This window comes from Sorex fumeus, unplaced genomic scaffold (assembly GCF_029834395.1).
Source record: "Sorex fumeus unplaced genomic scaffold, SorFum_2.1 ptg000041l, whole genome shotgun sequence".
Taxonomy (NCBI): domain Eukaryota; kingdom Metazoa; phylum Chordata; class Mammalia; order Eulipotyphla; family Soricidae; genus Sorex; species Sorex fumeus.
The window spans coordinates 14107207-14251385 of NW_026606098.1; the positions used below are offsets into that span (position 1 = coordinate 14107207).

The 144179-nt window shown below is 49.1% G+C and overlaps 1 non-coding gene across 1 annotated transcript; it reads right to left on the minus strand.

The window, feature by feature from the left end:
• Positions 1 to 123874: 123874 nt before the first annotated feature.
• Positions 123875 to 123936, minus strand: LOC130029036 (U7 small nuclear RNA). The gene has a single exon (XR_008793253.1). It is a non-coding gene; the product is annotated as a U7 small nuclear RNA (small nuclear RNA).
• Between the last annotated feature and the right edge of the window lie 20243 nt (positions 123937 to 144179).

The window sequence follows — 144179 nt, forward strand, 5'->3', positions numbered from 1 at the left end:
CCCATTCAAAATTTTAGAATTCTTAGAGCAACCTCTCAAACTCACATCACTGATAAATAAGGAGGAGCACACCACATTGGATGGGATGGAAAGTACAAGGCAACCAATCTTTATGAACAAGATATCATGACTTAAGACTTAACCTGTAACAGCATGTTAATAATCTCTTCTACAAGGGCCTAAGGGCTCCATGATGAGCTATGATAATCTTCACACACTTTCTTCTACAGGAACATCTTTTGACTGTTTGTAGCAAATTATTGATAACAAGCCATAGAAAATCAATAACTCAGGCTCTGATCTAGGGGCAGGCTTCAGGGGTGGTTGGAAGAATTGGAAAGAATGGTGGTGGGAAGGTACAATAGCAGTGGGATCGTTGTTAGAATATGTAATGTAACAAATTATCCCAAACAACTTTATTGAAAAGTAAATTGAAAACATAAAAAAGTCCACTACAACTCTCCCTTCTTAAGTCACAGAAAAAAATGTTGAGTAATCAGCCTTTTGTTTTTGCCAATTCAACTGTTGGTCAGTCTGTCTAGTTCATTTTATATATTCAAATAACATCTGTCTTGCTGCTAGATACTAAATAAAGCTGTCTTGCTTTTAAAACTGTGACTGACGTGACTGAAAGTTTTCACAAAGTCTTGACTACTTCCTTGAAGTGGGGAAAAGAGTATTGTTTGTGGTAATTTATGTATTGAACCACCTGTGAGACAAGATTTCTCAGAATAAATCTCAGTTGGAAAAAAAGCAAATGAAATATGGATGGTCTCAGCAGAGTTCCTGAGACATTTCCTAATATGCATATCTGTCTATTTGTATGTATCATTTGGCATGTGATGTTCAAGTTTCCTGAAAAGCACTGTTACCTCAAATTTTTTAGAGGCTGGAGAGATCGTACAGCAGGTAGGGCTTTTGTCTTGCACACACATGGCCAACCCACATTCAGTACCTGAGGGCAGAGTCAGGAGTGGCCAAAAGAAATCAGGAAAATAGGGTGAGGGTGTGTGCAGTAGATATATAAGAGAGTTACTTCTGGGTCCCTCAGTCGGTTCACATTGACAAAAGACAACCATGGAAATTCAGCATGGACTTTTCACTATCCCAATGATTCTTTTGTTTTTATTGCAAATACAGACACCTGGTTTGTATTCATAACAGGAAAGTTAAACCAGATCAATCTCCTTTTCAGACTAAAGACTTCAAAGCTCACACTTGGGACCCCCTCCATTTAATGTCACTTTATCATCTAGAGTTCTTTTTCTTGATGGCATAGGTAGGAGATGGCTATGTTTCTAGGGAATGCATGTTAGATGAATGGACCCAAAAGAGAGTTCTATGGAAATCATCTGACCCAGGATGCAGGTAGGGGATGACCCTTCCAAACTACCTCTTTTGAATATGGGACTATTTTGAGAAACACACAGTACAATGTCCCATGGTAGAAAGGCATTGCACACCTGCATCGCTCAATGGAGCCTCCAACGCCGTAATGTGCCTACAGTTTAAGAGCAATGAATAATGTAGAAAGACAAGAATTTCCGTCATGACCACCTCCTAAAATGGTCTTTGCTTTAGGATAATTCAAAAACCACCTCATCCGACTGCAAGTGTGGATCTCGGTACTGTTTTCAGGAACGAAACCTTTGGCATCAAAACGCAGCAGGACTGTGCAGAGGAGCAGCTACTCACCATTTTTGGTCAATGCAGGAGTCCTGGGGGTGGGTTTCAGAATAAACTGGCATCTTGACCTTGGATGAAGGTGTGCTCTTGTTAAGAGTGGTGGCTGGATGAAAGCTATGTCCTCAGTCGTCGGTACCACGATGCCAAGGTTGCTTCTGACATGGCTCATTTGGATATTGTATGGTATCTCGTGACCTACACAGAGAAAAACCACAATGGAGACTTAAGGCTGAGTGGTCCTGGCGCTGGTGCTGCACACTGCAACGGGATAGGATCTATTCCTAGCCCTCTGTTTACCCATCCCTAGGTCTACTCACAGAGGGACTCCGCCAAAGCCATTTTAAGTGGGCAAGGGAAAGAAGGGCAAAGAGAAAGACAATGTTGCTTGGAATGCACGTTTCCTGTGTTGGCATAGAAATACAGTATTTCCAGGCAGTCCTGTTTCTCCTTTGATGTTAAGCTATATCAACTCTTCAGAAAATTCTTGGGATCTCTCGATCTCCAATCTATGATTTAGTAGACCTTACCTACTTACAATGTGGGGGTCAAACTAGCAAACCTTAATGGGTAGCCTAATCTTATAAGGAAAAAGAATTCAAGATCTGTATAGGAAAGACAAATGTGTAGGCGAAAGTAAATAATACATACTGCTGACAGATTTTTTTTTAAAAGTTTGGTAAACTAGTTCTGCTTTTGGGAATTGAAGAGAAAAATCCACACTATTCTTCCCAACTCTACTATTAGGTACTTGAGACTGCCACTCTGGAAATGCTTAATATTTAGTATTTATGCTTCATATTTAGTAGTTAAACTTTCTGGCCAATTCTGGCTCTCAGGAGTTAGGAAAACATATCCATCTTATCAAATTTTCAGAAACTTACCTACTAGATGATATGGTGCTGCCAGTTTTCCAGTATGAATCCACAATTGATAATCCCTTTCAGTGCCCTTGGAGACAAAATAGAAATCCCTCCTATTGCTAAATGAATAAAGCTATTTCTATGCTTCCTACACACACACAAACACACACACACACAGAGGACAGGGTATTAATGCCAATCAGGTTCCTGAGGGGGATTGTAGGGGGTTAAATTTTTTGCCTTTGTAAAGCCAACAGCACTGATTTCTACAACCTTTCTGCAGTCCTTTTGATAGGACCCAGGGTCTATTTTCATTTTCCCCTTAGTGATGACTAGGGGTGCAAGACCTGCAATATCATCAGGACCTCTCTACTCCCAGTAGCAGACGAAAAAACCCACGACATCACATACAGTTTTCAATAAAGAAATGCCTTGGTTTTCTAAAGAGCTCATTTGAAGTGCCCTCACTCATCTCTCCCTGTCTAGTTGTGTCTGAGAATATTGGATTTCATCTCCAACAAGCCCCTGCAAACACAAGCTGTTATCCAGGGAGCCTCAGACATGCTATGTTTGTGTAGAGACCTGAATATGTTAGATGCTGCTGAGTAGCCTCAGCTGCTTCTTAGCAGATGGAGAATGACCATGAAGCTCTGAGAAAAAAGATATCTGGCACAACGTCTACACTCGTTTCATTTGGGACAAATCCCCTCTTGAGGCCAGAAAGGGCAAACGTTCTATCTAGAGAAAAGGCTCAGTCCTGATAAAAACTGAAACTGTTCACCAACAGAATTATAATACAACAACATTCAAACTCAGAAATGAAAGGTATAAATTTAAGCCAACTTGGCTGTATCCTCTGATAGGATCAAGCAAACAATATCTTCAGTGACATTTGAACAGACAGGTAGTACTGAATATCCTTACTTTTCCCTTTGATGAAAAGATAGATAGTCCTTTGATGAAAAGATAGTCCTTTTGATGAAAAGATAGTCCTTTTCTTTTATTCATTTTTTAAAAAAATTTTTATTAAAAACCCTTTTGAGCTGTGTGTTGTAGCAATGCCCTCCTGGCTTCTGCGGAAAAAAATTGAAATCAGTGGGGAGTTGGGGGGCGGGGGGAGGGGGATTGTTTCTTCCCGCGGAACCTTAGCGCCCCCGCCCTAAGGAGTGACCCCGACTGCCTTTTTCTTTAAGTCTGTCCCTGGGTTGCCACCTGGACCTTGCAATGGTGAGAGGTCAGTAGCAGGGGGGTGCGAGTGGAGGCGAGCGCGAGTACGTGCTTGTCACTGTGTCATGTCACCATATCACTCTGCTCCCACCTGGGGACAGTGCGACACATGATACATCACCATTGTTTGCAGCTTCTGTAGTGCCCAAGGATCAGCAGGAGGCTCCGTAGAAACCCCTGGAAAAGAAGTCATAGCCGTGAACACCAGAGAGGAGCACAACCCAAAGCCGTCACCGGAAGTCCCCGCACTGAAGCTGGAAAGGCCCTGACCACCCCGAGGTACGTCTCAGAGTTGCCAGATGCTCCTTCCTCTCCAGGGGACATAAAAGTGGGTTGTGATCTAAGCTGCCCATCACTTTCAGGGAAGGAAAAGCAAGCAGCTGACCTGCTGTCCTTTTTCTTTAACTGAAAATTTTATACTATTTGAACAGACATATCTAGCCGAATTGATGAAAACTAAGTGTGGGAGCCGGAAAACAGAACACAGGGAAAGAGGGAAAGAGGGCACTGGCCTTGCGCACAGCTATCCTGGTTTGATTTCCTGCATCCATAGGGCCCCCACAGCCCACCAAGAGATTCCCGAATGCAGACTGTGAAGGAAGCCCAGACTCTTACTACTGTTTGATGGGGTCCCAGAACAAAACAAGAACACGCTCAAGAAATGTGAGTTGGGTACTTAGTAGAAATAAGAACCTCTACCATCACAACTTTCTGGAATTTAATCAGAGTAAAAGCTTTTTTTTGATGGCAACAGAGATAGCACAGATCATTTGGTGGCTGCCTGGCACACACTTCAACCAAGTTTCAATCCCCATCAGACCAAAGGGTCCCCACATCTTCATGGGGGATCAATGAGCAGAGTCACAAGTAACCCATTAGCATTACCAGGAGTGGCCAACAACAAAAAATAAAGTAATAAATTTAGAGGCTGGAGCTAAGTCTCATAGCTAATAAGCCTCACACATGGCTGACCTGGGTCAGTCCCCAGCACCAACTGGGTATTTGAAGCAGCAACCACAGGCTATGACCCAGAAGCCAAAGGATAAAAAGAAGAACTTGTATATTAGTCAAAGCCCACCAGGCAACTTTGTCGGGTCAGGGTTTGGTTTGGGGGACAGCAGGGAAAGAACTGTTGGCAGTGCTAGGGGACTCTGCTTTCCCGGGATTGGACTGTGGCAGGCTGCTTCCAATGGCCAGGGCCTGCACTCCTGGCCTATCTCTGACCCTAGAAATTCAAATTCTAGATAAATCCTGTGTACCTTGTGATAACGACACAGACTGACTATTCGGGAGGAGGTCTTTGTCTTATCTTAGAAGGGTACCCTGGGAAGGAAGGGCTTTCCTATGTTCATTGTGCTACCTCACCTGGGTGAAGCTGCTACCAGGAATGCTTGCAGGGTGGGCAGGAGACTTAGGCTGCAAGATGGAGGGAGGAGAGACCACCATAGGGGACAGAAGAAGACAAGATTGAGGGGCAGGGTGAGATTGGAATGGGGAGTGTAGTGAGGCTGAAACAGTTGAGTGTGCAGAATGGAATAAGTGGCAAATGGTCTCCAACCAGCCTGGCAAGCCTGTTCCCTCCTTCATGCATCTACTCAACCACACTCATTTATTTTATAACATAAATAACTCACTTGCTCATACACTTCTCTTCCCTGGCCTCAGAGCTCCACCTTCCAGCCAGATCATGACCGGTTTCTCCCCCAGAAAGTCCTAAACCCCACCGACACATCTTCATGAGCCTGCATCTAGCACTCACTCCTGTTGTGCAGTAATTTATCTGAAACAGTGCAAAAAGTTTGCTGTACAGGAAAATTAACCCAATATCCAGGATGTTTACTATACACCAGAATGTGAGCTGTGTCTCAAAGTTGTAGCAGCAGGAGTGATTCTACTTTTTAAAGATGAATATGATACCTTGTGGCCAAGGTGGTGATATAGGAAAAAAGATATAGGTGATATTGCCTTGCACGTGGCTGACCCAGGTTCGATACCTGAGCACCCCAGATGGGCTCCTGACCTTGGAATAAATGATCCCTAAGCTAAGAGCCAAGAGTTAGACATAAACGCTTTAGGTTGTGGACCACAAATACTGCAACAACAAAAGGTAACTAACAAAGTAAACAAAACCAAAAATAAATTCATCTGCAAAGACAAATTCTACAGAGAAACACTTAAAGGATTGAACACTGTGTGCTAAATCACATTTTTGGACTTATCCTGAATACTTATTCTTTTTCTCTGCTCTCACATCCGGTGTGTGTCTATGTGTCTGTGTTAGTCGACGACTAACGGGAAGTTAAATGATTAAGTGATTAAGTGATCTCTCCAGTATGCATTTTCATATGCCTAGTGAAGGCTGAGGAATGAATAAGACCTTCCCACATTCACTACATATATAAGGCTTCTCTGAGTACAAAATCTCATACTAGTCTTAAGGACTAAGGGTAGAGTGAAGGCCTTCCCAAATGACAGACATTGATGAACTTTTTCTCCACTATTTAGTAAGGCCCCCAGATTAAGAGAAGACATTCCCACATTCCATACAAAAAAAAGGGTTTCTCTGGGGCTGTAGCAATAGCAAATCAGGTAGGGTGCTTGCCTTGTATGTGGGCAACCCGGGTTCGATTCCCAGCATGTCATATGGTCACCTGAGCACTGCCAGGGATAATTCCTGAGTGCAGATCTAGGAGCAACCCCTGTGCATTGCCGGGTGTGACCCAAAACGCAAAAAAAAAATGAGGTTTCTTTCCAGTATGTATTTTCGTATGACTACAAAGACTTGAAGAAAGAGCAAACACTTTCCCACATGCCTGACATACAAAAGATTTCTCTAGAGTATGGAATATCCTATACTGGTAAAGGTTGATGGTGTGAATGAAGCCCTTCCCACACTCCTGACATATATAATGCTTCTCTCCAGAAAAATTTTTCCTGTGCACAGTAAGGCTGACAATAGAGAATTCTCACATATACAGGGCCTTTTTCCAGGAGGAATTTCCCTGTGATTCAAAAGGTTTGAGCAACTAACAAAGGCTTCATCCCAGAACGTCCTGACCCCACAGAAATGAATGCCCAGATTAGTTAGAAGGAAAGGACACAGGTCAACACCCTTGCGATCCTAATAAAAACCTCAAAAATACGGAAAAGGAATGAACAAAATATCCATTTTCCTTATATCCAGATTGGTGCCTATCCAGAGTTATAATACCAAGGTTTAAGAGACATATTGAGTCATGCTGAAGACACCCAAGGATCATTAGAAGAAAATCCACACAGTGAAATAGTGCACCGTCTGACAGGGTGAGGCCCAAAATGACGAACTTCTTGGACGCAGAGTGATAATACAGCAGGGAGGGTGTTTTCCTTGCACGTTGCTGACCCGGGTTCACTCCTAGGTATGCCATATGGTCCCCTGAGAAACACAAGACGTAATTCCTAAGGACAGAGGCAGGAACAATCAATGAGCATAGCCAGAAATAACGCAAAATACCCAAAAGGAAAAATAGAAAAGAAAATGAACCTGTGACCACTGTGACAGTACAGCATGGCAGGCACACAACACACCTGATACACAAATATGGATTACATCCCTGTATCCTATATCGTTCCGGAGCACTGTAGGGAGAAATTCCTAAATATTCACGAATGTTCTGAGTACTACCAGGTGTAGTTCCCAAATCAAATAGAAATAAAACAACGAAATAATAAATGAAGTTGAAGTGCTGGTGCAGTACTACAGTGAGAAAGGCACCAGACTCAGACAGCAACCTCATGGGCCCCTGAGCACTGGCAGGTGTGATCCTTCAGGACAGAGCCAAGAGAAATGTGGATGCAGCCCCCCAATCAAACCCAAAAATGAACACACTCCAGTGAAGGGTACCATAGTAATTCGGCAATAGAAGGAAACTGTTGAGAGGAATCTGAGCGACCATACGGGGCAGAGGACGGAGGGCGCTTGCTTTGCATGTGTCCAACTGGAGTCTATCTGCTGAATTCCATTTGGAGTCCAGAGTCCACCAAAAGTGTTCCCTGAGTACAGAGCCCGGAGTACAAGTCCTGCGTATCTCCAGGTGTGGCCCAATAACAAATAACAAAAATAGGGTAAAAATAGAGGACCAAGAGAAACAGCAGTTCCCACTGTTGTCATACATTTTGGCCAAAAGAATCCAGTCTCTTCTGAACTCGCAGGTGCCTCTCTGGATTCCTGGCAAGTTAAACCCACAGGGCCCTCAGAAACAGCCTGCAGGTGCTGGCAGGTCTCCAGCATCATGTTCCTGTAGAGCTTCCTCTGAGAGGCGGCCGTTCAGGTACGTCCACTCAGGGACAGTGAGTGGGGCAGGCGATCCCCACCATACCATCTGCTCAAACAAGCCATGCCAGGCGCAATATCGAATACAGAACCATAAGTGACCCTGGAGAATCGCTGGGTGTTCCCCTCACATCACCTCACTTCACTTCACAAAACAAACCTGAACAAATCAGACTCTTATTCTGGCACATCAAAGGGCTCCCAAGACTTGGCAGGAGGGATCCTTGAGCACTGAGCTGCGAGTACAACTTCAGCATCTTGGGGTATAGCCCCAAAACCCAAATTCAACAAAAAAACACAGGGTCAAAAATGTTGTCAAACAGCAGAGCATTGGGCACTCCAATCAGTAGTGACAACCCAGGGCTCCTTCCAGAACCAAATCAGAGATGGATGACCCTGAAGTCTGTGTCCTCCTGTCACTGATTTCTGTCATCTTGTCACTCTCCTCCTACCTGGGGATGGTCTGCCAGGTGGGTCACTGCCATTGTCCCAAGCTTCTAATTCCCTAGAATAGCAGGGAGTTATGTCCAACGACCTGGAGGACAAATCAGAGCTGTGAGCATCAGAGAAGAGAACAGCCCAGGGCCTTAACAGGCCGGAAGTCCCTGTCCTGGTGACGAAAATGTCCTCACTGGCCTCGCCGTTAGAAACATGGTCACAGACCCACACAGGGCAGACACTGTCATATGGTCCATCAACTTCAGGAGAGGGTTTGCACCCAGGGTACTCATGATGAAGATAAGGCAAGTAGGTGACTTCGGTCCATTCTCTGAAAATACTCTAATATCTAAACAGGAATCTAGTGCTACAGATGAAAATTAGGTCTGAGCAGTGACAGCACATCAGTTAGGGCATTTATTGTGCAAGTGGCTGTCTCTGCTTTGATCCCCAACATCTCATAGGTCTCCCTGAGCCCACCAGGAGTGATTCTTGAGCTCACATTCAGGACTAAGCCCATAGAACCGCTGACTGGTCCCAAAACACACAAATGTAAGAGAAAGTTGTGTTCAAATGAGAAAAAGAGACATCCAATTTCACAACTTTCTCGACTTTACCCAGAGTAAAAGCATTTTTATGATGGCCAAAAAATAGCACAGAGCACGGGGTGCTTGCCTGGCATTCAACCGACCCAGCTTCATTGCCCACAACACACAAGTTCCCAAGCCATGCACGAGGGGATCAGTGAACACAGAGTAAGGAGTAATTGCTGAGCAACGACTGACATAGCCTCCAACCCAAAATAGATGAATTTATAGACTAGAGCTACAGTCTGCTAGGGTGTTGGCCTACAGCTGACCTGGGTTCAATCCCTGGCACCCCACTGGGTGTCATACGCAAAAAATACAAAACAAAAGTGAAAAAAAATGTATTTTGTCAAAGCCCCCTCCAGCCAGTTTTGTAGGACAGATTTGGGTTTTAGGGCCACAAGTGGCAGAACTTTGGGATTATTCATGAGGGTGTTTGGGGGACCCTGCATTTTGACAGAGGTTGCCCCATGGCAGGCTGCTTACAAGGCGAGGACATGCACTCCTGGCCTACCTCTGACCCCAGCAATTCAAATTCTATATAAATCCTGTCAGCCTTGTGAAATGGACACAGATGGGCATGATGGGGGTGGGTGGGGTAGTACGCAGAGATGAGGTCCAGCCGGAAAAGGCCATGGCAGGGTGATGGTGCCTGGTGGATCCCAGTATGATGCCAGTAAGCAGCACAGTCTGCAGTTCCAAAGAATTTTTAAAGGTTTGCAGGGGACAGAAAGAGAAACCAGTGGGCATGACACTTCTCATGCCTGTGGCTGACTTAACGTCACAACCTGAATTCCCAAGGTGTGATCTTGGAGTACTGCTGGGTCTGGCAGAAATCCCAAATCCCCTACCCTTCCTACACACAAATAAAAGCAAAGAGGCTGTTATGTGCCAACAGCAAAGGTTTGGAATCCAGCATTATATTCTCAAGAGTCAGTTCTTTACTTTGTCTTTGCTTGGGGGCCACACTAGGCAGGACTCAGAGCTTACAGGCAAGGCTTTAACAGACTATATGATTTTTCTCCCTTGGTATGTGATTTTGTGTAAGGAAAAGGAGAACAAATATTACACTTGGCCCAAAAGAAATCTTAATGGTGAAAAGTCTGTAATTTTTCTCAGAGCCTCCAACTACTTCCCTACAGACAGTGTTTTGCTGTGGAAGGGGAAAACTGACACCTGTTATGGTGGCAGAAATCAGCACAATCAGTGAGGCCCCAGGTTCCTGGAATTGAAACAGTCTCAGCTTCCCAGAAATGGAACAATGTGCAACTAGCCAAACTGAACCCACCTGGGAAAGTTCCTGGGCCCTGCCAGGGGGCTCAATCAATCATTATGCCCCTAGTCAAAATGTCCCAGAAATTGTCTTTTGTTAACCCTAAAAGAATGAGCTTATGTAACCGTGAATGATTATGGAAAACAAATTTTTAACTACTGCCTCACCACTGTTAGCCTAGACACTTGCCAAAACAATTTTGTTTGGTAACTAGCTAAGTTTTTTTTTCTGAAACTATACAAAATTTACTGCTTAGGTAATCAAACCCTATATAAACTACTACCTGACATCGGTGTCCCTATCAAGAGGCCACTCTGTGCGTGAGATAGTTGGCGCCAGTATACTGGATTACAACTCCTACTGCTTTCGCATTATCAAGTTAGTGTCTCTTTCTGTCTCGTTATTTGGAAACCCATAGTTTCGGGCTTAATAGTTGAAATATTCCAGAATGTTCACATCCAAGAACTTACAATGAACATATCAACTGAGGGCAGGAGACAGCACACCAGGCTGGGGTGGATGTCAGTCAGCTGAAAGCCCGGGGGGGCCTTTCCTGGTACCCACTGTCCACCAGTACTGTGAGCAGAGAACAGGCTGCAGTCCTCCAGCACTGGCAGATGTAGCCCCAAATCCCACCTCATCTGCTCCCCTCGTAGTGAGATAGACCCGGGAAAAGGAGCTCAAACGGCGGATCATGTGGTTTAAGGTGGGGTACATGGAATCTCAAGGACATCTGGACAGAGGGGCAGAGTCCCTGACCATCGTCAAGTTTGTAGCAAAAAGAAAAACAAGAAAATAGGCAAGGAGCTGGAGTGATAGCACAGCAGATGGAGTGTTTGCCTTGCACGTGGCCAACCCGGGTTCAATTCCCAGTATCCCATATGGTCATCGAGCACCAAGAGGACTAATTTGTGAGTACAGAGCCAGGAGTAACCCCTGTGCATCGCTGGGTCTAATCAAAAAAAAAAAAGCAAAAAAAAAAAAAAACAGACAGGAAAGATATTCACAAAGCACAAAAAGATGTTCAAAGAATGCTCATTGTCATGACAAATTCTGGAGTGAGACTTTTTTCTGCGGGGGGCTTTGCGCCACACCTGGCTGTGTTCATTGGACCCTATGAAATGATGGGGATTGAAATCAGGCAAACTACATGCAAGGCAAGCGCCCTACTAGGTGTACCTGCACCTGGTCTGGGAGAGATGGTCAATGGGTAGGGCTCTGCTAAGAAACTTGGCAGATAAAAAAATATTATTTTCTGTAGAAAAATTAAATAGGGTAAGCAGAGACAGTACATAGGATGCTTTCCATTCTAGCTGCTAAATCACATTCAGTTCTCTAAAGCAGATAGGGTCCCCAAGCAGTGCCAGGAACAATGTTAAGATCAAATGCTAAACTTAGCACAGAGCACTGAGTGCTGTGAGTCAAAATTTACAATTCAAAATGACAATAATAAATCAAAATTTTTCTGTGCAAAGGGGCTGGAGACATAGTACAGCGGGAGAAGTGCTTCTCTTGAAAGCAGAAAAACCAGATTTGAATACTGGAATCCCATATGGTTCCCTGAGCACCATCAAGTGTAACCAAGTATACCAAGGTGTATACCCCACTAAAAAATAAATAAATAAATAAAACAGAATTAACTGAAATAAATTGATCAAGTCGAGGGAGCCAATGGTTCAGTCTAAGGAATGAAAGGTGGCCGGCAACAAGCTGTCCTGGACATAATCTCCAAATAATCCCCTGCCTCCACCTCCAAGCAGCCAAAATGGGAAAATCCTGCACTGTGTGCACTGTGATTGAAAACAGGGGTCCGGGGTGGGGTGGGGGGCAATCTTATACTATGTCTATAAATAGAAACCAGGTCTTTAAGAAGCTAAGTTGGAACTTTCGAGCTAAAATTTTCTTATGCCCATTGAAGTCACTGACATTAATAGCCCAGTATTTTCATCATTAAAAGAATGATTTACAGTGCGTATTCACTAATTCTCATTTAACACACGCTCAAGAATTCAAATTTGAGCCCACTATTTCCTTAATTCCTTCTAAGAAATAACAATAATTTTAAAAGAAATTACTTTCTCATTTGTTCCATTATTTTGTTTCAGAAACTTTCCCAGCACACCTTTCCTCTCCAAGCTCATTTTCTTCCCTAACTCCATGCTTTTCTGACCACTCGGAGTTTCCTTTTCAGGTTCTGGGGTGATCACATCTGGCCGTGCTCCGGTTATCATATGTGGTCATGGGGTTCGAACCCAGGTTAGCTACATGCAAGGCCACTGTCCTCCTTACACAAAAAAAAAGCTTTCTTCAGAAAAATCTCCTCTGATCAATAGCACAGCGGGTAGGACATTTGACTTGCATGCAGCCGACCCAGGTTCGATTCCTCCACCATTCTTAGAGAACCCGGTAAGCTACTAAGAGTATCTCACCTGAAAAGCAAAGCCCGGCAAGTTACCAGTGACATATTTCATATGCCAAACACAGTAACAAGTGTCACAATGGAGATGTTACTGGGCCCGCTCAAGCAAATCAATGAACAATGGGAGGACAGTGACAGTGACTGTTTCCTAAAATTCAATTAATAAGTAAGATACAGCTTTCGTCAGGAGCACTCGGTGTGTCCTGGGTGAGGGGCCACCATTCCTGTACACTATCATCGAGTGACCCCACCACTCACTATGCAGAGACCACAGCAGTTTAGGGCACTCAGAGAGACCACAGGGTGGCTGGTGAAACAAAAGGACCTTAGGGACGCTCGCAGTCTCCCTGGGCACCCCAATACCTGCTCCTTCCCCGCGCCTCATCCTCAGCAACAATGGTGGCTGATTGTAACTGTTGCCCAGAGAGTGAAGCCACCTTGGGTGGAGGGCAGGGATGGAAAGACCTGCATTCTGTGAAGCCACCTGCATTTCTGGTCCTAGCCTTAAAGAGCCAGGCTCCAAGCATTCCTGACCACATATTTTTTGGTCACAGACACTGTCCTGTTTTTCATCGATTTGCTCGAGCGGGCCCAGTAACATCTCCATTGTGAGACTTGTTGTTACTGTGTTTGGCATATTGAACACGCCGCAGGTAGCTTGCCAGTCTTTGCTGCGCGGGAGAGGTACTCTCCGTGGCTTGCTGAGCTAGGACTGTAATTTATTTTCTGTTACTTCAGTCAGGTGACCAGGACATCTGGGGTTCACCAGGCCCAGGACAAATGGAGAGCGAGGGACTGAACAGATGGCACATGCAGCACAAAGTCTTTGTTTTCATGAAAACAATAAAATTCACTCAGATTCCATGCAAACAACCTCCAGTAGCAAGCCTCAGCATGATCTTATCCTGCCTGTTATTCCCAAGGATCAGCAGTAGACTCCAAAACAAAGACCTGGGATAGTAGTCATAGCTGTGAGCAGAGAGAGGATGAACCTCTAGCCCTGACCTGGAAAGCTCCTGCCTTGGACCGGGAAATGTCCTGCTGACAGGGACTCTGGGGTACCAGGGAAAGCTGGGAGACACTGTCAGATGCTCCGTACTCTCCAGAGGATGCAGAGCAGGCTGGGATTTGGGCTGTCTGTCAGGATAGGAGTGATGGGCTCACTGTACAGGGGAGGATATTGCAGCCCTGAGATTCGGGACTCCTTCCTGGATCCCAAGGAAGGTCCTTATGGGCCCAGCCAAGGGCTGCCTCCTAGGCCAGGAACCCCTCTGATCAAGCACCCCTGCGCTTCAGGGATGCCCACAGCAGCCACGGCCCCCAAAGTGGCTCTGTCAGGGAGTAGCCACAGGGAATAAGCATGAACAAACCTTTAGCCTCTTTCTGCTCACAAAATTACGAGTGTGTATCTGTGTGTGTGTGCGCTTTGATTTTTGGGTCAAAACAGGCAGTACTCAGGGCTTATATTAACTTGGCACTCAAGGATCATGCTTGGTGTGGCTTAGGGGACCGTTGGAATTACAGAAACTGAACCTGGGTTAGTCTTGTGCATGGTAAGAGCCCCCTACCTGCTGTAGTACCACTCTGGCTCTTTCTAAATAAATTTCTTTCTAATGCAGCAGGAGTGATCCCTAAACAAATATCTCTTCCTCCTCAAAAAGCCCAATTAGCTGGGATTTGTGCTTCAATATGAAATGTAATCAAATATAGTGAACTACCTTATAAAATAGAAAAAATAGAACATAAATCCTTGTTTAAGAAAACACCTTTACACACAACATTCACTCCAACAGCCAGGGTCACATGGTCAGGGTCAGGGAGGTGATGAAGAATTGAAAGATGTTTTCCAACCTAACTTACACTGTACTCCCGTTGTTCATCAATTTGCTCGAGCAGGCACCAATAACATCTCACAACAAATTGTGAGACTTCTTGTTACTGTTTTTGGTATATCAAATACATCACAGGAAGCCTGCTAGGCTGTGCCTTGGGGGCTAGATTCTCTTGGTAGCTTGCTGGGCTCTCTGAGAGGGGTGAAGGAATCAAACTAGGATCGGATGTGTGTAAGAAAATGCCCTACCTGCTGCAGAAATTCTTTATAAAAAAAAAGGCACCAAAATGCGGCTGGAGAGACACTTAAGAGAATATAGTGAATCCCTCTGTGAGACTGAACAAACCTCGGCCCCCCATATGAAACAGTGATCATTGATGGAAACAATTTCTGATGGTAGAGCATGGAATAATCTCTGGGGAACTACAAGTATGCCCACCCCACCAAAAAAAAATTAAAATAGTCAGAAAAGTGAATATTCATTTACAACTCCCAGCCACATGCTACGACCAGACCCCCAGGATTCCTTCTGAAGGTTGCCAATGAACACAATGAACTTCAACAGTGTCTCTCGCCATTGTGGGGCATGGAGCTGCCCCTGAAACTGACTGGATATGGATGGGGGAAGTGAAAAACAACCAAAATAGTGCCCCCAAAGCTGGAACAGCCCCATCAGTCACAGTACAGGAATTGGAGATGAGAGGTCCTCACATCTTGCCACTAATTGGCCTTCAGTGTCCCCCCTCCACAGTGAAGTATCTTTTTGTCTTTTAAACATGTGCCTGTAGGAGGACTGATCCACTTGACATCATGAAGAAGTAAAAGTGCACATGGAAGATTCCCTTCTGTGACATCATACATTATCAAGGAGACTTAAAGTGCCAGGTCTCAAGTGTAGACAGACCATTATGCCAGCCCAGGTGAATCGGTGCTGATGGGATGGGCTCGGATAACGGAGAGGAGAGGCGAATGCTTGAGGGGTCGAACACTGAATTCAGGGCAGAGAGTTAAGGCAGAGTCCCTTGAATACAAGGGTGGCATAAATCACATGGGGTAAGGAGCTGGTCACACACGGTAGACCTGGATTCCAACCACAATACCCCATAATGATCCTGAGTCTCCCAGGTTTGGATGCCTGAGTAGGGATCAGCTGGGTGTAGCTTTGTGGCTGTTTCTCTTTTCTAATCCCCCAAAACACAGGGCTATCCAAGCCAAGCCACAGGGGCTGGAGCGATAGTCCAAAGGGGAGGGTAATTTCCTTGCACGGCGCCGAACCCGGCTCAATCCCTGCCATCCCATATGTTCCTCAAGCACCACCAGGAGTATTTCCTTACAGTAGAAGCAGGAGTAAGCCATGAGCACTGCTGGGTGTGAAACAAAAAGAAAAAATAAGTCAGGCCAGAGTCAGAGCAAAGAATGCGACAGTGGTGAGCTGTGTGTTTTCAAAAGGCCGGCACCACTCTTACCTCTATTGCTCGATTAGGGACTGGGCCTCTTCCACCCAGATCCCCCATCTTCCAGTGGCTAGACAGTTACACCCACCAACTGCCATGTAAGCCCATCACCGGCCAAAATCCAGAGACTATAAAACTAAGCTCCCGGAAGCATGGGGCCACGCAACCTCTTATTGTCAAGTTCTGGCTCTCAGAGAACCCGGTGGCAGGCGATCGAGAGTATCCTGTCCACGTATATACCTGACTGGGAACAGCTATAGATGTGATCAGAGGTTTCCCCAAAAGCCTCTATCCCTCTTGGAGAGCCCGGGAAGCTACCGAGAGTATCCTGCCCTCACGGGAGAGCCTGGCAAACTACCACGTACTCAATATGCCAAAAACAGTAACAAAGACGATCGCCATTTCCCTGACCGTGAAAGATCCCCCAATATGTCACCAGCCTACACTAGCATGTGACAGGGACGAATGGAGATGTTACAGGTGTCCGCTCGAGCAAACCCATGAACAATGGAATGATAGTGATAGTGATGTACATATAAAAACCTAGAGTATATTCCAACACTAAGAATGGAGGATAATGGGCAGTAAACCTTGGAGCCTTTTTTGGTCTTTAATCAAATCCGAATCCTTTTCATCATTCTGATGACTACTACATTGATGGGATATTGCTAATTCCAAATAAATACTTTATTTTTCTGATATTATTGAACTGATAGGTGGGATCCAGGAACGTGCACAACCTTCTGAGTAATCCTAGGTAAACGGAACAGCCTGATGGGATGGGGGAACCTGGGGAGTGCTGAGATCTGGGAAGCTTTGGGAACTGACCCATATTCCCAACATTTCTTAGATATTTGATTCCAGGGGCCCCTTCCAACCTTTCAAACGTCTTTCTATGAACAGTAAAGTTCATTTAAACTATGTACAGAAGGGACCAAACAGACAGGACAGCAGGTAGGAAATTTCTCTTGCATTACCTTTAACAGGGTCCCAGAGCAACACCAGGAGTAATCGCTGAGTATTTCTGGGTGTGACCCAAAAAGACGGTGATGCCCAGAACTTCAAACAGAGCAGCAAGTGAATGTGGGACCATGTGACAGAGCAGGCAAGGCTCTCCAGAGCAGAAAGGAGAAAGTAGGGAAAACACATGTCCTGGGACCTGAGTCACTATAGCGGTCAGGGCGAAAATGGGGCCAGCGCCCTCGGGGCACCTCTGATGTGAATCAGCTGGGAATCCAGAACAAAGAGCCAAGAAGGCCTGGGCACCTCCACTGTGGTACAAAAATAAACATGAAAGAAAACAAAGCAGCAGGATGGAGTAACAGAAGATAATGGCGGGATGGTGAACCCAAACTTCCCATATGGTCCCCCAACCACTGCCAGTTTCAATGCCAGAGTGCAGGGCCAAGAGTAATCCCAAGAATCACTGGATGTAGTCCTCCAAACAAAGCAAAGTATCCAGATGCCAGCTTTGACCCCAGCACCCGATATGCTCCCTGAGGTCTGTCAGGAGTGATCCTTGAAAACTAAGGTATGAGTGCTCTTTAAGCTGGGCATGGTTCAAAAAGAAACACAACAAAACTGAAACAAACATGGCATCATACAGAGTCAGGCCCTCCAACAAGGAGGCACAATGCAGGATCCTTCCTGAAACAACTCAGAGACATTTGGCACAAGAAGACTAAGCGCTCCTTGATAAGTGAGAAGGTCACTGCATCACCTTATCTGGTCACTCTTCTCCTACCTATGGATGGTGTTTCTATTCACATGTCACTATCTTCTCCTACCTCTGTTTTTCCTGAGGATCAGAGACCTGGAGGAGAAGTCAGAGTGGTGAGCATTGGAGAGGAGCACAATCCCCAGCTCTGAGAAGCCACAGACTTGGGCAATGGCTCACAGACCCTCCTTGGGGATTACACCAGATGCTTCTGTCTCCCCAAGAGAAGCAAAATGGGTTGATATCTGTGCTGTCTTTCATGACACAAGCTCTGGGCTTGGCTACAAGGGAGAAAATTCAGCCCTACCTTGACCTGGGGCCTCGTCCCTGCGTCCCACAGAAGGTTCTCACAGCCACAGCCAGGGGCTGAATCAGAGGCCAGATCCCGTGCATTAGCTCCCCCTGCGCTGGCAAAAGGGCTGCCCCCCACAACCATAGCCGAGAATGGGGCAGCCCCTTTCCTCTAAAAAAAACACACTTTCTACACACACACACACACACACATGCACTTACCAACAAACTCACACACCCTTTACCCCCAGTACTCACCTCTATAAACAGGGGTCAAGGACAGGGATTTGCAACGTGATGTGAAGAAGCAGAAGTTCCTGTTCTGACAGACAGTAAAGCTAGTAGGGTGCGTTGTTTGCTGATAGCAGTCAATCCTCTGCATCCCCATGCATCCCTATGGCCCCCAGAGTACTCCAGGAAAAATATCTGAGCCCTGAGCCAGGAGTCAGAGTAAGATGTCATTGTATCTTCGCGCAAGAAGAGCCCCCCATCCCCCACACCAAATATAGCCCCCAAAGGAAACTAAAACAACAATCACCAATGGATCTACTGCTCGGGAAGGCCTCGTCCCACCAGGGAAGCCAATGAGAAAAGACGGGCAGGAACAGCGTCTCTTGGCTTTGGGCGAGCTGCGGCTCTGCCCCTCAAAGTGTATCTGGAGACTTTACAGCAGCAAGACTAGGGCCAAGGTTTCAACATACGTCAGCTGGGGGTCAGCACTGTGAAGACCGGCCCTCAGTAGTTCCCTCTTCCCAAAGGTCCACAGCCCTGCGTTCAGCCCCACACCTAACGACCGCTGTCCTATCGCAGACCTGGAGGCATAGTGGTACCAGAAGCCTCCCAGGATCAGTCATTCACACCCTCCTCCCCTGCACCCTGGAACAGTCCCAATGTACCCCCTGAAATATCTGCCCCACATCAGTAACTGTCTGGATATGAGGAAAGAAGTCAAAAACAAGCATGAAAGCGCACCCCCCCCCACCCCCCGCCCAACCTGGTGGAGAGCCGCAGCTCAGTATGGAGATGGGAATCGCCAGGCACTCACAGGAGATCAGACCCGTTCTGCCACAAAATTGGCCTTCCGAATCCCGCTTCCTCACAGGGGCCCTAACTGTCCTTTACTCACGTGAACAATGACATTGACCCAATTTTCAGGAATAGAAGCACCAGGAAGGCCCCATTGTGATATCACTTCCATCCCCACAAGCAGCCTTTAAGAGCCCGGATCCAGAAGTGCAGAGAACCACTATGCCCACCCAGGTGAATCTGTGAGCAACAGGGATGGGCTCGCATAGAGGGGTGGAGAGGCAGCTGCCGGAGTGGCCGGTCACACAGTGGAGGGCTAGAAGGCAGTACGGAGAAGTCCCCTGGTTTTGTACTGGGCAAACAATGAGCCAATGCTCTCACACACAGTCCATCAGAATAAATGAACAGCGGGTTCATTCAAAGTCAAACAGGCCGGTAGGGAGCAGGTGTGGCATGGAACAATGAGTTTCTTCGGGAAGTCATTAATCAAGACCGGGTGAAAGCAGTGACTCCCAAGCCAGCCCTGGAGATGCAGAGAGGAACTGGCCTAGCAGCAAGCCCAGAGAGTTGAAGAGACACTGCAACAGGAGCAAAGGCAGGTAAGAACATCAGAGAGCACTTTCAAGTCAATGTTCTATGCTTGACAACAGGCGAGCAGTGAACACTCATCTACAAGGAAAACCAAGGAGGCCGTTTCAGAAACGCAATTTCAACCCAGAGCATGAACCAGGAGGGAGAGTGCAGAAGCTTGACACTTGCATTGAAACTGGTCATCTGGAGTCCATCCCTGTACGCCAAATCATGGCCCAAGGAGCAACAGGAGTAACTGACAGGTATGTCCCTCCCCCCAGAAGTATAGTTCAATAAACAAATCCCATGATATCCAACATTCCTAAGAATAGAGGCATATATTTAACCAAAGGAACCAAAGCATACTGGTAAATTTGTAGCCCTACTAGGCTTTTCAGACAATCTCTAGCACCGGCCTCCCGTTGTTCATCTCCTGAATGGGCCCAGTAATATCTCCATTGTGAGACTTGTTGTGGCAGATCGATTATATCATGGGTAGCTTGCCAGGTTTTGCCCTGTGGGCGAGATACTCTCAGTAGCTCGCCGGGCTCTCCGACAATCGAAATCATTATCATCAGCCAGGTGAAAACATGATGGTTGGGATTTAACTCCTTCCAAAGGCAAGTTTTGTTTTGTCCTAACACTACTGAAATGAGGTGGGTGGGATCCTGGAATGTGACCCCCTTTATTAGTCAGTCATCAAAGCTGAATGCATGTTGAGATGGGGAAGCAGGGGGCTCTCCCATGTTCCTACCACCTGGAAAACAATTGAGTCAAGGCGCCCCTTCCACAATTTCAAAGTCCATTTCAATGGTCTCCAATCCTCACTATAAAGATCCTTGTCAGGATATTTTCACAAGTTAAAACTTTTTGTGAATATTAATCTTTAATGTAATGTAAAATTTTAAAAAATATGAATACAAGGAGTGTACAAATGATACCGAAGACAAAGTACTTGCTTGCACATGGCTGACCTGGATTCTGAGCCCCATAAGGATATATGTGACCCCCAGTCTGGATCCCTGAGCTAAGAACCAACAGTAAAGCCTGAGTCCAGGGGGTGTGGCACCCCAAAACCTAGCACAGAAAGACTGGAAGAATAAAGGATTTCCTGGTCTTCCACTTTGCAGTTTTCACTGCAGCTTTGTGATTCATCTCTGTCATAATTCTCTAAAACCAGGGCCTCTGGGCCAAGTTGCAGTGAGAGTAAACAATGACACAGTGATGAGCTGTGACAGTTCCACAGAGGGCCTATTTTTGTACCTGTTTTTATTTAGTCACCTTCCTCATGACCTCCATCACAAAGACCCACTATGTACAAGCTAAACATACATGTGATGGAAAAATTCCAGGGCACTGGCATGGCTGTGGTGTGGGAGATACTCAGCAAGAAACTATCCTTACAGAAGTGACATCATAGGTAGCTCATCCTATGATACGAGGATGATTTCCTTCTTGGCTGTAGTTTTGTACCACCTATGACCACCCCCTGTCCAAAGGAATCTGGCTAAACCGATAGGGCCTGTTCTGACCTTATAGATGGTTAATAACGGATCAACTCATCCAGTATAAATTTTACAAAGTTTCCTAAAGCTTGAAGGTCCATGAAGCCCTGTTCACATTCATTACACACATAAAATTTTCTCTCCACTATTCATTCTCATATGCCTAGTAAGGCCTGAGGATTCAATAAAGACGTTCCCACATTATTTACTTATATAAGGCTTCTTTCCTGTATGAATTCTGCAATGAATACAAAGACTTGAGAAATCATAAGTGCGGGATGCTTTGCTACTGGAGATTAGGAAGCAAAAATTCTTGATGTAGAAAAAAACCAAAAAAGTTGCAATCAGTGACAGTGAAGCAGGCAGGGAACTTGTCTTGCATGCAGCCAACCCAGATCATTCCTCACATCCCATAAGGTCACTGAGTACCACCATCAGGAATTCCTGAGTTCAGAGCCAAAAGTAAACCCCAAGCATCTCCGGATGTGGTACACAAGGCAAACCAAAACAATAATGATGAAAAAGTTTCATTTAAAACCCCACCCTCCGGCAGGGAACAAACCACCATGTGGCCCCACCACATCATGGCAATCAATCAAAAGAGAGACTACAACTGGATCTGCTAGGGCAGGGGTCTTAGGCCCTGCCCCTTAAGTGAATCTGAAGGTTTTACACATGTGATGCCTGAGCCAAAGGCACCGGATCAGGGAAGAGCGAAGTCCCATGCAGGGAGGGTCGGGACAGCCAGGTCCTGCTCTCTGCAAGTCCCGCAGGCCCTGCACTCAGGCCACCCCTCAGCCCCAAGCCCACCCGCCGCTGACAGATCGTGGAGCAAGAGGCAATGTTGGGCAAAGGGGAGCCTCACGATCACCCACTCACACTCAAACCCTGCACCCCCTAAAGCCTCTGGGTTCCCCTAAAGCATTCACCTTGCCTCAAGAATCAGCTGCTATCAGAAACAAGAGAAAAACAAACATGAAAGGGCCCCCAAACTGGAACAGCCCACACCGCTCACAGTGTGGAGGCACCGGGAGCTCATGGACCACCACTCCCATCCTGACTAAAAAATCGGCCTTCGTAGTCCGCCTTCCACCCAGGGCCTCCATTTCCTTCCCTGTCCACGACACCAATGGTGGCCTAAAGCAGGCAACCACAACTGGAATAGAAAGGACATCTGAAGGTTGCCGGCCTGTGACGTCACTTCCACTTCTGCCAGGACCTGGAGCCTTAACGTGTCATGAACCAGAGGCAGAGACCCTTTTTGCCCATCCAGGTGAATCTGGCTGAAGGGCGGATAGACTGGAAAAAAGTGTCGAGAGGCAGATTCTGGGGTCACACATTGGGGGGCTGTAGATAAGGAGAAGAACCTTGATCTTCTACTGGTCAGTCAAACAATGACCCAATGCTTTCACACACAGTCCAACAAGGAAAAACGCAGCTGGGTTGATTCAAGGTAAAACAGGAAGGTTGGTACAAGTCACCGGATGTTGAGTTTCTTGAGGAACGAATCAAGATGGGGTGAAACCAGTGACGGCCAAGCCAGCCCAGGAGATGCAGAGGAACTGGCCAAGCAGCAGCCCAGAGAGCTGGACAGACACTGGAACAGGAGTAGAGGCTGGTAAGAACATCGGGAAACACTGTCCAGTCAATGCACTACCCCTTGGAAACACCAAACCAGTGGACCCTTGACTACAAGGAAAACTGCAGGAAGCAGTTTCAGAAGCACAATTTCAAAACCAGAGTAGGGGGCAAGAGGCTTGGGTGCTTGCCTTAAATGTGGTCAATCTGGGCTCAACCCTCAGAATTCCAAACGGTTCCCTGAACACCATCAAATTGTAAAGCCAGGAGTAGGCCCTGAGCACTGCCAGTTGTGCACCACCACCAATATCATATATTCCTACCCTGAGAATGGAGGTTAATGGGCAGTAAACCATATTGGTCACTTTGGAGCCTCGTATGACCAATAAGCAGATCAGAATCCTTTTGATCATTCTGGTGACTACTAGATTGATGGGACTTTGCTAATTCCAAATTCAACAATTACTTTTTTCTGAAGTATTATTGAACTGATTGGGGGGTATTCAGGAACATGACCATCCTTGTGAGTAATCACAGGTAAACAGAACGGCCTGCTGGAATATGGGGAGCTGGTCCATATTCCCAGCATTTGTAAGACATTTGATTCAAGGGCCCCTTCTACCCTTTCAAACGTCTTTCTACACTCAGTAACATTCATTTAAACTGTTTCCAATAGGGGTCAATGAGATAGGATGGCAGGTAGGACTTTTGTCTTGCACCATATTTAATAGGGTCCCAGAGCACCACCCTGAGTAATCCCTAAATTTTCTGGGTAAGAACCAAAAAGATAGGAAAAACAAAGTTTGAAACATTAAAAACAAACTGTCTTCATTGCACTCCATTAAAAAACCTTGCTGGGGCCATTTGCCTAAGATGACACTTTCAAAAATATCAATTCTTTATTCTTACACAATGCTAACCAGTACCTGAATACAAGGGAGGCAGAGATGACATGGAGGAAGGAGCTGGTCACACATGGTAGACCTGGAGTCCAACCACAGCAGCCCATAAGAATCCTGAGTCCCCCAGGTATGGATGCCTGAGCTGAGAGGCAGGAGTAGGGCTCAGCTGGGTGAAGTTCCAAAGAACATGAATCAGGAGTAGTTGAAGAACCACAGTATGGCTGTTTCTCTGTCTTAATACCCCAAACCCAGAGCCTCCAATTTAAGCCACAGCAGTTGGAGCAATAGTCCAGAGGGAGGGCATTTACCTTGCACTGGGCCGACACTGGTTCAATCCCCGCCAACCCATATGCACCAAGAGGAGTAATTCCTGACTGGAGAAGCAGGAGTAACCCCTGAGCATCGCTGTATGTGAACCAAAACAAAAAAATAAGTCAGAACCAGAGCAAAGATTCAGAAAGTGGTGAGCCTTCACAGCCCTGAGCCTAGGGGATTTTTTTGCCTTTTTTATTCACATTCCTACTGACTTTCACAAGATACGAAAATCTGACATCACAGAAAGTTTGTTACACACCACCAGGATCATTTCTTTCCTGGCTGCACTTTTGTAGCACCTTATATCATGGTCCAAACAAAACAGGCTTTATCGAAGGGGCCGGTTTTGATATTTAAAACTGTTATTAGGGGACTGAATTATCAAATGTGAATTTTATGTTTCCTAAGACTACAAAGAAACACAAAGGCCTTCCCACATTCTTGACATACATGAGATTTCACTCCAGTGTGAACTGCTCTATGTGTAGTAAGGCCTGAGGGCAGACGGAAGGACTTCCCACAGTCCTTACAAACATGTCTCTCACCAGTGTGAATTCTAATATGACCAGTAAGGTTTGAGGCAAAAACATAGGCCTTCCCACATTCCTTACGAACATAAGGTTTCTCTCCAGTGTGATTTCTCATATGACTAGGAAGGCTTGAGGAATAACCAAAGGCCTTCCCACATACCTTACATACATAAGATTTCTCTCCATTGTGAGATTTCATATTCCGAGTAAGGGCTGAGGATAGAATGAAGGACTTTCCACATGCCTTACAAACATAAGGTTTCTCTCCAGTGTGAATTCTCATATGAACAGTTAGGTTTGAAGAAATAGCAAAGGCCTTCCCACATTTCTTACATAAGGATTCTGTTCAAAGTGAATTCTCGTATGATCAGTAAGGCATGAGGACACAGTGCAAGCCTTCCCAAATTCCTTACAAACATAAGGTTTCTCTCCAGTGTGAATTCTCACATGACGAGTAAGGCTGGAGGAATACCAAAGGCATTCCCACATTCCTTACACATATAAGGCTCCTCTTCAGTTTGAGTTTGCATATGCCCAGTGGGGGTCGAGGATCGAGTGAAGGCCTTTTCACATGCCTTATATTTATGAGGTTTCTCTCCACTGTGAATTTTCCTGTGTCTTGAAAGGTGTGAGGAGTAAGCAGAGACCTTCCCACATTGCGCACACACATATGGTTTCTCTCCCGTATGAATTCTCCAAAGTTTTAATGGGTCAGAGGGTCGAGTGAAGGCCTTTGCACAGTCCTTATGTGTATGGGGTTTCCTTCCTGTGTGGATGTTCATGTCAGCACATTTGGTTGACGCTGGACTCAAGCCACGCCCTTGCTGCCGACACTCCTGGGGATTCTGTCCACTGTGGATTTCTAAGGGAACAAACATCACAGTCCTGGGAACACGAGGAAGCTCCCCCACATTGCTTACTCTTAGACAGGGTCAGTCCATGGTGACTTTGCTTATGGGCTTTCCGGTGTGAGGAACTCACTACAAATAGTGCTCCTCTCCCACATTCTAGGAACTGCTCCAGTATTGGAGTTTGTGTCTGTGGTCTGAGAACAACAGACTGTATGGACCTTTTCCCAGGGGAGGGCTTCTTCAGAGTGAGGTCGCTCTCTCCATTTGGATCACCCTCAGGGGCCATCCTACCTGTTTTGGCATCCCCATGGGGCTGAGGGCACAAATGCTCACTCGAGACATTTTCACTGCGCAGGATCAGAGACATTCCACTCAGGCTGGCTGCTTCCCTGTCAAAGAGCAGAGGATTCCAATTATCAACCTATGACTTTAGAGTCTCCATGGAAAAAGACATTCAGAACTGCAGGCTGGTTCCTAACATTTGCACCACACAAACGCAATTCCCGAAATGTGAATTGCATTACCAGGGAATAAACTAATGTTTCTGTAAGATGCACATGCAAAATTGATGAACGAGGGGGAATTAATTTGTTTAAATTTTTTTTTCAACTCAATGAACAAATAACTCCCTCTGCGGAAAACTGATACACCAGTTTCAAGAGAAAATAAAAGACACCAAACCGTGGGTTCGGTTCTAGCTCAGCGAGGTGCCTGCGATGCATTTGTGAAGGCAACGATGCATCCCACACTGCTGAGACTGACCACAGGGGCCATTGAAAACATCTCACCACAGGTGGATTCCGTGCAGGATAAATGGCTTTTTCTGTTTTTGAGTTTGTTTTCATTTCTGGGCATGGGCACACCATACACTACCCAGGGATTACTCCCGGTGGGTCTCTGGGAACCATATGGAGCTCTGGGGATAGAGCAGTTTAAAGATCAGCTCTTTTCAATTATTACCATTTGCAGATACTTTCGATCAAATGAAAAAATCATGGCATTCCCGTGAAACATATTACAAATGTCTTCAGGTTTTGAGCAGTGCTGTCATCATTCAGTGAAGGTAAGGACTACCCCAAGCATTAGACTCTGGATTTTTCCTGGCCATGCCCAGCACCTTGAAAATAACGTGCTGGTCCACTGACCTTCTTCATTGGCATAATAATATTGACTCAAAATTTGCAAATATTACCAGCTCATTCATACTTGGTGACTGAGTTTCGAAATGAAATAGCTGAAAGGCCGAAGAAAACTATCATTGGCAAACCCCAGCCACCTGCAGATCTACCAGCCTGGGCTGATCCACGGAGGCAGCCAATGAAAAAGCCGGACGGCAACAGGGTCTCTAGGCTATGAAGGGGCTTGAGGCTCTGCCCCTCGAAGTGAATCTGGAGATTCTACAGCAGGGAAACTGTGTCAGGTCCCAACCTGGGTCAGCTGGGAGGGTCCAGAGGGCCAAGGCCGAGCCCTCAGCAGAACCCAGACCTCAAAGCCCACAGCCACCGCACTCAGCCCTACACCCACTTGCGGCTGCCCCAACATGGACTTAAAGGGACAGTGGCCGAAGCGCCCCCATCATAACCCAGGAACGATCTGGATATTGGGGAATACAGGAAAATCAAGAACAAAAGCGCCCCACCCGAGGTGGTAGGGACTGCATCTCACAGTGCGGAGACTGGGAGGAGCCGGTACTCAAGGGAGGTCAGCCCTCCAGTAACAAGACAAAATCTGCCTTCACAGTCCTGCCCCCACACAGGTCCCTACTTTATCATTTACCCACGTGAACAAAGACTACCAGGAATAATTCCTGAGTTCTGAGCCAGATATTTCGTGTCTGTGTGTATGAGTGTGTGTGTGTGTCTCAGCCAGAACCAACAGTGTCAGGACTACTCTTGCTCTGCATTCAGGGATCTGTCCTGGAATGTCTGAGGCTTACAGGGATGCAGCTGATCAAATCTGTGTCAGCTGCATGCAAGGCAAACACCCTACTTGTTGTACCTTACCACTGGCACTTGCAAAGAAAATTTCTTCCCAGCAAGCCAGGAGTGACCCCCCTTGACTCCTTTTCAACCCGCCTAGACACGAAAGTCGGCCTGGAACGTGGGGGATGTAGGTAGGCAGCCGGGGGCCATTCTCGAGATGTCCCCACGCCCCACCCCTGGTGAGGCCCCCGGGCTCCCAGGGTCCCTGGCGCAGAGCCAAAGCTGTAGTGGTCCAGCAAGGGCCATGAGACTTGCGGGCAAGCTGGGGCTCCCTCGGGCTCCGGCACGTTCCTCTCCGGTTGGCAGCCAGAGCGATGGGTTGGGGGGGAGGGCGAGGGTCTCGTGCCCCCGACCCCATGGGGCCGCCCTGGCCAGGGCCACCAGGACGCACAACGAGAAACAAACCTGAGAAGGAAACTCTTGCTCTTCTGGTGGTCCTGATTTCCGTTGTTCCTGACACTTTCCGAACGAACGACTTTCTCTCTCCAACCTTCCACCTTACTTGGCAGCCCACCTGCCCGGGACCGACGCCCCCTCCTCACGCGCCTCCAAAATAAAAAAAACTCCCCCCCCTCGATGCGATGCGCTAAAATAGAAATGAGTAGACAGACAAACCTTTCGAAAAGGCGGGCGCTGGGGGCGACCCTCGGTGGGGAAAGGGCAGAGGCTCAGGGCTGCTCCCAGAACGACCACTCACTCTCAGTCCGAGGCCAGCGAGGAAACTGGCCCTATCCGACGCCCCTGCGCCCTGGCCGCCCCCTTCCCGCCCCACCCCTGCTCCTCACCAGGCAACAAACAGGGTGGAGATTGCTCCGCCCACAAAGACCCCAGGGAAAGGCGGGGCTCTGTGACCTCACCAACACTTCTGGTCAGAGTCTTAAAGGGCCAGACAACACATAGGGTCGGGAAAGTTCATTGTTTCCCCATTTCTGATAATGATCCCAGGAGTCCCTCACAGGGAGCCAGATCTGCTACAACAGCATTATTCTAGAAAGTTCCTGCAGGTTCTGGTCGGGTTCGAGACAGGTTCTTGACTTGCATGCAGCCATTCCAGGGATAAATCCAATGAGCACGGCACAGGGTTACACCTGAGCAGAAACCCAACAGGACCACAAAAAGCAACACTGGGTTGGAACAAAACTCCAGACGCCCCTCTCCGCCAATGCCATATCCCACATTCCCTGTTCTATGTTCTAGGGATGAGACGGAGACTGACAATGTCAGCGAGTGACTGACTCAGAGCTATGTGAGGGCGTAAGTGCCTGTACTACTGAAATGAGGTGGGTGGGATCCTGGAATGTGACCCCCTTTATTAGTCATCAAAGCTGAATGCATGTTGAGATGGGGAAGCAGGGGGCTCTCCCATGTTCCTACCACCTGGAAAACATTTGATTCAAGGGGCCCATTCCACAATTTCAAAGTCCATTTCAATGGTCTCCAAACCTCACTATGAAGATCCTTGTCAGGATATTTTCACAAGTTAAAACTTTTTGTGAATATTAATCTTTCACTTCACTTAATCACTTAACTTCCCGTTAGTCGTCGATTTGCTCGAGCGGGCGCCAGTAACGTCTCCATTTGTCCCTGTCGCGTGCTAGTGTAGCCCAATGGCATCTCTTCGCTCCGGGAACATGGAGGGCCTCAAACCGATCGTTCATGACCTTGACAAAGAAGTCTGACCATCTGGTAGGTGGGCGGCCACGCGGTCTCTTGACATCCCGTGGAATCCAATCAGTAACAGCTCTAGTCCAACGGTCGTCTTTAAATCTCATTACGTGACCAGCCCATCTGATTTTCGACACCTTGGCAAATGAGACAGCGTCCCTGATCCTTGATTGTCGACGGATGTCAGAACTCCGGATTCGTTCTCTCATTTGAGTGAAACGTGATATTCCAAGCATAGCTCTTTCTATTCTTCTTTGGGAGACCTGAATGGCGTTCTCATCTTGTTTGCGTAGGGCCCAGTCTCTGAGGCATATGTTAATGCAGGAAGAACAGTGGAATCAAAGAGATGTGCCCGGAGCCGGAGGTTCTTCGTCCTCTTAGCTATTTCTTCGACGTTCTTGAAGGCGTTCCAAGCCGCTCTCTTCCTCCTGCGCAGCTCGGGTGCCAGGTCATTTGTCATGTTGACCTCTCGACCTAGGTACACATAGCTGTTGCATTCGGAGATGGTCGTTCCATTGAGAGCGAATGGGGCGTCAGGAACAAGGCTATTTCTCATAAACATTGTCTTCGTAAGATTCAGCTGTAGTCCTACCTTTCCACACTCACGGTCAAAGTCGGCCAGCATTTGTGCCGCTTGGCTGATGTTTGGTGTTATTAAAACAATGTCATCAGCAAAGCGGAGGTGGTGTAGTTGCCGACCATCTATCTTCACTCCCATTCCTTCCCATTCCAGTCGTCGCATGATGTTCTCGAGGGTGGCACTGAAGAGTTTTGGTGAAATGGTATCACCCTGCCGCACCCCTCTCTTGACATCAACGATCACTTCTTTGTAGAATGGTGAGATCCTGGTAGTGAATCCGCAATACAGCTCACGGAGGATCCTGATGTATTGGGCTTGTATGCCCTGATTGGCTAGGGCTTCAATGACCGCTTCCGTCTCAACAGAATCAAAGGCCTTCTTTAAATCAATGAACGTTAAGCAGAGCGGCATCTTGAACTCCCGAGAAACCTCAATGAGTTTGGTTATCGTGTGGATATGGTCGATGGTGCTGAATCCTTTGCGGAACCCTGCTTGCTCACATGGTTGTCCTTCATCTAGTGTTCTGCCAATCCTATTCAGGATGACTCGAGTGAACAACTTGTAGATGACAGACAATAGGCAGATCGGGCGATAATTGCCAATGTCATGGATGTCTCCCTTCTTGAACAGTAGTACGGTCCTGCTGGTTTTCCACTGAGATGGAACCTTGCATTCAGACAGGTAGCGAGTGAAGAGCCGAGCCAGTGTATTGATGAGTACTGACGGCAGGTTCTTCAGGTGTTCAGGTCTGACCTTGTCTGGGCCGGGTGCTGTTTGCTTCTTTACTGACGAAATGGCGTGTCGGATTTCGGAAGGGAGAACGTTGGGAACGACATACCCATCCTGTGGAATTTGGTATGTCGGCAAGTGGACATGGCTATCGAAGAGATTTGAGTAGAAGTCATGGATAATCTTCTCCATTGCCGTTCTGGAGGATGTGATGGATCCATCAGGACGTCGGAGGGCAGTCATCTTGGTCTTATAGTTGGCGAAGGACAGGCGGGCCTTACGAATACTTTTCCCGGCTTCTGCCGCATCTACCAGTACTTCTGCTCTTCTCTCTTTGAGGTCTTCCTTGATCGCATCTCTGCACTGCTTTGCAAGCTCGGACGTTAGCTTGCGGTTGCCTGAGGCATGCGCCAAACCACGCTGGCGAATTAGCTCAAGAGTTTTCGAAGATAGGCGACTTTTTGTGGCTATCTCTCTCTTGGCGTTCCTCGCACATTCATGGAGGTGCTGAACCAGTCGATCGTATTCCTCGTCAATGTTGTCAACAATGGCATCTTCCCATGTTGCCGCAATAGTACCAAATAGTACCCTACCCAGATAAATACCCCACTGGCAGACTTCCACTCTCGACACTACTTCCACTACCCAGCCGTCGCCACACTCCAGGACGCTTTCCGGAACCGCGCGGCAGCTCCGGCCGAGACCCACGCACAACTGAAGACCCACAGAACAAGGTAAGCGGAACTCTCTGAGACCTTGGACTCCAGGCTCGGCGGACCCAGGGACAGAGCTTCTCTGCTTGCTCCCACCACCACAGGTGACAAAGGGATTCTAATCAGGAGCCCCACCCTACCCTGCCCTGTCTGCTTCCATCAACCACCCAGGGATCGAATTGTGCACAGGAGACCCACCCTACCCAGATAAATACCCCACTGGCAGACTTCCACTCTCGACACTACTTCCACTACCCAGCCGTCGCCACACTCCAGGACGCTTTCCGGAACCGCGCGGCAGCTCCGGCCGAGACCCACGCACAACTGAAGACCCACAGAACAAGGTAAGCGGAACTCTCTGAGACCTTGGACTCCAGGCTCGGCGGACCCAGGGACAGAGCTTCTCTGCTTGCTCCCACCACCACAGGTGACAAAGGGATTCTAATCAGGAGCCCCACCCTACCCTGCCCTGTCTGCTTCCATCAACCACCCAGGGATCGAATTGTGCACAGGAGACCCACCCTACCCAGATAAATACCCCACTGGCAGACTTCCACTCTCGACACTACTTCCACTACCCAGCCGTCGCCACACTCCAGGACGCTTTCCGGAACCGTGCGGCAGCTCCGGCCGAGACCCACGCACAACTGAAGACCCACAGAACAAGGTAAGCGGAACTCTCTGAGACCTTGGACTCCAGGCTCGGCGGACCCAGGGACAGAGCTTCTCTGCTTGCTCCCACCACCACAGGTGACAAAGGGATTCTAATCAGGAGCCCCACCCTACCCTGCCCTGTCTGCTTCCATCAACCACCCAGGGATCGAATTGTGCACAGGAGACCCACCCTACCCAGATAAATACCCCACTGGCAGACTTCCACTCTCGACACTACTTCCACTACCCAGCCGTCGCCACACTCCAGGACGCTTTCCGGAACCGCGCGGCAGCTCCGGCCGAGACCCACGCACAACTGAAGACCCACAGAACAAGGTAAGCGGAACTCTCTGAGACCTTGGACTCCAGGCTCGGCGGACCCAGGGACAGAGCTTCTCTGCTTGCTCCCACCACCACAGGTGACAAAGGGATTCTAATCAGGAGCCCCACCCTACCCTGCCCTGTCTGCTTCCATCAACCACCCAGGGATCGAATTGTGCACAGGAGACCCACCCTACCCAGATAAATACCCCACTGGCAGACTTCCACTCTCGACACTACTTCCACTACCCAGCCGTCGCCACACTCCAGGACGCTTTCCGGAACCGCGCGGCAGCTCCGGCCGAGACCCACGCACAACTGAAGACCCACAGAACAAGGTAAGCGGAACTCTCTGAGACCTTGGACTCCAGGCTCGGCGGACCCAGGGACAGAGCTTCTCTGCTTGCTCCCACCACCACAGGTGACAAAGGGATTCTAATCAGGAGCCCCACCCTACCCTGCCCTGTCTGCTTCCATCAACCACCCAGGGATCGAATTGTGCACAGGAGACCCACCCTACCCAGATAAATACCCCACTGGCAGACTTCCACTCTCGACACTACTTCCACTACCCAGCCGTCGCCACACTCCAGGACGCTTTCCGGAACCGCGCGGCAGCTCCGGCCGAGACCCACGCACAACTGAAGACCCACAGAACAAGGTAAGCGGAACTCTCTGAGACCTTGGACTCCAGGCTCGGCGGACCCAGGGACAGAGCTTCTCTGCTTGCTCCCACCACCACAGGTGACAAAGGGATTCTAATCAGGAGCCCCACCCTACCCTGCCCTGTCTGCTTCCATCAACCACCCAGGGATCGAATTGTGCACAGGAGACCCACCCTACCCAGATAAATACCCCACTGGCAGACTTCCACTCTCGACACTACTTCCACTACCCAGCCGTCGCCACACTCCAGGACGCTTTCCGGAACCGTGCGGCAGCTCCGGCCGAGACCCACGCACAACTGAAGACCCACAGAACAAGGTAAGCGGAACTCTCTGAGACCTTGGACTCCAGGCTCGGCGGACCCAGGGACAGAGCTTCTCTGCTTGCTCCCACCACCACAGGTGACAAAGGGATTCTAATCAGGAGCCCCACCCTACCCTGCCCTGTCTGCTTCCATCAACCACCCAGGGATCGAATTGTGCACAGGAGACCCACCCTACCCAGATAAATACCCCACTGGCAGACTTCCACTCTCGACACTACTTCCACTACCCAGCCGTCGCCACACTCCAGGACGCTTTCCGGAACCGCGCGGCAGCTCCGGCCGAGACCCACGCACAACTGAAGACCCACAGAACAAGGTAAGCGGAACTCTCTGAGACCTTGGACTCCAGGCTCGGCGGACCCAGGGACAGAGCTTCTCTGCTTGCTCCCACCACCACAGGTGACAAAGGGATTCTAATCAGGAGCCCCACCCTACCCTGCCCTGTCTGCTTCCATCAACCACCCAGGGATCGAATTGTGCACAGGAGACCCACCCTACCCAGATAAATACCCCACTGGCAGACTTCCACTCTCGACACTACTTCCACTACCCAGCCGTCGCCACACTCCAGGACGCTTTCCGGAACCGCGCGGCAGCTCCGGCCGAGACCCACGCACAACTGAAGACCCACAGAACAAGGTAAGCGGAACTCTCTGAGACCTTGGACTCCAGGCTCGGCGGACCCAGGGACAGAGCTTCTCTGCTTGCTCCCACCACCACAGGTGACAAAGGGATTCTAATCAGGAGCCCCACCCTACCCTGCCCTGTCTGCTTCCATCAACCACCCAGGGATCGAATTGTGCACAGGAGACCCACCCTACCCAGATAAATACCCCACTGGCAGACTTCCACTCTCGACACTACTTCCACTACCCAGCCGTCGCCACACTCCAGGACGCTTTCCGGAACCGCGCGGCAGCTCCGGCCGAGACCCACGCACAACTGAAGACCCACAGAACAAGGTAAGCGGAACTCTCTGAGACCTTGGACTCCAGGCTCGGCGGACCCAGGGACAGAGCTTCTCTGCTTGCTCCCACCACCACAGGTGACAAAGGGATTCTAATCAGGAGCCCCACCCTACCCTGCCCTGTCTGCTTCCATCAACCACCCAGGGATCGAATTGTGCACAGGAGACCCACCCTACCCAGATAAATACCCCACTGGCAGACTTCCACTCTCGACACTACTTCCACTACCCAGCCGTCGCCACACTCCAGGACGCTTTCCGGAACCGCGCGGCAGCTCCGGCCGAGACCCACGCACAACTGAAGACCCACAGAACAAGGTAAGCGGAACTCTCTGAGACCTTGGACTCCAGGCTCGGCGGACCCAGGGACAGAGCTTCTCTGCTTGCTCCCACCACCACAGGTGACAAAGGGATTCTAATCAGGAGCCCCACCCTACCCTGCCCTGTCTGCTTCCATCAACCACCCAGGGATCGAATTGTGCACAGGAGACCCACCCTACCCAGATAAATACCCCACTGGCAGACTTCCACTCTCGACACTACTTCCACTACCCAGCCGTCGCCACACTCCAGGACGCTTTCCGGAACCGCGCGGCAGCTCCGGCCGAGACCCACGCACAACTGAAGACCCACAGAACAAGGTAAGCGGAACTCTCTGAGACCTTGGACTCCAGGCTCGGCGGACCCAGGGACAGAGCTTCTCTGCTTGCTCCCACCACCACAGGTGACAAAGGGATTCTAATCAGGAGCCCCACCCTACCCTGCCCTGTCTGCTTCCATCAACCACCCAGGGATCGAATTGTGCACAGGAGACCCACCCTACCCAGATAAATACCCCACTGGCAGACTTCCACTCTCGACACTACTTCCACTACCCAGCCGTCGCCACACTCCAGGACGCTTTCCGGAATCGCGCGGCCGCAAGCGGCCGCGCGACACATCATAGGACACTAAATACCCGTCTTCTGGAATTGTCGTACCATATTTGATAGGGTTCAAATATGGTAACACCTACAAGGGTGATTAGAGGTCACCTCAAAAGCCTCTATACCTCTCGGAAAGACTGGCAAGCTACCGAGAGTATTCCGCCCACACGGAAGAGCCTGGCAAGCTATCCGCTGTGTATTCGATATGCCAAAACCAGTAACTACAACTGGTCTCATTCACCTGACCCTGAAGGCTTCACCGACATGGCAGCACTGAGAAGGATGAGAAAGGAGAGGCCGACAAAATCTCAAGGCCGACCTAGGCTGCCACAACGAAGGAAGACAAAAATGATCGTCTGTACTTTCAATGCACGTACGCTAGCATCAGATGCATCCATCGAGGACCTGATGGTACAAGCGCGAATGATCAAGTACGACATCATTGGTCTGACCGAGACAAGAAGACACGAATCTCACCATGCCGTTTTCGACACTGGAGAAGAATTGTTCCTCGGAACATGCGATAAAAGAGGTGTTGGAGGCGTCGGTGTCCTTATCAACACAAACTTGGCCAAGAGCATTGATTCATTCGAATGCCTAACAACCCGAATCGGACGTTTACATTTGAATAGATGTGGCTCACTGCCTGCAGTTTCTATCTTCGTTGTCTACGCACCAACATCTCATTATGATGAAAGAGAAATCGAGAAGTTCTACATGGAGCTAGAGAAATTCTATAAAGAAGACCACACCTTCTACAAGATCATTGTGGGTGATTTTAATGCCAAGATAGGACCGAGAAGATCAGCTGAAGAACTTCACATCGGAACCCATGGCCTAGAATGGAACGAACAGGGTGAGAGACTGTCTGAGTTCATCATGTCGACCAAGACCATTCATGGTAACTCACAGTTCCAGAAGGCAGAATCTAAACGATGGACATGGGAGTCTCCCGGTGGACGATTCCACAATGAAATAGACCACATCATATTCAATCGACGGTTTTGCCTGACTGATGTCGCTGTTGTCCCAAAATTTCGAACGGGATCGGACCACCGTCTCCTTCGTGCAAAATTCTACTTCACAGAGCGGGGAGAAAGGGCTGCAAAGTTCAAAAAGAGAACTCCCAGAACGACCACCAACTGGGAATCTTTAATGTAATGTAAAATTTTAAAAAATATGAATACAAGGAGTGTAGAAATGATACGGAAGACAAAGTACTTGCTTGCACATGGCTGACCTGGATTCTGAGCCCCATAAGGATATATGTGACCCCCAGTCTGGAATCCTGAGCTAGGAACCAACAGTAAAGCCTGAGTCCAGGGGGTGTGGCACCCCAAAATCTACCACAGAAAGACTGGAAGAATAAAGGATTTCTTCTCTGGAAAGAAGGATGGCGGCCGCATGGGAGCCTTGTGGACAGCAGGTATGAGCCGGGGGTGTGGGAGCGACTAAAACCTCATGGGAAGGGGGGCGTTCCAGTCCGTCCTTCACGCCCTACCGAGGTCACCAGTCACCCCTCACGAGCGGCTCTCCAGCACGGCCACGGCCCCAGAAGCACAAGGACTTAATGCAGAACCCAGCAGCTTGGAGCAGAAAAGTGAACGGACTATGTGTTGATCCAGCCCATCAAGTCTGCTGGAGGGGAAAGGGTGTTGCCCCATTCGCCCTCTCTTCTCTGGAAAGAAGGATGGTGGCCGCATGGGAGCCTTGTGGACAGCAGGTATGAGCCGGGGGTGTGGGGGCGACTAAAACCTCATGGGAAGGGGGGCGTTCCAGTCCGTCCTTCACGCCCTACCGAGGTCACCAGTCACCCCTCACGAGCGGCTCTCCAGCACGGCCACGGCCCCAGAAGCACAAGGACTTAATGCAGAACCCAGCAGCTTGGAGCAGAAAAGTGAACGGACTATGCGTTGATCCAGCCCATCAAGTCTGCTGGAGGGGAAAGGGTGTTGCCCACTCGCCCTCTCCTCTCTGGAAAGAAAGATGGCGGCCACATGGGAGCCTTGTGGACAGCAGGTATGAGCCGGGAGTGTGGGGGCGACTAAAACCTCATGGGAAGGGGGGCGTTCTGGTCCGTCCTTCACGCCCTACCGAGGTCACCAGTTGCCCCCCACGAACGGCTCTCCAGCACGGCCACAGCCCCAGAAGCACAAGGGCTTAATGCAGAACCCAGCAGCTTGGAGCAGAAAAGTGAAAGGATTATGCATTAATCCAGGCAATCATTTCTGCCCAGAGGGAAAAGGGTGTTGCTCCCTTCCGCCCTCCTCCCTCTGGAAAGAAAGATGGCGGCCACATGGGGGCCTTGTGGACAGCAGATATGAGCCGGGGGTGTGGGGGCGACTAAAACCTCATGGGAAGGGGGGCGTTCTGGTCCGTCCTTCACGCCCTACCGAGGTCACCAGTTGCCCCCCACGAACGGCTCTCCAGCACGGCCACAGCCCCAGAAGCACAAGGGCTTAATGCAGAACCCAGCAGCTTGGAGCAGAAAAGTGAAAGGATTATGCATTAATCCAGGCAATCATTTCTGCCCAGAGGGGAAAGGGTGTTGCTCCCTTCCGCCCTCCTCCCTCTGGAAAGAAAGATGGCGGCCACATGGGGGCCTTGTGGACAGCAGATATGAGCCGGGGGGTGTGGGGGCGACTAAAACCTCATGGGAAGGGGGGCGTTCTGGTCCGTCCTTCACGCCCTACCGAGGTCACCAGTTGCCCCCCACGAGCGGCTCTCCAGCACAGCCACGGCCCCAGAAGCACAAGGACTTAATGCAGAACCCAGCAGCTTGGAGCAGAAAAGTGAAAGGACTATGCATTGATCCAGGCCATCAAGTCTGCCGGAGGGGAAAGGGTGTTGCCCCATTCGCCCTCTCCTCTCTGGAAAGAAAGATGGCGGCCACATGGGAGCCTTGTGGACAGCAGGTATGAGCCGGGAGTGTGGGGGCGACTAAAACCTCATGGGAAGGGGGGCGTTTCGGTCCGCCCTTCACGCCCTACCGAGGCCACCAGTTGCCCCCACGAGCGGCTCTCCAGCACGGCCACAGCCCCAGAAGCACAATGACCTAATGCAGAACCCAGCAGCTTGGAGCAGAAAAGTGAAAGGACTATGCGTTGATCCAGGCAATCATTTCTGCCCGGAGGGGAAAGGGTGTTGCTCCCTTCCGCCCTCCTCCCTCTGGAAAGAAAGATGGCGGCCACATGGGAGCCTTGTGGACAGCAGGTATGAGCCGGGGGTGTGGGGGCGACTAAAACCTCATGGGAAGGGGGGCGTTCTGGTCCGTCCTTCACGCCCTACCGAGGTCACCAGTTGCCCCCCGCGAGCGGCTCTCCAGCACGGCCACGGCCCCAGAAGCACAAGGACTTAATGCAGAACCCAGCAGCTTGGAGCAGAAAAGTGAACGGACTCTGCATTGATCCAGGCCATCAAGTCTGCCGGAGGGGAAAGGGTGTTGCCCCATTCGCCCTCTCCTCTTTGGAAAGAAAGATGGCGGCCACATGGGAGCCTTGTGGACAGCAGGTATGAGCCGGGAGTGTGGGGGCGACTAAAACCTCATGGGAAGGGGGGCGTTTCGGTCCGCCCTTCACACCCTACCGAGGCCACCGGTTGCCCCCCGCGAGCGGCTCTCCAGCACGGCCAGGACTTCAGAACACAGAAACCAATTTCTTAACTATCTGACTTTCAGTAGAAATACTTCCAGGGTCAATAGGTAAAAGAGCAGAAATCCAAAACCAACATTTAATTCTTGAACCCAGCCGTAGAAAGCAAATCACTTCACAATGCTTTTTCAGCATGTCTGATTTGGGGGGGGGGGGGTAAACTCTAAATAATAGTGGTGAATCTTTTATTGAAACAATGAATCTAATCAAAGCAGATAGAGTGTTAACTAGAATTCATCTGCTTCACAGGGACGGGGAGGGGTGGGGGGTGGGGTTTTATTGGGGTTCTTCATGGTAAAAAATAAGTATTGGTAAAGGGAAATGTGTTTGATATTTGCATGACTGAGACATAAACCTGAAAGCTTTGTAACCTTTCCCACAGTGATTCAATAAATAAATTAAAAAAAAAAAAAAAAAAAAAAAAAAAAGAATAAAGGATTTCCTGGTCTTCTACTTTGCAGTTTTCACTGCAGCATTGTGATTCATCTCTGTCATAATTCTCTAAAACCAGGGCCTCTGGGCCAAGTTGCAGTGAGAGTAAACAATGACACAGTGATGAGCTGTGACAGTTCCACAGAGCGCCTATTTTTGTACCTGTTTTTATTTAGTCACCTTCCTCATGGCCTCCATCACAAAGAACCACTATGTACAAGTTAAACATACATGTGATGGAAAAATTCCAGGGCACTGGCATGGCTGCGGTGTGGGAGATACTCAGCAAGAAACTTTCCTTACAGAAGTGACATCATAGGTAGCTCTTCATATGATACGAGGATGATTTCCTTCTTGGCTGTAGTTTTGTACCACCTATGACCACCCCCTGTCCAAAGGAATCTGGCTAAAATGATAGGGCCTGTTCCGACCTTATAGATGGTTAATACGGGATCAACTCATCCAATACAAATTTTCAAAGTTTACTAAAGCTTGAAGGTCCATGAAGCCCTGTTCACATTCATTACATACATAAAATTTTCTCTCCACTATTCATTCTCATATGCCTAGTAAGGCCTGAGGATTCAATAAAGATGTCCCCACATTATTTACTTATATAATAAGGCTTCTTTCCTGTATGAATTCTGCAATGAATACAAAGACTTGAGAAATCATAAGTGCGGGGTGCTTTGCAACTGGACCTTAGGAAGCAAAAATTCTTGATGTAGACAAAAACCAAAAAAGTTGCAATCAGAGACAGTGAAGCAGGCAGGGAACTTGTCTTGCATGCAGCCAACCCAGATCATTCCTCACATCCCATATGGTCACTGAGTACCACCATCAGGAATTCCTGAGTTCAGAGCCAAAAGTAAACCCTAAGCATCTCCGGATGTGGTACACAAGGAAAACCAAAACAATAATAATGAAAAAGTTTCATTTAAAACCCCACCCTCCGGCAGGGAACAAACCACCATGTGGCCCCACCACATCACGGCAATCAATCAAAAGAGAGACTACAACTGGATCTGCTAGGCAGGGGTCTTAGGCCCTGCCCCTTGATGTGAATCTGAAGGTTTTACACATGTGATGCCAACGCCAAAGGCTCCGGATCAGGGCAGAGAGAAGTCCCGTGCAGGGAGGGTCGGGACAGCCAGGTCCTGCTCTCTGCAAGTCCCGCAGGCCCCGCACTCAGGCCACCCCTCAGCCCCAAGCCCACCCGCCGCTGACAGATCGTGGAGCAAGAGGCAATGGTGGGCAAAGGGGTGCCTCACGATCACCCACTCATGCTCGAACCCTGCACCCCCTAAAGCCTCTGGGTTCCCCTAAAGTATTCACCTTGCCTCAAGAACCAGCTGCTATCAGAAACAAGAGTAAAACAAGCATGAAAGGGCCCCCAAACTGGAACAGCCCACACCGCTCACAGTGTGGAGGCACAGGGAGCTCATGGACCACCACTCCCATCCTGATAAAAAAATCGGCCTTCGTAGTCCGCCTTCCACCCAGGGCCTCCATTTTCTTCCCTGCCCACGACACCAATGGTGGCCTAATGCAGGCAACCACAACTGGAATAGAAAGGACATCTGAAGGTTGCCAGCCTGTGACATCACTTCCACTTCTGCCAGGATCTATAGCCTTAAAGTGTCATGAACCAGAGGTAGAGACCCTTTTTGCCCACCCAGGTGAATCTGGCTGAAGGGCGGATAGACTGGAAAAAAGTGCCGAGAGGCAGATTCTGGGGTCACACAGTGGGGGTGCTGTAGATAAGGAGAAGAACTTTGATCTTCTACTGACCAGTCAAACAATGACCTAATGCTTTCACACACAGTCCAACAAGGAAATATGCAGCTGGGTAGATTCAAGGTAAAATAGGAAGGTTGGTACAACTCATCGGATGTTGAGTTTCCTGAGGAACGAATCAAGATGGGGTGAAACCAGTGACGGCCAAGCCAGCCCAGGAGATGCTGAGGAACTGGCCAAGCAGCATCCCAGAGAGCTGGACAGACACTGGAATAGGAGTAGAGGCTGGTAAGAACATCGGGGAGCACTGTCCAGTCAATGCACTACCCCTTGAAAACACCAAACCAGTGGACCACTGACTACAAGGAAAACTGCAGGAGGCAGTTTCGGAAGCACAATTTCAGAGTTCGATTCTTCCGCCCCTCTCAGAGAGCCCGGCAAGCTCCCGAGAGTATCTTGACCGCACGGCATAGCCTGGCAAACTCCCCGTGATGTATTCTATACGCCATACACAGTAACAACAAAGTCACCAACGCAGACGTTACTGGGCCCGCTCGAGCAAATCCATGAACAATGATGAGGACAGTGACAGTGATAGCAGAAAGCTGACACGCCATTCCAAGAGAAAAGAAAATAAGATTCCAGTCAGGGTTCAGTTCAAGCTCAGTGTGGAGCTCAGTGTGGAGCGCCTGATGCATGTTTTATTTTTTTGTAAACTCAATAAACAGACACGAGTGGAAATATCTCCCTTTGCAGAAAGCGTTAGAGAGAGAGCACCGCGGTAGGGCGTTTGCCTTGCACGCAGCCAACATGGCCGACCTGAGTTCGATTCCTCCACCCCTCTCGGAGAGCCCGGCAAGCTACGGAGAGTATCTCGCCCGCACGGCGAAGCCTGGCAAGCTCCCCGTGATGTATTCGACATGCCACACACAATAACAACCAAGTCTCCAACGGTGGAACTTACTAGGCCAGCTCGAGCAAATCGATGAACCATGGGAGGACAGCGACAGTGATAGCAGAAAGCTGACACACCATTCCAAGAGAAAAGAAAAGAGATTCCAGCCAGGGTTCAGTTCAAGCTCAGTGTGGAGCTCAGTGTGGAGCGCCTGATGCATGGAGTGAAGGCAACCCTGCATCCCTGCAGACACGACGAGCCACGGGGGCCATTGAAAACATCTCACCAAAATGGATGGCTCTCAGGATCGATCCTTTTTTTGGTCCTTTTATTTTGAAGTTTGTCTTCTTTAGAGACACACCAGGCAGTGCTCAGGGATCACTCCTGGAGGGTCTGTAGGGGAGCAAATGGATGCAAACCTTTCTCCTTCTCACTGCGCTGACACTAGTGCCCTCAAACTGGTTTTCTTTTTCAGTTTTGGCTTTTTGGGTCACACCTGGTGAAGCACAGGGGTTACTGCTGTCTCTGCACTGAGGAATTCCTCATGGTGGTCCTCAGGGGACCAAAAGGGACGCCAGGAATAAAACCCGGGCCGGTCGCGTAAAAACCAAGTCTACACCCACTGATCTATCGCTCCCCCCCCAAAGCCCAAACTAGTTGTTTTCAAACAATTACCAGTTTCAATCAAATGGAAGAAATAGAAATAAACATTTTGCTCAAAGGAAAAAATAGAAATTTCTTTCGGTTTTGAGCAGTGATTTCACCACCCAGTGAAGCTCAGGAAGGGCCTCTACGCCAAGCATTAGGCTCTCGATTTCCTCTCTGCAGTGCCCTGTCATCCACCATCAAAATCCCATCCTTGATCCCCTGCCAGCAGAATATCTGTCCCCAACGTGCAAATTTTACCAGCCGACTCACACCCAGTGACTCCACTCTCAAATCAAATGGCTGCAATGCCAAAACCTGAATCTGCAGTTTGAGTTATGCAATGAAACGCAACAGATGACTACGAATTTGTGGAAAGAAAGGAATGAGGCAGTGTGTTCAGACTTGCGGGCAAGCTGGGGCTCCCTCGGGCTCCGACACGTTCCTCTCCGGTTGGGGGCCGGAGCGATGGGTTGGAGGGGAGGGCGAGGGTCTCGTGCCCCCGACCCCATGGGGCCGCCCCGGCCAGGGCTACCAGGACGCACAATGAAAAACAAACCTGAAAAGAAAACTCTCTCTCTTCTGGTCGTCCTGATTTCCGTTGTTCCTGACCCTTTCCGAACGACTTTTGCTCCCGAACCTTCCACTTCACTTGTCAGCCCACCTGCCAGGCACCACCGACCCCCCCATTCCCTCACCCCCCCCTCCCCGCACGCGCCTCCTAAATAAAAACCTCCCTGGATGCGATGCGCTAAGATAGACGGAAGGGAGAGACAAACCTCTCGAAAAGGCGGGCGCTGGGGGCATCCCGGGCTGGGCAGGCGGCGGAGGCTCAGAGCTCCCAGATGGACCACTCAGCGGCCAGGCCAGCGAGGAAACTGGCCCTATGGGACGCCCCCACGCCCTGGCCGCCCCCTTCCCGCCCCACCCCCGCTCCTCACCAGGCAACAAACAGGGTGGAGATTGCTCCGCCCACAAAGACCCCAGGGAAAGGCGGGGCTCTGTGACCTCACCTACACTTCCGGTCAGGGTTTTAAAGGGCCAGACACCACATAGTCCCCACACAGCAACCTATAGGGCTTTTTACTACCTCTGGGCTGAGGAAACACTCCTGGCTGTGCCTACCTTTTACCTATAATAAATATCCTATCTTGGAGGACTGTGTGATGACACAGCAGGTATGAGCAGCTTGCAATTGCCTGACCAAGTCCTCTAGCCAGGCACCCGATTGTCGAGGGACCCCGACAGCTGTGATCCCTGAGGTCAGAGCAGGAGTAAGGCCTGAGTACTGTAGTGTGTGACCCCAAAATACAGCAATGACAAACAGTAAACTCTATCCAAATAGAGGGAAATAAATCCACGTACCCTGACAAATTGTAGCATAAAATAGTTCAAGAGTCAAACAGTGGGTCCTTAAAACCTATGCTGCAGGAGCACACTTCTATCTCTGCTGTCAGATATTCCGTGTGTGTGTGTCTGAGCCAGAACCAACAGTGTCAGGAGTACTCCTAGCTCTGCATTCAGGGATCTGTCCTGGAATGTCTGAGGTTTGCTGGGATGCAGCTGATCAAATCTGTGTTAGCTGCATGCAAGGCAAGCACCCTACTTGCTGAACCATACCTCTGGCCCTTTCAAAGTAAATTTCTTGCCAGCAAGCCAGGAGTGACCCCTGAGCAAAGTTCCCCCCCCCCCCAATGCGACAATAAGAACATCTTCCTTCAAGAGCAAGGAAAATTAAATCCTTGACCTGCTATACTCACCCCAAGAGCCAGTATCCAGGGATCGCCCAGTCAGGAAGAGATGAAGCATAGAGGATTTTTCATAACTGAAGATGAGTCTAAATTCCTCATCTGGAAAAAAAATCAGCGTTGGAATTAGACAGACAGTAAAGCAGGCAAGATGCTTGCCCTCCTCGCCCCAATCAAGCTTCAGCATCCCAGATCCCAGAGCACCGCCAGGAATGATTCCTGAGCACTGAGCCAGGAGTGAGCATCTTAGGGTATGTCCTCTCTCACTCCCCCCACAAAACATAAAAAAACAACTAAAACAAACCCCCAAATTAAAATTTCATTGGCCTAAACCTCCCACCTGCGTGAACCACGCTTCCAAAAAGGCCCCTCCCCATCCCAACTGCCAATGAATAGGACGGTCTGCAACAGAGTCTCTTGCCTTTAGGGGGCTGCAGCCCCGACCCTGAACATGAATCTGCAGATTCTATAGCATCTACGTCAAGGCTAAAGGCTTCAGGATTTGTACCGACAAGTCCCATGTTGGGAGTGTTGGCCACTCAAGCCCCTAGCCCTTGGGTGGGTTCCGCAACCCCAAGGCCTGTAGCCCCAGTGCTCAGCCCCATGCCAAAATGCAACAAGGGCACACTCAATCCCACAACCCCTGTACTGTGTACAGACCCCACTGCACCGCCCTAAGCTCCGCATCACTCTGAAGCCTCTACTGCACCCCAGGAACTGCCTGGATGTCAGGAATTCAGTGAGAAAGAAAGCACGAAAGCACCTCCCAGGTCCGAATGGTCCCGCTACTAACAATGTGGAGACTGAGAGTTCTGGGATGCTAACGGGAGGATGCTTGTGTCCTGCCACAAAACTGGCCTTCAGAGTACCCCTTCTACCAGGGGCCGCCACTTTTTACTGATCTTGTCCCTCATAAATAATGCACTAGGAAAGCCCCATATGTTCGGTGTTTTATTTTTTTGTAAACTCAATAAACAGACACGAGTGGAAATATCTCCCTTTGCAGAAAGCGTTAGAGAGAGAGCACCGCGGTAGGGCGTTTGCCTTGCACGCAGCCAACATGGCCGACCTGAGTTCGATTCCTCCACCCCTCTCGGAGAGCCCGGCAAGCTACGGAGAGTATCTCGCCCGCACGGCGAAGCCTGGCAAGCTCCCCGTGATGTATTCGACATGCCACACACAATAACAACCAAGTCTCCAACGGGGGACCTTACTAGGCCAGCTCGAGCAAATCGATGAACCATGGGAGGACAGCGACAGTGATAGCAGAAAGCTGACACACCATTCCAAGAGAAAAGAAAATAGATTCCAGCCAGGGTTCAGTTCAAGCTCAGTGTGGAGCTCAGTGTGGAGCGCCTGATGCATGGAGTGAAGGCAACCCTGCATCCCTGCAGACACGACGAGCCACGGGGGCCATTGAAAACATCTCACCAAAATGGATGGCTCTCAGGATCGATCCTTTTTTTGGTCCTTTTATTTTGAAGTTTGTCTTCTTTAGAGACACACCAGGCAGTGCTCAGGGATCACTCCTGGAGGGTCTGTAGGGGAGCAAATGGATGCAAACCTTTCTCCTTCTCACTGCGCTGACACTAGTGCCCTCAAACTGGTTTTCTTTTTCAGTTTTGGCTTTTTGGGTCACACCTGGTGAAGCACAGGGGTTACTGCTGTCTCTGCACTGAGGAATTCCTCATGGTGGTCCTCAGGGGACCAAAAGGGACGCCAGGAATAAAACCCGGGCCTGTCGCGTAAAAACCAAGTCTACACCCACTGATCTATCGCTCCCCCCCCAAAGCCCAAACTAGTTGTCCTGATTTCCGTTGTTCCTGACCCTTTCCGAACGACTTTTGCTCCCGAACCTTCCACTTCACTTGTCAGCCCACCTGCCAGGCACCACCGACCCCCCCATTCCCTCACCCCCCCCCTCCCCGCACGCGCCTCCTAAATAAAAACCTCCCTGGATGCGATGCGCTAAGATAGACGGAAGGGAGAGACAAACCTCTCGAAAAGGCGGGCGCTGGGGGCATCCCGGGCTGGGCAGGCGGCGGAGGCTCAGAGCTCCCAGATGGACCACTCAGCGGCCAGGCCAGCGAGGAAACTGGCCCTATGGGACGCCCCCACGCCCTGGCCGCCCCCTTCCCGCCCCACCCCCGCTCCTCACCAGGCAACAAACAGGGTGGAGATTGCTCCGCCCACAAAGACCCCAGGGAAAGGCGGGGCTCTGTGACCTCACCTACACTTCCGGTCAGGGTTTTAAAGGGCCAGACACCACATAGTCCCCACACAGCAACCTATAGGGCTTTTTACTACCTCTGGGCTGAGGAAACACTCCTGGCTGTGCCTACCTTTTACCTATAATAAATATCCTATCTTGGAGGACTGTGTGATGACACAGCAGGTATGAGCAGCTTGCAATTGCCTGACCAAGTCCTCTAGCCAGGCACCCGATTGTCGAGGGACCCCGACAGCTGTGATCCCTGAGGTCAGAGCAGGAGTAAGGCCTGAGTACTGTAGTGTGTGACCCCAAAATACAGCAATGACAAACAGTAAACTCTATCCAAATAGAGGGAAATAAATCCACGTACCCTGACAAATTGTAGCATAAAATAGTTCAAGAGTCAAACAGTGGGTCCTTAAAACCTATGCTGCAGGAGCACACTTCTATCTCTGCTGTCAGATATTCCGTGTGTGTGTGTCTGAGCCAGAACCAACAGTGTCAGGAGTACTCCTAGCTCTGCATTCAGGGATCTGTCCTGGAATGTCTGAGGTTTGCTGGGATGCAGCTGATCAAATCTGTGTTAGCTGCATGCAAGGCAAGCACCCTACTTGCTGCACCATACCTCTGGCCCTTTCAAAGTAAATTTCTTGCCAGCAAGCCAGGAGTGACCCCTGAGCAAAGTTCCCCCCCCCCAATGCGACAATAAGAACATCTTCCTTCAAGAGCAAGGAAAATTAAATCCTTGACCTGCTATACTCACCCCAAGAGCCAGTATCCAGGGATCGCCCAGTCAGGAAGAGATGAAGCATAGAGGATTTTTCATAACTGAAGATGAGTCTAAATTCCTCATCTGGAAAAAAACATCAGCGTTGGAATTAGACAGACAGTAAAGCAGGCAAGATGCTTGCCCTCCTCGCCCCAATCAAGCTTCAGCATCCCAGATCCCAGAGCACCGCCAGGAATGATTCCTGAGCACTGAGCCAGGAGTGAGCATCTTAGGGTATGTCCTCTCTCACTCCCCCCACAAAACATAAAAAAACAACTAAAACAAACCCCCAAATTAAAATTTCATTGGCCTAAACCTCCCACCTGCGTGAACCACGCTTCCAAAAAGGCCCCTCCCCATCCCAACTGCCAATGAATAGGACGGTCTGCAACAGAGTCTCTTGCCTTTAGGGGGCTGCAGCCCCGACCCTGAACATGAATCTGCAGATTCTATAGCATCTACGTCAAGGCTAAAGGCTTCAGGATTTGTACCGACAAGTCCCATGTTGGGAGTGTTGGCCACTCAAGCCCCTAGCCCTTGGGTGGGTTCCGCAACCCCAAGGCCTGTAGCCCCAGTGCTCAGCCCCATGCCAAAATGCAACAAGGGCACACTCAATCCCACAACCCCTGTACTGTGTACAGACCCCACTGCACCGCCCTAAGCTCCGCATCACTCTGAAGCCTCTACTGCACCCCAGGAACTGCCTGGATGTCAGGAATTCAGTGAGAAAGAAAGCACGAAAGCACCTCCCAGGTCCGAATGGTCCCGCTACTAACAATGTGGAGACTCAGAGTTCTGGGATGCTAACGGGAGGATGCTTGTGTCCTGCCACAAAACTGGCCTTCAGAGTACCCCTTCTACCAGGGGCCGCCACTTTTTACTGATCTTGTCCCTCATAAATAATGCACTAGGAAAGCCCCATATGTTAGGTGTTTTATTTTTTTGTAAACTCAATAAACAGACACGAGTGGAAATATCTCCCTTTGCAGAAAGCGTTAGAGAGAGAGCACCGCGGTAGGGCGTTTGCCTTGCACGCAGCCAACATGGCCGACCTGAGTTCGATTCCTCCACCCCTCTCGGAGAGCCCGGCAAGCTACGGAGAGTATCTCGCCCGCACGGCGAAGCCTGGCAAGCTCCCCGTGATGTATTCGACATGCCACACACAATAACAACCAAGTCTCCAACGGGGGACCTTACTAGGCCAGCTCGAGCAAATCGATGAACCATGGGAGGACAGCGACAGTGATAGCAGAAAGCTGACACACCATTCCAAGAGAAAAGAAAATAGATTCCAGCCAGGGTTCAGTTCAAGCTCAGTGTGGAGCTCAGTGTGGAGCGCCTGATGCATGGAGTGAAGGCAACCCTGCATCCCTGCAGACACGACGAGCCACGGGGGCCATTGAAAACATCTCACCAAAATGGATGGCTCTCAGGATTGATCCTTTTTTTGGTCCTTTTATTTTGAAGTTTGTCTTCTTTAGAGACACACCAGGCAGTGCTCAGGGATCACTCCTGGAGGGTCTGTAGGGGAGCAAATGGATGCAAACCTTTCTCCTTCTCACTGCGCTGACACTAGTGCCCTCAAACTGGTTTTCTTTTTCAGTTTTGGCTTTTTGGGTCACACCTGGTGAAGCACAGGGGTTACTGCTGTCTCTGCACTGAGGAATTCCTCATGGTGGTCCTCAGGGGACCAAAAGGGACGCCAGGAATAAAACCCGGGCCGGTCGCGTAAAAACCAAGTCTACACCCACTGATCTATCGCTCCCCCCCCAAAGCCCAAACTAGTTGTTTTCAAACAATTACCAGTTTCAATCAAATGGAAGAAATAGAAATAAACATTTTGCTCAAAGGAAAAAATAGAAATTTCTTTCGGTTTTGAGCAGTGATTTCACCACCCAGTGAAGCTCAGGAAGGGCCTCTACGCCAAGCATTAGGCTCTCGATTTCCTCTCTGCAGTGCCCTGTCATCAACCATCAAAATCACATCCTTGATACCCTGCCAGCAGAATATCTGTCCCCAACGTGCAAATTTTACCAGCCGACTCACACCCAGTGACTCCACTCTCAAATCAAATGGCTGCAATGCCAAAACCTGAATCTGCAGTTTGAGTTATGCAATGAAACGCAACAGATGACTACGAATTTGTGGAAAGGAAGGAATGAGGCAGTGTGTTCAGACTTGCGGGCAAGCTGGGGCTCCCTCGGGCTCCGACACGTTCCTCTCCGGTTGGGGGCCGGAGCGATGGGTTGGAGGGGAGGGCGAGGGTCTCGTGCCCCCGACCCCATGGGGCCGCCCCGGCCAGGGCTACCAGGACGCACAATGAAAAACAAACCTGAAAAGAAAACTCTCTCTCTTCTGGTCGTCCTGATTTCCGTTGTTCCTGACCCTTTCCGAACGACTTTTGCTCCCGAACCTTCCACTTCACTTGTCAGCCCACCTGCCAGGCACCACCGACCCCCTCATTCCCTCACCCCCCCCAAATAAAAACCTCCCTGGATGCGATGCGCTAAGATAGACGGAAGGGAGAGACAAACCTCTCGAAAAGGCGGGCGCTGGGGGCATCCCGGGCTGGGCAGGCGGCGGAGGCTCAGAGCTCCCAGATGGACCACTCAGCGGCCAGGCCAGCTAGGAATCTGGCCCTATGGGACGCCCCCACGCCCTGGACCCCATGCCCTGGCCTCCCCCTTCCCGCCCCACCCCCGCTCCTCACCAGGCAACAAACAGAGTGGAGATTGCTCCGCCCACAAAGACCCCAGGGAAAGGCGGGGCTCTGTGACCTCACCTACACTTCCGGTCAGGGTTTTAAAGGGCCAGACACCACATAGTCCCCACACAGCAACCTATAGGGCTTTTTACTACCTCTGGGCTGAGGAAACACTCCTGGCTGTGCCTACCTTTTACCTATAATAAATATCCTATCTTGGAGGACTGTGTGATGACACAGCAGGTATGAGCAGCTTGCAATTGCCTGACCAAGTCCTCTAGCCAGGCACCCGATTGTCGAGGGACCCCGACAGCTGTGATCCCTGAGGTCAGAGCAGGAGTAAGGCCTGAGTACTGTAGTGTGTGACCCCAAAATACAGCAATGACAAACAGTAAACTCTATCCAAATAGAGGGAAATAAATCCACGTACCCTGACAAATTGTAGCATAAAATAGTTCAAGAGTCAAACAGTGGGTCCTTAAAACCTATGCTGCAGGAGCACACTTCTATCTCTGCTGTCAGATATTCCGTGTGTGTGTGTCTGAGCCAGAACCAACAGTGTCAGGAGTACTCCTAGCTCTGCATTCAGGGATCTGTCCTGGAATGTCTGAGGTTTGCTGGGATGCAGCTGATCAAATCTGTGTTAGCTGCATGCAAGGCAAGCACCCTACTTGCTGCACCATACCTCTGGCCCTTTCAAAGTAAATTTCTTGCCAGCAAGCCAGGAGTGACCCCTGAGCAAAGTTCCCCCCCCCCAATGCGACAATAAGAACATCTTCCTTCAAGAGCAAGGAAAATTAAATCCTTGACCTGCTATACTCACCCCAAGAGCCAGTATCCAGGGATCGCCCAGTCAGGAAGAGATGAAGCATAGAGGATTTTTCATAACTGAAGATGAGTCTAAATTCCTCATCTGGAAAAAAACATCAGCGTTGGAATTAGACAGACAGTAAAGCAGGCAAGATGCTTGCCCTCCTCGCCCCAATCAAGCTTCAGCATCCCAGATCCCAGAGCACCGCCAGGAATGATTCCTGAGCACTGAGCCAGGAGTGAGCATCTTAGGGTATGTCCTCTCTCACTCCCCCCACAAAACATAAAAAAACAACTAAAACAAACCCCCAAATTAAAATTTCATTGGCCTAAACCTCCCACCTGCGTGAACCACGCTTCCAAAAAGGCCCCTCCCCATCCCAACTGCCAATGAATAGGACGGTCTGCAACAGAGTCTCTTGCCTTTAGGGGGCTGCAGCCCCGACCCTGAACATGAATCTGCAGATTCTATAGCATCTACGTCAAGGCTAAAGGCTTCAGGATTTGTACCGACAAGTCCCATGTTGGGAGTGTTGGCCACTCAAGCCCCTAGCCCTTGGGTGGGTTCCGCAACCCCAAGGCCTGTAGCCCCAGTGCTCAGCCCCATGCCAAAATGCAACAAGGGCACACTCAATCCCACAACCCCTGTACTGTGTACAGACCCCACTGCACCGCCCTAAGCTCCGCATCACTCTGAAGCCTCTACTGCACCCCAGGAACTGCCTGGATGTCAGGAATTCAGTGAGAAAGAAAGCACGAAAGCACCTCCCAGGTCCGAATGGTCCCGCTACTAACAATGTGGAGACTCAGAGTTCTGGGATGCTAACGGGAGGATGCTTGTGTCCTGCCACAAAACTGGCCTTCAGAGTACCCCTTCTACCAGGGGCCGCCACTTTTTACTGATCTTGTCCCTCATAAATAATGCACTAGGAAAGCCCCATATGTTAGGTGTTTTATTTTTTTGTAAACTCAATAAACAGACACGAGTGGAAATATCTCCCTTTGCAGAAAGCGTTAGAGAGAGAGCACCGCGGTAGGGCGTTTGCCTTGCACGCAGCCAACATGGCCGACCTGAGTTCGATTCCTCCACCCCTCTCGGAGAGCCCGGCAAGCTACGGAGAGTATCTCGCCCGCACGGCGAAGCCTGGCAAGCTCCCCGTGATGTATTCGACATGCCACACACAATAACAACCAAGTCTCCAACGGGGGACCTTACTAGGCCAGCTCGAGCAAATCGATGAACCATGGGAGGACAGCGACAGTGATAGCAGAAAGCTGACACACCATTCCAAGAGAAAAGAAAATAGATTCCAGCCAGGGTTCAGTTCAAGCTCAGTGTGGAGCTCAGTGTGGAGCGCCTGATGCATGGAGTGAAGGCAACCCTGCATCCCTGCAGACACGACGAGCCACGGGGGCCATTGAAAACATCTCACCAAAATGGATGGCTCTCAGGATCGATCCTTTTTTTGGTCCTTTTATTTTGAAGTTTGTCTTCTTTAGAGACACACCAGGCAGTGCTCAGGGATCACTCCTGGAGGGTCTGTAGGGGAGCAAATGGATGCAAACCTTTCTCCTTCTCACTGCGCTGACACTAGTGCCCTCAAACTGGTTTTCTTTTTCAGTTTTGGCTTTTTGGGTCACACCTGGTGAAGCACAGGGGTTACTGCTGTCTCTGCACTGAGGAATTCCTCATGGTGGTCCTCAGGGGACCAAAAGGGACGCCAGGAATAAAACCCGGGCCGGTCGCGTAAAAACCAAGTCTACACCCACTGATCTATCGCTCCCCCCCCAAAGCCCAAACTAGTTGTTTTCAAACAATTACCAGTTTCAATCAAATGGAAGAAATAGAAATAAACATTTTGCTCAAAGGAAAAAATAGAAATTTCTTTCGGTTTTGAGCAGTGATTTCACCACCCAGTGAAGCTCAGGAAGGGCCTCTACGCCAAGCATTAGGCTCTCGATTTCCTCTCTGCAGTGCCCTGTCATCAACCATCAAAATCACATCCTTGATACCCTGCCAGCAGAATATCTGTCCCCAACGTGCAAATTTTACCAGCCGACTCACACCCAGTGACTCCACTCTCAAATCAAATGGCTGCAATGCCAAAACCTGAATCTGCAGTTTGAGTTATGCAATGAAACGCAACAGATGACTACGAATTTGTGGAAAGGAAGGAATGAGGCAGTGTGTTCAGACTTGCGGGCAAGCTGGGGCTCCCTCGGGCTCCGACACGTTCCTCTCCGGTTGGGGGCCGGAGCGATGGGTTGGAGGGGAGGGCGAGGGTCTCGTGCCCCCGACCCCATGGGGCCGCCCCGGCCAGGGCTACCAGGACGCACAATGAAAAACAAACCTGAAAAGAAAACTCTCTCTCTTCTGGTCGTCCTGATTTCCGTTGTTCCTGACCCTTTCCGAACGACTTTTGCTCCCGAACCTTCCACTTCACTTGTCAGCCCACCTGCCAGGCACCACCGACCCCCTCATTCCCTCACCCCCCCCAAATAAAAACCTCCCTGGATGCGATGCGCTAAGATAGACGGAAGGGAGAGACAAACCTCTCGAAAAGGCGGGCGCTGGGGGCATCCCGGGCTGGGCAGGCGGCGGAGGCTCAGAGCTCCCAGATGGACCACTCAGCGGCCAGGCCAGCTAGGAATCTGGCCCTATGGGACGCCCCCACGCCCTGGACCCCATGCCCTGGCCTCCCCCTTCCCGCCCCACCCCCGCTCCTCACCAGGCAACAAACAGAGTGGAGATTGCTCCGCCCACAAAGACCCCAGGGAAAGGCGGGGCTCTGTGACCTCACCTACACTTCCGGTCAGGGTTTTAAAGGGCCAGACACCACATAGTCCCCACACAGCAACCTATAGGGCTTTTTACTACCTCTGGGCTGAGGAAACACTCCTGGCTGTGCCTACCTTTTACCTATAATAAATATCCTATCTTGGAGGACTGTGTGATGACACAGCAGGTATGAGCAGCTTGCAATTGCCTGACCAAGTCCTCTAGCCAGGCACCCGATTGTCGAGGGACCCCGACAGCTGTGATCCCTGAGGTCAGAGCAGGAGTAAGGCCTGAGTACTGTAGTGTGTGACCCCAAAATACAGCAATGACAAACAGTAAACTCTATCCAAATAGAGGGAAATAAATCCACGTACCCTGACAAATTGTAGCATAAAATAGTTCAAGAGTCAAACAGTGGGTCCTTAAAACCTATGCTGCAGGAGCACACTTCTATCTCTGCTGTCAGATATTCCGTGTGTGTGTGTCTGAGCCAGAACCAACAGTGTCAGGAGTACTCCTAGCTCTGCATTCAGGGATCTGTCCTGGAATGTCTGAGGTTTGCTGGGATGCAGCTGATCAAATCTGTGTTAGCTGCATGCAAGGCAAGCACCCTACTTGCTGCACCATACCTCTGGCCCTTTCAAAGTAAATTTCTTGCCAGCAAGCCAGGAGTGACCCCTGAGCAAAGTTCCCCCCCCCCAATGCGACAATAAGAACATCTTCCTTCAAGAGCAAGGAAAATTAAATCCTTGACCTGCTATACTCACCCCAAGAGCCAGTATCCAGGGATCGCCCAGTCAGGAAGAGATGAAGCATAGAGGATTTTTCATAACTGAAGATGAGTCTAAATTCCTCATCTGGAAAAAAACATCAGCGTTGGAATTAGACAGACAGTAAAGCAGGCAAGATGCTTGCCCTCCTCGCCCCAATCAAGCTTCAGCATCCCAGATCCCAGAGCACCGCCAGGAATGATTCCTGAGCACTGAGCCAGGAGTGAGCATCTTAGGGTATGTCCTCTCTCACTCCCCCCACAAAACATAAAAAAACAACTAAAACAAACCCCCAAATTAAAATTTCATTGGCCTAAACCTCCCACCTGCGTGAACCACGCTTCCAAAAAGGCCCCTCCCCATCCCAACCGCCAATGAATAGGACGGTCTGCAACAGAGTCTCTTGCCTTTAGGGGGCTGCAGCCCCGACCCTGAACATGAATCTGCAGATTCTATAGCATCTACGTCAAGGCTAAAGGCTTCAGGATTTGTACCGACAAGTCCCATGTTGGGAGTGTTGGCCACTCAAGCCCCTAGCCCTTGGGTGGGTTCCGCAACCCCAAGGCCTGTAGCCCCAGTGCTCAGCCCCATGCCAAAATGCAACAAGGGCACACTCAATCCCACAACCCCTGTACTGTGTACAGACCCCACTGCACCGCCCTAAGCTCCGCATCACTCTGAAGCCTCTACTGCACCCCAGGAACTGCCTGGATGTCAGGAATTCAGTGAGAAAGAAAGCACGAAAGCACCTCCCAGGTCCGAATGGTCCCGCTACTAACAATGTGGAGACTCAGAGTTCTGGGATGCTAACGGGAGGATGCTTGTGTCCTGCCACAAAACTGGCCTTCAGAGTACCCCTTCTACCAGGGGCCGCCACTTTTTACTGATCTTGTCCCTCATAAATAATGCACTAGGAAAGCCCCATATGTTCGGTGTTTTATTTTTTTGTAAACTCAATAAACAGACACGAGTGGAAATATCTCCCTTTGCAGAAAGCGTTAGAGAGAGAGCACCGCGGTAGGGCGTTTGCCTTGCACGCAGCCAACATGGCCGACCTGAGTTCGATTCCTCCACCCCTCTCGGAGAGCCCGGCAAGCTACGGAGAGTATCTCGCCCGCACGGCGAAGCCTGGCAAGCTCCCCGTGATGTATTCGACATGCCACACACAATAACAACCAAGTCTCCAACGGGGGACCTTACTAGGCCAGCTCGAGCAAATCGATGAACCATGGGAGGACAGCGACAGTGATAGCAGAAAGCTGACACACCATTCCAAGAGAAAAGAAAATAGATTCCAGTCAGGGTTCAGTTCAAGCTCAGTGTGGAGCTCAGTGTGGAGCGCCTGATGCATGGAGTGAAGGCAACCCTGCATCCCTGCAGACACGACGAGCCACGGGGGCCATTGAAAACATCTCACCAAAATGGATGGCTCTCAGGATCGATCCTTTTTTTGGTCCTTTTATTTTGAAGTTTGTCTTCTTTAGAGACACACCAGGCAGTGCTCAGGGATCACTCCTGGAGGGTCTGTAGGGGAGCAAATGGATGCAAACCTTTCTCCTCCTCACTGCGCTGACACTAGTGCCCTCAAACTGGTTTTCTTGTTCAGTTTTGGCTTTTTGGGTCACACCTGGTGAAGCACAGGGGTTACTGCTGTCTCTGCACTGAGGAATTCCTCATGGTGGTCCTCAGGGGACCAAAAGGGACGCCAGGAATAAAACCCGGGCCGGTCGCGTAAAAACCAAGTCTACACCCACTGATCTATCGCTCCCCCCCCAAAGCCCAAACTAGTTGTTTTCAAACAATTACCACTTTCGATCAAATGGAAGAAATAGAAATAAACATTTTGTTCAAAGGAAAAAATAGAAATTTCTTTCGGTTTTGAGCAGGGATTTCACCACCCAGTGAAGCTCAGGAAGGGCCTCTACGCCAAGCATTAGGCTCTAGATTTCCTGTCTGCAGTGCCCTGTCATCCACCATCAAAATCACATCCTTGATCCCCTGCCAGCAGAATATCTGTCCCCAACGTGCAAATTTTACCAGCCGACTCACACCCAGTGACTCCACTCTCAAATCAAATGGCTGCAATGCCAAAACCTGAATCTGCAGTTTGAGTTATGCAATGAAACGCAACAGATGACTACGAATTTGTGGAAAGGAAGGAATGAGGCAGTGTGTTCAGACTTGCGGGCAAGCTGGGGCTCCCTCGGGCTCCGACACGTTCCTCTCCGGTTGGGGGCCGGAGCGATGGGTTGGAGGGGAGGGCGAGGGTCTCGTGCCCCCGACCCCATGGGGCCGCCCCGGCCAGGGCTACCAGGACGCACAATGAAAAACAAACCTGAAAAGAAAACTCTCTCTCTTCTGGTCGTCCTGATTTCCGTTGTTCCTGACCCTTTCCGAACGACTTTTGCTCCCGAACCTTCCACTTCACTTGTCAGCCCACCTGCCAGGCACCACCGACCCCCCCATTCCCTCACCCCCCCCCCTCCCCGCACGCGCCTCCTAAATAAAAACCTCCCTGGATGCGATGCGCTAAGATAGACGGAAGGGAGAGACAAACCTCTCGAAAAGGCGGGCGCTGGGGGCATCCCGGGCTGGGCAGGCGGCGGAGGCTCAGAGCTCCCAGATGGACCACTCAGCGGCCAGGCCAGCGAGGAAACTGGCCCTATGGGACGCCCCCACGCCCTGGCCGCCCCCTTCCCGCCCCACCCCCGCTCCTCACCAGGCAACAAACAGAGTGGAGATTGCTCCGCCCACAAAGACCCCAGGGAAAGGCGGGGCTCTGTGACCTCACCTACACTTCCGGTCAGGGTTTTAAAGGGCCAGACACCACATAGTCCCCACACAGCAACCTATAGGGCTTTTTACTACCTCTGGGCTGAGGAAACACTCCTGGCTGTGCCTACCTTTTACCTATAATAAATATCCTATCTTAGAGGACTGTGTGATGACACAGCAGGTATGAGCAGCTTGCAATTGCCTGACCAAGTCCTCTAGCCAGGCACCCGATTGTCGAGGGACCCCGACAGCTGTGATCCCTGAGGTCAGAGCAGGAATAAGGCCTGAGTACTGTAGTGTGTGACCCCAAAATACAGCAATGACAAACAGTAAACTCTATCCAAATAGAGGGAAATAAATCCACGTACCCTGACAAATTGTAGCATAAAATAGTTCAAGAGTCAAACAGTGGGTCCTTAAAACCTATGCTGCAGGAGCACACTTCTATCTCTGCTGTCAGATATTCCGTGTGTGTGTGTCTGAGCCAGAACCAACAGTGTCAGGAGTACTCCTAGCTCTGCATTCAGGGATCTGTCCTGGAATGTCTGAGGTTTGCTGGGATGCAGCTGATCAAATCTGTGTTAGCTGCATGCAAGGCAAGCACCCTACTTGCTGCACCATACCTCTGGCCCTTTCAAAGTAAATTTCATGCCAGCAAGCCAGGAGTGACCCCTGAGCAAAGTTCACCCCCCACAAATGCGACAATAAGAACATCTTCCTTCAAGAGCAAGGAAAATTAAATCCTTGACCTGCTATACTCACCCCAAGAGCCAGTATCCAGGGATCGCCCAGTCAGGAAGAGATGAAGCATAGAGGATTTTTCATAACTGAAGATGAGTCTAAATTCCTCATCTGGAAAAAAACATCAGCGTTGGAATTAGACAGACAGTAAAGCAGGCAAGATGCTTGCCCTCCTCGCCCCAATCAAGCTTCAGCATCCCAGATCCCAGAGCACCGCCAGGAATGATTCCTGAGCACTGAGCCAGGAGTGAGCATCTTAGGGTATGTCCTCTCTCACTCCCCCCACAAAACATAAAAAAACAACTAAAACAAACCCCCAAATTAAAATTTCATTGGCCTAAACCTCCCACCTGCGTGAACCACGCTTCCAAAAAGGCCCCTCCCCATCCCAACCGCCAATGAATAGGACGGTCTGCAACAGAGTCTCTTGCCTTTAGGGGGCTGCAGCCCCGACCCTGAACATGAATCTGCAGATTCTATAGCATCTACGTCAAGGCTAAAGGCTTCAGGATTTGTACCGACAAGTCCCATGTTGGGAGTGTTGGCCACTCAAGCCCCTAGCCCTTGGGTGGGTTCCGCAACCCCAAGGCCTGTAGCCCCAGTGCTCAGCCCCATGCCAAAATGCAACAAGGGCACACTCAATCCCACAACCCCTGTACTGTGTACAGACCCCACTGCACCGCCCTAAGCTCCGCATCACTCTGAAGCCTCTACTGCACCCCAGGAACTGCCTGGATGTCAGGAATTCAGTGAGAAAGAAAGCACGAAAGCACCTCCCAGGTCCGAATGGTCCCGCTACTAACAATGTGGAGACTGAGAGTTCTGGGATGCTAACGGGAGGATGCTTGTGTCCTGCCACAAATCTGGCCTTCAGAGTACCCCTTCTACCAGGGGCCGCCACTTTTTACTGATCTTGTCCCTCATAAATAATGCACTAGGAAAGCCCCATATGTTCGGTGTTTTATTTTTTTGTAAACTCAATAAACAGACACGACTGGAAATATCTCCCTTTGCAGAAAGCGTTAGAGAGAGAGCACCGCGGTAGGGCGTTTGCCTTGCACGCAGCCAACATGGCCGACCTGAGTTCGATTCCTCCACCCCTCTCGGAGAGCCCGGCAAGCTACGGAGAGTATCTCGCCCGCACGGCGAAGCCTGGCAAGCTCCCCGTGATGTATTCGACATGCCACACACAATAACAACCAAGTCTCCAACGGGGGACCTTACTAGGCCAGCTCGAGCAAATCGATGAACCATGGGAGGACAGCGACAGTGATAGCAGAAAGCTGACACACCATTCCAAGAGAAAAGAAAATAGATTCCAGTCAGGGTTCAGTTCAAGCTCAGTGTGGAGCTCAGTGTGGAGCGCCTGATGCATGGAGTGAAGGCAACCCTGCATCCCTGCAGACACGACGAGCCACGGGGGCCATTGAAAACATCTCACCAAAATGGATGGCTCTCAGGATCGATCCTTTTTTTGGTCCTTTTATTTTGAAGTTTGTCTTCTTTAGAGACACACCAGGCAGTGCTCAGGGATCACTCCTGGAGGGTCTGTAGGGGAGCAAATGGATGCAAACCTTTCTCCTCCTCACTGCGCTGACACTAGTGCCCTCAAACTGGTTTTCTTTTTCAGTTTTGGCTTTTTGGGTCACACCTGGTGAAGCACAGGGGTTACTGCTGTCTCTGCACTGAGGAATTCCTCATGGTGATCCTCAGGGGACCAAAGGGACGCCAGGAATAAAACCCGGGCCGGTCGCGTAAAAACCAAGTCTACACCCACTGATCTATCGCTCCCCCCCCAAAGCCCAAACTAGTTCTTTTCAAACAATTACCACTTTCGATCAAATGGAAGAAATAGAAATAAACATTTTGTTCAAAGGAAAAAATAGAAATTTCTTTCGGTTTTGAGCAGGGATTTCACCACCCAGTGAAGCTCAGGAAGGGCCTCTACGCCAAGCATTAGGCTCTCGATTTCCTCTCTGCAGTGCCCTGTCATCCACCATCAAAATCACATCCTTGATCCCCTGCCAGCAGAATATCTGTCCCCAAAGTGCAAATTTTACCAGCCGACTCACACCCAGTGACTCCACTCTCAAATCAAATGGCTGCAATGCCAAAACCTGAATCTGCAGTTTGAGTTATGCAATGAAACGCAACAGATGACTACGAATTTGTGGAAAGGAAGGAATGAGGCAGTGTGTTCAGACTTGCGGGCAAGCTGGGGCTCCCTCGGGCTCCGACACGTTCCTCTCCGGTTGGGGGCCGGAGCGATGGGTTGGAGGGGAGGGCGAGGGTCTCGTGCCCCCGACCCCATGGGGCCGCCCTGGCCAGGGCTACCAGGACGCACAATGAAAAACAAACCTGAAAAGAAAACTCTCTCTCTTCTGGTCGTCCTGATTTCCGTTGTTCCTGACCCTTTCCGAACGACTTTTGCTCCCGAACCTTCCACTTCACTTGTCAGCCCACCTGCCAGGCACCACCGACCCCCCCATTCCCTCACCACCCCCTCCCCGCACGCGCCTCCTAAATAAAAACCTCCCTGGATGCGATGCGCTAAGATAGACGGAAGGGAGAGACAAACCTCTCGAAAAGGCGGGCGCTGGGGGCATCCCGGGCTGGGCAGGCGGCGGAGGCTCAGAGCTCCCAGATGGACCACTCAGCGGCCAGGCCAGCGAGGAAACTGGCCCTATGGGACGCCCCCACGCCCTGGCCGCCCCCTTCCCGCCCCACCCCCGCTCCTCACCAGGCAACAAACAGGGTGGAGATTGCTCCGCCCACAAAGACCCCAGGGAAAGGCGGGGCTCTGTGACCTCACCTACACTTCCGGTCAGGGTTTTAAAGGGCCAGACACCACATAGTCCCCACACAGCAACCTATAGGGCTTTTTACTACCTCTGGGCTGAGGAAACACTCCTGGCTGTGCCTACCTTTTACCTATAATAAATATCCTATCTTGGAGGACTGTGTGATGACACAGCAGGTATGAGTAGCTTGCAATTGCCTGACCAAGTCCTCTAGCCAGGCACCCGATTGTCGAGGGACCCCGACAGCTGTGATCCCTGAGGTCAGAGCAGGAGTAAGGCCTGAGTACTGTAGTGTGTGACCCCAAAATACAGCAATGACAAACAGTAAACTCTATCCAAATAGAGGGAAATAAATCCACGTACCCTGACAAATTGTAGCATAAAATAGTTCAAGAGTCAAACAGTGGGTCCTTAAAACCTATGCTGCAGGAGCACACTTCTATCTCTGCTGTCAGATATTCCGTGTGTGTGTGTGTCTGAGCCAGAACCAACAGTGTCAGGAGTACTCCTAGCTCTGCATTCAGGGATCTGTCCTGGAATGTCTGAGGTTTGCTGGGATGCAGCTGATCAAATCTGTGTTAGCTGCATGCAAGGCAAGCACCCTACTTGCTGCACCATACCTCTGGCCCTTTCAAAGTAAATTTCTTGCCAGCAAGCCAGGAGTGACCCCTGAGCAAAGTCCCCCCCCCCCAATGCGACAATAAGAACATCTTCCTTCAAGAGCAAGGAAAATTAAATCCTTGACCTGCTATACTCACCCCAAGAGCCAGTATCCAGGGATCGCCCAGTCAGGAAGAGATGAAGCATAGAGGATTTTTCATAACTGAAGATGAGTCTAAATTCCTCATCTGGAAAAAAACATCAGGTTGGAATTAGACAGACAGTAAAGGAGGCAAGATGCTTGCCCTCCTCGCCCCAATCAAGCTTCAGCATCCCAGATCCCAGAGCACCGCCAGGAATGATTCCTGAGCACTGAGCCAGGCGTGAGCATCTTAGGGTATGTCCTCTCTCACTCCCCCCACAAAACATAAAAAAACAACTAAAACAAACCCCCAAATTAAAATTTCATTGGCCTAAACCTCCCACCTGCGTGAACCACGCTTCCAAAAAGGCCCCTCCCCATCCCAACCGCCAATGAATAGGACGGTCTGCAACAGAGTCTCTTGCCTTTAGGGGGCTGCAGCCCCGACCCTGAACATGAATCTGCAGATTCTATAGCATCTACGTCAAGGCTAAAGGCTTCAGGATTTGTACCGACAAGTCCCATGTTGGGAGTGTTGGCCACTCAAGCCCCTAGCCCTTGGGTGGGTTCCGCAACCCCAAGGCCTGTAGCCCTAGTGCTCAGCCCCATGCCAAAATGCAACAAGGGCACACTCAATCCCACAACCCCTGTACTGTGTACAGACCCCACTGCACCGCCCTAAGCTCCGCATCACTCTGAAGCCTCTACTGCACCCCAGGAACTGCCTGGATGTCAGGAATTCAGTGAGAAAGAAAGCACGAAAGCACCTCCCAGGTCCGAATGGTCCCGCTACTAACAATGTGGAGACTCAGAGTTCTGGGATGCTAACGGGAGGATGCTTGTGTCCTGCCACAAAACTGGCCTTCAGAGTACCCCTTCTACCAGGGGCCGCCACTTTTTACTGATCTTGTCCCTCATAAATAATGCACTAGGAAAGCCCCATATGTTCGGTGTTTTATTTTTTTGTAAACTCAATAAACAGACACGAGTGGAAATATCTCCCTTTGCAGAAAGCGTTAGAGAGAGAGCACCGCGGTAGGGCGTTTGCCTTGCACGCAGCCAACATGGCCGACCTGAGTTCGATTCCTCCACCCCTCTCGGAGAGCCCGGCAAGCTACGGAGAGTATCTCGCCCGCACGGCGAAGCCTGGCAAGCTCCCCGTGATGTATTCGACATGCCACACACAATAACAACCAAGTCTCCAACGGGGGACCTTACTAGGCCAGCTCGAGCAAATCGATGAACCATGGGAGGACAGCGACAGTGATAGCAGAAAGCTGACACACCATTCCAAGAGAAAAGAAAATAGATTCCAGTCAGGGTTCAGTTCAAGCTCAGTGTGGAGCTCAGTGTGGAGCGCCTGATGCATGGAGTGAAGGCAACCCTGCATCCCTGCAGACACGACGAGCCACGGGGGCCATTGAAAACATCTCACCAAAATGGATGGCTCTCAGGATCGATCCTTTTTTTGGTTCTTTTATTTTGAAGTTTGTCTTCTTTAGAGACACACCAGGCAGTGCTCAGGGATCACTCCTGGAGGGTCTGTAGGGGAGCAAATGGATGCAAACCTTTCTCCTCCTCACTGCGCTGACACTAGTGCCCTCAAACTGGTTTTCTTTTTCAGTTTTGGCTTTTTGGGTCACACCTGGTGAAGCACAGGGGTTACTGCTGTCTCTGCACTGAGGAATTCCTCATGGTGGTCCTCAGGGGACCAAAAGGGACGCCAGGAATAAAACCCGGGCCGGTCGCGTAAAAACCAAGTCTACACCCACTGATCTATCGCTCCCCGCCCAAAGCCCAAACTAGTTGTTTTCAAACAATTACCAGTTTCGATCAAATGGAAGAAATAGAAATAAACATTTTGTTCAAAGGAAAAAATAGAAATTTCTTTCGGTTTTGAGCAGGGATTTCACCACCCAGTGAAGCTCAGGAAGGGCCTCTACGCCAAGCATTAGGCTCTAGATTTCCTCTCTGCAGTGCCCTGTCATCCACCATCAAAATCACATCCTTGATCCCCTGCCAGCAGAATATCTGTCCCCAACGTGCAAATTTTACCAGCCGACTCACACCCAGTGACTCCACTCTCAAATCAAATGGCTGCAATGCCAAAACCTGAATCTGCAGTTTGAGTTATGCAATGAAACGCAACAGATGACTACGAATTTGTGGAAAGGAAGGAATGAGGCAGTGTGTTCAGACTTGCGGGCAAGCTGGGGCTCCCTCGGGCTCCGACACGTTCCTCTCCGGTTGGGGGCCGGAGCGATGGGTTGGAGGGGAGGGCGAGGGTCTCGTGCCCCCGACCCCATGGGGCCGCCCCGGCCAGGGCTACCAGGACGCACAATGAAAAACAAACCTGAAAAGAAAACTCTCTCTCTTCTGGTCGTCCTGATTTCCGTTGTTCCTGACCCTTTCCGAACGACTTTTGCTCCTGAACCTTCCTTGCACTTCACTTGTCAGCCCACCTGCCAGGCACCACCGACCCCCCCCATTCCCTCACCCCCCCCCCTCCCCGCACGCGCCTCCTAAATAAAAACCTCCCTGGATGCGATGCGCTAAGATAGATGGAAGGGAGAGACAAACCTCTCGAAAAGGCGGGCGCTGGGGGCATCCCGGGCTGGGCAGGCGGCGGAGGCTCAGAGCTCCCAGATGGACCACTCAGCGGCCAGGCCAGCGAGGAAACTGCCCCTATGGGACGCCCCCACGCCCTGGCTGCCCCCTTCCCGCCCCACCCCCGCTCCTCACCAGGCAACAAACAGGGTGGAGATTGCTCCGCCCACAAAGACCCCAGGGAAAGGCGGGGCTCTGTGACCTCACCTACACTTCCGGTCAGGGTTTTAAAGGGCCAGACACCACATAGTCCCCACACAGCAACCTATAGGGCTTTTTACTACCTCTGGGCTGAGGAAACACTCCTGGCTGTGCCTACCTTTTACCTATAATAAATATCCTATCTTGGAGGACTGTGTGATGACACAGCAGGTATGAGCAGCTTGCAATTGCCTGACCAAGTCCTCTAGCCAGGCACCCGATTGTCGAGGGACCCCGACAGCTGTGATCCCTGAGGTCAGAGCAGGAGTAAGGCCTGAGTACTGTAGTGTGTGACCCCAAAATACAGCAATGACAAACAGTAAACTCTATCCAAATAGAGGGAAATAAATCCACGTACCCTGACAAATTGTAGCATAAAATAGTTCAAGAGTCAAACAGTGGGTCCTTAAAACCTATGCTGCAGGAGCACACTTCTATCTCTGCTGTCAGATATTCCGTGTGTGTGTGTCTGAGCCAGAACCAACAGTGTCAGGAGTACTCCTAGCTCTGCATTCAGGGATCTGTCCTGGAATGTCTGAGGTTTGCTGGGATGCAGCTGATCAAATCTGTGTTAGCTGCATGCAAGGCAAGCACCCTACTTGCTGCACCATACCTCTGGCCCTTTCAAAGTAAATTTCTTGCCAGCAAGCCAGGAGTGACCCCTGAGCAAAGTTCCCCCCCCCAATGCGACAATAAGAACATCTTCCTTCAAGAGCAAGGAAAATTAAATCCTTGACCTGCTATACTCACCCCAAGAGCCAGTATCCAGGGATCGCCCAGTCAGGAAGAGATGAAGCATAGAGGATTTTTCATAACTGAAGATGAGTCTAAATTCCTCATCTGGAAAAAAACATCAGCATTGGAATTAGACAGACAGTAAAGCAGGCAAGATGCTTGCCCTCCTCGCCCCAATCAAGCTTCAGCATCCCAGATCCCAGAGCACCGCCAGGAATGATTCCTGAGCACTGAGCCAGGAGTGAGCATCTTAGGGTATGTCCTCTCTCACTCCCCCCACAAAACATAAAAAAACAACTAAAACAAACCCCCAAATTAAAATTTCATTGGCCTAAACCTCCCACCTGCGTGAACCACGCTTCCAAAAAGGCCCCTCCCCATCCCAACCGCCAATGAATAGGACGGTCTGCAACAGAGTCTCTTGCCTTTAGGGGGCTGCAGCCCCGACCCTGAACATGAATCTGCAGATTCTATAGCATCTACGTCAAGGCTAAAGGCTTCAGGATTTGTACCGACAAGTCCCATGTTGGGAGTGTTGGCCACTCAAGCCCCTAGCCCTTGGGTGGGTTCCGCAACCCCAAGGCCTGTAGCCCCAGTGCTCAGCCCCATGCCAAAATGCAACAAGGGCACACTCAATCCCACAACCCCTGTACTGTGTACAGACCCCACTGCACCGCCCTAAGCTCCGCATCACTCTGAAGCCTCTACTGCACCCCAGGAACTACCTGGATGTCAGGAATTCAGTGAGAAAGAAAGCACGAAAGCACCTCCCAGGTCCGAATGGTCCCGCTACTAACAATGTGGAGACTGAGAGTTCTGGGATGCTAACGGGAGGATGCTTGTGTCCTGCCACAAATCTGGCCTTCAGAGTACCCCTTCTACCAGGGGCCGCCACTTTTTACTGATCTTGTCCCTCATAAATAATGCACTAGGAAAGCCCCATATGTTCGGTGTTTTATTTTTTTGTAAACTCAATAAACAGACACGAGTGGAAATATCTCCCTTTGCAGAAAGCGTTAGAGAGAGAGCACCGCGGTAGGGCGTTTGCCTTGCACGCAGCCAACATGGCCGACCTGAGTTCGATTCCTCCACCCCTCTCGGAGAGCCCGGCAAGCTACGGAGAGTATCTCGCCCGCACGGCGAAGCCTGGCAAGCTCCCCGTGATGTATTCGACATGCCATACACAATAACAACCAAGTCTCCAACGGGGGTCCTTACTAGGCCAGCTCGAGCAAATCGATGAACCATGGGAGGACAGCGACAGTGATAGCAGAAAGCTGACACACCATTCCAAGAGAAAAGAAAATAGATTCCAGCCAGGGTTCAGTTCAAGCTCAGTGTGGAGCTCAGTGTGGAGCGCCCGATGCATGGAGTGAAGGCAACCCTGCATCCCTGCAGACACGACGAGCCACGGGGGCCATTGAAAACATCTCACCAAAATGGATGGCTCTCAGGATCGATCCTTTTTTTGGTCCTTTTATTTTGAAGTTTGTCTTCTTTAGAGACACACCAGGCAGTGCTCAGGGATCACTCCTGGAGGGTCTGTATGGGAGCAAATGGATGCAAACCTTTCTCCTTCTCACTGCGCTGACACTAGTGCCCTCAAACTGGTTTTCTTTTTCAGTTTTGGCTTTTTGGGTCACACCTGGTGAAGCACAGGGGTTACTGCTGTCTCTGCACTGAGGAATTCCTCATGGTGGTCCTCAGGGGACCAAAAGGGACGCCAGGAATAAAACCCGGGCCGGTCGCGTAAAAACCAAGTCTACACCCACTGATCTATCGCTCCCCCCCCAAAGCCCAAACTAGTTGTTTTCAAACAATTACCAGTTTCGATCAAATGGAAGAAATAGAAATAAACATTTTGTTCAAAGGAAAAAATAGAAATTTCTTTCGGTTTTGAGCAGTGATTTCACCACCCAGTGAAGCTCAGGAAGGGCCTCTACGCCAAGCATTAGGCTCTCGATTTCCTCTCTGCAGTGCCCTGTCATCCACCATCAAAATCACATCCTTGATCCCCTGCCAGCAGAATATCTGTCCCCAACGTGCAAATTTTACCAGCCGACTCACACCCAGTGACTCCACTCTCAAATCAAATGGCTGCAATGCCAAAACCTGAATCTGCAGTTTGAGTTATGCAATGAAACGCAACAGATGACTACGAATTTGTGGAAAGAAAGGAATGAGGCAGTGTATTCAGACTTGCGGGCAAGCTGGGGCTCCCTCGGGCTCCGACACGTTCCTCTCCGGTTGGGGGCCGGAGCGATTGCTTGGAGGGGAGGGCGAGGGTCTCGTGCCCCCGACCCCATGGGGCCGCCCCGGCCAGGGCTACCAGGACGCACAATGAAAAACAAACCTGAAAAGAAAACTCTCTCTCTTCTGGTCGTCCTGATTTCCGTTGTTCCTGACCCTTTCCGAACGACTTTTGCTCCCGAACCTTCCACTTCACTTGTCAGCCCACCTGCCAGGCACCACCGACCCCCCCCATTCCCTCACCCCCCCCCCTCCCCGCACGCGCCTCCTAAATAAAAACCTCCCTGGATGCGATGCGCTAAGATAGACGGAAGGGAGAGACAAACCTCTCGAAAAGGTGGGCGCTGGGGGCATCCCGGGCTGGGCAGGCGGCGGAGGCTCAGAGCTCCCAGATGGACCACTCAGCGGCCAGTCCAGCGAGGAAACTGGCCCTATGGGACGCCCCCACGCCCTGGCCGCCCCCTTCCCGCCCCACCCCCGCTCCTCACCAGGCAAGAAACAGGGTGGAGATTGCTCCGCCCACAAAGACCCCAGGGAAAGGCGGGGCTCTGTGACCTCACCTACACTTCCGGTCAGGGTTTTAAAGGGCCAGACACCACATAGTCCCCACACAGCAACCTATAGGGCTTTTTACTACCTCTGGGCTGAGGAAACACTCCTGGCTGTGCCTACCTTTTACCTATAATAAATATCCTATCTTGGAGGACTGTGTGATGACACAGCAGGTATGAGCAGCTTGCAATTGCCTGACCAAGTCCTCTAGTCAGGCACCCGATTGTCGAGGGACCCCGACAGCTGTGATCCCTGAGGTCAGAGCAGGAGTAAGGCCTGAGTACTGTAGTGTGTGACCCCAAAATACAGCAATGACAAACAGTAAACTCTATCCAAATAGAGGGAAATAAATCCACGTACCCTGACAAATTGTAGCATAAAATAGTTCAAGAGTCAAACAGTGGGTCCTTAAAACCTATGCTGCAGGAGCACACTTCTATCTATGCTGTCAGATATTCCGTGTGTGTGTGTCTGAGCCAGAACCAACAGTGTCAGGAGTACTCCTAGCTCTGCATTCAGGGATCTGTCCTGGAATGTCTGAGGTTTGCTGGGATGCAGCTGATCAAATCTGTGTTAGCTGCATGCAAGGCAAGCACCCTACTTGCTGCACCATACCTCTGGCCCTTTCAAAGTAAATTTCTTGCCAGCAAGCCAGGAGTGACCCCTGAGCAAAGTCCCCCCCCCCAATGCGACAATAAGAACATCTTCCTTCCTGAGCAAGGAAAATTAAATCCTTGACCTGCTATACTCACCCCAAGAGCCAGTATCCAGGGATCGCCCAGTCAGGAAGAGATGAAGCATAGAGGATTTTTCATAACTGAAGATGAGTCTAAATTCCTCATCTGGAAAAAAACATCAGCGTTGGAATTAGACAGACAGTAAAGCAGGCAAGATGCTTGCCCTCCTCGCCCCAATCAAGCTTCAGCATCCCAGATCCCAGAGCACCGCCAGGAATGATTCCTGAGCACTGAGCCAGGAGTGAGCATCTTAGGGTATGTCCTCTCTCACTCCCCCCACAAAACATAAAAAAACCAACTAAAACAAACCCCCAAATTAAAATTTCATTGGCCTAAACCTCCCACCTGCGTGAACCACGCTTCCAAAAAGGCCCCTCCCCATCCCAACCGCCAATGAATAGGACGGTCTGCAACAGAGTCTCTTGCCTTTAGGGGGCTGCAGCCCCGACCCTGAACATGAATCTGCAGATTCTATAGCATCTACGTCAAGGCTAAAGGCTTCAGGATTTGTACCGACAAGTCCCATGTTGGGAGTGTTGGCCACTCAAGCCCCTAGCCCTTGGGTGGGTTCCGCAACCCCAAGGCCTGTAGCCCCAGTGCTCAGCCCCATGCCAAAATGCAACAAGGGCACACTCAATCCCACAACCCCTGTACTGTGTACAGACCCCACTGCACCGCCCTAAGCTCCGCATCACTCTGAAGCCTCTACTGCACCCCAGGAACTGCCTGGATGTCAGGAATTCAGTGAGAAAGAAAGCACGAAAGCACCTCCCAGGTCCGAATGGTCCCGCTACTAACAATGTGGAGACTGAGAGTTCTGGGATGCTAACGGGAGGATGCTTGTGTCCTGCCACAAAACTGGCCTTCAGAGTACCCCTTCTACCAGGGGCCGCCACTTTTTACTGATCTTGTCCCTCATAAATAAAGCACTAGGAAAGCCCCATATGTTCGGTGTTTTATTTTTTTGTAAACTCAATAAACAGACACGAGTGGAAATATCTCCCTTTGCAGAAAGCGTTAGAGAGAGAGCACCGCGGTAGGGCGTTTGCCTTGCACGCAGCCAACATGGCCGACCTGAGTTCGATTCCTCCACCCCTCTCGGAGAGCCCGGCAAGCTACGGAGAGTATCTCGCCCGCACGGCGAAGCCTGGCAAGCTCCCCGTGATGTATTCGACATGCCACACACAATAACAACCAAGTCTCCAACGGGGGACCTTACTAGGCCAGCTCGAGCAAATCGATGAACCATGGGAGGACAGCGACAGTGATAGCAGAAAGCTGACACACCATTCCAAGAGAAAAGAAAATAGATTCCAGCCAGGGTTCAGTTCAAGCTCAGTGTGGAGCTCAGTGTGGAGCGCCCGATGCATGGAGTGAAGGCAACCCTGCATCCCTGCAGACACGACGAGCCACGGGGGCCATTGAAAACATCTCACCAAAATGGATGGCTCTCAGGATCGATCCTTTTTTTGGTCCTTTTATTTTGAAGTTTGTCTTCTTTAGAGACACACCAGGCAGTGCTCAGGGATCACTCCTGGAGGGTCTGTAGGGGAGCAAATGGATGCAAACCTTTCTCCTTCTCACTGCGCTGACACTAGTGCCCTCAAACTGGTTTTCTTTTTCAGTTTTGGCTTTTTGGGTCACACCTGGTGAAGCACAGGGGTTACTGCTGTCTCTGCACTGAGGAATTCCTCATGGTGGTCCTCAGGGGACCAAAAGGGACGCCAGGAATAAAACCCGGGCCGGTCGCGTAAAAACCAAGTCTACACCCACTGATCTATCGCTCCCCCCCCAAAGCCCAAACTAGTTGTTTTCAAACAATTACCAGTTTCGATCAAATGGAAGAAATAGAAATAAACATTTTGTTCAAAGGAAAAAATAGAAATTTCTTTCGGTTTTGAGCAGTGATTTCACCACCCAGTGAAGCTCAGGAAGGGCCTCTACGCCAAGCATTAGGCTCTCGATTTCCTCTCTGCAGTGCCCTGTCATCCACCATCAAAATCACATCCTTGATCCCCTGCCAGCAGAATATCTGTCCCCAACGTGCAAATTTTACCAGCCGACTCACACCCAGTGACTCCACTCTCAAATCAAATGGCTGCAATGCCAAAACCTGAATCTGCAGTTTGAGTTATGCAATGAAACGCAACAGATGACTACGAATTTGTGGAAAGGAAGGAATGAGGCAGTGTGTTCAGACTTGCGGGCAAGCTGGGGCTCCCTCGGGCTCCGACACGTTCCTCTCCGGTTGGGGGCCGGAGCGATGGGTTGGAGGGGAGGGCGAGGGTCTCGTGCCCCCGACCCCATGGGGCCGCCCCGGCCAGGGCTACCAGGACGCACAATGAAAAACAAACCTGAAAAGAAAACTCTCTCTCTTCTGGTCGTCCTGATTTCCGTTGTTCCTGACCCTTTCCGAACGACTTTTGCTCCCGAACCTTCCACTTCACTTGTCAGCCCACCTGCCAGGCACCACCGACCCCCCCCATTCCCTCACCCCCCCCCTAAATAAAAACCTCCCTGGATGCGATGCGCTAAGATAGACGGAAGGGAGAGACAAACCTCTCGAAAAGGCGGGCGCTGGGGGCATCCCGGGCTGGGCAGGCGGCGGAGGCTCAGAGCTCCCAGATGGACCACTCAGCGGCCAGGCCAGCGAGGAAAATGGCCCTATGGGACGCCCCCACGCCCTGGCCGCCCCCTTCCCGCCCCACCCCCGCTCCTCACCAGGCAACAAACAGAGTGGAGATTGCTCCGCCCACAAAGACCCCAGGGAAAGGCGGGGCTCTGTGACCTCACCTACACTTCCGGTCAGGGTTTTAAAGGGCCAGACACCACATAGTCCCCACACAGCAACCTATAGGGCTTTTTACTACCTCTGGGCTGAGGAAACACTCCTGGCTGTGCCTACCTTTTACCTATAATAAATATCCTATCTTAGAGGACTGTGTGATGACACAGCAGGTATGAGCAGCTTGCAATTGCCTGACCAAGTCCTCTAGCCAGGCACCCGATTGTCGAGGGACCCCGACAGCTGTGATCCCTGAGGTCAGAGCAGGAATAAGGCCTGAGTACTGTAGTGTGTGACCCCAAAATACAGCAATGACAAACAGTAAACTCTATCCAAATAGAGGGAAATAAATCCACGTACCCTGACAAATTGTAGCATAAAATAGTTCAAGAGTCAAACAGTGGGTCCTTAAAACCTATGCTGCAGGAGCACACTTCTATCTCTGCTGTCAGATATTCCGTGTGTGTGTGTGTCTGAGCCAGAACCAACAGTGTCAGGAGTACTCCTAGCTCTGCATTCAGGGATCTGTCCTGGAATGTCTGAGGTTTGCTGGGATGCAGCTGATCAAATCTGTGTTAGCTGCATGCAAGGCAAGCACCCTACTTGCTGCACCATACCTCTGGCCCTTTCAAAGTAAATTTCATGCCAGCAAGCCAGGAGTGACCCCTGAGCAAAGTTCACCCCCCACAAATGCGACAATAAGAACATCTTCCTTCAAGAGCAAGGAAAATTAAATCCTTGACCTGCTATACTCACCCCAAGAGCCAGTATCCAGGGATCGCCCAGTCAGGAAGAAATGAAGCATAGAGGATTTTTCATAACTGAAGATGAGTCTAAATTCCTCATCTGGAAAAAAACATCAGCGTTGGAATTAGACAGACAGTAAAGCAGGCAAGATGCTTGCCCTCCTCGCCCCAATCAAGCTTCAGCATCCCAGATCCCAGAGCACCGCCAGGAATGATTCCTGAGCACTGAGCCAGGAGTGAGCATCTTAGGGTATGTCCTCTCTCACTCCCCCCACAAAACATAAAAAAACCAACTAAAACAAACCCCCAAATTAAAATTTCATTGGCCTAAACCTCCCACCTGCGTGAACCACGCTTCCAAAAAGGCCCCTCCCCATACCAACCGCCAATGAATAGGACGGTCTGCAACAGAGTCTCTTGCCTTTAGGGGGCTGCAGCCCCGACCCTGAATATGAATCTGCAGATTCTATAGCATCTACGTCAAGGCTAAAGGCTTCAGGATTTGTACCGACAAGTCCCATGTTGGGAGTGTTGGCCACTCAAGCCCCTAGCCCTTGGGTGGGTTCCGCAACCCCAAGGCCTGTAGCCCCAGTGCTCAGCCCCATGCCAAAATGCAACAAGGGCACACTCAATCCCACAACCCCTGTACTGTGTACAGACCCCACTGCACCGCCCTAAGCTCCGCATCACTCTGAAGCCTCTACTGCACCCCAGGAACTGCCTGGATGTCAGGAATTCAGTGAGAAAGAAAGCACGAAAGCACCTCCCAGGTCCGAATGGTCCCGCTACTAACAATGTGGAGACTGAGAGTTCTGGGATGCTAACGGGAGGATGCTTGTGTCCTGCCACAAATCTGGCCTTCAGAGTACCCCTTCTACCAGGGGCCGCCACTTTTACTGATCTTGTCCCTCATAAATAATGCACTAGGAAAGCCCCATATGTTCGGTGTTTTATTTTTTTGTAAACTCAATAAACAGACACGAGTGGAAATATCTCCCTTTGCAGAAAGCGTTAGAGAGAGAGCACCGCGGTAGGGCGTTTGCCTTGCACGCAGCCAACATGGCCGACCTGAGTTCGATTCCTCCACCCCTCTCGGAGAGCCCGGCAAGCTACGGAGAGTATCTCGCCCGCACGGCGAAGCCTGGCAAGCTCCCCGTGATGTATTCGACATGCCACACACAATAACAACCAAGTCTCCAACGGGGGACCTTACTAGGCCAGCTCGAGCAAATCGATGAACCATGGGAGGACAGCGACAGTGATAGCAGAAAGCTGACACACCATTCCAAGAGAAAAGAAAATAGATTCCAGTCAGGGTTCAGTTCAAGCTCAGTGTGGAGCTCAGTGTGGAGCGCCCGATGCATGGAGTGAAGGCAACCCTGCATCCCTGCAGACACGACGAGCCACGGGGGCCATTGAAAACATCTCACCAAAATGGATGGCTCTCAGGATCGATCCTTTTTTTGGTCCTTTTATTTTGAAGTTTGTCTTCTTTAGAGACACACCAGGCAGTGCTCAGGGATCACTCCTGGAGGGTCTGTAGGGGAGCAAATGGATGCAAACCTTTCTCCTTCTCACTGCGCTGACACTAGTGCCCTCAAACTGGTTTTCTTTTTCAGTTTTGGCTTTTTGGGTCACACCTGGTGAAGCACAGGGGTTACTGCTGTCTCTGCACTGAGGAATTCCTCATGGTGGTCCTCAGGGGACCAAAAGGGACGCCAGGAATAAAACCCGGGCCGGTCGCGTAAAAACCAAGTCTACACCCACTGATTTATCGCTCCCCCCCCCAAAGCCCAAACTAGTTGTTTTCAAACAATTACCAGTTTCGATCAAATGGAAGAAATAGAAATAAACATTTTGTTCAAAGGAAAAAATAGAAATTTCTTTCGGTTTTGAGCAGGGATTTCACCACCCAGTGAAGCTCAGGAAGGGCCTCTACGCCAAGCATTAGGCTCTCGATTTCCTCTCTGCAGTGCCCTGTCATCCACCATCAAAATCACATCCTTGATCCCCTGCCAGCAGAATATCTGTCCCCAACGTGCAAATTTTACCAGCCGACTCACACCCAGTGACTCCACTCTCAAATCAAATGGCTGCAATGCCAAAACCTGAATCTGCAGTTTGAGTTATGCAATGAAACGCAACAGATGACTACGAATTTGTGGAAAGAAAGGAATGAGGCAGTGTATTCAGACTTGCGGGCAAGCTGGGGCTCCCTCGGGCTCCGACACGTTCCTCTCCGGTTGGGGGCCGGAGCGATGGCTTGGAGGGGAGGGCGAGGGTCTCGTGCCCCCGACCCCATGGGGCCGCCCCGGCCAGGGCTACCAGGACGCACAATGAAAAACAAACCTGAAAAGAAAACTCTCTCTCTTCTGGTCGTCCTGATTTCCGTTGTTCCTGACCCTTTCCGAACGACTTTTGCTCCCGAACCTTCCACTTCACTTGTCAGCCCACCTGCCAGGCACCACCGACCCCCCCCATTCCCTCACCCCCCCCCCTCCCCGCACGCGCCTCCTAAATAAAAACCTCCCTGGATGCGATGCGCTAAGATAGACGGAAGGGAGAGACAAACCTCTCGAAAAGGCGGGCGCTGGGGGCATCCCGGGCTGGGCAGGCGGCGGAGGCTCAGAGCTCCCAGATGGACCACTCAGCGGCCAGGCCAGCAAGGAAACTGGCCCTATGGGACGCCCCCACGCCCTGGCCGCCCCCTTCCCGCCCCACCCCCGCTCCTCACCAGGCAAGAAACAGGGTGGAGATTGCTCCGCCCACAAAGACCCCAGGGAAAGGCGGGGCTCTGTGACCTCACCTACACTTCCGGTCAGGGTTTTAAAGGGCCAGACACCACATAGTCCCCACACAGCAACCTATAGGGCTTTTTACTACCTCTGGGCTGAGGAAACACTCCTGGCTGTGCCTACCTTTTACCTATAATAAATATCCTATCTTGGAGGACTGTGTGATGACACAGCAGGTATGAGCAGCTTGCAATTGCCTGACCAAGTCCTCTAGCCAGGCACCCGATTGTCGAGGGACCCCGACAGCTGTGATCCCTGAGGTCAGAGCAGGAGTAAGGCCTGAGTACTGTAGTGTGTGACCCCAAAATACAGCAATGACAAACAGTAAACTCTATCCAAATAGAGGGAAATAAATCCACGTACCCTGACAAATTGTAGCATAAAATAGTTCAAGAGTCAAACAGTGGGTCCTTAAAACCTATGCTGCAGGAGCACACTTCTATCTCTGCTGTCAGATATTCCGTGTGTGTGTGTCTGAGCCAGAACCAACAGTGTCAGGAGTACTCCTAGCTCTGCATTCAGGGATCTGTCCTGGAATGTCTGAGGTTTGCTGGGATGCAGCTGATCAAATCTGTGTTAGCTGCATGCAAGGCAAGCACCCTACTTGCTGCACCATACCTCTGGCCCTTTCAAAGTAAATTTCTTGCCAGCAAGCCAGGAGTGACCCCTGAGCAAAGTTCCCCCCCCCAATGCGACAATAAGAACATCTTCCTTCAAGAGCAAGGAAAATTAAATCCTTGACCTGCTATACTCACCCCAAGAGCCAGTATCCAGGGATCGCCCAGTCAGGAAGAGATGAAGCATAGAGGATTTTTCATAACTGAAGATGAGTCTAAATTCCTCATCTGGAAAAAAACATCAGCGTTGGAATTAGACAGACAGTAAAGCAGGCAAGATGCTTGCCCTCCTCGCCCCAATCAAGCTTCAGCATCCCAGATCCCAGAGCACCGCCAGGAATGATTCCTGAGCACTGAGCCAGGAGTGAGCATCTTAGGGTATGTCCTCTCTCACTCCCCCCACAAAACATAAAAAAACAACTAAAACAAACCCTCAAATTAAAATTTCATTGCCTAAACCTCCCACCTGCGTGAACCACGCTTCCAAAAAGGCCCCTCCCCATCACAACCGCCAATGAATAGGACGGTCTGCAACAGAGTCTCTTGCCTTTAGGGGGCTGCAGCCCCGACCCTGAACATGAATCTGCAGATTCTATAGCATCTACGTCAAGGCTAAAGGCTTCAGGATTTGTACCGACAAGTCCCATGTTGGGAGTGTTGGCCACTCAAGCCCCTAGCCCTTGGGTGGGTTCCGCAACCCCAAGGCCTGTAGCCCCAGTGCTCAGCCCCATGCCAAAATGCAACAAGGGCACACTCAATCCCACAACCCCTGTACTGTGTACAGACCCCACTGCACCGCCCTAAGCTCCGCATCACTCTGAAGCCTCTACTGCACCCCAGGAACTGCCTGGATGTCAGGAATTCAGTGAGAAAGAAAGCACGAAAGCACCTCCCAGGTCCGAATGGTCCCGCTACTAACAATGTGGAGACTGAGAGTTCTGGGATGCTAACGGGAGGATGCTTGTGTCCTGCCACAAATCTGGCCTTCAGAGTACCCCTTCTACCAGGGGCCGCCACTTTTTACTGATCTTGTCCCTCATAAATAATGCACTAGGAAAGCCCCATATGTTCGGTGTTTTATTTTTTTGTAAACTCAATAAACAGACACGAGTGGAAATATCTCCCTTTGCAGAAAGCGTTAGAGAGAGAGCACCGCGGTAGGGCGTTTGCCTTGCACGCAGCCAACATGGCCGACCTGAGTTCGATTCCTCCACCCCTCTCGGAGAGCCCGGCAAGCTACGGAGAGTATCTCGCCCGCACGGCGAAGCCTGGCAAGCTCCCCGTGATGTATTCGACATGCCACACACAATAACAACCAAGTCTCCAACGGGGGACCTTACTAGGCCAGCTCGAGCAAATCGATGAACCATGGGAGGACAGCGACAGTGATAGCAGAAAGCTGACACACCATTCCAAGAGAAAAGAAAATAGATTCCAGTCAGGGTTCAGTTCAAGCTCAGTGTGGAGCTCAGTGTGGAGCGCCCGATGCATGGAGTGAAGGCAACCCTGCATCCCTGCAGACACGACGAGCCACGGGGGCCATTGAAAACATCTCACCAAAATGGATGGCTCTCAGGATCGATCCTTTTTTTGGTCCTTTTATTTTGAAGTTTGTCTTCTTTAGAGACACACCAGGCAGTGCTCAGGGATCACTCCTGGAGGGTCTGTAGGGGAGCAAATGGATGCAAACCTTTCTCCTTCTCACTGCGCTGACACTAGTGCCCTCAAACTGGTTTTCTTTTTCAGTTTTGGCTTTTTGGGTCACACCTGGTGAAGCACAGGGGTTACTGCTGTCTCTGCACTGAGGAATTCCTCATGGTGGTCCTCAGGGGACCAAAAGGGACGCCAGGAATAAAACCCGGGCCGGTCGCGTAAAAACCAAGTCTACACCCACTGATTTATCGCTCCCCCCCCCAAAGCCCAAACTAGTTGTTTTCAAACAATTACCAGTTTCGATCAAATGGAAGAAATAGAAATAAACATTTTGTTCAAAGGAAAAAATAGAAATTTCTTTCGGTTTTGAGCAGGGATTTCACCACCCAGTGAAGCTCAGGAAGGGCCTCTACGCCAAGCATTAGGCTCTCGATTTCCTCTCTGCAGTGCCCTGTCATCCACCATCAAAATCACATCCTTGATCCCCTGCCAGCAGAATATCTGTCCCCAACGTGCAAATTTTACCAGCCGACTCACACCCAGTGACTCCACTCTCAAATCAAATGGCTGCAATGCCAAAACCTGAATCTGCAGTTTGAGTTATGCAATGAAACGCAACAGATGACTACGAATTTGTGGAAAGAAAGGAATGAGGCAGTGTATTCAGACTTGCGGGCAAGCTGGGGCTCCCTCGGGCTCCGACACGTTCCTCTCCGGTTGGGGGCCGGAGCGATGGCTTGGAGGGGAGGGCGAGGGTCTCGTGCCCCCGACCCCATGGGGCCGCCCCGGCCAGGGCTACCAGGACGCACAATGAAAAACAAACCTGAAAAGAAAACTCTCTCTCTTCTGGTCGTCCTGATTTCCGTTGTTCCTGACCCTTTCCGAACGACTTTTGCTCCCGAACCTTCCACTTCACTTGTCAGCCCACCTGCCAGGCACCACCGACCCCCCCCATTCCCTCACCCCCCCCCTCCCCGCACGCGCCTCCTAAATAAAAACCTCCCTGGATGCGATGCGCTAAGATAGACGGAAGGGAGAGACAAACCTCTCGAAAAGGCGGGCGCTGGGGGCATCCCGGGCTGGGCAGGCGGCGGAGGCTCAGAGCTCCCAGATGGACCACTCAGCGGCCAGGCCAGCAAGGAAACTGGCCCTATGGGACGCCCCCACGCCCTGGCCGCCCCCTTCCCGCCCCACCCCCGCTCCTCACCAGGCAAGAAACAGGGTGGAGATTGCTCCGCCCACAAAGACCCCAGGGAAAGGCGGGGCTCTGTGACCTCACCTACACTTCCGGTCAGGGTTTTAAAGGGCCAGACACCACATAGTCCCCACACAGCAACCTATAGGGCTTTTTACTACCTCTGGGCTGAGGAAACACTCCTGGCTGTGCCTACCTTTTACCTATAATAAATATCCTATCTTGGAGGACTGTGTGATGACACAGCAGGTATGAGCAGCTTGCAATTGCCTGACCAAGTCCTCTAGCCAGGCACCCGATTGTCGAGGGACCCCGACAGCTGTGATCCCTGAGGTCAGAGCAGGAGTAAGGCCTGAGTACTGTAGTGTGTGACCCCAAAATACAGCAATGACAAACAGTAAACTCTATCCAAATAGAGGGAAATAAATCCACGTACCCTGACAAATTGTAGCATAAAATAGTTCAAGAGTCAAACAGTGGGTCCTTAAAACCTATGCTGCAGGAGCACACTTCTATCTCTGCTGTCAGATATTCCGTGTGTGTGTGTCTGAGCCAGAACCAACAGTGTCAGGAGTACTCCTAGCTCTGCATTCAGGGATCTGTCCTGGAATGTCTGAGGTTTGCTGGGATGCAGCTGATCAAATCTGTGTTAGCTGCATGCAAGGCAAGCACCCTACTTGCTGCAACATACCTCTGGCACTTTCAAAGTAAATTTCTTGCCAGCAAGCCAGGAGTGACCCCTGAGCAAAGTTCCCCCCCCCCAATGCGACAATAAGAACATCTTCCTTCCTGAGCAAGGAAAATTAAATCCTTGACCTGCTATACTCACCCCAAGAGCCAGTATCCAGGGATCGCCCAGTCAGGAAGAGATGAAGCATAGAGGATTTTTCATAACTGAAGATGAGTCTAAATTCCTCATCTGGAAAAAAACATCAGCGTTGGAATTAGACAGACAGTAAAGCAGGCAAGATGCTTGCCCTCCTCGCCCCAATCAAGCTTCAGCATCCCAGATCCCAGAGCACCGCCAGGAATGATTCCTGAGCACTGAGCCAGGAGTGAGCATCTTAGGGTATGTCCTCTCTCACTCCCCCCACAAAACATAAAAAAACAACTAAAACAAACCCTCAAATTAAAATTTCATTGCCTAAACCTCCCACCTGCGTGAACCACGCTTCCAAAAAGGCCCCTCCCCATCACAACCGCCAATGAATAGGACGGTCTGCAACAGAGTCTCTTGCCTTTAGGGGGCTGCAGCCCCGACCCTGAACATGAATCTGCAGATTCTATAGCATCTACGTCAAGGCTAAAGGCTTCAGGATTTGTACCGACAAGTCCCATGTTGGGAGTGTTGGCCACTCAAGCCCCTAGCCCTTGGGTGGGTTCCGCAACCCCAAGGCCTGTAGCCCCAGTGCTCAGCCCCATGCCAAAATGCAACAAGGGCACACTCAATCCCACAACCCCTGTACTGTGTACAGACCCCACTGCACCGCCCTAAGCTCCGCATCACTCTGAAGCCTCTACTGCACCCCAGGAACTGCCTGGATGTCAGGAATTCAGTGAGAAAGAAAGCACGAAAGCACCTCCCAGGTCCGAATGGTCCCGCTACTAACAATGTGGAGACTGAGAGTTCTGGGATGCTAACGGGAGGATGCTTGTGTCCTGCCACAAATCTGGCCTTCAGAGTACCCCTTCTACCAGGGGCCGCCACTTTTTACTGATCTTGTCCCTCATAAATAATGCACTAGGAAAGCCCCATATGTTCGGTGTTTTATTTTTTTGTAAACTCAATAAACAGACACGAGTGGAAATATCTCCCTTTGCAGAAAGCGTTAGAGAGAGAGCACCGCGGTAGGGCGTTTGCCTTGCACGCAGCCAACATGGCCGACCTGAGTTCGATTCCTCCACCCCTCTCGGAGAGCCCGGCAAGCTACGGAGAGTATCTCGCCCGCACGGCGAAGCCTGGCAAGCTCCCCGTGATGTATTCGACATGCCACACACAATAACAACCAAGTCTCCAACGGGGGACCTTACTAGGCCAGCTCGAGCAAATCGATGAACCATGGGAGGACAGCGACAGTGATAGCAGAAAGCTGACACACCATTCCAAGAGAAAAGAAAATAGATTCCAGTCAGGGTTCAGTTCAAGCTCAGTGTGGAGCTCAGTGTGGAGCGCCCGATGCATGGAGTGAAGGCAACCCTGCATCCCTGCAGACACGACGAGCCACGGGGGCCATTGAAAACATCTCACCAAAATGGATGGCTCTCAGGATCGATCCTTTTTTTGGTCCTTTTATTTTGAAGTTTGTCTTCTTTAGAGACACACCAGGCAGTGCTCAGGGATCACTCCTGGAGGGTCTGTAGGGGAGCAAATGGATGCAAACCTTTCTCCTTCTCACTGCGCTGACACTAGTGCCCTCAAACTGGTTTTCTTTTTCAGTTTTGGCTTTTTGGGTCACACCTGGTGAAGCACAGGGGTTACTGCTGTCTCTGCACTGAGGAATTCCTCATGGTGGTCCTCAGGGGACCAAAAGGGACGCCAGGAATAAAACCCGGGCCGGTCGCGTAAAAACCAAGTCTACACCCACTGATCTATCGCTCCCCCCCAAAGCCCAAACTAGTTGTTTTCAAACAATTACCAGTTTCGATCAAATGGAAGAAATAGAAATAAACATTTTGTTCAAAGGAAAAAATAGAAATTTCTTTCGGTTTTGAGCAGTGATTTCACCACCCAGTGAAGCTCAGGAAGGGCCTCTACGCCAAGCATTAGGCTCTAGATTTCCTCTCTGCAGTGCCCTGTCATCCACCATCAAAATCACATCCTTGATCCCCTGCCAGCAGAATATCTGTCCCCAACGTGCAAATTTTACCAGCCGACTCACACCCAGTGACTCCACTCTCAAATCAAATGGCTGCAATGCCAAAACCTGAATCTGCAGTTTGAGTTATACAATGAAACGCAACAGATGACTACGAATTTGTGGAAAGGAAGGAATGAGGCAGTGTGTTCAGACTTGCGGGCAAGCTGGGGCTCCCTCGGGCTCCGACACGTTCCTCTCCGGTTGGGGGCCGGAGCGATGGGTTGGAGGGGAGGGCGAGGGTCTCGTGCCCCCGACCCCATGGGGCCGCCCCGGCCAGGGCTACCAGGACGCACAATGAAAAACAAACCTGAAAAGAAAACTCTCTCTCTTCTGGTCGTCCTGATTTCCGTTGTTCCTGACCCTTTCCGAACGACTTTTGCTCCCGAACCTTCCACTTCACTTGTCAGCCCACCTGCCAGGCACCACCGACCCCCCCATTCCCTCACCCCCCCCCACGCGCCTCCTAAATAAAAACCTCCCTGGATGCGATGCGCTAAGATAGACGGAAGGGAGAGACAAACCTCTCGAAAAGGCGGGCGCTGGGGGCATCCCGGGCTGGGCAGGCGGCGGAGGCTCAGAGCTCCCAGATGGACCACTCAGCGGCCAGGCCAGCGAGGAAACTGGCCCTATGGGACGCCCCCACGCCCTGGCCGCCCCCTTCCCGCCCCACCCCCGCTCCTCACCAGGCAACAAACAGGGTGGAGATTGCTCCGCCCACAAAGACCCCAGGGAAAGGCGGGGCTCTGTGACCTCACCTACACTTCCGGTCAGGGTTTTAAAGGGCCAGACACCACATAGTCCCCACACAGCAACCTATAGGGCTTTTTACTACCTCTGGGCTGAGGAAACACTCCTGGCTGTGCCTACCTTTTACCTATAATAAATATCCTATCTTGGAGGACTGTGTGATGACACAGCAGGTATGAGCAGCTTGCAATTGCCTGACCAAGTCCTCTAGCCAGGCACCCGATTGTCGAGGGACCCCGACAGCTGTGATCCCTGAGGTCAGAGCAGGAGTAAGGCCTGAGTACTGTAGTGTGTGACCCCAAAATACAGCAATGACAAACAGTAAACTCTATCCAAATAGAGGGAAATAAATCCACGTACCCTGACAAATTGTAGCATAAAATAGTTCAAGAGTCAAACAGTGGGTCCTTAAAACCTATGCTGCAGGAGCACACTTCTATCTCTGCTGTCAGATATTCCGTGTGTGTGTGTCTGAGCCAGAACCAACAGTGTCAGGAGTACTCCTAGCTCTGCATTCAGGGATCTGTCCTGGAATGTCTGAGGTTTGCTGGGATGCAGCTGATCAAATCTGTGTTAGCTGCATGCAAGGCAAGCACCCTACTTGCTGCACCATACCTCTGGCCCTTTCAAAGTAAATTTCTTGCCAGCAAGCCAGGAGTGACCCCTGAGCAAAGTCCCCCCCCCAATGCGACAATAAGAACATCTTCCTTCCTGAGCAAGGAAAATTAAATCCTTGACCTGCTATACTCACCCCAAGAGCCAGTATCCAGGGATCGCCCAGTCAGGAAGAGACGAAGCATAGAGGATTTTTCATAACTGAAGATGAGTCTAAATTCCTCATCTGGAAAAAAACATCAGCGTTGGAATTAGACAGACAGTAAAGCAGGCAAGATGCTTGCCCTCCTCGCCCCAATCAAGCTTCAGCATCCCAGATCCCAGAGCACCGCCAGGAATGATTCCTGAGCACTGAGCCAGGAGTGAGCATCTTAGGGTATGTCCTCTCTCACTCCCCCCACAAAACATAAAAAAACCAACTAAAACAAACCCCCAAATTAAAATTTCATTGGCCTAAACCTCCCACCTGCGTGAACCACGCTTCCAAAAAGGCCCCTCCCCATCACAACCGCCAATGAATAGGACGGTCTGCAACAGAGTCTCTTGCCTTTAGGGGGCTGCAGCCCCGACCCTGAATATGAATCTGCAGATTCTATAGCATCTACGTCAAGGCTAAAGGCTTCAGGATTTGTACCGACAAGTCCCATGTTGGGAGTGTTGGCCACTCAAGCCCCTAGCCCTTGGGTGGGTTCCGCAACCCCAAGGCCTGTAGCCCCAGTGCTCAGCCCCATGCCAAAATGCAACAAGGGCACACTCAATCCCACAACCCCTGTACTGTGTACAGACCCCACTGCACCGCCCTAAGCTCCGCATCACTCTGAAGCCTCTACTGCACCCCAGGAACTGCCTGGATGTCAGGAATTCAGTGAGAAAGAAAGCACGAAAGCACCTCCCAGGTCCGAATGGTCCCGCTACTAACAATGTGGAGACTGAGAGTTCTGGGATGCTAACGGGAGGATGCTTGTGTCCTGCCACAAATCTGGCCTTCAGAGTACCCCTTCTACCAGGGGCCGCCACTTTTTACTGATCTTGTCCCTCATAAATAATGCACTAGGAAAGCCCCATATGTTCGGTGTTTTATTTTTTTGTAAACTCAATAAACAGACACGAGTGGAAATATCTCCCTTTGCAGAAAGCGTTAGAGAGAGAGCACCGCGGTAGGGCGTTTGCCTTGCACGCAGCCAACATGGCCGACCTGAGTTCGATTCCGCCACCCCTCTCGGAGAGCCCGGCAAGCTACGGAGAGTATCTCGCCCGCACGGCGAAGCCTGGCAAGCTCCCCGTGATGTATTCGACATGCCACACACAATAACAACCAAGTCTCCAACGGGGGACCTTACTAGGCCAGCTCGAGCAAATCGATGAACCATGGGAGGACAGCGACAGTGATAGCAGAAAGCTGACACACCATTCCAAGAGAAAAGAAAATAGATTCCAGTCAGGGTTCAGTTCAAGCTCAGTGTGGAGCTCAGTGTGGAGCGCCTGATGCATGGAGTGAAGGCAACCCTGCATCCCTGCAGACACGACGAGCCACGGGGGCCATTGAAAACATCTCACCAAAATGGATGGCTCTCAGGATCGATCCTTTTTTTGGTCCTTTTATTTTGAAGTTTGTCTTCTTTAGAGACACACCAGGCAGTGCTCAGGGATCACTCCTGGAGGGTCTGTAGGGGAGCAAATGGATGCAAACCTTTCTCCTTCTCACTGCGCTGACACTAGTGCCCTCAAACTGGTTTTCTTTTTCAGTTTTGGCTTTTTGGGTCACACCTGGTGAAGCACAGGGGTTACTGCTGTCTCTGCACTGAGGAATTCCTCATGGTGGTCCTCAGGGGACCAAAAGGGACGCCAGGAATAAAACCCGGGCCGGTCGCGTAAAAACCAAGTCTACACCCACTGATCTATCGCTCCCCCCCCAAAGCCCAAACTAGTTGTTTTCAAACAATTACCAGTTTCGATCAAATGGAAGAAATAGAAATAAACATTTTGTTCAAAGGAAAAAATAGAAATTTCTTTCGGTTTTGAGCAGGGATTTCACCACCCAGTGAAGCTCAGGAAGGGCCTCTACGCCAAGCATTAGGCTCTCGATTTCCTCTCTGCAGTGCCCTGTCATCCACCATCAAAATCACATCCTTGATCCCCTGCCAGCAGAATATCTGTCCCCAACGTGCAAATTTTACCAGCCGACTCACACCCAGTGACTCCACTCTCAAATCAAATGGCTGCAATGCCAAAACCTGAATCTGCAGTTTGAGTTATGCAATGAAACGCAACAGATGACTACGAATTTGTGGAAAGGAAGGAATGAGGCAGTGTGTTCAGACTTGCGGGCAAGCTGGGGCTCCCTCGGGCTCCGACACGTTCCTCTCCGGTTGGGGGCCGGAGCGATGGCTTGGAGGGGAGGGCGAGGGTCTCGTGCCCCCGACCCCATGGGGCCGCCCCGGCCAGGGCTACCAGGACGCACAATGAAAAACAAACCTGAAAAGAAAACTCTCTCTCTTCTGGTCGTCCTGATTTCCGTTGTTCCTGACCCTTTCCGAACGACTTTTGCTCCCGAACCTTCCACTTCACTTGTCAGCCCACCTGCCAGGCACCACCGACCCCCCCCATTCCCTCACCCCCCCCCTAAATAAAAACCTCCCTGGATGCGATGCGCTAAGATAGACGGAAGGGAGAGACAAACCTCTCGAAAAGGCGGGCGCTGGGGGCATCCCGGGCTGGGCAGGCGGCGGAGGCTCAGAGCTCCCAGATGGACCACTCAGCGGCCAGGCCAGCGAGGAAAATGGCCCTATGGGACGCCCCCACGCCCTGGCCGCCCCCTTCCCGCCCCACCCCCGCTCCTCACCAGGCAACAAACAGAGTGGAGATTGCTCCGCCCACAAAGACCCCAGGGAAAGGCGGGGCTCTGTGACCTCACCTACACTTCCGGTCAGGGTTTTAAAGGGCCAGACACCACATAGTCCCCACACAGCAACCTATAGGGCTTTTTACTACCTCTGGGCTGAGGAAACACTCCTGGCTGTGCCTACCTTTTACCTATAATAAATATCCTATCTTAGAGGACTGTGTGATGACACAGCAGGTATGAGCAGCTTGCAATTGCCTGACCAAGTCCTCTAGCCAGGCACCCGATTGTCGAGGGACCCCGACAGCTGTGATCCCTGAGGTCAGAGCAGGAATAAGGCCTGAGTACTGTAGTGTGTGACCCCAAAATACAGCAATGACAAACAGTAAACTCTATCCAAATAGAGGGAAATAAATCCACGTACCCTGACAAATTGTAGCATAAAATAGTTCAAGAGTCAAACAGTGGGTCCTTAAAACCTATGCTGCAGGAGCACACTTCTATCTCTGCTGTCAGATATTCCGTGTGTGTGTGTGTCTGAGCCAGAACCAACAGTGTCAGGAGTACTCCTAGCTCTGCATTCAGGGATCTGTCCTGGAATGTCTGAGGTTTGCTGGGATGCAGCTGATCAAATCTGTGTTAGCTGCATGCAAGGCAAGCACCCTACTTGCTGCACCATACCTCTGGCCCTTTCAAAGTAAATTTCATGCCAGCAAGCCAGGAGTGACCCCTGAGCAAATTTCACCCCCCACAAATGCGACAATAAGAACATCTTCCTTCAAGAGCAAGGAAAATTAAATCCTTGACCTGCTATACTCACCCCAAGAGCCAGTATCCAGGGATCGCCCAGTCAGGAAGAAATGAAGCATAGAGGATTTTTCATAACTGAAGATGAGTCTAAATTCCTCATCTGGAAAAAAACATCAGCGTTGGAATTAGACAGACAGTAAAGCAGGCAAGATGCTTGCCCTCCTCGCCCCAATCAAGCTTCAGCATCCCAGATCCCAGAGCACCGCCAGGAATGATTCCTGAGCACTGAGCCAGGAGTGAGCATCTTAGGGTATGTCCTCTCTCACTCCCCCCACAAAACATAAAAAAACCAACTAAAACAAACCCCCAAATTAAAATTTCATTGGCCTAAACCTCCCACCTGCGTGAACCACGCTTCCAAAAAGGCCCCTCCCCATACCAACCGCCAATGAATAGGACGGTCTGCAACAGAGTCTCTTGCCTTTAGGGGGCTGCAGCCCCGACCCTGAATATGAATCTGCAGATTCTATAGCATCTACGTCAAGGCTAAAGGCTTCAGGATTTGTACCGACAAGTCCCATGTTGGGAGTGTTGGCCACTCAAGCCCCTAGCCCTTGGGTGGGTTCCGCAACCCCAAGGCCTGTAGCCCCAGTGCTCAGCCCCATGCCAAAATGCAACAAGGGCACACTCAATCCCACAACCCCTGTACTGTGTACAGACCCCACTGCACCGCCCTAAGCTCCGCATCACTCTGAAGCCTCTACTGCACCCCAGGAACTGCCTGGATGTCAGGAATTCAGTGAGAAAGAAAGCACGAAAGCACCTCCCAGGTCCGAATGGTCCCGCTACTAACAATGTGGAGACTGAGAGTTCTGGGATGCTAACGGGAGGATGCTTGTGTCCTGCCACAAATCTGGCCTTCAGAGTACCCCTTCTACCAGGGGCCGCCACTTTTACTGATCTTGTCCCTCATAAATAATGCACTAGGAAAGCCCCATATGTTCGGTGTTTTATTTTTTTGTAAACTCAATAAACAGACACGAGTGGAAATATCTCCCTTTGCAGAAAGCGTTAGAGAGAGAGCACCGCGGTAGGGCGTTTGCCTTGCACGCAGCCAACATGGCCGACCTGAGTTCGATTCCTCCACCCCTCTCGGAGAGCCCGGCAAGCTACGGAGAGTATCTCGCCCGCACGGCGAAGCCTGGCAAGCTCCCCGTGATGTATTCGACATGCCACACACAATAACAACCAAGTCTCCAACGGGGGACCTTACTAGGCCAGCTCGAGCAAATCGATGAACCATGGGAGGACAGCGACAGTGATAGCAGAAAGCTGACACACCATTCCAAGAGAAAAGAAAATAGATTCCAGTCAGGGTTCAGTTCAAGCTCAGTGTGGAGCTCAGTGTGGAGCGCCCGATGCATGGAGTGAAGGCAACCCTGCATCCCTGCAGACACGACGAGCCACGGGGGCCATTGAAAACATCTCACCAAAATGGATGGCTCTCAGGATCGATCCTTTTTTTGGTCCTTTTATTTTGAAGTTTGTCTTCTTTAGAGACACACCAGGCAGTGCTCAGGGATCACTCCTGGAGGGTCTGTAGGGGAGCAAATGGATGCAAACCTTTCTCCTTCTCACTGCGCTGACACTAGTGCCCTCAAACTGGTTTTCTTTTTCAGTTTTGGCTTTTTGGGTCACACCTGGTGAAGCACAGGGGTTACTGCTGTCTCTGCACTGAGGAATTCCTCATGGTGGTCCTCAGGGGACCAAAAGGGACGCCAGGAATAAAACCCGGGCCGGTCGCGTAAAAACCAAGTCTACACCCACTGATTTATCGCTCCCCCCCCCAAAGCCCAAACTAGTTGTTTTCAAACAATTACCAGTTTCGATCAAATGGAAGAAATAGAAATAAACATTTTGTTCAAAGGAAAAAATAGAAATTTCTTTCGGTTTTGAGCAGGGATTTCACCACCCAGTGAAGCTCAGGAAGGGCCTCTACGCCAAGCATTAGGCTCTCGATTTCCTCTCTGCAGTGCCCTGTCATCCACCATCAAAATCACATCCTTGATCCCCTGCCAGCAGAATATCTGTCCCCAACGTGCAAATTTTACCAGCCGACTCACACCCAGTGACTCCACTCTCAAATCAAATGGCTGCAATGCCAAAACCTGAATCTGCAGTTTGAGTTATGCAATGAAACGCAACAGATGACTACGAATTTGTGGAAAGAAAGGAATGAGGCAGTGTATTCAGACTTGCGGGCAAGCTGGGGCTCCCTCGGGCTCCGACACGTTCCTCTCCGGTTGGGGGCCGGAGCGATGGCTTGGAGGGGAGGGCGAGGGTCTCGTGCCCCCGACCCCATGGGGCCGCCCCGGCCAGGGCTACCAGGACGCACAATGAAAAACAAACCTGAAAAGAAAACTCTCTCTCTTCTGGTCGTCCTGATTTCCGTTGTTCCTGACCCTTTCCGAACGACTTTTGCTCCCGAACCTTCCACTTCACTTGTCAGCCCACCTGCCAGGCACCACCGACCCCCCCCATTCCCTCACCCCCCCCCCTCCCCGCACGCGCCTCCTAAATAAAAACCTCCCTGGATGCGATGCGCTAAGATAGACGGAAGGGAGAGACAAACCTCTCGAAAAGGCGGGCGCTGGGGGCATCCCGGGCTGGGCAGGCGGCGGAGGCTCAGAGCTCCCAGATGGACCACTCAGCGGCCAGGCCAGCAAGGAAACTGGCCCTATGGGACGCCCCCACGCCCTGGCCGCCCCCTTCCCGCCCCACCCCCGCTCCTCACCAGGCAAGAAACAGGGTGGAGATTGCTCCGCCCACAAAGACCCCAGGGAAAGGCGGGGCTCTGTGACCTCACCTACACTTCCGGTCAGGGTTTTAAAGGGCCAGACACCACATAGTCCCCACACAGCAACCTATAGGGCTTTTTACTACCTCTGGGCTGAGGAAACACTCCTGGCTGTGCCTACCTTTTACCTATAATAAATATCCTATCTTGGAGGACTGTGTGATGACACAGCAGGTATGAGCAGCTTGCAATTGCCTGACCAAGTCCTCTAGCCAGGCACCCGATTGTCGAGGGACCCCGACAGCTGTGATCCCTGAGGTCAGAGCAGGAGTAAGGCCTGAGTACTGTAGTGTGTGACCCCAAAATACAGCAATGACAAACAGTAAACTCTATCCAAATAGAGGGAAATAAATCCACGTACCCTGACAAATTGTAGCATAAAATAGTTCAAGAGTCAAACAGTGGGTCCTTAAAACCTATGCTGCAGGAGCACACTTCTATCTCTGCTGTCAGATATTCCGTGTGTGTGTGTCTGAGCCAGAACCAACAGTGTCAGGAGTACTCCTAGCTCTGCATTCAGGGATCTGTCCTGGAATGTCTGAGGTTTGCTGGGATGCAGCTGATCAAATCTGTGTTAGCTGCATGCAAGGCAAGCACCCTACTTGCTGCAACATACCTCTGGCACTTTCAAAGTAAATTTCTTGCCAGCAAGCCAGGAGTGACCCCTGAGCAAAGTTCCCCCCCCCCAATGCGACAATAAGAACATCTTCCTTCCTGAGCAAGGAAAATTAAATCCTTGACCTGCTATACTCACCCCAAGAGCCAGTATCCAGGGATCGCCCAGTCAGGAAGAGATGAAGCATAGAGGATTTTTCATAACTGAAGATGAGTCTAAATTCCTCATCTGGAAAAAAACATCAGCGTTGGAATTAGACAGACAGTAAAGCAGGCAAGATGCTTGCCCTCCTCGCCCCAATCAAGCTTCAGCATCCCAGATCCCAGAGCACCGCCAGGAATGATTCCTGAGCACTGAGCCAGGAGTGAGCATCTTAGGGTATGTCCTCTCTCACTCCCCCCACAAAACATAAAAAAACAACTAAAACAAACCCTCAAATTAAAATTTCATTGCCTAAACCTCCCACCTGCGTGAACCACGCTTCCAAAAAGGCCCCTCCCCATCACAACCGCCAATGAATAGGACGGTCTGCAACAGAGTCTCTTGCCTTTAGGGGGCTGCAGCCCCGACCCTGAACATGAATCTGCAGATTCTATAGCATCTACGTCAAGGCTAAAGGCTTCAGGATTTGTACCGACAAGTCCCATGTTGGGAGTGTTGGCCACTCAAGCCCCTAGCCCTTGGGTGGGTTCCGCAACCCCAAGGCCTGTAGCCCCAGTGCTCAGCCCCATGCCAAAATGCAACAAGGGCACACTCAATCCCACAACCCCTGTACTGTGTACAGACCCCACTGCACCGCCCTAAGCTCCGCATCACTCTGAAGCCTCTACTGCACCCCAGGAACTGCCTGGATGTCAGGAATTCAGTGAGAAAGAAAGCACGAAAGCACCTCCCAGGTCCGAATGGTCCCGCTACTAACAATGTGGAGACTGAGAGTTCTGGGATGCTAACGGGAGGATGCTTGTGTCCTGCCACAAATCTGGCCTTCAGAGTACCCCTTCTACCAGGGGCCGCCACTTTTTACTGATCTTGTCCCTCATAAATAATGCACTAGGAAAGCCCCATATGTTCGGTGTTTTATTTTTTTGTAAACTCAATAAACAGACACGAGTGGAAATATCTCCCTTTGCAGAAAGCGTTAGAGAGAGAGCACCGCGGTAGGGCGTTTGCCTTGCACGCAGCCAACATGGCCGACCTGAGTTCGATTCCTCCACCCCTCTCGGAGAGCCCGGCAAGCTACGGAGAGTATCTCGCCCGCACGGCGAAGCCTGGCAAGCTCCCCGTGATGTATTCGACATGCCACACACAATAACAACCAAGTCTCCAACGGGGGACCTTACTAGGCCAGCTCGAGCAAATCGATGAACCATGGGAGGACAGCGACAGTGATAGCAGAAAGCTGACACACCATTCCAAGAGAAAAGAAAATAGATTCCAGTCAGGGTTCAGTTCAAGCTCAGTGTGGAGCTCAGTGTGGAGCGCCCGATGCATGGAGTGAAGGCAACCCTGCATCCCTGCAGACACGACGAGCCACGGGGGCCATTGAAAACATCTCACCAAAATGGATGGCTCTCAGGATCGATCCTTTTTTTGGTCCTTTTATTTTGAAGTTTGTCTTCTTTAGAGACACACCAGGCAGTGCTCAGGGATCACTCCTGGAGGGTCTGTAGGGGAGCAAATGGATGCAAACCTTTCTCCTTCTCACTGCGCTGACACTAGTGCCCTCAAACTGGTTTTCTTTTTCAGTTTTGGCTTTTTGGGTCACACCTGGTGAAGCACAGGGGTTACTGCTGTCTCTGCACTGAGGAATTCCTCATGGTGGTCCTCAGGGGACCAAAAGGGACGCCAGGAATAAAACCCGGGCCGGTCGCGTAAAAACCAAGTCTACACCCACTGATCTATCGCTCCCCCCCAAAGCCCAAACTAGTTGTTTTCAAACAATTACCAGTTTCGATCAAATGGAAGAAATAGAAATAAACATTTTGTTCAAAGGAAAAAATAGAAATTTCTTTCGGTTTTGAGCAGTGATTTCACCACCCAGTGAAGCTCAGGAAGGGCCTCTACGCCAAGCATTAGGCTCTAGATTTCCTCTCTGCAGTGCCCTGTCATCCACCATCAAAATCACATCCTTGATCCCCTGCCAGCAGAATATCTGTCCCCAACGTGCAAATTTTACCAGCCGACTCACACCCAGTGACTCCACTCTCAAATCAAATGGCTGCAATGCCAAAACCTGAATCTGCAGTTTGAGTTATACAATGAAACGCAACAGATGACTACGAATTTGTGGAAAGGAAGGAATGAGGCAGTGTGTTCAGACTTGCGGGCAAGCTGGGGCTCCCTCGGGCTCCGACACGTTCCTCTCCGGTTGGGGGCCGGAGCGATGGGTTGGAGGGGAGGGCGAGGGTCTCGTGCCCCCGACCCCATGGGGCCGCCCCGGCCAGGGCTACCAGGACGCACAATGAAAAACAAACCTGAAAAGAAAACTCTCTCTCTTCTGGTCGTCCTGATTTCCGTTGTTCCTGACCCTTTCCGAACGACTTTTGCTCCCGAACCTTCCACTTCACTTGTCAGCCCACCTGCCAGGCACCACCGACCCCCCCATTCCCTCACCCCCCCCCACGCGCCTCCTAAATAAAAACCTCCCTGGATGCGATGCGCTAAGATAGACGGAAGGGAGAGACAAACCTCTCGAAAAGGCGGGCGCTGGGGGCATCCCGGGCTGGGCAGGCGGCGGAGGCTCAGAGCTCCCAGATGGACCACTCAGCGGCCAGGCCAGCGAGGAAACTGGCCCTATGGGACGCCCCCACGCCCTGGCCGCCCCCTTCCCGCCCCACCCCCGCTCCTCACCAGGCAACAAACAGGGTGGAGATTGCTCCGCCCACAAAGACCCCAGGGAAAGGCGGGGCTCTGTGACCTCACCTACACTTCCGGTCAGGGTTTTAAAGGGCCAGACACCACATAGTCCCCACACAGCAACCTATAGGGCTTTTTACTACCTCTGGGCTGAGGAAACACTCCTGGCTGTGCCTACCTTTTACCTATAATAAATATCCTATCTTGGAGGACTGTGTGATGACACAGCAGGTATGAGCAGCTTGCAATTGCCTGACCAAGTCCTCTAGCCAGGCACCCGATTGTCGAGGGACCCCGACAGCTGTGATCCCTGAGGTCAGAGCAGGAGTAAGGCCTGAGTACTGTAGTGTGTGACCCCAAAATACAGCAATGACAAACAGTAAACTCTATCCAAATAGAGGGAAATAAATCCACGTACCCTGACAAATTGTAGCATAAAATAGTTCAAGAGTCAAACAGTGGGTCCTTAAAACCTATGCTGCAGGAGCACACTTCTATCTCTGCTGTCAGATATTCCGTGTGTGTGTGTCTGAGCCAGAACCAACAGTGTCAGGAGTACTCCTAGCTCTGCATTCAGGGATCTGTCCTGGAATGTCTGAGGTTTGCTGGGATGCAGCTGATCAAATCTGTGTTAGCTGCATGCAAGGCAAGCACCCTACTTGCTGCACCATACCTCTGGCCCTTTCAAAGTAAATTTCTTGCCAGCAAGCCAGGAGTGACCCCTGAGCAAAGTCCCCCCCCCAATGCGACAATAAGAACATCTTCCTTCCTGAGCAAGGAAAATTAAATCCTTGACCTGCTATACTCACCCCAAGAGCCAGTATCCAGGGATCGCCCAGTCAGGAAGAGACGAAGCATAGAGGATTTTTCATAACTGAAGATGAGTCTAAATTCCTCATCTGGAAAAAAACATCAGCGTTGGAATTAGACAGACAGTAAAGCAGGCAAGATGCTTGCCCTCCTCGCCCCAATCAAGCTTCAGCATCCCAGATCCCAGAGCACCGCCAGGAATGATTCCTGAGCACTGAGCCAGGAGTGAGCATCTTAGGGTATGTCCTCTCTCACTCCCCCCACAAAACATAAAAAAACCAACTAAAACAAACCCCCAAATTAAAATTTCATTGGCCTAAACCTCCCACCTGCGTGAACCACGCTTCCAAAAAGGCCCCTCCCCATCCCAACCGCCAATGAATAGGACGGTCTGCAACAGAGTCTCTTGCCTTTAGGGGGCTGCAGCCCCGACCCTGAATATGAATCTGCAGATTCTATAGCATCTACGTCAAGGCTAAAGGCTTCAGGATTTGTACCGACAAGTCCCATGTTGGGAGTGTTGGCCACTCAAGCCCCTAGCCCTTGGGTGGGTTCCGCAACCCCAAGGCCTGTAGCCCCAGTGCTCAGCCCCATGCCAAAATGCAACAAGGGCACACTCAATCCCACAACCCCTGTACTGTGTACAGACCCCACTGCACCGCCCTAAGCTCCGCATCACTCTGAAGCCTCTACTGCACCCCAGGAACTGCCTGGATGTCAGGAATTCAGTGAGAAAGAAAGCACGAAAGCACCTCCCAGGTCCGAATGGTCCCGCTACTAACAATGTGGAGACTGAGAGTTCTGGGATGCTAACGGGAGGATGCTTGTGTCCTGCCACAAATCTGGCCTTCAGAGTACCCCTTCTACCAGGGGCCGCCACTTTTTACTGATCTTGTCCCTCATAAATAATGCACTAGGAAAGCCCCATATGTTCGGTGTTTTATTTTTTTGTAAACTCAATAAACAGACACGAGTGGAAATATCTCCCTTTGCAGAAAGCGTTAGAGAGAGAGCACCGCGGTAGGGCGTTTGCCTTGCACGCAGCCAACATGGCCGACCTGAGTTCGATTCCGCCACCCCTCTCGGAGAGCCCGGCAAGCTACGGAGAGTATCTCGCCCGCACGGCGAAGCCTGGCAAGCTCCCCGTGATGTATTCGACATGCCACACACAATAACAACCAAGTCTCCAACGGGGGACCTTACTAGGCCAGCTCGAGCAAATCGATGAACCATGGGAGGACAGCGACAGTGATAGCAGAAAGCTGACACACCATTCCAAGAGAAAAGAAAATAGATTCCAGTCAGGGTTCAGTTCAAGCTCAGTGTGGAGCTCAGTGTGGAGCGCCTGATGCATGGAGTGAAGGCAACCCTGCATCCCTGCAGACACGACGAGCCACGGGGGCCATTGAAAACATCTCACCAAAATGGATGGCTCTCAGGATCGATCCTTTTTTTGGTCCTTTTATTTTGAAGTTTGTCTTCTTTAGAGACACACCAGGCAGTGCTCAGGGATCACTCCTGGAGGGTCTGTAGGGGAGCAAATGGATGCAAACCTTTCTCCTTCTCACTGCGCTGACACTAGTGCCCTCAAACTGGTTTTCTTTTTCAGTTTTGGCTTTTTGGGTCACACCTGGTGAAGCACAGGGGTTACTGCTGTCTCTGCACTGAGGAATTCCTCATGGTGGTCCTCAGGGGACCAAAAGGGACGCCAGGAATAAAACCCGGGCCGGTCGCGTAAAAACCAAGTCTACACCCACTGATCTATCGCTCCCCCCCCAAAGCCCAAACTAGTTGTTTTCAAACAATTACCAGTTTCGATCAAATGGAAGAAATAGAAATAAACATTTTGTTCAAAGGAAAAAATAGAAATTTCTTTCGGTTTTGAGCAGGGATTTCACCACCCAGTGAAGCTCAGGAAGGGCCTCTACGCCAAGCATTAGGCTCTCGATTTCCTCTCTGCAGTGCCCTGTCATCCACCATCAAAATCACATCCTTGATCCCCTGCCAGCAGAATATCTGTCCCCAACGTGCAAATTTTACCAGCCGACTCACACCCAGTGACTCCACTCTCAAATCAAATGGCTGCAATGCCAAAACCTGAATCTGCAGTTTGAGTTATGCAATGAAACGCAACAGATGACTACGAATTTGTGGAAAGGAAGGAATGAGGCAGTGTGTTCAGACTTGCGGGCAAGCTGGGGCTCCCTCGGGCTCCGACACGTTCCTCTCCGGTTGGGGGCCGGAGCGATGGCTTGGAGGGGAGGGCGAGGGTCTCGTGCCCCCGACCCCATGGGGCCGCCCCGGCCAGGGCTACCAGGACGCACAATGAAAAACAAACCTGAAAAGAAAACTCTCTCTCTTCTGGTCGTCCTGATTTCCGTTGTTCCTGACCCTTTCCGAACGACTTTTGCTCCCGAACCTTCCACTTCACTTGTCAGCCCACCTGCCAGGCACCACCGACCCCCCCATTCCCTCACCCCCCCCCAAATAAAAACCTCCCTGGATGCGATGCGCTAAGATAGACGGAAGGGAGAGACAAACCTCTCGAAAAGGCGGGCGCTGGGGGCATCCCGGGCTGGGCAGGCGGCGGAGGCTCAGAGCTCCCAGATGGACCACTCAGCGGCCAGGCCAGCGAGGAAACTGCCCCTATGGGACGCCCCCACGCCCTGGCCGCCCCCTTCCCACCCCACCCCCGCTCCTCACCAGGCAACAAACAGGGTGGAGATTGCTCCGCCCACAAAGACCCCAGAGAAAGGCGGGGCTCTGTGACCTCACCTACACTTCCGGTCAGGGTTTTAAAGGGCCAGACACCACATAGTCCCCACACAGCAACCTATAGGGCTTTTTACTACCTCTGGGCTGAGGAAACACTCCTGGCTGTGCCTACCTTTTACCTAAAATAAATATCCTATCTTGGAGGACTGTGTGATGACACAGCAGGTATGAGCAGCTTGCAATTGCCTGACCAAGTCCTCTAGCCAGGCACCCGATTGTCGAGGGACCCCGACAGCTGTGATCCCTGAGGTCAGAGCAGGAGTAAGGCCTGAGTACTGTAGTGTGTGACCCCAAAATACAGCAATGACAAACAGTAAACTCTATCCAAATAGAGGGAAATAAATCCACGTACCCTGACAAATTGTAGCATAAAATAGTTCAAGAGTCAAACAGTGGGTCCTTAAAACCTATGCTGCAGGAGCACACTTCTATCTCTGCTGTCAGATATTCCGTGTGTGTGTGTGTCTGAGCCAGAACCAACAGTGTCAGGAGTACTCCTAGCTCTGCATTCAGGGATCTGTCCTGGAATGTCTGAGGTTTGCTGGGATGCAGCTGATCAAATCTCTGTTAGCTGCATGCAAGGCAAGCACCCTACTTGCTGCACCATACCTCTGGCCCTTTCAAAGTAAATTTCTTGCCAGCAAGCCAGGAGTGACCCCTGAGCAAAGTTCCCCTCCCCCCAATGCGACAATAAGAACATCTTCCTTCAAGAGCAAGGAAAATTAAATCCTTGACCTGCTATACTCACCCCAAGAGCCAGTATCCAGGGATCGCCCAGTCAGGAAGAGATGAAGCATAGAGGATTTTTCATAACTGAAGATGAGTCTAAATTCCTCATCTGGAAAAAAACATCAGCGTTGGAATTAGTCAGACAGTAAAGCAGGCAAGATGCTTGCGCTCCTCGCCCCAATCAAGCTTCAGCATCCCAGATCCCAGAGCACCGCCAGGAATGATTCCTGAGCACTGAGCCAGGAGTGAGCATCTTAGGGTATGTCCTCTCTCACTCCCCCCACAAAACATAAAAAAAAACTAAAACAAACCCCCAAATTAAAATTTCATTGGCCTAAACCTCCCACCTGCGTGAACCACGCTTCCAAAAAGGCCCCTCCCCATCCCAACCGCCAATGAATAGGACGGTCTGCAACAGAGTCTCTTGCCTTTAGGGGGCTGCAGCCCCGACCCTGAACATGAATCTGCAGATTCTATAGCATCTACGTCAAGGCTAAAGGCTTCAGGATTTGTACCGACAAGTCCCATGTTGGGAGTGTTGGCCACTCAAGCCCCTAGCCCTTGGGTGGGTTCCGCAACCCCAAGGCCTGTAGCCCCAGTGCTCAGCCCCATGCCAAAATGCAACAAGGGCACACTCAATCCCACAACCCCTGTACTGTGTACAGACCCCACTGCACCGCCCTAAGCTCCGCATCACTCTGAAGCCTCTACTGCACCCCAGGAACTGCCTGGATGTCAGGAATTCACTGAGAAAGAAAGCACGAAAGCACCTCCCAGGTCCGAATGGTCCCGCTACTAACAATGTGGAGACTGAGAGTTCTGGGATGCTAATGGGAGGATGCTTGTGTCCTGCCACAAAACTGGCCTTCAGAGTACCCCTTCTACCAGGGGCCGCCACTTTTTACTGATCTTGTCCCTCATAAATAATGCACTAGGAAAGCCCCATATGTTCGGTGTTTTTTTTGTAAACTCAATAAACAGACACGAGTGGAAATATCTCCCTTTGCAGAAAGCGTTAGAGAGAGAGCACCGCGGTAGGGCGTTTGCCTTGCACGCAGCCAACATGGCCGACCTGAGTTCGATTCCTCCACCCCTCTCGGAGAGCCCGGCAAGCTACGGAGAGTATCTCGCCCGCACGGCGAAGCCTGGCAAGCTCCCCGTGATGTATTCGACATGTCACACACAATAACAACCAAGTCTCCAACGGGGGAACTTACTAGGCCAGCTCGAGCAAATCGATGAACCATGGGAGGACAGCGACAGTGATAGCAGAAAGCTGACACACCATTCCAAGAGAAAAGAAAATAGATTCCAGTCAGGGTTCAGTTCAAGCTCAGTGTGGAGCTCAGTGTGGAGCGCCCGATGCATGGAGTGAAGGCAACCCTGCATCCCTGCAGACACGACGAGCCACGGGGGCCATTGAAAACATCTCACCAAAATGGATGGCTCTCAAGATCGATCCTTTTTTTGGTCCTTTTATTTTGAAGTTTGTCTTCTTTAGAGACACACCAGGCAGTGCTCAGGGATCACTCCTGGAGGGTCTGTAGGGGAGCAAATGGATGCAAACCTTTCTCCTTCTCACTGCGCTGACACTAGTGCCCTCAAACTGGTTTTCTTTTTCAGTTTTGGCTTTTTGGGTCACACCTGGTGAAGCACAGGGGTTACTGCTGTCTCTGCACTGAGGAATTCCTCATGGTGGTCCTCAGGGGACCAAAACGGACGCCAGGAATAAAACCAGGGCCGGTCGCGTAAAAACCAAGTCTACACCCACTGATCTATCGCTCCCCCCCCAAAGCCCAAACTAGTTGTTTTCAAACAATTACCAGTTTCGATCAAATAGAAGAAATAGAAATAAACATTTTGTTCAAAGGAAAAAATAGAAATTTCTTTCGGTTTTGAGCAGGGATTTCACCACCCAGTGAAGCTCAGGAAGGGCCTCTACGCCAAGCATTAGGCTCTAGATTTCCTCTCTGCAGTGCCCTGTCATCCACCATCAAAATCACATCCTTGATCCCCTGCCAGCAGAATATCTGTCCCCAACGTGCAAATTTTACCAGCCGACTCACACCCAGTGACTCCACTCTCAAATCAAATGGCTGCAATGCCAAAACCTGAATCTGCAGTTTGAGTTATGCAATGAAACGCAACAGATGACTACGAATTTGTGGAAAGAAAGGAATGAGGCAGTGTGTTCAGACTTGCGGGCAAGCTGGGGCTCCCTCGGGCTCCGACACGTTCCTCTCCGGTTGGGGGCCGGAGCGATGGCTTGGAGGGGAGGGCAAGGGTCTCGTGCCCCCGACCCCATGGGGCCGCCCCGGCCAGGGCTACCAGGACGCACAATGAAAAACAAACCTGAAAAGAAAACTCTCTCTCTTCTGGACATCCTGATTTCCGTTGTTCCTGACCCTTTCCGAACGACTTTTGCTCCCGAACCTTCCACTTCACTTGTCAGCCCACCTGCCAGGCACCACCGACCCCCCCATTCCCTCACCCCCGCCCCCGCACGCGCCTCCTAAATAAAAACCTCCCTGGATGCGATGCGCTAAGATAGACGGAAGGGAGAGACAAACCTCTCGAAAAGGCGGGCGCTGGGGGCATCCCGGGCTGGGCAGGGGGCGGAGGCTCAGAGCTCCCAGATGGACCACTCAGCGGCCAGGCCAGCGAGGAAACTGGCCCTATGGGACGCCCCCACGCCCTGGCCGCCCCCTTCCCGCCCCACCCCCGCTCCTCACCAGGCAACAAACAGGGTGGAGATTGCTCCGCCCACAAAGACCCCAGAGAAAGGCGGGGCTCTGTGACCTCACCTACACTTCCGGTCAGGGTTTTAAAGGGCCAGACACCACATAGTCCCCACACAGCAACCTATAGGGCTTTTTACTACCTCTGGGCTGAGGAAACACTCCTGGCTGTGCCTACCTTTTACCTAAAATAAATATCCTATCTTGGAGGACTGTGTGATGACACAGCAGGTATGAGCAGCTTGCAATTGCCTGACCAAGTCCTCTAGCCAGGCACCCGATTGTCGAGGGACCCCGACAGCTGTGATCCCTGAGGTCAGAGCAGGAGTAAGGCCTGAGTACTGTAGTGTGTGACCCCAAAATACAGCAATGACAAACAGTAAACTCTATCCAAATAGAGGGAAATAAATCCACGTACCCTGACAAATTGTAGCATAAAATAGTTCAAGAGTCAAACAGTGGGTCCTTAAAACCTATGCTGCAGGAGCACACTTCTATCTCTGCTGTCAGATATTCCGTGTGTGTGTGTGTCTGAGCCAGAACCAACAGTGTCAGGAGTACTCCTAGCTCTGCATTCAGGGATCTGTCCTGGAATGTCTGAGGTTTGCTGGGATGCAGCTGATCAAATCTCTGTTAGCTGCATGCAAGGCAAGCACCCTACTTGCTGCACCATACCTCTGGCCCTTTCAAAGTAAATTTCTTGCCAGCAAGCCAGGAGTGACCCCTGAGCAAAGTTCCCCTCCCCCCAATGCGACAATAAGAACATCTTCCTTCAAGAGCAAGGAAAATTAAATCCTTGACCTGCTATACTCACCCCAAGAGCCAGTATCCAGGGATCGCCCAGTCAGGAAGAGATGAAGCATAGAGGATTTTTTATAACTGAAGATGAGTCTAAATTCCTCATCTGGAAAAAAACATCAGCGTTGGAATTAGACAGACAGTAAAGCAGGCAAGATGCTTGCGCTCCTCGCCCCAATCAAGCTTCAACATCCCAGATCCCAGAGCACCGCCAGGAATGATTCCTGAGCACTGAGCCAGGAGTGAGCATCTTAGGGTATGTCCTCTCTCACTCCCCCCACAAAACATAAAAAAACAACTAAAACAAACCCCCAAATTAAAATTTCATTGGCCTAAACCTCCCACCTGCGTGAACCACGCTTCCAAAAAGGCCCCTCCCCATCCCAACCGCCAATGAATAGGACGGTCTGCAACAGAGTCTCTTGCCTTTAGGGGGCTGCAGCCCCGACCCTGAACATGAATCTGCAGATTCTATAGCATCTACGTCAAGGCTAAAGGCTTCAGGATTTGTACCGACAAGTCCCATGTTGGGAGTGTTGGCCACTCAAGCCCCTAGCCCTTGGGTGGGTTCCGCAACCCCAAGGCCTGTAGCCCCAGTGCTCAGCCCCATGCCAAAATGCAACAAGGGCACACTCAATCCCACAACCCCTGTACTGTGTACAGACCCCACTGCACCGCCCTAAGCTCCGCATCACTCTGAAGCCTCTACTGCACCCCAGGAACTGCCTGGATGTCAGGAATTCACTGAGAAAGAAAGCACGAAAGCACCTCCCAGATCCGAATGGTCCCGCTACTAACAATGTGGAGACTGAGAGTTCTGGGATGCTAATGGGAGGATGCTTGTGTCCTGCCACAAAACTGGCCTTCAGAGTACCCCTTCTACCAGGGGCCGCCACTTTTTACTGATCTTGTCCCTCATAAATAATGCACTAGCAAAGCTCCATATGTTCGGTGTTTTTTTTGTAAACTCAATATGCTCTAGATTTCCTCTCTCCAGTGCCCTGTCATCCACCATCAAAATCACATCCTTGATCGCCTGCCAGCAGAATATCTGTCCCCAACGTGTAAATTTTACCAGCTGACTCACACCCAGTGACTCCACTCTCAAATCAAATGGCTGCAATGCCAAAACCTGAATCTGCAGTTTGAGTTATGCAATGAAACGCAACAGATGACTAAGAATTTGTGGAAAGAAATGAATGAGGCAGTGTGTTCAGACTTGCGGGCAAGCTGGGGCTCCCTTGGGCTCCGACACGTTCCTCTCCGGTTGGGGGCCGGAGCGATGGGTTGTGGGGGAGGGCGAGGTTCTCGTGCCCCCGACCCCATGGGGCCTCCCGGGCCAGGGCTACCAGGACACACAATGAAAAACAAACCTGAGAAGGAAACTCTTGCTCTTCTGGTCGTCCTTATTTCCTTTCTTCCTGACCCTTTCCGAAAGACTTTCGCACTAGAACCTTCCACGACACTTATCAGCCCACCTGGCCGGGACCACCGCCCCCGACCACGCGCCTCCAAATTAAAAAACTCCACTCCCCTCATGCACTAAAATAGAAATGTGTAGACAGACAAACCTCTCGAAAATGCGGGCGCTGGCGGCATTCCCGGCTGGGGAGCCGGCGGAGGCTCAGGGCTCCCAGATGGACCACTCCGAGGCTGGCCAGGGAGAAAACTGTCCCTATGGAATGCCCCCACGCCCTGGGCGGGGCGTCCCCTTCCCGCCCCACCCCTGTTCCTCACAAGCCAACAAACAGTGTTGAGATTCCTCTGCCCACAAAGACCCCATGGAAAGGCGGGGCTCTGTGACCTCACCTACACTTCCGGTCAGAGTTTTAAAGGGCCAGACACCACAGAGTCCTGACCAGGTGCTCTCAACTAGGGAAGGCTAATTGTTTCCCTATTTCAGGTCTTGGATCAGATAGTAGGACGTGGAGGGGGGTGGTGTCACCAGGTTCCAGATGGATGGAGTGAACACATGGTCTATGGAGCCAAAGATTTTCTGTTTTCACTAGGGCAATGAAAGTCACAAAGATTTCCTGGCAAACACCCACCAGTAAGCGCCCCGCACCTGATCCCTAAACTTCACCACCAAAATAAAAACAATGCTGAGAAATCACTGGACGTTACTATTCAGATCTCATAATTTTTGGTGTTGATTTATCCATTGTTGGGGGGCACATTCTGTAGTGCTCAGCACTTTTGCTTGCCTGCTCAGGGATCATCCACAGTGGGCAAGGGGAACCCTCCAGGGATCTAATCAAGGAACCTGGCTCAGGTACTTCCGAGCTGGACTATCCGAACATCCTCAGCAGAACCCACAAACCCAAGGCCTTAAATACTTCAAAAAAAAAAATAAATAAAAACACCTTTACCAACAGAACGCACCGTAAAATCCTGGGACACCTACTCAGGGAGAGATGAGAAGTCTGGGGGACTTTGCAACTTGATGTGAGAACAGAATTTCATGATGTACAAAAATCCCAACACTGGAATCTGACAGACAGTAAAGGGGTAGGGTGTTGCCTTGCTTCCACGGATCAACCCTTGATATCCGGAATGGAGCCAAGAGCACCGCCAGGAATAATTCCTGAGCCAGAGCCATGAGTAAACCCTGATGACCCAGATGCACGGATGGGCTACTCGCCCCCCCCCCCAAATAAAAAACAACAAAAACTAGCCCAGAAAGTAAATTTTCATTTGTAAACCCAAACCACCTCTCATGACCACACTCTCAGGATGTCCCTGGACATCATGGTAACTGAGAAATACAGGACCGAAAGCAACAAGATCCCTTGTCCTTGGGGAGCTGCCTCCCTGCCTCTCAAAATAAATCTGCCTTCTATTTTTTGGTTGGAGGCCACACAGCTTAGGCGAATCGGTTATTCCTGCCACTGCACTTAGGAATCAGTCTTCGTGGTGCTCACAGGATGGAATCTGGGTTGCAACGTGGATAGACAAGGCTCAAAGTGCTTTGATATATATGTCCCTCACCCCAAGGCCAGCAGCCCCCTCGATCAGCTCTGCTCCCACCGGCTGGGGCCCATTTCGGACCTGGCGGTGATTGTGGCTGCAGAGCCCCCCACCAGGATCACACGGACCCCCAGGACCCATGCACCTCAGAACAACACCCACCATACTCCACAAAGTCCGGGTCCTCCTAAAGCCTCCGCTGCTCCTCAGGAACTGCCTGGATATTGGGGAACAAGTGAAAAACAAGCAGAAAAGTGGCCCTCAAGCTGGCGCGGCCCTACCACTCACAGTACTGAGATGGGGACGCGTGGGGCGCTCACGGGAGGCCTCATGTCCTCACAAAATTGGCCTTCACAGTCAGCTTTCCTCAAGAAAGCCTACTTTGTCCTTTACCCATGTGATCAATGACTGCTGGAACCCTTGTCGAGGATACCAGCAACTAGAGATCCTGAGTTCACTCTGAGTGCAGAGTTTGGAGTAAACCCAAGCTCTCAACCAAGGGCAAGGATGTCAAGCCCCACAAGTTTACATTGAGGTAAAAACAAAAGGGAAGATGGAGGGTTGCAGGCCGTACACAGGGTGGGGCTCTCTTCCTGCCCATGGTCAATCCAGGTTCGATCTCTGACAACCCCATATGCCCCCCATCAGCCAGGCATGATTCCGGAGTGCAGAGCCCAGGAAGAAACCCTGAGTACTGCTGGTTTGGCCCAAAACAAATTAAAAAAATAACTTTATAGAATCCAATGCAGGCTGGGCAATAATGCACAGGATTGGGGAACATGCGTAGCACGCAGAACCTCTGACCTGATGCTGGACACCACCTGGCCTCCCAAGATCACTTGCAGTGACCCAAGCACTGAGCACAACAGCGGCTGAGCTGTAAAACTCTAAGAAAGAAATGATCTTAGAGACTTGAATGACAGCACAGTGGACACGGCATTTGCCTTGCAGGCAAACCAATGGGGTCTGAATCCCAGCATTCAATATGGTCCTCGAGCACTGCCAGAAGTAATTCCTACGTGCAGAGCCAGGAGTAACCCCTGAACACCACTGAGTGTGACCCAAAAGCCAAAAACCTAAAGGAACACAATTTAAAAGCACTGTAGCACTGTCCTCCCATTGTTCATCGATTTTCTCGACCGGGCACTAGTAACATCTCCACTGTAAGACTTCTTATTACTGTTTTTGGCATACTGACTACATCACTGGTAGATTGCCAGGGGTTTACATGCGGGTGGTATACTCTTGGTGGCTTGCCGGGCTTTCCCAGATGGGCAGAGGAATCGAACCCAGGTCGGCTGCGTGCAAGGCAAATGCCCTAAACTCTATGCTATCACTCTGGCCCAAAATTTAAAAATTACAAATAAAAGGTAATGAAAATGCCGAGTGTAACCTTGAAACAATACCAAGAGAAGAAGCAAAACACTCAAGTGTACAAAGAGAAGTAAATTTATTTGATTTGTTTTGGGTCACACACAGCAATGTATAGGATTTTTTATTAGCTCTGAGCTGAGGAAACACTCCTGGCTGTGCCTGAGGACCATACTGTAAGCCAGGGACTGAATCAGAAGTGATTCCTGAGTCACCCATGACCATCACAAGCTGGGCCACAAAATGAAACAATCAGAGCAAAAAAAAAAATGCGTGGAACTCATAAGAAATAAAGCCAGGGACTCCAGAGATACTCGAACAGGTTGGGACTTGCCTGTACACGGCACGCACTTAGCAGTATGACCTCTATCCATTCCTCAGGGTGAAGCTCAAAGCCACCTCAAGGAAGGTCACTGTGTCCTGAGCCAACATACACAAGGGACAGGAGCGAGGCCATCGTACAGCATACTATGGGGTGTTAGGATGAGATACTCGTCACCCTCGAGGAGCTCAGAGCCTCTCGTCCTCCCCATTCCAGTCTGGAGGAACCAGCTTCCAACCATCTTGTGGCCTAACGATCCCAGGAATCCCTCACAGGGAGCCAGATCTGCTACAACAACATTATTCTAGAAAGTCCCAGCAGGTTCTGGACAGGTTCGAGGCAGGTTCTGGACTTGCATGTAGCCATTCCAGGGATAAATCCAATGAGCACTACAGAGGGGAAAACCTGAGCAGAAACACAACAGAACCACACAAAGCAACACTGGGTTGGTAAAAAACACCAGACGCCCCCTCTCCCCCAATGCCATATCCCACATTCCCTGTTCCATGTTCTAGGAATGAGACGGAGACAGACAAGATCAGCAAGTGACTGACTCAGAGCTATGTGAGGGCATAAGTGCCTGTTGTTCCTGTATTGAAGCCGCACCCAATTATCTCTTGGCAGGAAAAGTGACCCCAATGACACTGACGGTCCCAGGCATCCTTGAGCAGTGAGCTGGGGGTACTCATGGAGCACCATCTGGGCATGGCGCCAAAGACAGAACAGAACAAATAGACACAAACGTGGCCTCAAACAGGAGAGTGTTGGGCACCCCTGTCAGCAGCCACATTGAGGGCTCCCTTCTGAAAATGTGCTCCTGTCACTACAGTATGTCATCGTGTCCTTCTCCCACACCTGCAGACGGTGCGTCACCATGTCTCCAGCATCTGTTAGCAGGAGGCTCATTACAAAGACCTGGGGGAAAAGTCAAAGCCGTCAGCACCAAAGAGGGTCCCAGCCCCCAGGGTTCTGACTGCAAATCCCTGCACTGGACCTGGATACACAACTACCAGCCCCCACCTGGGGAAAACACTGCCCGATGCTCCTTCCTCTCCTACTTAGGAAAAGCAGTTCGGGATCCGGGATGCCTGTGGAGAGAGGAGCCCTGGGCTCAGTGTCTGACTCAGCCCTAGGACTCCTCACTAGACCCCATAGGAAGGTCGCCACAGCCTCATCCAGGAGCTGACTCTGAGCCCAGTTCTGCAGGGCATCAGCACCCCGGGTAGGCCGATATCAAGGTGAACAAACGCCTGAAAGTGGCCTTGCCATGGGAGTAGCCACAGGCTCTCAGCATGGACAAAACTTCATTCTCTCTCCGGCAGGGCAGGACAGGGACATGCGACTGGGTGCTCTCTCCTGAGGACCAGGGTCATTCCTGGACCCTGCGCAGCTAAAATCAAGGCTCCGGCACATCCCGCAGGACCCTTGTTCATCTGGTGCTCAAATACAGCTACCCTGAATCAGCACACTGGCATGAACCTCATCAAGCACTCGCTCCTGATGTGCAGGAATATATTTGAAAACCACACACTCAGCATGTTTTACAGCAAAATCATCTTACTATGCAGGCCGTTGACTAAAGTACATGATGTGTGTCTACCGTGGAACTGTAATAAATATCCTATCTTGGAGGACTGGGTGATGACACAGCAGGTATGATCAGCTTGCAATGGGCTGACCAAGTCCAGATGCGTCCAGAGCCAGAAATAACCTGAGAATCACTGGGTATGGGCCCTCCCCTTCAACACCTTCAAAAAAATTCTAATCAGCATTGGACCCCTGGCACCTCATATGGTCCCCCAGTCCCGAGAGCAGTGATACTTCAACACCACTAATATGGCCCATTCAAATCAACAAAATAAACAAAACAGTGGCCTCAAACAGAGAGTCATTTAATCAGGCCAGGAGTCATATTCCCTTCTCCTTCCTGAAACAATCAGAAACTATCTGCCTGGGAAGCTTGTGCTTCCTGTCACTGCACTTGAGTCATTTTTCACTCTCCTGCCTGAGGATGGTGTGTGGCAGAGGTCATGTCACTATCTCCTGCTTTTGTTTTTCTTGAAGATCTGCAGGCGGCTCCATGCAAAGGCCTGAGCCATGAGCACTGGAGAGGAGTACAACCAGCCCTCACCCCACCTCGCCAGAAGTCCCTGTATTAGAGGGACTTCTAATACAATCCCAGCTGTGACCCACTGGACCTGGATACATCCTGGTCATGATTTACTGTAACCCCAAATCAGCACATGAGTCTCATCCAGCACTCTTTCCTGTTGTGCAGGAATAGCTCTGTAAACCATGGAAAGGGCTGGAGCAATAGCACAGTGGCTAAGGCATGTGCCTTGCATGTGGCTGACCAGGTTCGATCCTCCGGCATCCCATATGGTACCCTGAGCAATGCCAACAGTAGTTCCTGACTGCAAAGCCACGAGTAACTCCTGTGCATTGCGAGGTGTGACCCGAAAAGCCAAAAAACAAGAACAACAACACATGTAAACAATGTTGTATCACAAAATTATCCAAATATCCAGGGTGTTTACTATGAACCATATAATGTGTGTCTGACATCTGGAATTTCTAGAGTGAGTCTACTTTTAAACCATGGATAATGAATAATATTGAGTTGGTAGGTCCCATGGTACATTGCGTTTGGTGCTCTGTCTCTCCAGAGAAACAAAGACATAGCGAACACAACAATTAATGGCCAATGGACAGTGAACTGTGGACCTTTAATTCAGAACTGATTAGCAAAATTATAGAACATCTGAGGGGGTTTGAGGTCCAGGGCTGAATGTATTCTGATTTATCATTTACAGAGGTCAAGCATTTCAACAGAGGCATTTCTTTTGGGGAAATAATCTCCAGGAGACCGACTACCCAAGACTATACTGAGAAATTCTCTCAAGGTGAATTCGCACAAGCATCCGTGTGCTTTGCTATTTCCCTGCTTGCACATATAAAGAATAAAATTTACTTTTTAGTAATATTTGCAGTTATTTCGACATACACAGTAAGAAATAAACATTCCAAAACTTACTTCTCTCAGGTTCAGGAGCTAAGGTTAAAAGCTGGCTGGGATTTTATCAAAAATTCCACATGGAGTGCTCAGGCCAGTTTCGCTTCCCACACCCCACAGCGTCAGGTCATTTGGTCCTGATGGCTTGGAAAAAAGATAGTGCTTTATGACTTCTAGGCCGTCCCATCTTGAAACCAGGGTAGCTTTGCTTCTTGCCCCAGGTCCATCCAGAGATTCTCGATAGGATCCAGCTTTCTGGAGTTAGAAACTATGGCAACTGAAGCCTGAGTCAAGTAATTATGATGAATGCCCAGCAGTAAATATATTTCAGAGTCAAATAACTCACAAAAATTAAGAGTTTACCATTAACTTTTTTGTTGTTTTGAACCAAAGAACATTGCTCTATAATGATAGATTATAGATTATATAGGTTATAGGGGAAATAGAAATGGAAATAAATGACTACATAAAGTCCTGAATCACCAGAAGACTTGACTTTTTGAGTTAAATATAAACTCAAGGGATCGGAAGTGCTCATAAAACCACTTCTTGGGGCGGGAGGGGGGGAGGAAAATTCGCAATTCATTGATCAAGCCTAAAACACTTAAGGTAAATATCCAACACTCATGTAAAGACATATTCTAGAGCCAAATATTTAACGAGGATCCTTAAGTCCCCTTTTCCTGTTTTTTTCTTGTTTGTATGCTGCAGAAATCCGTGTTTTCTCCTGAATAAAATGACTCTCTCATTGCCCTCACATCCTCTATGTGTGTTTATGTCCATGTGTGTGTGTCTGTGTGCATGTGTTTCAGTTTTGGACCACAACTGTCAGTGCTCAGTGAATATTGCAGCTCTGGTATCAGGGTTCAGTCCTAGGGGGGCTAAGAGACAATATGGAATAGCAGACGTAGATCAAACCTGGGTTGTCCGCTTGCAAGGCAAGCACTCGACTTGATCTAGTATTGATCTGACCCTTTCTAAGTCAATTATTTCCTCCACATCAGCCAAGCTTCCCCAACACCATCACCCATCCTGGAAACCAATTATTCTCTTCAAAATAAAAACCCCAAAACTTTAGCCCCAGTACTCACCACAACAGCTGACGGTCGTCTAGTGAGGGTGGGATTTCATGTGTGGGGTGCTTTGCAGCTAGTCCTTAGGAAGCAGAAATACTTGATCTAGGAAAAAACAGAAAATTTGGGGCTAGAGACAGCAAAACAGGTACGGAACTTTCCATGCATGCAGCCAACCCATATCAATCCCCGGCATCCCATTTGGCCCTCAACTACCACCAGCAGGAATTCCTGAGTGCAGGGCCAAAAGTAAACCCTGAGCATCTCCATACATGGTACACAGCCCAACCAAAACAATAATAATGAAAAAGTTTCATTTGTAAACCCCACCTACCCGCAGATCCCAAGCCAACGGTGGACCCGCTCCATCAAAGGACAGAGGACAACTAGGTCTCCTCTGTAGGGAGGCTGGGAACTACCCTTCGAAGTGAATCTGAAGGTCTACATAAGTGATGCCAGGGCCAAAGGCTCCCGGGTAGGGTGTAGTGACGTCTTTGCTGACAAGTTCTGGAGGGCTAAGCCCCACCTTCGGCAGGTCCTGCAGTGCTTCACAAACCAGCCTCTGACCCTTTCCACCTCTGACCCTTTCCAGAGTTGGACGCGATCTTGGCCAAGGTAACTCACTCACACCTGTGACCCCAGCACCACCGCACAGCCCCCACTGCACCGCCCAAAGTCTCTGGGTCCCCCGATGGTCTTTGCTGCACCTCAGAAACGGCCTGGGTATGGGGAATGAGGAAAAAACTAGTGTGAAACCGACCGGAAAGATGGTGTGGCCCCACTGCTCACAGTGTGAATATACGGAGGTGCGAGGAGCTCCAGAGACGCAGCTCTTGTCATGTCACAAAATCAGCCTTCACAGTCCCTCTGTCATGCCGGCATGGAGGGGCTCCAATTCCTCCTCTAGCCACGAGACCAATGGCAACGGGCAACCACAACTAGAATAGAAAGGGTTTCTGAAGGGCCCATCTATGGCATAACTTGTGCTTATGCCCGGAGACTTAAAGGGCCACGGTCTAGATGCAGAGAGACGCTTTTTGCCCACCCACGTGAATCCATGCTGCAAGGGGGATGGACTGATCAAGGACTGGAGAGGTAGCTGCTGGAGTGGTTGCTCACCATTGGGAGGCTGGGGATAAAGAGAAGACCCCTGATCCTGTACTGGTCAGTCAAACATTGAACCGATGCCCTCACACAGTTCATCAGGCAAAGCACATGTGGGTAAATTCAAGGTAAATCAGGCAGGTTGGTTCATAGCACCTGACCTTACGATTCCCGGCGAATTATTCAAGATGGGGCAAAAGCAGTGACTCCAAAGCCAGCCCTGGAAATGCAGAATGGAAATGCCCTAGCAGAAGCTCAGAGAGCTGGACAGACACTGGAAAAGAGAAAAGACTGGTTAGAACATCAGAGCGCACGGTCCAATAATACTGTCCAACCAGCCAACACACTACCTCTTGAAAACGCACGACCAGTGTAAACTTGCCTACTAGGAAAACCACAGAAGGCAGTTTCAGAAACACAATTCCAAAGCCAGAGTATGGAACAAGAGCAGGTGGACGCTTGCCTTGCATATGGTATATCTGGGTTCAATCCTCAGAATTCCAAATATACCCCTGAGCACCAAAGACGTGAAAATCCATGAGTAAGCCCTCAGCAGAGCGGGTGTGCACCAACAACAAAGATATATAGAGTATTTGTGTGTTATACATAATATATAATATATCATATAAATTACACATATATAAAATTTACTTATATTTATGTACATTTACTTATATTTATTATCTCATTCTTACTTTGGACAAACTGGCAGGCTACCATATGTAACCTGCCCACACGGAAGAGTACGGCAAACTCCCCGTGGTGTACCCAATACGCCAAATACCAGTAACAATGATGGATCTCATTCTCCTAACCCTGAAAGAGCCTTGAATATGGCACTTTTTAAAAAAATTATCTGGGCTAAGACGAAGGAGACGTTCCTGGGGCTAGCTCGAGGCAATCGATGAACAACAGGATGGTTGTGATCATGATGTACACGGACATACATATAAACATCTAGAGTATATTCCAACACTAAGCATGGAGATTAATGGGCAACAAAGCATTCCGGTCACCATGAAGCATTTTTTGGCCTTCAAAAGACCTGAATCCTATTCATCATTCTAGTGAAAACTAGATTAATTGGACTTGGCTAATTCCAATTATAATACTTATTTTTTCCTCTGATATTATTGAACTGATGGGTGGGATGCATGACTGTGACCAAACTTGCAAGTAATCACAGGTAAACAGAGCAGCCTGCTGGAATGTGGGGAGCTTGAGGAACTAACCTATATTCCCAACACTGTCAGACCTTTGATACAAGGGGTCCATTCCATCCTTTCAAATGTCTTTCTACGCACAATAAATTTCATTTAAACTGTTTCCAATAGGTGTCAAACAGATAGGACAGCAGGTAGGATATTTGTTTTCCACAAGGTTTAACAGGGCCTCAGAGCACCACCAGGAGTAATCTCTTAGCATGTCTTAGTGTGACCCAAAATGATGAAAAAAAGTTTAAAAATTAAAATAACTCTTCATTTCACGCCAATAAAGAACCTTGCCAGTGCGATTTTGCTAAGATGAGTCAAAAAATTACTTATTCTTTATACTTCCACAACGCTAATCAGTACTGAAACAAGGGAGGCAGAGATGACACAGGAGGGAAGGAGCTGGTCACACACGACAGACCTGGATTCTATAAGGTACCCCATAAGGATCCTGAGGTATAGATATCTAAACTCCTTAGAGCTAGGAGTGGGCTCAGCAGGTTGTGGTTCCCCAGACAGAACATGATTCAGGGTGAATTAAAAAAGATGGTATGTCTGTTTCTGTGCCATAATCCCCCAAAGCCCAGGGCCTCTAAGCCAAGCCACAGGGGCTGGAGAGATAGTCCAGCAAGGACGGTTTTTGCCTTGTACGAGGTCTGGTCTGGGTTCAATCCCACCTTCTCCTATGGTCCCCAAGGTAGGAGTAATTCCTGAGGAGGTGAGAGTAACACCTAAGCATGTCTGGGTGTGACCGAAAAGAAAAAAAAATGCTTGTTGCATATGTATTAGGACACCCACACACTGCCCAGGTAGACAGGTAGGATCCTCAGTCAAGTCCGAGTCAGAGCAAACAATGGGACAGTGGAGAGCCTTGACAGCCTTGAGCGAGCAGCATCTCTTTTGCCTTTTTATTTATACACATTCTTCCTGGCTTTCACCAGAAGATCCAGAAACTACAAGTTAACATACGCGTAAAATCCAAATATCTGGACACTCACATAGACTTTCCCTTACTGACTGACATCACATGAACTTGTCACACACTACCAGGATCATTTCCTTCCTGACAGTACATCTGAAGCACACCTAACACTCTGGTACAAACAAAACAAGCTTTAAGGGGGGCCTGTTTTGACACTGTAAAGTCTTATTAGGGAATCGAGTTATGTAGTATGAAAGTTATGATGTTTCCAAGGTTTATGACTTGGGATATAACTAAGGCTGCAACAGTGGGCAGGGGGCAGGTTGGAGGAGGGATCAGGGAGGAATCCGAGTGAAGAACAGGGGAGAATACAGGAGGAAGAATCAAGAGGAGGAGGCTGGAAGAGTGGGCGAGGGGAAAGAACCAAGGATAATGTTAGAAGGAGAATACAAGGGGAGAATAAGAGAGAATGGAGAAGAGTATCATGGAAAGTAGGGAAGAAAGAATCCAGGAGGAATCCAGGAGAATCAGGAGAGGAGTAAAAAGGAGAAAAGAGAGAGAAGAGTGGAAAATCAAAAGTGAATGGAGAGAGATTGGGATAAACTGTAACTGATACCAACCAGCCAGGCCCTTGTTTTCTCCTTTGTGAACCCATGGCCAGTGGCCATTCAGGGTGGAAAAAGCAGTGTGTGACCAGTGAACACAGGTGGCGAGAGGTTCCGTGGTATTCGTATTTATTTTTTTAATACATAATAAAGGTCCTCTACCCCCAAGAATTGGATTCTGGATTTCTTACTGGCCATGGCTAGCCTGCACCTTAAAAATAACATGCTGTTCCACTGAACTTCTTCATTGGAACAATACTATTGATTTCAGGGGGCTGGAGAGATAGCACAGCGGATAGGGCATTTGCCTTGCACGCGGCCAACCCGGGTTCGTTTCCCAGCATCCCATATGGTCCCCTGAGCACCAACAGGAGTAACTCCTGAGTGCAAAGCCAGGAGAAAACTCTGTGCATTGCCAGGCGTAAACCAAAAAGGAAAAAAAAATAATAATATTGATATCAAATTTGCAAATCTTACCAGCTCACTCATACTCAGTAACTGTGTCCCTAAAACAAATTGTTGAAAGGTCAAACCTTGAAGCCCTGTTGTGAGTTCTGAAACCAAACACAATACGTCCAATTGAACATCCTTGAATGAGGCAGTGCAGGTGGAGGACAACTCTACAGTTGTCATACCCCAAAGCATCCCAGAACAAAAGGAAATCCCTTGGGGGGATCACTGTGAGAAGCTTGGAAATCCTACAAAAGCTTTTTGGGTTTTGTTTTTTGAACAATCTCAGTGATGCTCAGGGACCAAGGAGGGTGAATGTCATGGACTGGCAAATGCAGAAAAATGTCAAACCAAGAAAGTAAAACACAGGATCATTCCAAGATGGAGAGTCCAGAGGAGTGAAGGGCAATGTGAGAGTTGCACAGACACCTAGATCCAGGAGCCCGAGGCCCCCACAGTCACCAGCGTGTTTCATATGTATTAGGACACCCACACACTATCCAGGTAGACAGGTAGGGTCCTCAGACATTCACCTGCTTCCACGCCTTTAATCACTGGCCTCAGGGCTCCTCCTTCAAGCCAGGAGATGACTGGAGGCTTCAACTCAGAATGCCTTGAACCCTACAGAGACGGAGCATGGATTGGTCAGAAGGAAAAGGTGCCAAATAAGCCCCACGTGTCCCTACAAAAACAGAGTAAATTAGTGGGAAGGCATGAACAGAATCTGCACTTCTGAAATGCCACATATTTGTGGTTATCGAAGAGCTAAGATCTAGCTTTTAGTTTAAGAGTGTAATATGGGGCCTCAGAAAATACCAGCGATAGTATAGTTCTGATCTTGCACACAGCCAAGAGGAGTTTGATCGTATCACAATTTGTACTTTTGTTTCTGTCTGGTTTGGGATCCTCACCTGGGGATGGTCAAGGCTTCCTCCTGAATTTGTACTCAGGATTCACCTCTGCTGGTGCTCAGGGACCACATAGAATGCCAAGAATAGAACCCATGTCCACTGTTTGCAAGACAATCACCGTACCCCCTGAACTGGCACTCTAGTCCCAGCACCACCTGGTATGTTATCAGCACACTTGAAGTGATGCCTGAGTGCAGTAAACCCAAAAGCATCACAAATCCAAAAATGGACAAAGTTGGCCAATGTCTGCAATTTGTTTATAAAAGTAAACAGAAAAGGATCCAGGCAGACAGCACAGCATGTGGGGCACTGGCCTTGCTCACACCCAACAGAGGTTTGATTCCAACATTCCATCGGTCTCTCAGTAGTCAGCTGTGATCCCTCACTACACAGACCAGAGGAAAACCCTGAGACTTGATGAACCAAGAACCATTGATCCCGTGCACTCAAACAGAACGGTGTCTGATGAAGTGAGACCCTAAGAAATAAATGAACAGTGGTAGGAGAGACATCACAGCGTTAGGACACAGACGGTGCACACACATACAGGTTCGATCCCCAGCAGCACACATGGTCCCAGACTACAGCATGAGTAACTTAATACACAACCAGGAATAATCTGAGAACCGGCAGGTGAAGCCCCAAAGCGAAATCAATGCCAAAGAAAGAATTTGAACTTGACGGACAAATGCAACAGTAGGAGGGGTAAGGCGGCAACCTTTTAAGCTGGCAAATGGGTCCAATACTCAGCACACCATAGGCCTCAGGCAATCCCAGGAGTGATCCTTCAGCACAATTAGTGCATTGCCGTTGTGCCCCCAAATAAAACCAAAATCAAAACCAAAACAAATACACAAAAGTAATATGTACCATAAGAATTAAACTGAGAAGCGAACTCAGGAATGACACAAACTAATTAGCGGGACCTGAACGACAGTACAGCACAAAGGGAGCTTGCCATGCCTGGGGCCATCCTGGGTAGACCCCTAACGCTCCAGAGACTCCTGCAATCCCACAGAGAGTGATTCCTATGCACAAAACTGAGAGTAATCCCCAAACATCAAAGGTGAGCACCAAAAACAAAACCAGGGAAGGAACTAGAGGAACAGCTACTGCACAACTGTCCGACATCCTGGCCCATCACAGTCCCCGCTACTCTTGGATACACAGCCATAGCCTGGGACAGGGAGCCCACGTGGTTCTCTCCAGACACGGTCGGCCCCACACTGCTCTCACCAACGGTTGACAGGTCCTCGTAGGTCTACAGAATCATGTGCCTGTAGTCCTTCCATTGAGAGGCACATCCACTCCTGTGGGGTGAAGCTCACGGTCACATCGGGGAAGGTCACCAAGTCCTGAGCCAACACACAGGGCAGCAAGAGTCAGGGTCTATTTCTACTCTGTTCCCTGGGCTGCAAGGCTAGAACACAGAGCCCTTGAGGGGCTCAGATTCTGTTCCCTTGGAACAGTCTCCATGTACACTCCTGGTTGACAGAACCCAACATCTCTCTAAGACAGCTGCATCTGATAAAATCTGAGTATGCTCTACTACAAGGTTTCTAAAGGTGGCGGTCTTGCTCCTGACCGAGGGCTCCTACAAGCACTGCAGATTAACAACTGCATGGAACCAGTGGGAACCAAATGAGTGACTCTGCTTTCAGCCCAATACACTAAACATACACCCCCTGCACCTCACAGCCCATGTTCGAAAGAGAAGGGGACACGCAATGTCTAGTCACCGACTATGCATGCAGATATGTGCCTGTAGGACTCTCGTCATGGTTCAGGGCCATCCCAATTGGCTTTCGAAGTGGAAAAAGTGTCTAGAGACCAAGAGCTCTGCTGCCTTAGGGCACCCACACCCTGCCCATGGCCTGAGACAGGTAGGGTCATTAGACACTCCCCTGCATGCATGTCTTTGCTCACGGGTCTCAGGGCTCCTCCTTTCAGCTAGGAGATCACAGTAGGCTTTAACTCAGAATGCCCTGAACCCTAGAGAGATGGGGCATGGATTGGTCAGAAGGAAAAGGTGACAAGAAAACCTCGTGTGTCTATATAAAAGGTAAAGGCCCTCCCGTTGTTCATCGATTTGCTCGAGCAGGCCCAGTAACGTCTCCATTAGAGACTTTGTTGTTACTGTGTCTGGCATACTGAATACGTCACGGGGAGCTTGCCAGGCTCTGCCGTGCTGGTGAGATACTCTCGGTAGCTTGCCGGTCTTTCCGAGAGGGATGGAGAAATAGTGGCCATGTGGGCCACTTCTAAGGCAAATGCCCTACCGCACAGAGTAAATTAGAGGGAAGGCATAAACAGAATCTGTACTTCTGAAAAGCCACAGATCTGTGGTTATACAAGAGCTAAGATCTAGCTTTTGGTTTAAGAGTGTAATATGGGTCCCAAGAAAATACAAGAGACAGTATAGCCTCGATCATGCACACAGCCTAGAGGAGTTTGATGGCATCACATTTTGTATTTTTGTTTTTGTCTGTTTTGGGATCCTCATTTGGGATGCTCACAGGCTTACTCCTGACTCTCTACTCAGGAATCACCTCTGCTGGTGCTCAGGGACCACACAGGATGCCAGGAATAGAACCCATGTCCACTGCTTCCAAGACAATCACCCTACCCACTCTACTGGCACACTAGACCCAGCAGCACATGGTATATCATCAGCACACTTGAAGTGATACCTGACTGCAGTAAATGCAAAAATGAACAAAAATGGCCAAAGCCCACAATTGTTTTTAAAAGTAAACAAAAAAGGATCCAGACAGACAGCATAGCATGTGGGGCACTGGGCTTGCTCACAACCAATAAAGGTTTGACTCTGACATTCCATAGGGTCCCTCAAGCCGTCAGCTGTGATCCCTCACAGTCCACAGGCAATCTCTGAGACTTGATAAACCAAGAACCATTGAAAGTGATCCCGTGGACTAAAACAGAGCAGTGCCGGATGGGGTGAGACCCGAAGAAATAAATCAACTCTGGTGGGAGAGACATTACAGCAAAAGGACACTGACTCTGCACACACATCCGGGTTTGATCCCCAGTAGCACACATGGTCCCAGAATATAGCATGAATAACTGAATACACAGCCAGGGATAATCTGAGTATTTGCAAGGGTTATTTCCAAAGCCAAATCTATGTAAAACAAAGAATTTGAACTTGAGGCCAGATGCAGCAGTCGGAGGAATAAAGCATCCCAATCACTGCTCCTATGAGCACTGCAGAGTAACAACTGTGAACGGAGCCACTGGAACCCAAATGGGTGACCCTACTTTCAGCCTAAAACACTATACGTACACCCCCTGCACCCCATAGCCCACGTTCTAGGGAGAAAGGGTCAATCAATGTCCAGACATCTACATATGCACATATACGCCTGCAGGACTCTCATCACAGTTCAGGGCCATTCCAAGTGGCTCTCGAAGCGGCAAAAGTGTCTTGAGCCCAACAGCTGTGCCCGACCCAGAGATCCATTTCTCTGGCTCTCCTAGACCAGCACATGCCCAGAACTGCAAACAGAGCAGCGAGTAAAAGCAGAATGTGTTCCAGAGCAGCGACTCTCTCCTGAGCGTGAAGGACAAAATAAGGAGTAATAAGCATGTCCTTGGACTTGAGTCACTGTAGCTGCCAGGGAGCAAATGACTCCAGCAGACCCCAGGGGGCCCGTGATACACACCAGGTAGGAATCCAGAGAACAGAGTCAAGAGGAAGTCCTATGCATCTCCCCTGTGAGACAAAAGTAACTCTAAAAAGAAATAAAGCAGCAGGATTGTGTAACAGGACAGCAGGTTGCAGACAGCGAGTAGGGCTGGTGATCCTCGCCAACCCATAGGGTTCCCTAAGCACTGCCAGTTACAATGCCGGAGTGCAGAGCCGAGAGTATAATCCCCAGAATCACAGAAAACAAAATACCCAGATACAAACCCAGGACTCCCAGCAACCCACGTGGTCCCTGAGATCTGTCAGGAGTGATCCTTGAGCACTGAGGTACAAGTACTCTTTGAGCTGGGTGTGATCCAAAAGCCAAATACAACAAAACTGACACAAACATCACCTCCAACAGCAGCGACTGGCACTCCCACCAGGAGGCACATCACAGGATCCTTCCTGAAATAACTCAGACATATTTGTCCCAGGAAGCCTGAGCACTCCTGTCACTGCAGCACCTCATATTGTTACTCCCCTCCTACCTGGGGTTGGTGTGACAGATGGCATGTCACCATCTTCTGCCGCCTCTGTTTCTTCCGAGGACCAGAAACCTGGAGAAGTCAGAGCTGAGAACATTGGAGAGCAGCACAACTCCCCATCTCTGACCAGCCACACCCTTGGGCACTGGCTCATGGAACCACCTTGGGAACAATGCCAGATGCTTCTGTTTCCCCAGGAGAAGAAAATGAGTGCTGACGTTCCCAACAGAAGGTCTGGGCTTGGCTATGAGAGAGAAAACTCAGCGCTGCCTTGGCCTGGGGTCTCCCCCATGGGTCCCATAGAAGGTGCTCACAGGCCCAGCCAGGAGCTGACTCCAAGGCCAGCTCACACGCATCAGCGCCACCTGCAGGCCTGCAGGAGGACTGCCCCCCGCAACCATAGCGCAGAATGTGGCTCTATAACTGGGGCCGACCCTCTCCTCTATAAAGAAAACCAAACTTTGAACACACATACACACACACACATGCACAGAACCTTTTCTCAGTGTGCTTACCTTGATAGACAGGGGTCTAGACAGAGCTCTGCAACTTGATATGAAAGCAGAAATTGCTGTACGGACAGACTGTAAACTGCTACGATGCTTGTCTTGCTGACACCAATCACTTCTCTACATTCCGGTCGCCGCCACAGCACTCCAGGAATAATACCTAAATCTAGAGCCAGATTAAACACTCGGGGTATCTCCAGGGATTTAGAGCCCCCATTCTCCACACCAAAAACTATCCGCAAAAGAAAACTAACATGAACAAACTCCAGCAGGATGCAGTCCTCAAGCACTGGCAGGTGTGGCCCCAAATCCCATCTCACCTGCTCCCCTAGTAGTGAATAGACCCCGGGAGAGTAGCTCAAAGGGTTGAGCACGTGCTTTAAGGTGGGGGACATGGACTCTCAGAGACACATAGACAGAGGGGCAGAGTCCCTGACCATCTCCAAGTTTGTAGCAAAAAGAAGCCAGAAAATAAAAGACAGACTTCCTCCTGCTCTAGGACTGCACCAGCCTCCAGAGTGAGGCATGTACGACTTAGTGTACCTGGTCCCTGGAAACCCCCTTTCCGAATGAAGTTCATTCCAACAGCAGGGCACACACCTGGTCTGGGAGAGAGGGTCAGTGGGTAGAGCGAGGCTGAAAACTTGACAGGTGAACCAAAAAATCTTTTTCTGTGGAAAACAATTACATAGGATTAGCAGAGATAGTACAGTCGATAGGGTGTGTTTCTTTCCAGCAGCTAAGCCAGATTCAATTCTCCACAGCAGTTAGGGCCCCCCTGAGCACTGCCAATCACGATACTGAGCTCAGATCCTCGACTAAGTCCTGAGCTCTGAATGCTTTGAACCAAAATCTACAATTCAAAAATAACAAATCAAAATTTTTCTGTGCAAAGAGGCTGCAGACATAGTACAGCTGCAGAGGTGCTCGTCTTACTGGAGAAAAACGATATTTCTCTACTGCCATCCCATATGGTTCCTTGAGCACCACTTGGAGCAACCCGAGTATAGTCAGGTCTGCCCCCCAAAAACCTACTAAAAGTTAATTAAAACAAACCGATAAAGGCAAGGGAGCCATGGTGATCATTTATCCTTCGTGAGAGCGCTCAGGGCATGCACTGAAAGAGCAGAGGTGACTTCCTGCTAACACTGCACACTCCATTGCAGGACCCCTGTGGCCCCAAACAGCCCTTAGGCACCACCTCCTCTGTCACCAGGCTCTGCATTCTCTCAAAGCTTCCTATGGGACCCCCAGAACCGACTGGAGTTGGGGGGATGTGAAAGTCAAAAGCTCTACCGCATACTATTGGACCCAAGCGAGTGAGGAATCGCCCCCCACCCCCACCCCACCGGGCAGGAGGCACGTACATGGAGGGGACACTTGCCTTGTATGCTGCTGACCAGGATCGAGCCAGCATCCCCGTGGGTCCCCCAGCACCGCCAGGAGAGATCCCTGAGGGCAGAGCCAGGAGTCAGCCCTGAACGAAAATTGTTTCGAAAACAAGAACGAAACAAACGCCTCCCACGGCTTACCTGGGGGAGGAGGCTGCGTGGGAGGCCAGGGACCCCTGCAAGACTAGCCCCCAGGCGTCTTCCTCAACCACTTTTCTTCAGCGCCTCCCGGACCGCCCCTTCACAGCTGCCCAGGGAGACGCCTCCAGCCCAGCCCCCTGTTCCATAAAATGCAGAATAAACGGGACAAACCTCTGGGCGGGGGCTGGGCGTCCAGGGGAGGGGCCACCGCCCGCTCGGCACAGAGCGACCCCCGCTCACAAGGCGGAGACCGCGGAGGCTCAGGGTGCCCAGAGCGAGCCTGCGGAGGAGGAGGCTCTGAGGAGCGGCTCTCTCAGGCGGCTGAGGAGGAACTGGGCGGGACCCCCTAGTCCGCCTGGTCGCCCCTTCCCGCCCCTCCCCGACTGCTCACGCTCCGACGACTCCGGTGCCTGGCGGGAGATTCCGCCGCCCCAAAGACCCCAGGGAAAGGCGGGGCTCCGTGACGTCACCGACACTTCCGGTCAGAGTCTTAAAGGGCCAGGCTCCAAATACTCCTGACTCGTCCTTTCTTTTTTTTTTATGTTAAATGTTCAGTTTATATTGACCATTTGATGCATTAAAGGAAAAATCTGAATAGAAAAGCTTGGAATAGTTAATATATTAATCATTAATTTAGCACTCTGAAAATTCTTTCACTATCAAACCTGTTACCAAGAAACCATTATATCTTCCGACAGATCATTTGAGCTTCTCTGTAAATGAGAGCATGGGTTTAAATTTCATAAATGCATTGTACAAAAGAGTTATATATCAACTTAATACTGTAAAATAAAGATAAAGGATATCAAGCTAACAATTTGTTTATTTTATTTTTTAATCACTGAGTTGCCTAAACATAGCTTTCATTGAAAAATATCATTACTGCTCTTCTCAGTTCGTAAAATTAAGAATTTATATAGTGTCTCATAACAAGTCTCAAAATGGAGACGTTACTGGGCCCACTGGAGCAAATTGATGAACAATGGCAGGACAGTGTTACAGTGTTACAATAGTATCTCATAGACACAGGCACACACATTAATGGCATTATGTCATTGTCCAAGATACAGAATAATTTAGCATGCTTCAAACCAAAGCAAGTTACCCACACTGCTGAAGTGTTTGCTATGTTTTATGGAAAAGCCTCTCCATTGACCAGAAAGAGTAGAATTCTTTTTGCTGTCATTGAATGGAATATGTCACTCGTAATAACCAGGAGACAGAAGGCAAAGGAAAGGAAAGGGAGAGGAAAAGAGGCTGGGGGTGGGGAGAGAGAGAGAGAGAGAGATAGAGAGAGAGAGAGAGAGACTGAAGGAGAAGTCAGAAAAAGGGAAAGGGAAAGAAAGATTGATTCCTAATGAATGTATAAGTGTGCTCTGTAATTTATTTTTTCCTCCAGAAATATTTTCCCTTTGAGAAACATACTTCCAGTTGAATGTTACTGATAGTACCTTTATAAACATGATTTTACTAATAAGACTTCTGTGTTTTATTTCGCCTATTTTCTTCATTTGATAAACTCCCTTTCATCCCCAAAGAATCATCTTTTTATTGACGCCTACCTTTTCTAGTCTTTTCGGTCACATGAGGGCTCCTTTTCTTTATTGTTGAGGCTCTTTGCATCTCTCTCATCTCTTTGCATCTCCCCCACTTAAATAAATGGTACTAAGACAATATCAACATCTATATCAATCTATGTATACGTATATATATATATATATGTATATATACACATATAATCAGTTCCAGATAGAGGAAGAAATTAAAAATGAAACATATAAACATACAATTTTTTTAAAAAATGAGAAGCATTAACATTTTACATATACATAGTCATCACTTCATAAAATGAATTGGGAGTGGCTCTTTTTTTATATTCAATGAATAATTCATGTAAGATTGGAATCATCTGTTTTTGAACATTTGGTAAAACTCACCTGAAAATCCTCTAGAGCCTATTATTATTTTTTGTATGAAAAATGTATGGGCACTAATTCAACTTTATATAGGATCATTTGGATATCCTCTTTCTCTTTTAAAAAATTACAATAAATGCATTCTCTAAAAATTTTCATGTTTTACGTAAATTTTCAAAAATATTTACATTTGTGCATTATATCCCTTAGTAGATTTTAATCTCTGTTGACCATTGACCATTTCAATATGTCTCATTTATATTCTTGTTTTATTTGTACCTTTGGGGGAACCGGTGGAGCTTTCTTTTTTCAAAATTTTTTTTAGTAGTTGGAAGAAATAGCTAAGAGGACGAAGAACCTCCGGCTCCGGGCACATCTCTTTGATTCCACTGTTCTTCCTGCATTAACATATGCCTCAGAGACCTGGGCCCTACGCAAACAAGATGAGAACGCCATTCAGGTCTCCCAAAGAATAATAGAAAGAATAGAAAGAGCTATGCTTGGAATATCACGTTCCACTCAAATGAGAGAACGAATCCGGAGTTCTGACATCCGTCGACGATCAAGGATCAGGGACGCTGTCTCATTTGCCAAGGTGTCGAAAATCAGATGGGCTGGTCACGTAATGAGATTTAAAGACGACCGTTGGACTAGAGCTGTTACTGATTGGATTCCACGGGATGTCAAGAGACCGCGTGGCCGCCCACCTACCAGATGGTCAGACTTCTTCCTGAAGATCATGAACGATCGGTTTGAGGCCCTTCATGTTCCCAGAGCGAACAGATGCCATTGGGCTACACTAGCACGCGACAGGGACAAATGGAGACGTTACTGGCGCCCGCTCGAGCAAATCGACGACTAACGGGAAGTTAAGTGATTAAGTGATTTTTTAGTAGTCGGAAATGTATTACTCATGTCAAACAATTTTTTTATTTGGTTTATCCCAATTATTTATTTGTTTTCTATATCATTAATTTATGCTTTTGCATTTATTATCACCTTTTGAAAAATTTTACTTTAGTTTATTTTACTTCTTTTCCTGATTACTTTCTTTAATTACATAAATTACTTGCTGAATTTTCAGACATTAGAAAAACAAATGTATGTACTCAAAATTATAGATTTCCCTCAAGCAGCTTATAAACTTTATCTTACCAATGTTGAAATTCAGTATTTTAAAAACTAACTTTCAGAGTCAGAGAGGTGTTTTAGGAAGTTAGGCCTTGCATGTGTTTCTAGTTTTCCCCCGGCATCAGATAGGCCCAATAACCTTCTTCCCAAATCCTAGCACACTAGAAGTGATTTCTGAGCATAAAGCCAGGAATAAGATCTGAGCATAGCTGGGTGTGGCCCAAACCACAATTCCTGGTAAAAGTGAATAAATAGAAACTAAGTACTCTCAAATTTCCATTTTAGTTTCTTTTACTCATGAGTAAATAGAAATTTATTTTTTACTTTCAGGAATTTGTGTTATCTCTATAACAATTATGTTCTATGTTTAATCAGGCTATATGATACCAGCTTTTATTTTAATTTGTTGGTACTAATATTAGTTCTGGCCAGTCATTGTAAGTATTCTCTGTGAGCTTGAGAGAATGTGCATTCTACACTGTTGGCGGACAGTGTATTGTATGTACAACTGAACTTATTTTACGAATCAAGGATATGTCTCAGTGATAAAGCATGTGTAAGGACTCAGATTTGATTCCTGGCGCTTCTAAAAATAAAATAAATAAACGAACAAGTTTATTGCTTTTTAAAATATTTTGTATCACAACTCATTTCGTTTGGGGGGTGAGTGTGGGCTTTCCAGTAGCAACCAGAAAAACTGCTAGACAAATTCTAAAAGAGCTGTAACACTTTTAACTAATTTCTTGATTTACCTATTAGTGATGATAGAATTGCCCACAAAGACGATGGTGTTAAGTTCTTCACATAAAAAAAGTGTCTGTCTGTGGCAGAGGCAGACTTGGGGTGGGGTTGGAAAGAGGAAAATTGAGGACATTGGTGTTGAGAAGTGTACACGGGTCAAAGGACAGGTGTTTGAGCATTGTAATACTGAAACTCAATCATGGACAACTTTGTTTTTCTCACGGTGATTTAATAAAAGAATTTTAAATACTTGAAATATTTTGAAACTACTTTATTAGGTGCATTTAAGTTGGAATTGTTAAATCTTTCTGGTAAGTCTGAATTTTAAATAATATATAGCAATCATACTAATTTCATTTTGTATTTATTATCTTCACAGGGCAAAGCCTGGCAAGCCACCAGTGAGGTATTCAATATGCAAAAAACAGTAACAACAAGTCTCACAATGGAGCTGTTACTGGTGACTGCTCGAACTATTTGTTGAACAGCGGAGGACAGTGCTACAGAGCTATTTATTATCTTAAATTCTGTTTTGTGTTGTATTAATAAACTTTCATTGACGTTCTTGTGGGCTGGAGCGATACCACAGTGTGTAGGGCGTTTGCCTTGCACACAGCCAACATGGACCCGAGTTGGATTCCTCCGCCCCTCTCAGAGAGCCCGGCAAACTACCGAGAGTATCTCTCCCACATGGTAAAGCCTGGTAAGCTACCCGTGACGTATTCAATATGCCAAACACAGTGACAAGTCTCACAGTGTTACTGGGCCCTCTTGAGCAAATCGATGAACAACGGGAGGACAGTGACAGTGACAGTGACCGTTCTTGTGGATATTACTATATATCTTTAGATTTATTGCTAACATTTCCCCCTTATTGTTTTATGTGTTTTTGTACTTAAAAAACACATGCAGCTTAAATTTGTATGTTTTTATCTGCTCTGACAATTTCACATTAAATTCAAGACATATCTATCATGATTCCTCATATATTTGAATTTATTTTGCCACCCAATTTTGCTATTTGTTTTTTCTTACTCTAATTTCTTTGTTTGGTTTTGGGGCCACACCTAGCAATGTTCAGGGGTTACTCCTGGCTTTTCACTTAGGAAGTACTCCTGGTGATACTTGCGGGACCACACGGGATGCCTGGGATTGAACTCTGGTTGGCTGTGTGCAAGGCAAGCACCTTACCCACTGTACTATCTCTCAGGTCCTCTCTAATTTTAAAATAAATTCTGGCATCTTCCCCACTCCTATTCTTTTAGACAGAGATTTTCCTCCCTCATATACATTTTTTCTCCATTGATTTAGAGACTATAAGACATTTTTAAACTTTTAGTCATTACCTAAAAGTTTCCTAGAGCTTAAATACCTTACGAATTATAATTCGGATCAGTAGTTTGGTATTTGTCCCAAATAAATATAAAATTTAGGATTTTTTAATTTTCAGTCAATTCCATCCCCCATCAATACACTAATGTTGACTCAAATATTGTTTATCATTGATTTTTGCTTCTTTAATCTCTTAGAAATTATTATAGCTTTTTATATGTATTGTTAACCTATTAAATGTTCGCACAATCTCTTCTTTTTTAAAAATTTTATTAAAACACCATGAATTACAAGGTTGTTTTTTTCTTTTTGGGTCATGCCTGGCGATGCTCTCAGGTTACTCCTAGCTCTGCACTCAGGAATCACTCCTGGCCGTGTTCAGGGGACCATATGGGATACTAGGAATTGAACCTCAGTTGGAGAGTGCAAGGCAAATGCCCTACCCACTGTGCTATCGCTCCAGCCCCTACAAAGTTATTCTTAGTTGAGTCTTAGACATACAATTTTGCAGCATGCATCCAACCACCAGTGTCAATCTCTCTCCACATATCCTCTTTGCTATCCAGACTTTCTTTTTTTTTTTTTTTTTTGGTAGAGAAAGTTCAATTTTTGTTTCCGTTTCTGGTCTTGGATTTCTAGCAGGACATCTGCTTGGTTGCTAGCAGGACATTGGGGGCTCACCACGTACCAGATAGATTGAGAGGGAGGGGCTGAACACATAGCCTATGGAGGCAAAATGTTTACATTTTCACTAAGGGAATAAAATTCACAAGGATTTCCATGTAAACACCCACCAGTACAGTACTCCAACCCTGACCCCCAACCAAGACCACCAAAAAATAACGCTCAGAAATTACTGCGCGTTAATATTCAGATATCATGTTTTGTGTTTATTTATTTTTGGGGGGACATATTCTGTAATGTTCTAGACTTTTGCCTGACTGCTCAGGGGAACAGGGCTCGGGGAACCCTCTGGGGTTCTAACCATGGATCCTGGGGCAGCTACTCCCAGTTCGACTAATTTTTTTTATTTTATATTTTTTATTTTTTATGTTAAGTATTTTTATTTTTTAAATTTATTTATTTATTTATTTTGAATACCCATCTCTCCACCAGTGACCGGTTCCCACCACCGTGGATCCCAGTATGCCTCCCACCCCCCACCCCCCACCCCAGACTGATATTTTTTAATTGCACAAAACTTCCAATTGCTGGAGTAGCTCCAACTGTTCATGTATTCTGTTACAACAGTTGAGCATGAAACTAAGTCAATCAAAAGCCCAGAATGGGCCTTGGGGTAACCCAGAATGATGCTCAGGAATTGAGGAATGGAAAGCATTCTATGTGTAGTCAATATTCCTGTCTATGTGTTTGTATATCTTCATATCCAGTGGTGTTCTCAAGCTACTCTTAGCTCTGTGCTCATCAACTCTTCAAACAGTGCTCAAGTCGACAATGCACTGAATTCAACTGGGATCTAAAATAGATCAGCCACATGAATTGAAAGTCCCTTCTTCGCTCTGTAGCTGAGTGGTCATTGATTAGTTTAGTAGTGGATGAATTATGCAGCAAAAATTAAATTCTTTCAAAATTTGAACCAGTGCTCAAGAAGAATTATAGAGTGGGTGTGCAGGAGAAAGTCACTTTTTCAGTTGTGTTGACCTATTGTTCAGCTATGAGTTTTAGTTTATTAGAGGAAAATATGAATAAAATGTATAGTAAAATGGAGGGCTGGAGCAATAGCACAGTGGGTAGGGCATTTGCCTTGCACGCAGCCCACCCGGGTGTGATTCCTCCATCCCTCTCAGAGAGACTAGCAAGCTACCAAGAGTATCCCACCCACATGGCAGAGCCTGGCAAGCTCCCTGGGGCGCATTCGATATGCCAAACACAGCAACAACAAGTCTCACAATGGAGACGTTACTGGTGCCTGCTGGAGCAAATCAATGAACAGTGGGACAATGGGACGACAGTGCTAAAGTAGTACAGTGTTTAATAGTAAAACACAAAACTTAGTTATTTTAGAAGTTTACTTTTTAGTTTGAAGAGTTGATATCTGTATTTATAGACTTAATTTCTTGCAATCCCTCACAAGGGCACCTGCTAATCATGGAGTGAAATAGGAACAATGGCTTAGGGTGCACAAGAATGGTGTGGTTTATGATCAATACTTGATTGCTTTGTATAATCAGTTTTATTATTTTCTATGTCAAGGCTTGCTTCACTTTATGTTGACGTAAATTTACTGGGTGTTGAAAGATAGCCCCATGACAAGTGGGCCCTAGCAAAGCAAGTCCCAGCCCATATCCCCCCTGCAGCTGCGGCAGGTTGACAACACCAGGTACCCCCATCTCCTCCTTGCCCCTGGAATTCGCCAGGTAAGGCCACAAGGCTGGAAAAGGCCTAATGAGGCATCTCCTTGCCATGGAATCCGCCTAATAAGGCCACAAGTTCAGAGAAGGCCTAATGAGGTATTTTCTTGCCCTGGAATTCACCTAATAGGGCCATAAAACCCGAAAAGGCGTAATTGACTGCCCGGTGGGATGGCCTGGTGACAGGTACAGAAGAGAGTGGCTGGTGCTGATGGCTTGTTGCAAAATGACTGGCTGCCTGCGTGCAGTATCTAATGTGATAATTCAAATGTATTGGGTGATTTGTGCGTGGGCATTTCTGAAATGCGCGGGAAGATGGCCTATAAAAAGCCCCCTTTGAAGAGGCTCGGGGCTCTCTGTCACTGATGGTTTGCGGTCATGCTGTGAGCCCAAGCATGCTCAAATAAACCTCTTGCTTTTGCATGGACTTGGTCTCTCAGAGTTCTCCTTGACAGGTGAGGCTGTCATGATCTCGGACCCTAACAGGTGTCAGGATATGGGACATATGAGTTAACTAATTTTGTGGGTGCTTATGAAAATGACACGTGTGTAGGATGTGTTTTTTCCTCGCCTGTGCTTGTGGTGGGAGGCTGATGCTCTTGCCTAGCAGGACTGCCCTCCAGATGCTGTGAATACACTCCTCCAAAATTTATTTGTTGACGTCTCCTTGTCTCCTTGGTTCATGACCTCAAAAACTTTGAGGCTCATGTGATATTTGATGTGGACTGAAGCACAACAGTACCTGTGGACAGCTGCAGAGATTTTTTGGCAAGTAAAACAGATTATATTTGGAGGGGCTTTTGAAGGTGTTGAGGGGAAGTGAGTGAGGAAGAGAAGAAAATCAGAGAGAGGGAGTAACGCGTTCAAGAAAGAACACAGGCCTCTCCGCCCTTGGGGAGAACCCCTACACACATCCCAGTATTAGACATGGAAGTATGAAAGTACACATCTCAAGAGGGCGACACATGTGCTGGGGCACTCCACGTGCTTGTGCCCCTGGGCATAAGGAGCACATAAGACCGGGCAGCATATAAGTCGCTACAGAGATTTTTTTCAAAGAACCACTTTGTATATGCTTTGTTCAAACCTTTACTCAGTTGCCCAGGGTGTCTGAAGAACTGATGTCCCCAAATCTCTCAGATTTGGGTATTAGGAGTCCTTTGTTCCTCCCAGGAAGTCACTAACGATCTTCTCTCTGGGCCTTTAAATCACTGTTCGGGACTTTGTGGAAGAATGGACGCAGTGCTAGTGACCCGAGCAGGCCTGCACACGACATGCCAAGATGGACCACAAGGGTCATGTGAAAGATCTCAGAACAAGCACATCATTTTCAGGATCAGTGAGTTTTTTATTGTTTTTGTTTTCTTCTTTGTATCAATTTGGGAAGGGGCACACGAAGAAGTGCTCTGCGATGATTCGTAGTGGGGCGCCAGGAACCACATGGGTGATGGGGATGGAACCCAGATTTCCACTTCATACAAAGCAAGTGCCCTTCCACTGCACTATCACTAGGGCCCACAAACCAGTTCTCTGACACCATTAAGACTTGTGCTAACTTTCTAGAGAAGGCACACTCACAGTATTCCACTATTATGAAAAATACTAGAATTTTTTAAGTTTTCATTTGACTCATTTCAGTGTCTAGGGAGATTAAGTTCCTGCATTCCCAGCATCAGGCTCTGGACTTCCTCCTAAGTTGTCGAGAGACCATAGATGTGGTGGTTGGGATGGAGCCTGGACCTCCACCGTTGAAGTCATATGCTTGCTCCACTGAGCTATCCCAACAGCCTAAAAATATGTCTATTCTATTATGAATCTTGCCAGCTACCTCATATTGATGACCTCATTCTCAATGAAACTGCAGCAATGCCAAATCCTGAAGCTGTGGTTTGAGTTCTGAAATTGATCACAGCAAGCCAGATAATAATTAATCCTATAGACCCTGGATGAATAGGCCAGCAGGCGGATCTCTGTGGTTCTCTCAGTAAAAACAGGCCCACAGAAAAGAGAAGATCCTCTGGGAGGAACACCGTGAGGAGCTTGACAGCCCTCATAGTAATTTGTGGGCTTTTGTATTTGTCTAGAACCAGTGATATCTGGGGGAGCATGGAGTGCTGGGGATCAAACCATGATCAGTCATGGGTAAGAACAACACCATCCCCTCTGTACTGTTGCTCCACCAAAACCAGCTTTGTCAATGGCTCAATAATTCACGTTTAAGGATTAAGGCTGAAGAAAATCTCTTAGTGAGTCAGAGTGAGAACAGCAGGTAGGCACACAGGGTGACAGGGAGAGATCGCTGAGCACCACCCAAAGGAACCCCTGATGACCATCAGGAAAAAACCCTCTGCAACACCAGGCCCCACAACAAAATAAAATTACTTTTTCCAGTTTGCTCAAAAACCAAGCTAATGATCCGAGGCAAAGACAAGTGTAGGGACAGAGATTGGGGGGGGGAGGTGGTTCTGCTGCTCCTGAAAAGGGCACCCCGACGTTGCGGGCTGTGCAGCCAGGCTGGTAAGTGACAGAGGGAGATGGGACATGGAGGGTTCCGAGTCTCATGGGCACATGACAGATGAAGAAGAATGGAGCAAAGTGAAGAAACAAAGCAAGTTTTCAAGATGCACAGTTTCGGAGAAGGAAGGTCAGCGTAAGCCCGACACACTCACCTGGATCCAGGAGCCCAAGGCAGCCGGGGTCGGCAGCACAATTCACACAAGTTCAGGGCACCACACACTGCGCAGTATCCATGCCAGGGAGGGACCGGAGACACTCACCTGTGTTGGGATCGGAGATCACCCCTGAGGATTCAGACAAAGAGTCCGGCGGGAATGCAAACCACACATCGAGATTTTATTATCCAGCTAGCTGGGGCTGAAGCATCCTAACACATAGGTCAGAGCTCAACCCTGAGTGCTTATAGTCAAGGGTTTATATAGCCATCCTGGGCTCTCAGGCCCCAGAAGCAAGCTCAAAGAAAAGAAAAAAAAAACTTCCAAAAGTAGATATAACTTCAAGCATTCCAAATACAAACATGGGAGAAAAAAAAATCAATGTCATACTTCAAGAAAACATATTGTCAGTCAGATCCAGGATACATGAGACTTGTATATCAAGAAAATATTCCCATAATAAAAAAAATAAATCTTGGGGCTGGAGCGATGGCACAGTGGGTAGGGCGTTTACTTTGCACTCAGCCAACATGGCCGACACAGGTTCGATTCCCAGCATCCCATATGGTCTTCCAAGCACCGCCAGGAGCAATTACTGAGTGTATGAGCCAGGAGTAACCTCTGAGCATCGCCAGGTGTGACCCAAAATGTAAAAAGACTATCAATGTCATACTTCAAGAAAACATATTTTCAGTCAGATCCAGAATACATGAGACTTAAATATCAAGGAAATATTCTCATACATCAAGACAGCAAGAATTCCTATAGGTCAAGGCATGTTATCAGTCAGACATAGGACACAAGATACAGGTGTGTTGACTCCTAACTCTCCAGTCCTGTGTCTGTGTAAACATCAGGGGCTATTTCACGCCAATTTGCTCCGTTAAGTCATATCCTCAGGGCCAGAGTTGCTTCCCACCAAATTGTACTTTCATCCAATTAACTCGTTTATGTCATATACCCTTCATGGCCGATCGACCAGGGTGAGAAATGTTTGGCTAGGTGCTCTTTACAACCAGGGTGGCAAATGAGAAATGGTGGGCAAGCTGCTTCTCACAATTCATTGTACCTACGAGGACTGTCCTCCCATTGTTCATTGATTTGCTCAAGCAGGCCGAGTAATGTCTCAATCGTGAGACTTGTTACTGTGTTTGGCATATCAAATACATCACGGGTAGCTTGCCAGGCATTGCCGTGTGGGCGAGATACACTCGGCAGCTTGTGGGGCTCTCTGAGAGGGGCTGAGGAATCAAACTTAGATCGGCCTTGTGGGTCTCATGCAAGCCAAATGGCCCCCTCTGTGTTATGGCTCCAGTCCCTCTTTGATACATTTTACGGGTTCAAGCCACATGCAAGGCACTGGACTAATACCCATTGGATTATCGTTTTTTATTTTTCTCTTTATTGTGAGGATTTTCCTTTACTGAATCACCATGAGCTATTTACAAAGCTTTCATGGCTAAGTTTCAGTCATTCAATGATTGAACATCCAGCCCTCCACCAGTGTATTTTTCCACCACCGAAGTCCCCAGTATCCCTCTTGCACCCCCACCCAACCCCACATGCTGCCTGTATGGAAGGCACTTTCTTTTTCATTCTTTCTCTACTTTGGGGCATTATGGTTTTCAATACAAATACGAAGAGGTTATCATGTTTGGTTCTTTGTCTACTTTCAGCACACATCTCCCAACTCTTGGGCAGTGCTCAGTGCTCAGTGCTCAGGGATACCATCCCTAGCAATCCCTCCAACCATCATTGATCTAGTCACTGGACTCTTTCTTAAGCTCCTTATTTCTCACTTTTCTAGAAATAAATAACAGTTTGAATTCAAACAAGTTAAAGGCTTTGTTTACCAAATCAGTTGGGGGTGTGCAAAGCAGGAAAAAGTCAGTTCATTTGTACTTGAGAATTGTAACATAAAGAATGACTAGGAGTGTTCATTATTAAGAGATTAAAGTGTTAGATCTGCAGTATTTACAATAGGGTTCCCCAACCACCACTTGGAATAATTCTTGAGTGAGTAGACCAGAATAACCCCTCAGCCTCAAAGGGGTGGGATCCAGAAATGGAAAAAAATGGCCAAAGGGCAAGCTGTGAGGATCTCAGAGATGATGGAGGCATTGTTCATCCCAAAGGCTGCCGGAGATTGAATGAATCATTCAAGGTAAATTGAAATTCCGATTTTAGGGACTGGAGGGCATTTGCCTTGCACAGGATGACTGGGATACGATCCCAGCTTCCCCTCCCAAGTCCACCCGGAGTGATCCTGCCTTCAGAGCCACTGGGCATTTCTGGCTGTACCCTTACCCTCAACTCCCCAAAAAACAAGTCTGTTTTGTGAATTGAACAGAAAGGTCGATGTCAGGGTGAGCAGGTTTATGAATGACAGATGTGTCAATTCAATCTCTGTGATCAAGGCTTTCTATGCCTGTAGATGATTTTCTGAGCTCACCTCCAGTATCACATGGTTCCTTGCTACCACCGGCAGTAATCAGCTACCTGGGCAGCACTGGGTGCTTAGTATTTCCATCTTTGGAGTGGGTGCCAAAGCCAGCAGTACTCAGGGCTTATTCCTGCCTTTGCACTCCGGAATCAATCCTGCTGGGGCCAGGCTCAGAGGGCATACACGGCAGTGCTTTGGGGACCATATGGGGTTCTGGGTCTCCAACCCATGTCAGCTGTGTCAAAGCAAATGCCTTACTTATGCTACCATCTCTCTGGCCCCCACCATTTTTTTAGCTTTTTGGGTCGCATCCAGCGATGCTCAGGAGTTATTTCTGCCTCTGCATTCAGGAATCACTCCTGGCGATGCGTGGGAGATCATGGGATGCTGAGGTTCGAACCCAGGATTGACTGGGTGCAAAGCAAGTGCTTATCTGCTGTACTATCTCTACTACCCTGATTTAAAAGACTTTTCTCAAAGTAATTGTGTCATCTTTTTCCAATGTCCAGAAAAAAATCCCATGCTTACTAAATACAATGTTATTTCTGTGGTTTTGGAGAGTGGCTGGGCCACATCCAGCGGTGCTCAGGAATTGCTACAGAAGGTGCTCAGAGCACTGTATGTAGTTATGGGGATATGAACCAGTGCCCACCATATGCCAGGCAATATCCATACTAGCTCTTCATTTAAAAATGTGATTGCAAAGAAGCTGTGTAACAGTACTCCCGGGGCTGAATTATCTGCCCTTCTCCCCTTCAACACTTCCTATGTTGAAGTCCTAACATCCAGGACCTCCTAATGGTTTGGAAGGAATTTATGTAGGCAGGCAGACAGATAGGGAAGGTTCTCTACCAAGGTAATGCCAGTAAATTTCCCGGGAATAGCTGTAAGTTTGTGAAGGCCAACCCTGCAGAAAACGGAAACTAAGGCCTGATCAGACCCTCACTTATGGCCAGAGAAGCTCCTGCAGAAATAAAAGGCCAGGGAAAAAATTTCAAAGAAGACCATCACCTCTCCCAACGTCCCTAGGCAACCTCCTTACCAACAACGGACTTTTACCTAGCTTAAAACCCCACATGAGTGCAGGCTGGAGAAACCCTATAAAGGCCACCTTGAACAAAGGAATGGCGCGCAAATGCTGCCTGAGCCCATGTGCTGCTTGTACCCACATGGGTGAGCACATGTGTCGCCCACATATCCCCTCTAGAGATGTGGACATTCATGCTTTCCTGTCTGATACTGGGGTGTCTGTAGTGCTCTCTCTGCCCTTGGAGAAGCCCAGGATGCCTCCTGATTGTGTTACTCTCCACTCTCCAACTTTCTCTCCCTCCTTCCCTTCAAAACCTCCAATTAAAATCTGTTCAACTTCACTGCTTGTCTTCATTAAACAATGAATACGACTCCTGAAATTCTTTTTTGAGAGTCGAGACAAGACCCCAGTAATCTGTAGGTGAAAACGGATGTTGGAGCTATAGGTAATAGGCTGGATATTTCTTTTATTTATTTATTTATTTATTTAAAGATTTTATTATTGAAACCCTGTGAGATAGACCCTTACAAAGATGTCCACGTTAAGATTTTCAGTCATACAGTGTTCCAACGCCCATCCCTCCACCAGTGTACATTTCCCAGCACCAGTGTGCCAGGTTACCTCCCGTCATCCCCCACCCAGCCTGCCTCTACAGAAGACACTTTTCTTCCCTCTCCCTCCCTTCTTTCCTCCCCACAGTCAGCAGATTTCTTGAAGTTTTGAGGAGACACATCCACTGGTGCTCAGGGCATCAGAACCCTCGCCTGTGTGTCCTGCACACTGACCACACACCCAGTCCATCTTTTTACTTCTCTGTCCAACAGTGCTCACTGACCACATTGAGGCATTTCTGTTCTGAAATGTAAGTAGTTCACTTGGATTTTATGGGGGTTTTGATGTCCCTTCGGAACATCTGAGTACATGTCCCCATATCTGGCCTAACCACAAGGTCATAACAGGGTGCAGGTGGGAGTTACATTATCTATTCTGAGCCAGCTTTTGCAACTCTAGCTTTTACAGCTTTTAGTGTTTTCTGGTTAACTCTTTCCTACCACTTAACTCTTTCATGACTATTAGCCTGGGTGGCCCTTACAGATCCTCTCAGAATGGGAGAAGCATGCTGAAAATAGACTATAGACCAAATATGATTGCTACTCAATGCCTCTTTTGCAAACCACAACACCCAAAAGGAGAGAGAGAAAACAAAATGGAATGCCCTGCCACAGAGGCAGGGTGGGATGGGGGGGATAGGGGGTGGGAGGGATACTGGGACCCGTAGTGGTGCAAAATGGGCACTGGTGGAGGGATGGGTACTTGATCATTGTATAACTGAAACCCAAGCACAAAAATTTTGTATGTCTACAACTGTACCTCATGGTGTTAAACTAATAAAAATTTTAAAAAAAGAAAATTCAGGATTAGCTGGTAACAGGTGTAAAGGTATAAAGTGGTGGGAGTTGAGGATGAAGAGGAGATGGGAGGATTAAAGTCACAGGAATTGGGCCGGAGTGATAGTGCAGTGAGTTGGCGATTGGCCTTGCGTGTGGCTGTCCTGGATTGGAACCCCAGCATCCCAGATGGTCTCCCAAGCATTTCTGAATGCAGAGGCTGGAGTTACCCCTGAGTATCTTTGCGCGCGGTCTAAAAGCAAATCAAAAATATTGAAAAAATAATAAAATCACAAGAATTCCTGAAACATGGACTGGGCTCAAATCAGCTTTGCCCAAAAGGTGAGAGAGAGAGAGAGAGACAGAGACAGAGAAACAGAAATCGACAGAAACAGAGAAGAAAAGTGCCTGCCATAGATGGGGGTGGGCAATGGGAAACTAGGGAACCGGTGGTCGAAAATGTACACTGGGGAAAGAAAGATGGCGGCTGCACGGGAGCCTTGTGGACAGCAGTTTTGAGCCGGGGGTGGGAGCGGCAGGGACCTCATGGGAAGGGGGGCGTAATGGGCCGTCCTTCACGCCTGACCGAGGTCGCCAGCTGCCCCCCACGAGCGGCTCTCCGGCACGGCCACGACTCCAGAGCACAGAAACCAATCTCTTAACTATCTAACTTTTAATAGAAATTCTTCCAGGGTTAATAAGTAAAATAGCAGAAATCAATAGCAGCCGCGCGACATCATTTTATTCTTAAACCAAGTTGTAGAAAGCAAATCATTTCACAACGCTGATTCAGGATGTCTGATTGGGGGAGGGGTCGTAAACTCTATACAATAACTGTGCATCTTCTATCAAAGCAATGTATCTAGTCAAAGTAGATAGAGTATTAACTAGAACTCATCTGCCTCACAGGAATTGGGAGGGGTGGGAGGTGGGGTTCTATTGGGGTTCGCGGTTAAAAATAAGTATTGGTAAAGGGAAATGTGTTTGATATTTACATGACTGAGACCTAAACCCGAAAGCTCTGTAACTTTTCCCACAGTGATTCAATAAAGAAAGAAATTATAAAAAAAAAAAGAAAATGTACACTGGTGAAGGGGCAGGTGTTGGGACATTTTATGACCGAAATCCAATCATAAACAACTTTGTCACTGTATTTCACTGGGATTCAATTAAAACAAATTTTTAAAAATAATAACCATAAAAGGGGTTGGTCCAATTTTTTAACCCTTTCTTGTTCTCTGGTTGCACTCAGAGGCTACTTCCAGCCCTGTGCTCTAGGAGAGTCACTCCTGACAGTTAGTGGGGGACCAGGCATTGCAGGGATCCAACCTGGGTCTCTGGCATGCAGAGCACTCACTCGGCTCTTATCTAATTTCTTAACATGCAAACTGGTGGGCCTGCTCAGAGGGAAGCACGGGAGCATGTGGGTGCTGGAGGACTCTTCCGGCTGCTGGAATATCTCCAGGATTGGGGTGGTGGAGCCCCGCAGCCGCTTCCCATAGAGAGTAAACAATCTCTCAGAAACAAAGAGTGGCAAATGCACGTTCACATTTGCATGGAGGAATCTAGGAAAGAGACCCAACGTGATGAACACTAGCAGAAGCACAGAACAAGGGAGAACAAAGGACAGGAGACTACCCCAGTCTGTGTTGTCCCACTTCTACAGAGGAGGAACTTTCTGGTGAGGTCTGTACCTTAGGGAGTCCCGTTACCTCCACAGTGGACGCGTTCCTGATTCTGTAGGATTTTGACAAATGAATGAACCACTTCCACACAAAATTCTAAGGCTTAAGAAGTGAGTTTACTGTACATTCAAGTCAGTCAAGGAAAACAAAACTGTACATCGCCCACCCCAAAGTCCAAGCATCTCCTCCTGCCCATTTATGACGTCACTCGTCCTGTCCCACGATGGCGAGTCCTGAGTATGATGGCCTGGTCCTGTCCCTCGCCGTCTGCTCACCTCCAGTGTACGATGGTCTGGTCCTGTCCCTCGCCGTCTCCTCGCCTCCAGTGCATGATGACCTTGTCTTGTCTCTGCACCGTTCACTCTCCTGGGTCTGGAACCTGTGCTGGCCTGGAAGCTGTCACCTATTTCCTCCCTGTTGGACCCTGCTGCTTATCTTATTGGGCTTGTCTGGGACTGTCCCCGACAAGCTCCTGAGCTTTCCTCATCTTTATTAACAGTCGCGTGCACATGGGCATGGAACTTTGCTACCCTGTTCTCTCTGTGGCCAGGGGTGAGGAGCAAATAGAGTGTTGCCCAGCTCGAGAGATCGGGGGTGTTCCTGTTATTTGCTGCTTTGCCCCCTCCCCTCCCAGCTCTCCATGACCTGTTGTGACAGGAAGCAAGACTGAGAACAACCCATTAAAGCAATCAGTTGTCCTGGTCTCTTCAAACTTCTCCCACGGCAGCATTCCTTCCACACACACACACACACACACACACACACACACACACACACACACACACTCCCCACCCCTGTCAGCTGGTACCCACAATTCCCTTCAGGATCAAGAGCAAAGTTCTATCTTCTGTATGGACTTCCTGCTGAAAAAGGGGGCTGCTGAGTTTTCCTGGGGCCCCTGCGTTCTCTGACTAGGGCAGGACTAAGAAGTTGACCCTCAGAAGCTGAGCAAGTTTATCTGGCAGCCAATCAGATGCTCTCTGGAGTTGCAGAACTCAGGGCGACAGGCATGAAGAGGAAATCTGAGGTCACGGTCACGGTCACGATCCTCCCGTTGTTCATCGATTTGCTCGAGCGGGCCCAGTAACGTCTCCATCATGAGACTCGTTACTGTGTTTGACATATCGAATACGTCATGGGTAGCTTGTCAGGCTCTGCCGTGCGGGTGAGATACTCTCGGTAGCTTGCCGGGCTCTCCGAGAGGGGCGGAGGAATCGAACTCTGGTCGGCCATTGTTAGCCATTTGTAAGGCAAATGCCCTACCGCTGTGCTATCGCTCCATAATTTATGACTGGCAGGAGCACACTGGGAAACCGGAAACTAGTGTGTGGGGGAACGTAGCCAAGTTCCAGGGGTCTGGAGCAAGTGTTTCTGGACCTCTAATGAGCCAGGAGCCGGGGTGTCCTGGGGTTTTTTCGAGAGCACAGGTTTCTCAACTCTGACATGCACCCCCAACCTTAGTTCCTGGGGCCACAGTGACAGTACAGTGGATAAGGCAGTTGCCTGGCACACAGCCAACCTGAGTTGGATTCCACTCGAGCACTAAGAGACTAAGGGAAGCACTGGACATTTAAAACTTACATCTTATTAGAGAAGAACCCAAAAAGCCAATGCTTTTTGTTCAGGCACAGATCTGACACTTCGTGCTTTTCTTAAGAGAAAAAAAAAAACCGTTAGCACTGGATCAGAAAAGTAAGCACTCTATCTCCTAGGGCAGAGACCCATATTAAAGTTTCCTGTGTATAGATGTAGGCAACATTCAGGATTAAAGTTTCCTGTGTATAGACGTAGGCAATATTCAGGGTTTTCTTTGAAAAAGCAAAGCCATAAGTTACTATCTTATGTATTCCTCAGTTAACGGAAAGGTAAGAATCTAAGACATTCATGAAAACAGCAAAACCCACATCAACCACTTTTTCTGTTAGAACCGAGACCCAAAGGACCACCTTTGCACTCATGCAGGAATACTGTCACTCCTTTTGAAAAGGTTAGAAACAAAGTAGCCAGTGTTCTTGTCAGAGAGATAAAACAGAAGTAACCATCTTTAAAACCTCATCTCCCATTCCTTCAACTTCTTGTTCGTGAGGTCTAGAGCTCCTCACATGTTTCAAATATTTTCTAGATCCATCCCCTCAGGCCCACAGCTTGGTTGTCAATACTCCCTTCCTTGAACAAGGCCCCTTTTCACATCCTGAATCCAGTGCAGTTCTTCCCCACTCCAAGGATTTCATGAAGCCACAGAGAGATGCTAAGGCACTTGCCTGGAACATTGCTGACCCGGGTTCCATCCCCAGCACCCATAGAGGACCCTGAGCCAGCCAGGAGTGATCCCTAAGTGCAGACCCAAGTCAGCCTTGAGCATCACTGGCTGTATAGTGCAGAAACCAAACCTTGAAAAACCACAGAACTAAACAGAAAAAATCGTGATCCTTGTCCCAGTGAACTTTCCCCCATGATCCTGCAGTGGTCACTGAAGTGGGTTATTTCCCATGAGGACATTCATTCTGAGTTGTGGGTAAGAAAGATCCGATGACTCATTTTCCCATCTGTCTAGAGAGCTCAACTTTGTGTTGTTACATCGTTCAAGGTTTGACACTGGGCCTTCTGATGTGGGAACGAGATCTGAGATGGGGCTGAGGCTGGGATCAGGGCACCTGACTGAAGAGGAGAAGGTCACACCCGGCGATGCTCAGGGGTTACTCCTGGCTCATACAATCAGGAATTGGTCCTGGCAGTGCTCGGGGGGCCATATGGGATGCTGGGAATCGAACCTGTGTTGGCCATGTTTGCTGCATGCAAAGCAAACGCCCTACACACTGAGCTATCTCTCCAGCCCCGAGATTGATTTTTTTTATTATGGGAATAATTTCTTGATATACAAGTCTCATGTATCCTGGATCTGACGGACAATATATTTTCTTGAAGTATGACGTTGATTATTTTTTTTTCTCCCATGTTTGCATTTTGAATGCTTGAAGTTATATCTACTTTTGGAAGTTTTTTTTTCTTTTCTCTGAGCTTGCTTCTGGGGCCTGAGAGCCCAGGATGGCTATATAAACCCTTGACTATAAGCACTCAGTGTTGAGCTCTGACCTATGTGTTATGATGCTTTAGCCCCAGCTAGGTGGATAATAAAATCTCGATCTGTGGTTTGCATTTCCGCTGGACTCATTGTCTCTCTGAATCTTCAGGGGTGATCCCGGATCCCAACAAAGGTGAGTGTCTGCAGTCCCTCACTGGCAGGGATACTGCGCAGTGTGTGGTGCCCTGAACTTGTGTGAATTGTGCTGCCGACACCGTCTGCCTTGGGCTCCTGGATCCAGTTCAGTGTGTCAGGCTCACGCTGACTGTCATTGTCCTAAACTGTCCATCGTGAAAACTTGCTTTGTTTCTTCATTTTGCTCCATTCTTCTTCATCTGTCATGTGTCCATGAGACTCAGAACCCTCCATGTTCCATCTCCCTCTGTCGCTGGCTGCACAGCCGGCAACGTCAGGGTGCCCTTTTCAGGAGCAGCAGAACCACCTCCCACCCCACCATCTCTGTCCTACACTTGTCTTTGCCTCGGATCATTAGCTTGGTTTTTGAGCAAACTGAAAAAAAGTACTTTTATTTTGTTGTGGGGCCTGGTGTTGCTGAGGTTTTTTCCTGACGGTCATCAGGGGTTCCTTTGTGCGGTGCTCAGTGATCACTCCCTGTCACCCTGTGTACCTACCTGCTGTTCTCACCCTGACTCACTAAGAGATTTACTTCAGCCTTCATACTTAAACATGAATGAGTGAGCCATTGTCAAAGCTGGTTTGGGTGGACCAACAGTACAGCGGCGATGGTGTTGATCTTACCCATGACCGACCATGGTTTGATCCCCAGCACTCCATGCTCCCCCAGATATCACTGGTTCTAGACAAATACAAAGGCCCAAAAATTACTTTGAGGACTCTCAGGTTCCTCATGGTGTTCCTTCAAGAGGATCTTCCCCTTTCTGTGGGCCTGTTTTTACTGTGAGAACCACAGAGATCCACCTGCTGGCCTATTCATCCAGGGTCTATAGGATTAATTCTTATCTGGCTTGCTGTGTTCAATTTCAGAACTCAAACCACAGCTTCAGGAGTTGTCATTGCTGCAATTTCATTTGAGAATGAAGTCATGAAATATGTGTTAGCTGGCAAGATTCAGAATAGAAAAGGCATATTTTTAGGCTCAGTGTAGCAAGCATATGACTTCAACGGTGGAGATCCAGGCTCCATCCCAATCACCACATCTATGTCTCTCGACAACTCAGGAGGAAATCCAGAGCCTGATGCTGGAAGTGGAGGAAATTAGTCTCCCTGGGCACTGAAATGAGTCCATTTGAAACTTAAAAAAATTCTAGTATTGTTGATACTAGTGGAATACTGTGAGTTTGCCCTCTCTAGAATGATAGTACAAGCCTTCATGGTGTCAAAGTACTGGTTTTTGGGCCCTAGTGATAGTGCAGTGGAAAGTACATTTGTTTTGTATGAAGTGTTCACCTGAACTCCATCCCCATCACCCATATGGTCCCTGGTGCCCCACTACGACTCATCGCAGAACACTTCTTCGTGTGCCCCTTCCCAAATTGATACACACAAGAAAACAAAAAGAAGAAAAAACTCACTGATCCTGAAAATAATGTGCTTGTTCTGAAACGTTTCACATTGTCCTTGTGGTCCATCTCGGCATGTCGTGTCCGGGCCTGCTCAGGACACATGCACTGCATCCTTTCTTCCACAGAGTCCCGGACAGTGATTTACAGGCACAGAGAGAAGATTGTTAGCAACTTCCTGAGAGGAACAAAGGATTCCTGATACTCAAATCTGAGAGATTTGGGGACATCGGTTTTGCAGACACCCTGGGCAACTGAGTAAAGGTTTGAACAAAGAATATGCAAAGTGGTTCTTTGAAAAAAATCTCTGCAGCGATGTATATGCTGCCTGATCCCACTTGCTCCTTATCCCCAGGGGGCCAAGCACATGGAGTGCCCCAGCACATGTGTCGCCCTCTTGAGATGTGTACTTTCATACTTCCATGTCTAATACTGGGATGTGTGTAGGGGCTCTCCCCAAGGGCGGAGAGGCCTGTGTTCTTTCTTGAACGCGTTACTCCCTCTCTCTGATTTTCTTCTCTTCCTCACTCACTTCCCCTCCACACCTTCAAAAAGCTCTCCAAGTATAATCTGTTTTACTTCCAAAAAAAATATCTGCAGCTCTCCACAGGTACTGTTGTGCTTCAGTCCACATCAAATACCACATGAGCCTCAAAGGTTTTGAGGTCATGACCAAAGGAGACAAGGAGACGTCAACAAATAAATTTTGGAGGAGTGTATTCACAGCATCTGGAAGGCAGTCCTGCTAGGCAAGAGCATCAGCCTCCCACCACAAGCACAGGTGAGGAGAAAACACATCCTACACACATGTCATTTTCATAAGCACCCACAAAATTAGTTAACTCATATGTCCCATATCCTGACACCTGTTAGGGTCCGAGATCAGGACAGCTTCACCTGTCAAGGAAAATTCTGAGAGACCAAGTCCATGCAAAAGCAAGAGGTTTATTTGAGCATGCTTGGGCTCACAGCATGACCGCAAACCATCAGTGACAGAGAGCCCCGAGCCTCTTCAAAGGGGGCATATCCTTGATTCGTAAAATAAATTCAGTTGTACATACAATACATATCCTTGATTCGTAAAATAAATTCAGTTGTACATACAATACACTGTCCTCCAACAGTGTAGAATGCACATTCTCTCAAGCTCACAGAGAATACTTACAATGACTGGCCAGAACTAATATTAATACCAACAAATTACAATAAAAGCTGGTATCATATAGCCTGATTAAACATAGAACGTAATTGTTATAGAGACAACACAAATTCCTGAAAGTTAAATAATAAATTTCTATTTACTCATGAGTAAAAGAAACTAAAATGGAAATTTGAGAGTACTTAGTTTCTATTTATTCACTTTTACCAGGAATTGTGGTTTGGGCCACACACAGCTATGCTCAGATCTTATTCCTGGCTTTATGCTCAGAAATCACTTCTAGTGTGCTAGGATTTGGGAAGAAGGTTATTGGGCTTATCTGATGCCGGGGGAAAACTAGAAACACATGCAAGGCCTAACTTCCTAAAACACCTCTCTGACTCTGAAAGTTAGTTTTTTAAAATACTGCATTTCAACATTAGTAAGATAAAGTTTATAAGCTACTTGAGGGAAATCTATAATTTTGAGTACATACATTTGTTTTTCTAATGTCTGAAAATTCAGCAAGTAAATTTATGTAATTAAAGAAAGTGATCAGGAAAAGAAGTAAAATAAAGTAAAGTAAAATTTTTCAAAAGGTGATAATAAATGCAAAAGCATAAATTCATGATATAGAAAACAAATAAATAATTGGGATAAACCAAATAAAAATTGTTTAACATGAGTAATACATTTTCAACTACTAAAAAAATTTGAACAAAGAAAGCTCCACCGGTCCCCCCAAAGGTACAAATAAAACAAGAATATAAATGAGACATGTTGGAATGGTCAATGGTCAACAGAGATTAAAATCTACTAAGGGATATAATGCACAAATGTAAATATATTTGAAAATTTAGGTAAAACATGTAAATTCTTAGAGAATGCATTTATTGTAATTTTTTAAAAGAGAAAGAGGATATCCAAATGATCCTATATAAAATTGAATTAGTGCCCATACATTTTTCATACAAAAAATAATAATAAGCTCTAGAGGATTTTCAGGTGAGTTTTACCAAATGTTCAAAAACAGATAATTCCAATCTTACATGAATTATTCATTGAATATTAAGAAAGAGCCACTCCCAATTCATTTTATGAAGTGATGACTATGTATATGTAAAATGTTAATGCTTCTCATTTTTTAAAAAAATTATGTTTATATCTTTCATTTTTAATTTCTTCCTCTATCTGGAACTGATTATATGTGTACATGTACATATATACGTATACATAGATTGATATAGATGTTGATATTGTCTTAGTACCATTTATTTAAGTGGGGGAGATGCAAAGAGATGAGAGAGATGCAAAGAGCCTCAACAATAAAGAAAAGGAGCCCTCATGTGCCCGAAAATACTAGAAAAGGTAGGCTTCAATAAAAAGATGATTCTTTGGGGATGAAAGGGAGTTTATCAAATGAAGAAAGTAGGAGAAATAAAACACAGAAGTCGTATTTGTAAAATCATTTTTATAAAGGTATTATCAGTAAAATTCAACTGGAAGTATGTTTCTCAAAGGGAAAATATTGCTGGAGGAAAAAATAAATG